The 144,179-nt window shown below is 41.3% G+C and overlaps 4 protein-coding genes and 1 pseudogene across 7 annotated transcripts; 2 read left to right on the top strand and 3 right to left on the bottom strand.

The window, feature by feature from the left end:
- The first annotated feature begins 25,344 nt into the window (after window positions 1-25,344).
- On the top strand, window positions 25,345-27,286 carry LOC114684004 (annotated as a pseudogene).
- Window positions 27,287-39,765: 12,479 nt separating this feature from the next.
- Window positions 39,766-45,711, top strand: Acrv1 (acrosomal vesicle protein 1). The gene is made up of 4 exons (XM_028858444.2): window positions 39,766-39,903; window positions 40,899-41,399; window positions 43,200-43,319; window positions 45,276-45,711. Exons 1-4 carry the CDS (start codon window positions 39,855-39,857, stop codon window positions 45,398-45,400), a joined length of 795 nt encoding a protein of 264 aa, XP_028714277.1. The 5' UTR covers window positions 39,766-39,854; the 3' UTR covers window positions 45,401-45,711.
- Window positions 45,712-49,987: 4,276 nt separating this feature from the next.
- On the bottom strand, window positions 49,988-75,012 carry Chek1 (checkpoint kinase 1). Of its 2 annotated transcripts, none has more exons than XM_028858417.2 (13): window positions 71,936-75,012; window positions 71,236-71,317; window positions 69,170-69,393; window positions 67,913-67,977; window positions 67,757-67,826; window positions 60,717-60,905; window positions 59,364-59,468; window positions 57,339-57,434; window positions 55,198-55,306; window positions 54,415-54,592; window positions 54,053-54,184; window positions 52,897-52,998; window positions 49,988-50,832 (listed from the first exon to the last, which is right to left on the bottom strand). In XM_028858417.2, the coding sequence occupies exons 2-13, from the start codon at window positions 71,298-71,300 to the stop codon at window positions 50,737-50,739; spliced, it is 1,431 nt and encodes a 476-aa protein (XP_028714250.1). In that variant the 5' UTR covers window positions 71,301-71,317; window positions 71,936-75,012; the 3' UTR covers window positions 49,988-50,736. The 2 variants fall into 2 exon arrangements, with proteins under 2 accessions (XP_028714250.1, XP_037063519.1); XM_037207624.1 differs by lacking the exon at window positions 71,936-75,012 and adding an exon at window positions 71,454-71,893.
- Window positions 75,013-75,309: 297 nt separating this feature from the next.
- On the bottom strand, window positions 75,310-107,846 carry Stt3a (STT3 oligosaccharyltransferase complex catalytic subunit A). 3 transcript variants are annotated; one of them, XM_028858412.2, is made up of 18 exons: window positions 107,740-107,846; window positions 105,220-105,346; window positions 103,830-103,890; window positions 99,554-99,675; window positions 99,043-99,188; window positions 96,392-96,482; window positions 94,091-94,197; window positions 93,232-93,396; window positions 91,732-91,912; window positions 90,226-90,381; window positions 88,953-89,044; window positions 86,689-86,844; window positions 86,269-86,457; window positions 83,551-83,667; window positions 83,332-83,434; window positions 80,452-80,640; window positions 79,447-79,562; window positions 75,310-78,116 (listed from the first exon to the last, which is right to left on the bottom strand). In XM_028858412.2, exons 2-18 carry the CDS (start codon window positions 105,305-105,307, stop codon window positions 78,078-78,080), a joined length of 2,118 nt encoding a protein of 705 aa, XP_028714245.1. In that variant the 5' UTR covers window positions 105,308-105,346; window positions 107,740-107,846; the 3' UTR covers window positions 75,310-78,077. The 3 variants fall into 3 exon arrangements, with proteins under 3 accessions (XP_028714245.1, XP_028714246.1, XP_037063518.1); XM_028858413.2 differs by having other exon boundaries at window positions 107,724-107,807; XM_037207623.1 differs by lacking the exon at window positions 107,740-107,846 and adding an exon at window positions 107,710-107,731.
- Window positions 107,847-121,176: 13,330 nt separating this feature from the next.
- On the bottom strand, window positions 121,177-143,548 carry Ei24 (EI24 autophagy associated transmembrane protein). The gene is made up of 11 exons (XM_028858421.2): window positions 143,380-143,548; window positions 138,294-138,403; window positions 132,830-132,975; window positions 131,325-131,385; window positions 129,342-129,408; window positions 128,626-128,750; window positions 128,213-128,332; window positions 126,891-127,002; window positions 124,923-125,034; window positions 124,481-124,555; window positions 121,177-122,323 (listed from the first exon to the last, which is right to left on the bottom strand). The coding sequence occupies exons 2-11, from the start codon at window positions 138,333-138,335 to the stop codon at window positions 122,161-122,163; spliced, it is 1,023 nt and encodes a 340-aa protein (XP_028714254.1). The 5' UTR covers window positions 138,336-138,403; window positions 143,380-143,548; the 3' UTR covers window positions 121,177-122,160.
- Between the last annotated feature and the right edge of the window lie 631 nt (window positions 143,549-144,179).

The raw sequence follows: 144,179 nt of genomic DNA, 5'->3' as shown, positions 1-144,179 counted from the left end.
GCCTATACTTCCTGCCTGGTCACTGGCCATCAGTGTTTATTTATATAGAGTGATATCCACAGCACTTCCCCTTTCTTCTTTTTTAAAAAGGAAGGTTTTAACTTTAACATGGTAAAATTACATATAACAAAACAATTACCAAGCAAGAATTATAGTTACAATATTAAAGAAGATGTCCTATCTATCTTATATTTGTGAGTTTAAGGTTTTATAGCTAACTTATCTTTTATCATAACTGAGGAAATTACGACTATCTAGTCTTCAACCACATCAAAGACCTGAGAAGGAACATAATGGTACTTGAGAAATGGTAGATGGATGCAAGCAACTTTCGGGAATCTTGTAAAAGTAGACCAAGACAGCTGGCAGCCTGGACAGTCACCTAATGTTTTTCAGCATTGTTGGTGCATTCAAATTGGCTACAGGCCTAGAGTATCTGACAGACCATTTTTAGAAGCAGGAATTTTAAGAGACCATCTTACCCTGTCTTGGCAGAGTACAGTGGTCGCTTTTCTTGTGTCCCGCTTGTCCAGAAAGGACAGCATTGCATTTGTACTGTCAGCCATCAAGGCAAGGGCAGTTCTTTGCCCAGTAGGCCATTTTGTGCCAAAAAGACAAACTTCCAAATGGAAATGTCTTAGAAGCCCAACATTCTCTCGGGATCAAATTGGTGCAGCCAGGAGCAATTGTGTCTCACGTCAACAGAATTCTAAGTTATTTAAATGCCATATTCTCCAGGTCTATGAAGTGTTTGAAGATTACCTATCTATCTGAAATATATCTATGTATACCTAGAAGACTTAACTAACATGGCTACAGATATGATTATCATAGATGACTAATTATTAATCTATTTTTTAATTATCCATTACAATTTTAAATGAGTTATATAAACACAACACCTCAAACAAGAATAGAAATATATACATATATAGAGAGAGTATAACAAAATTAACTTCAAGTTTGTATCAATGAACCAAAATTTATACCAATGTAAAACATTTTAAACATAAACTAAAATCTATACCAATGTAAAACATTTTAAACAAGTTATTCTTTAAAAGTAGGTTCATTAATCTACCCTTTTATCTTATCATCTCCATATCCTCCTATATATCATATCCCCTTTTCTTTTTTAGAAAGAGATCACATTTATAATCAACCTGTTTTAAATAAAAATATTGGTTTTTCTCTGTCCCACACCAGAGGGCTCTTCTGATTTGGGACACAAGAATCCCTTAACCATTTTTTTTTAAAGCAATATGTCTGGGTTTAGAGGGGGAGTGAGCCAATTCCACCTCTAAAGCCAGCTTGGTATATTTGGAAATTTGGGCGTAGCATCTCTTACTACTTCCTGCTGGAGGGGGGCGCTGTATCTTATGGGGACGCAAAGAAAATTTTAGACCTATGGGGTAGTCCGTGAGGCTGTATTGTGTGAACCAGTTGCCTTGAAACCGATCTGGATGTTGGATCATCTGGGCCATGGTGTCATCGGAGTCCTTTCAGGGGGTCTTGGCTGGTGAAACCTGATGTATCTTAATCTGGAACAAGTCCACAGCCTCTGGCTTTCTGTGGAAACAAAAGCAGAACCTCTTTTCCAAAGTAACATATCCTTAAATCCAAATTTTGAAGTCAAGGTACCTTTAAAATATACATTTTGGCATAACTCAACATCTTTTGTAATCAAATGTTTTTCTTTAGTTATGAATATCAAAGAGAACATAATCCAGATTCTCTGTGTGGTAGCCATCTTTATGTGGCTTATGTTTTATAGTACCTTGAGCCTTGAGCCTATTGCTTTAAACTGTACCATTGTAAGCCTGAAACGGCGCTGTGGCTGCTGGCTTCACCCACTTCAGCTTCCCAACATGGCAGTGGTACGTTTTCCGCCAGCTCTGGGAGTCATCAAGTCTGAGAAATAGTGGGTCTAAGCTTTTATCAAAGCAGCGTGTAGCCCAGAAACCTCTTTTTTTTTTTTTTTTTTTTTTTTAATACTAGTAAAGACTAAATCTACCACACAGCTTAATGTGCCGCTGGCAGATGCCTCATTTCCGCCATACTGCCGGTCAAACGCACCCGCCAGGAACCCGCCAGTGTTCAAACCTGCGTTTTGCGGCGTCTAGCTGCCGGTATGAGACAAGAAGCAGGAACCTGGTTTTGGCTCTGTTTAGAATTGGTTATTAAATATTCTCAGGTTTAAGGTGGAAACTCGAGCCGTTGGGCGCCATTTGTTGCTGGAGGGCTTCTCTCCAGGTTCCCCAAGCCCCGCAGTCCCACAATCCACTTATAAAATAATCACTCAGACGCTTATATCACTTATAAACTGTATGGCCATGGCAGGCTTCTTGCTAACTGTTCTTTTATCTTAAATTAACCCATTTTTATAAATCTATAGCTTGCCACGTGGCTGGTGGCTTACCGGCGTCTCTACATGCTCTTCTCCTGGCGGTGGCTGCCGTCTCTCTCCCTTCTTCCTGTTTCCCCAATTCTCCTCTCTCTTTGTCCCGCCTATACTTCCTGCCTGGTCACTGGCCATCAGTGTTTATTTATATAGAGTGATATCCACAGCACATAGCAATCTGTTTCCTACACTGTGAGCCCAGGACTGGCAAAAAAACTCCATTTGGAAAAATGGGTAAATCTAATTAACACAATAATGAGAAGAAAATGGAATCATAAAAAGTTTACAACTAGTGCAAACTAAGACATGAAACATGTCTGTATCGTTCTCCAGGGAAAATGGCAAATCAGGTGAACTGAGCAGTAAATTTTATCTCATTTTTTAAAATCTTTTTCTCATTAGCATTTCCTTCATGTATACAATGTATCTTGATCCTGTTAACCCACAGCTGCTCCACCCGCTCCTCCTCAGAGTCCCCAAGTGACCTTCCTTCCCATGTATGTACCACAGCTGAGGTAAGTTCATGAGAGCCATGGCCATGTCAGGGGCAGATGACAGTGCTTCACAGCGCCCCTCCCCATCCTCTGGCTCTTACATTCTTCCTCCCTCTCTTACACAATGTCCCCATGCTTGGGAAGGTTGACACAGAAGTCTCAATTAGCCTGGAGCACTCATCTGTCATCTGCCCATTTGGGAGTCACTGTATTAACTGACGTCCACTGCAGAGACAGGCATTCTGTCCAGTTTGAATGCAAGACTAATCTATGTATGTAACCAATATTACTCAGAAGGCAGTTTTACCAAATCTTCACTTAACAAAACAGTACCCTTAGGTCTGTGGCCTCCTATGATATGAGATTTTGACCAAGTTAAAGCAACAGGCATAGACTGCCTTCTGGGGAACAAGCTTCAATTCTAATCAGAAAACAGTTTATTTCCCCCAAAGAACTTAGTGCCACTAGTTCACCAATAGGCACATTTTGCCAACAGGTTTGGTATTTTAGCATTATATAGTTGATAGTGGGTAATACCTTAATGACTTTCCTCCCCCAGTGGTCTAAAAAGTACTTCTCAGCATATTGGCAAATTTTCAATAAGTAAAAGATCACTGACCTACCCTTTAGATGACATGCAAAAATTAACTCAAATGTGTCAGAGACAAAATATTTAACTTGAAGGTGAAAAATTAATGAAATTAATATCTATATCTTTAAAATAATTTGTTCAGTATTTTACATGTATGGGTGTTTTTTCTGCATCTATGTCTATGTACTACATCTATGCTTGGTGTCTTTGGAGATCAGAGGAGAGCATCAGATCCATTGAAACTGGTGTTACAAGGCATTATGAGTGGCTATGTGGGTGATGAGAATCAAAGCCTGTTTCTCTGGGAGAGCAGCCAGTGCTCTAAACCACTGAACTCTAAACCTCTAACACTAAATGTGGTGGTGTTTTAATTGTACTGAAATATGATTTTGATTGTATGTTAATAAATAAAGTTGTCCGGGGGTCAGAGCTATTAGAGCCATAGACAGAGTGTGGTGGTGGCAGCGCATGCCTTTAATCCCATAGATCTCTGTGTGTTCAGGGATACAGCCAGCATTGGAGACATATGCCTTTAAGACCTGGGGGGCTGTACATTCAGACAGTGACGAGGCAGTCACGTGTTTGGGTTTACAACCAATGAGAAGGCAGAATGACTATGAAACAACTTACACACAGGGAAATAGCTCTCTTTCAGGAAGCTGGAACCACTTCAGGAGGAAGGGTGAGATTTTAGCTCTGAGCTCTGACCTCTCGGCTTTCTCTTTTACATTGGTTCTGTGTTTCTTATTTAAAAAGACGGTTGGTTACATCTACACCTAAATATTTATACTCTTCAAGAACTTTGAGTTCAGCAAGTAATTCCCATATTAAATACAAAAATCATTTGCTTAGTCCTTTTAGGATGCTAGTCCAGAACAGAAAATCTACATGCTAATCAGCTTGTGAACAATAGATAATTATTTCTATTGAGGGCTAATAAATGCAAGATGAGGGTCCCAGTAGATTTAGTTTCTGGCGAGGGCATTTCCTGGTTCATAAACAACCCTCTTCTCCACGTCCTCACATGGGAAGAGAGAATGTGAAGCTCTTGTGTCAGTGTCTTTGATGAAGGAGTGAATCTTGCTATAGATGTAACCAACCATCTTATTAAATAAGAAACACAGAACCAATGCAAAGAAGAAAGCCGAGAGATCAGAGCTAAGAGCCTTACACTGCAGCTAGCCTCTTAAGCCAAGAGACCTCTCTGAAAAAAGAGACCTACTTCCTGTGTGTTTGTCATTATATAGTCTTTCTGTTCTGCTTTCTCATTGGTTGTAAACCCAAACACATGACTGCCTCATCACTGCCTGTCTGTAGAGACACTTCCAGGTCTTCTATGGTTGGTATTGAGATTAAAGGCATGTGTCTCCAATGCTGGCTGTATCCTTGAACACACAGAGATCTACCTAGCTCTGTCTACCAAGTGCTGGGGTTAAAGGCATGCGCCACCACCGCCCAGCCTTTGCTATGGCTCTAATAGCTCTGAACCCTGGGCAACTTTATTTATTAACATACAATTAAAATCACATTTCAGTACAAATAAAATACCACCATATCTTGCTTTTGAGGGCTCCACACTTATGACCTAATCACCTCCGTAGACCATCAGGAATTTGATTTCAACATATGGTTTTGGTGTAGGTTACACATCCACTCTATAGGACTCAGAAGAGAAATTGATGGTATATTATAAATTATGAGATGAAATAAACCCTCCCATCAACTAAGACACTTTCCATCAGAGTGTTTTAAACATTATCTGAAGAAACTAGAACCTATATTATTAAAATCTGCTGCTAATGGGAAAACATTGTTAAATATCTGAGAAGGCATAGGGAAAAAATCTGAGAGCTTGATCAGAATATGTGAAGGGTTTTCTCTAGTGAACAAATCTGACTTAACCAATCGGGACAGAAAGTCGACTAAGGGGGAGATTCTGGTCGTAAGTGAACAAGTGAAAGGCCCCGAGTGTCACATCCACAGTAAAGTGCAAATCCAACCACTGCCCGTGTGCTAGAATGGCTGCCACAAGAGAACACTCCAATGACTGACAGTGCCAAGCACGACATGCACATGGGGCGGCTCCCATACTGCCATGAGAATGCAACCTGCTCAGCTCTGCAGGGAGGCTGGCAGCGCCCCGTGAAGCTGATCTAATCTCACATTTATCACTGGACACGCATCAATATTTTCCTAAGAGAACTGGACTCAGAAAGAACTGCAAACACTCTTTAACCACTGATGGAGGGGATGCCAGTAAATCCACCCCAGGTTGAACACCACAGTTAATCCCCTAGCCTACTAAACAACACCGGTGGGCCTGACCTACCTCAGATGTGCCCCGAACTACATCTACTCACAGTAGGGAAAGTCGTGGAGCTCAAGACCACCTGGTGTGCAGCAATCATGAGACAGCACAAGCGAGGGAGGGGTCGCCGCCCCGCAAAGTCTCACGGCACTTATTGCTAGCCAAGCAAAGAAGAAAACGTGAATATGGCTCTGTGATCGTCCATCTTCAGTGTCAACTTGACTGGGTTTAGAACTGCCTGGGAAACACACTTCTGGGTGTGTGATGTGTATAGGAGGGTGTTTCCACCAAGGTTTGACTGGGGAGACACAATCAGAATGTGGACTGGGGTCCTGGAAGAGGGTGTATTTTAGCTAAATTGTAGAAGGTGATATACCTGAAAAACAATAAATTTTGTTGTATTTAAGTCATCTGTGATTATTTTATTACATTTATTACATTTATTTATGGGCTTTTTTGTTTTTTGTTTTTTTTTGTTTTTGTTTTTTTTGTGTGTGTGTGTGTGCACATGCATTTGCAAGCCACATAGGGTATGTTAAAGTTACAGGGCAACCTCTGGAAGCTGGTTCTCTCCATCACTATGTGGGTCCCAGGGATTGAACTCAAGTTATCATACTTGGCAACAATCACTTTTAACGCACCACCTCTCTGGATCCCTAATTATCTGGTTTTTAAAACTGACAATCTACAGCATCACGAAGCAGGCAATGGTCCTGACTGCCTAGCATGACCACATAAATTCAAACCTCAGCATCAACACAATAGAAGAAGAGCATTGACTCCTGTATGGTGACCTCTGAACCCCTCACTGTGGCCTCACTATGTGCACATCCACACATAAATGCACACATAAAAATAAATCAATGCTTAAAAGTTTTCAATTGAAAATAATCTAAACAAACACACTGAATTAGTGAAATATATTATGTAAAGGCATTCAGTGAGTTACCAAGCAGCCAACAGAAGGTAGATAAACACACAGAATAGGAGCAACACCTTAGTCATTTGATGAGATAAGCAGGGTGTGAGACTCAAGACATGATCAGTAGGAGAATGCTACTGACATGTCCCAGGGTCATGATTCAGCGAACAGGACTGCAAAGAAAACAATGTTAAAAGTATTTTTTAATAATTGTTTTTAACTTTTTTTTATGTGTAGGGTGTTCTGCCTGCATGTATGTCTGTGCAGCACACATATGCCTAGTGCCCACAGAGACTAGCAGAGGCATCAGATTTCCTGGAAGTGGAGTGACAGATGGTTGTGAGTGACCACGTGGGTAAACAGAATTCGTTCCCCCACTCCAGACATTTTGGTCTGGGGGATCACAGTGAACCAGGAGCCACCGGCCCCACCCAGACCTGAATTGGCTGAAGACACAGAATGTGCTACCCCAGACTTTTTGGTCTGGGGGATCAAAATCAACCAGGAGTCCAACATTGCCTCTGGCTCCAAGGCAATCAGATACCATCATACCAAGTGCTGCCCAAGTTCTCTAGGCCCAGGCATAGGAGAAAGGCTACAGTTCTTCCCATCATTCCTTGTGGCTGGGGCAGGCAGAACTCAACCAAGCACCACCTGTGACCCAACCAAGAGCCCTGGCACTGGGCAGGTGGGCACCACTGTGGTGAGAGAGCACAGGGTGGGGAGGTGGAAGAGATGGTGTAGCAGAATGGTTCCAGGGCTGGGGAGGAAGGCAGATCTGAGAGGTGAGGGTGGTGAGGAATGGGCTGACATGAACAGCCAGCTGGCTACCCGAGTTCCGGGAGATGTCTAGGCCTAGACTACGACCAAGGGCCAGGTCTTGGTCTGGGGCCCTGGAGCAGCCCAGAGGGTCTGTGTTGATGTCTTTGGCTTCTTTGCCCCTGGGAGCTATGCAAGGGCCTGTGGTCTTGGCTGCCACCTTGGGCCACATTGGTGTCTGAGGGCTGCACTGCAGCAGGGCCCATGCTGTCCCGGCAGCCTGTGCTGCCACCTGGGACTGTGGTGACATCCAGGCCTGGGCTGCTGCCTAGGACCATGTCTGGGTCCATGGTCCTACAACTGCCCGAGTCTATAAGGAGGTCTGTGGTCCATGTTGCCACCAAAGGCCACATAGATGTCTGTGGTCTGGGCTGCAACCCATGGCCATGAGGACATCCCGATATGAGTGGCCTGCACTGTAACCTGGGGTCATGATGTCATTAGGCCAAGGCTGGTGCAGAAGGCCATATCTGGGTCCCTGGCCCTACAGCAGCCAGGGTCTGAGTTGATATCTGGGGCTCCTGTTGTCACCAAGGGCCATGCTGATGATCAGGGTCTGGTTGGACACCAGGAACCATGTCACAGTCTGAGGACTGAGCTGCGTCTGGGGCCACCATGATCTGGGTGGCTGGTGATGCCACCTGGAGCCATGGAGACATCTGGGCACAGCCTGCTGCCTAGGGCCATGTCTGGGTTCATGGTCCTGCAGCAGCCAGGGTCTGAGGTGGTGCCCATGGCTCCAGCTGTCACCAAGGGCTCACAACAGAAGCAAGGGGAGAAAGAGGATGTGGAGATGTGGGAATGAAGAGTGCAAGGGTCGCTGCTAAAGGGAGTCGGGTCCTGTCTCCTGCTCCTGACTTCTGCAAGAGCAACACACGGAAGTAACCAGTGTATCTGTTCCCCAGCTCCAGCCCCAGGATCTCACCCTGCAGGAAGCCCACCAGTAAGGAGGAGCCCAGCAGGGGCAGCATGAGGTGCTTTCCCATGGCAGTGGGGTCCCAGGATCAGGAAGCAGCAGAGAGCAGGACAGAGCATTCAGGGCCCAGCCTTAGCTAATTAAGCACCTACAAAAGCCACAGGAGTTCCAGGTCCAGGACTGAGCAGATAGCCTGGGGGAGTCCATATCCTAGGTGTCCTACTTCCTGACTGGCTCTGCTCACTTCCACTTCAAGTGAGATTAGAAAAATAAGAGTGGAGGTGGGGGGATACCACACACTGTGCCCTGATTTTCCTGCCAGAAGGAAACTACTTCCCTGAACCTGCTGCATCTAGATATTAATTCTCCTGCCTTAATGGAAATGGAATGTACTCAATAAAATCATAAAGCTAAAATACCAGATACTGTCTTATCTTCCATGCAGACTAGAGTTATTCTCTGAAAGCTGGATAGCAAAATAGGGAAATGTGGGGAGATAGTAAAAGCATGAGAAGGAAGTGTGCCCTTCATTGTGGGTCCGCATTCTATATAAACAAAAATGATCCCCCTCCTCACAGGTTTCACAGCAAATGCCCATTGTGCCGTGGTCCTTACTGTTTCTTGAAGCTCAGCTGGAAAGAGGCTCCAACAAAAGAACAAATGGATGGGAAGCAGGGAGTGTAATTCAGTTGGTGGAGTTCAGTCCCCATCACCACGCAAAACTGGGTGTGGTAAAGAACACATGTAAAGCCCTAGGGAGTTGGAGGTCAGAATAAGAAGTTCAAGGGGATCATTGACTACATAGCAAGACAGAGGCTAGCCTGGGCTACATAAAACTCTACCTCAATAAGTAAGTAAATAAATAAATTCAGAGTAAAGCACAAATAGGTAAAGGAAAAAGAAACCAGCTCTCAGCATGCAAAAGTTGTAAAAAACACAAAATATTTTGGCATAGATGATTTGTTTTCTGTTGTAGAAGAAAAATGGATAAAGCATATATTTGAAGATTTAACCACCAATATTTTCTAATAAAAATAAACAAAAATCATGCAAAACATAAAAAACAGATCCATCAAACCTGAAAAATCCTAAATAGGCTGAATATTGAAAACTATACCTCAACCTTCTGAAAAATAACAATAATAAAGAGAAAAAGTCACTTCATTTGGTGATCAACATCAGGACTCTCCCAGAACATTCATCAGAAACAAACACTGATGTAAGAGACAATACAGTAGCAGCTTTCAAATGCTGAAAGGTAAAAAGTTAAACAATAACACACACACACACACACACACACACACACACACACACACACACACACACACAGATTAGAGTTACAACCAACAAATACAGTTTTTAAGCTAAAGGTAAAATTTTGCTAAGTAAACAATGTATCGGGTCATTAATTAATTATCAGCAGAGTACTATGAAAGTGTTGCAGAAGTTGTTACAGAAGTTCTGAATACAAGAAACAGAAACAGGACAGCAAATGGAAATGGGCCCGCATACATATAGAGAACAAACAGGCGGAATGAAGGTAAATGTAGAAATAATTCCTAGTCAAAGAAAAACCAGTGAAGATCCACCAAGGAATTTGTGCCACATGCAAAGTTAAATGAACGGCAGCTGCAGAAGAAAAACAAAGATCTGCAGGTTTTCTTCACAGGCTCATTACTCCTTATGTAGTGACACTGTAGCCCTTCATGTTACCCCCTGTGTGATGTGTTTGCAGTCCTTCTAAGACTCCTTATGTAGTGACACTGTAGCCCTTCCACACTTCACTATAGTCCTTCCATGTAAACTTGGTAGGTTGAACATGTATGCAATGAGGCCAGGACATGGCTGAAAATAGTTCAGTTCAGGTAGAGCTAATTGACCCAATAATGGATATGAAATGGAATCCCGAAAAGTTCATAGCCAATGCAAAATAAGACACTGAAAGTCCCTTTATTATTCTACAGGGAAAATGGCGAAAGGCTACCAGCATCGTAACCTTTATCTTTTAAATATCTTTAATTTATTCTTTGAAAATTTCAAAAATGTGTTCGATGTATCTTGATCCCATTTATCCACAGTTGCTTTCCTACTCATTCTGGAGTCCTCTTATCCCCTTTTACAGGTAGGTAACCACAGCGATAGTAAGTTCATAATAAATAAATAAATGCACCTTATCCTTCAATTGGCACCACCTTAAAGTGAAAGGATGGGGAAAAAATATCCCAATCAAATGGGACCAGGAAGCAAGCAAGCTGCTACACTAATAGCTAATATATATTTCCAACTAAAACAAATCAGAAGATATACAGAGAGACATTATAACCCAGGGAACAATTAATCAAGAAGGCATTGATCTCCTAAACATATATGCACCAAACGCTGGTGCACCTGATTTCATAAAAAGCATACTACTAGAATTAAAGATATAGATTAACATCAAACCTTTTTTTTTCTTTGAGACAGGGTTTCTCTGTGTAGCCCTGGATGTCCTGGAAATCACTCTTTAAACCAGGCTGGCCTCAAACTTAGAGATCCACTTACCTCTGCCTCCTGAGTGCTGGGACTAAAGGCCTGTGCCACCACCGCCCAGCAATATCAAACCTTTAATAGTAAGAATACAATATGACAACTTGACACAAGCTAGAGTCATCTGAGAAGAGATAACATGAATTGAGAAAATGCCTCCATAAGATCTGACTGTAGGCAAGACTATAGGACATATTTTTAATTAGAAATTATGTGTGTGCATCTTTGCAACCGGTTGTCCAAGTGATAAGCAGGTGCAATTGAGCAAGTAGTACTGTTCTCTTCTCTATTTATTTCCTTTGAGGTAATCTATAGACTTATTGTGGATGATAGTACTAAAGTCTACTGGATTAGACATATTAATTAGAAATTACTGTTCGCCTCCATTCTGGGTCTGTTTCCAAACTCTGTGCCTGTGTCGCTGGAAGTGCTTTAGGAGTGTGAGAAAGCTAGCATCATAAGAACAAGTCAGTGAGCTGACTCAATGCTGCTACGTAAAGCAGCTCTATGAGTTACAGCTGCTCACTTGAGAATGATCTGGTACTGTAACTAGCCAAAGTATCGCTGTCTCCAGGTTCCTAAGTCTTGATTTATCCACAGCTCCTTAGATTAAACTGTAATGTGGTAAGTCGAGTTCTAAATGTACCTTTCCTCCATTATGAATCTAGATGTATATCTCAGCATAACCGTAAACATAAGTATTCATACCATTTTCTACAGATGGAGACTTAGAGTTCACCTAATATAAATACTAAACAAATGATCAACAGAATTATAATCAACATTGATTACTACAGAAACATGTAAGTGATTGAGAGCCTGCAAATCCCTGAGGATAGCTATCATGTACCAGAAGCTCAAGTACTGACCCTCAATCATGGTAGAACCAGCAGCATCTCTAATTGGACTTAAGACTGCTAACAGAAGGGAATTATACTGTACTATAAACCAGCCACATACCTAGGGCTAGTGGGGTCAGGTCTCAGAGGAGAATTTACACATCGCACTATATTAAACAGCATAAATTCCAATCATTCTAAAGTGATTACCTTATATAGCCTACGATAAATGGATCTCACTGTCAAACAAGCTTCTCTTTGTAACAGACTGAGAGCTTACAGAAAATTGCCCGAGATCTAAAGCATAAACAAGTGACATGGATGTTACAGTAGAAGACTGATTACTATAACACAATTCTGCACCTGAGGCTTCAGGAAACTCATGGTTCTGCTGTGCCCATGGCTCGGAGACCTCCCGCTCCCAGCAAGACCACCACAGAGCAATACAATGCAAGTACAAAGGCATTTACTTGATATAAGCAACCCCGGCTTGGTCCTCGTCCAGCACACTGGCTACAGTGAACGAGTGACGCTGGAGACTCTCAGAGTGAAGGTCTTAAAGGAAAACCTACCTAGTGTACAAGCTGCATGGGTATACTCGTCGACAGCCAGGACTACGAGCTGGGAGACTCTCCCAGGACTACTGGACTGGAGACTCTCCCAGGACTACTGGAGACTCTCCAGGACTACTGGAGACTCTCCCAGGACTACTGGAGACTCTCCAGGACTACTGGAGACTCTCCCAGGACTACTGGAGACTCTCCAGGACTACTGGAGACTCTCCCAGGACTACTGGAGACTCTCCAGACTATGAGACTCTCACTACTGGAGACTCTCCCAGGACTACTGGAGACTCTCACAGGACTACTGGAGACTCTCCCAGGACTACTGGAGACTCTCCAGACTACTGAGACTCTCCAGGACTACTGGAGACTCTCACAGGACTACTGGAGACTCTCACAGGACTACTGAGACTCTCACAGGACTACTGGAACTCCCAACTACTGGAGACTCTCACAGGACTACTGAGACTCTCACAGGACTACTGGACCCACAGACTCTGACTCCCAGACTCTGGAGACTCTCACAGGACTACTGGAGACTCTCACAGGACTACTGGAGACTCTCACAGGACTATTGGAGACTTTAACAGGACTATTGGAGACTTTGACGGATTAAGCCTTTGTTTTAGCTTCGGAACTATTTCTTGGCGGGCAGCCTACCCACCCTGGGAGGGTCGCCCTGACCAGAGTCTTACCTGGGTGTCTGTGTCTCTGGAACTTGGTTCTGCTTCTATCTTAGTGCTGTTAGGAAAAATGAAGTATGTCTTGCTTTCTCAGTTCAATGGTTCTGTCTCATGATGTCCCCCCCACTATAATGGCAGAAACTTCTGAAATCATGAGATAAATGAATCTTTCCTCTCCTGTGATGTTTTACTGAGCTCACAGCACTGAGAAACTACTGAACACACATCTTACATCCGGTGAATAAGAATAAAGTAAGATGATGGAACTACTTTGCTGGTCAACCTGGCAGAAAAGGCATCACTAAACTGAAGCTACATCAAGGGCAGGTGGCAGGTCTGTCATTTTCATTGTTAGAGAACCAGTGCCTCGCTGCAGTGTGTATCAGGCAAGCCACGTTTGCTGAAAAGGTTAAGAATGAAATGTAATTTTAAAAAGAAAAGAAAAAGGTTAAGAATGAAGAGAGGAAAGAGAGAGTGTACTCAGTCAATACTGGAGGGATGAAGGGAGAGAAGAAAGGGAAACAAGATTTGAGAAAGGTGGAGCACTGTGGAGTGGTAGGAAGCAGAGAGCCATCTATCCCCAACTGAACTGTTGGAGTATCTACAACTGATGCTGAGCACAGGCAAGGGTCGGGGCTTGGGAAGTGCTGGGATAGATGGCCAGGTTTGTGAGGCTCCAGGAATACAGGGAAGGGATAGGGGCTCACCTAAAGTGGGACAGGCAAGAAAGGGCCCTACCTCTAAAGCCTGTTGCGGAAAGATTGGTCACCGCCACAATGCTGAATTTGATGGTGGTTGTATGAGCACTTCTCTGAAGCCCATACTGGATCCTGACACAGGGAAGAAGGGCAAGGAGCAAACATAAGTACCTGTAAACATAATCAGCGGCTGTGAGAACAAGAACATGATTTGGAAGCCACCTCATTCCAGTCCCTTCCTGCCTAGGATTAAATTCCAGCCTCAGTAGCCCTTCTCTCCTATGGCCAACAGTTTCAGTGCCCCCAAGTCAATGTCCCGTGGTCTACACCATTGACACAATTCCCACATATCTTAGCTTTACACTACCTGGCTGAGCCATCCTCCACCCTTTTGAAACCACTACCTTCTAGTCTTCCATCAGCCCCATGCTCACCCCTCTCAGCCGATGAGAGTGCTGTACCCAGAGTCCCCCAAAGACCACCAAGAGACCAATCCAAACACAAAAGCAAAGAGTCTTTTTATTTACAAGTTTAAACCCAGGTCTCTTCATCTATCTGATTCAGCAGCTGAGCAGGAGAGACCCTGGGTAGTAATCAAGCAGGGTTTTTATGGTTAGTGTAGGGAGTCTGGGGAAATTCCAACTCTATATAGTTACAGACTCGGGATTGGTGCTTACTTTAGGTTAGACATGCTTGGTTTGAACTGATTGGAGAGTTGGAGCCGCAAGAAAATAGCCATATCCTCCAGCAGTTTAAGTCACTGAGACCCATTTTCTCTAGCAATTGGACATCCCATTTCTTATCTGCAGGAAACTTGCTCCCTCTGACAGCTATGGTATATAATCTATCATATCCTTTAGGTTATGGCAGGAAATGTCTGGAACTCGTTTTTTATGTGGCTCATAATTATCGGGGTCTAGGGACAGAACATCCTCTGGTGGGTTTCTCGGGGCCTGCTGCCCCCAGTCTGCCACTTCTCTAAGATGGCTGCAACCCTGTCATCCTCTCAAGAGATCACCTTCCCTTGGTCTGATGAGAGCCCTTTCCAGGTTTGGGCTGAAATAAGCCCATCTTCGCTGTCTAGTAACCTCCTTGCCTTTCTTCTCTTCTGACAGAGACTCAGGAAATGAGGAGTCAAGCGCCCAGGTGGAGGGTACATTGGCTACACTGTGATGACCAAAGTGGTCTTTCTGCGCCCTTATCCCTCAACCCCTAATCTGGACCACAGGCAGGACTCCATTCGCGAAAGTGCTAAGGGGGATTTTTGAATCCAGATCCTATTATTTCTCAGTACATTCACATAGAAGTTCCCTGAGGACCACAAAGAAGGTCCCCAAAAAAAGCATTTCTCCCTTTTAATAGCTGGGTTTATTCATCTGACCAAAGGCCAGTAACACCAGTACCAGGAGCAGAAGAAAATTTCCTACAGTTACAGGAAACATAGTCTCCTCCCACACTGTCTGCTTTTCCCCCAGGGATGTAGAGGGGACTGTATACCTCAAAGTCACCCTGACATACCTGTGGACTGCCCACCAAGTGTACTGCTTGCTAGCCGCAGCATGGCAGGCATGTGCCCACAGACATACACATATCCACACCCAATAAATGGGTAAATATAATTAACAAATTTTTGGAAGACATTGTTTTAATACAGGTTCTAAGTGTGAGGTTTAAGAGAAAGGAGGATACTTGGAGAATAAGTATGGGCTCCCCAAAATCAATTGCCCCTCACTGTCTTTACAATAGCCATGTACATTATTTGAGTGGGTTTTAAAGCTTGGAATTGGAGAGTTTTCTGCTTCCACTGTTAGATTTTAGGATTGAATGCAGGCCATCAGGTTTAGAGCTTTACCTGATGATCCTTTGTGTCAGCCCTGGATGTGTTTGTTATCTTTGTAGAGCTGCAAGACATTGGAAGAAATCACAAGATGGTTCCTAATCACACTTAAAGTACTAGACCACAGTGATGCAGGAAATTAGGAAATCTTTACTGTGAACAAAGGTTCAGTCTTGTTTGTGACACTCCCAAATGATGTCTGGAGGTAAAGTGAGACACTACTCCAGGCTATATACATCTCTGGCCCCAAGCCTGGTTTATTGCTACATTAACACTCCTATCTGAAAATCTTTCCATATCAAACAAACATGCTCTCAATCTTGACAGCCTTCGAAGCAAATGCTAACAATTGTGCTGGAATCCTTGATTCAAGAGGATTCAATTTAAAAATAAATGGATGGAAGACTGGGGATGTAACTCAGCTGGGAGAGCGTTGGCCCAAGCATGTCATAAGACCAGTTGTGGGGAAGTACATTTGTCATTACTGCAATAGGGGGTTGGAAGGCAAAGACTCAGAAGTTCAAGGTGGTCCTTGGCTACGCATCAGCCTGGGGTATGTGAGATACTACCTCAATGGATAAATAAATATTTTCAGAGCAAAGAGTAAAATACTACTTCAATGAATAAATATTTTCAGAGTACAGCTGGAACAGATAAAATAAGAAGAAACCAGTACTCAGCATGGAAGAGTGCTAGTTAATACCAAACATTTTAACATATAGGAAAAATGGTCAGAATATATATTTGAAGATGTAACAGTCCATATACTTTCAAAAATAATATAAAATATAAAAAACAGATCCAGCAAAGATGAAAGAATTACAAGTAGGATAAACACTAAAAAAAAAAACCAGCACTTCAACCTTCTGAAAAATAACCAACGATAAAGAAAAAAGAGTATTTTATTGTTTTATTATTTGTGAGCAAAGACAGGGATTAAACCAGACGTTCATCAGAAACTACACAGTTCAAGGGACAATGAAGATGCAGGTTCAAGTGCTGATAGGGAAAAATATAACCAAAACAACAGAAAACCCCATATGCACCAGGCCTGAGAGGAAGGAAACCATCTTCTGACTGAAAAGTCGTATGGCACAATGCCACACACTGTAGTCTCACTTAGAAAGCTGAGACAGAGGGATCATGAAGTCAAAGCCAGCCTGGGCTGCATAGCATGTTCAAGTTTAGCTAAAGCTACATAGTGAGACAATATTTTAAAATACTAAGGAGTGAGAATGTAGATCAGTAGCAAAACACTTACCCAAAATGCACACAGCCCTAGAATCAACCCACAACAGAAGCAAAATGATCAAGATGAAGTCATCAAGGGGAAAAAATCAGAAAGTATTTTTAATTGAGTAGAAAATGAAGACAGGAGCTGGAGAGGTGGGTCAGTTAAAAAGCACTGGCTGCTTTTCCAGAGGACCCAGGTTCAAATCCCAGAACCCACATGATAGCTAACAACCATCTGGAACACCATTCAGAGGGATGTGATGCCCTCTTCTGACCTCTGCAGGCACTGCAGACACATGATGTACAGGCACACATGCAGGCAAAACAACCATACACACAAAAATAACTTTAATTAAAAATGAAAATGTGATATATAAAAAAAATGTATAGCTACAACAGAGCTTATAAAACATTTCTAATAGTAAAACCAATAAAGAATTCATCAATCATTCCATTTAGAAGTTAATAAACTGAGGCCAAAGAGATGGCTCTGTGGTTAAGAGCTCTTGTTATTCTTGCAGAGGACTGGCTTTGGTTCCCAGCACCCACATGATGGCTAACAACTCTCCTTAACACCAATTCCAGGGAATTGGATGCTCTCTTCTGGCCTTTGCAGACACCAGGCACATACTTCAAGTATGCATGCCTGCAGGCAAAACACTCATATGTGAAATAAAAATAAGCATTTAAAGGCTGGAGAGATGATTCAATGGTTAAGAGCACTGACTGCTCTTCCAGAAGACTGGGTTCAATTCCCAGCACCCACAGGGCAGCTTACAACTGTCTGTAACTCCAGTTCCAGTGGACTTGACACCCACACACGGATATATACACAGACAAAACACCAATGCACGTGAAATCATTAATAAATAAATTAATAAATAATTTAAAAAGTCAATAAGCTGATTTGAAAATCTGGACTGAATATAAAGAACTTAAATATCCAAAATAATTTTAAGATTTAAAATTAGAAGACTGTGTTATCAGGGCTCAAGGTTTTCTATAGCCCTACAGTCATTAAATATTGGCACAAGACAGACAGACAGACAGCAAATAGAAGGAGAGATACAGCTTTGAAAGAGACATAAATAGAGTTGATCTTGGACACAGTGCCAAGGTAATTCAAAGTAGACTGGATAGGGTTTCGAATAAATGACATAAGAGTGATTGGACATTCACAGACATTAATAAATTAAAAAAAAACTTTGTCCCTTTAAGTCATATGAAAAAATGAATAATAAAAAAGTTTAAACTTAAAACTGAAAGCAATAAAAGATAAAAGAATATTTATATTCTGTTATAGCCTTGAGTTCAGCAAATAATTCTAACATTGGACACAAAAAAACATCAAGTCTGCCAGGCAATGGTGGCACACGCCTTTAATCCCAGGATTCAGGAGGCAAAGGCAGGCAGATCTCTGAGTTCAAGGCCAGCCTGGTCTACAGATAGAGAGTTTCAAAACAGCCAGGGCTACACAGAGAAACCCTGTCTTCAAAAAACAAAAACAGGACATCAAGTCATCACCTTAGTCTAATTGGTCATATAGGCTACTATACCAAGAAAGTGAAAGAAGACCCATTGAACTACAGAAATTAATTTCTCACATATCTGAAAACTGGGAACTGAAAAAGCAAGGTCCCGGCAGATTCAGTGTCAGATTCAGAAGGCATTTCCTGATTCATAAATGACTTTCTTCATCTTTACACAGAAGGAATTAGAGAGTTTGGGGTCCTATCTGTTTGGGGCATGAACTTCATTTGTAAGGAGTCCACCTTCATAAATAATCACCTCCCAAAAGTCTCACTTTCACATCAAGGCCTAGAATTCAACATAGGAATTTGGAGCAGGAAAACATCCAGTCTGTAGTTTTCATAAAAGACACCAGCGATTTGACTTCACGCAAACGCAACCTTCTACTATTGTAAAGACATTGTTAAACAGCAGAAAGGTTATAGGCTGGAAGGAAACATTCACAGTACATTTTATTGCTAAGGAGCTTGAATCCAGCATGTGTGAAGATTTCCTCAGCTCAACAAATCGAACTGAAGATCAGCAAATGTTTGACTGAAAAGGAGATTCCGTGGCAACGAGCACGCAAAGAATGTCACGGTCCTCAGAATAATGCAAATCCAGTCACTGGCCACCGGTGTTAGAGTGGGTGAAATAAGGAACAAACGATCAGTGACCGGCAGTGCCAAGTGCTGGCGTGGACGTGGGGCAGCTCTCACACTGCCATGAGAGCGCAATGTGACCCGCCCTGCCGAGAATCCAGAAGTTTCCCATGGTAGGATGTTTGCGAACATTTTTTTCCAAAAGAACGGGAAATACATAGCCAAGAATTAAGATAGAGGTTCTGTGCGTGCCCCATCCACCCACCCCTATTTATGGAGGCTTCCTAGAAGTCTAGGCAGAAACACTTAAATTTAAACAAGCTGTGTCTCTTCAGGGCAGCATAAGCTTACTAGCTGTATTTACCCTGGCCAATGTTGTACACATCACCTAAGTTGAACATGCAAATCTACTGGTGTAAAATGCAAAAATAAACTTAGCAAACGGCATCAAATTCAGAATCTACGGCGTTACAAGGGATAAAGCTAACCTGGGACTTCTGAGAAGGATAATGAAGCGCACGTGCCTGTGAACACGCAGTGGAGACGGACGCTGGCTGTGGTGCAGGAGCACCGTAAGCCTGAGGCGGTAATTCTAGACGTCCACTTGATGGCACTGAGGATGTCTGAGGGATTCACCAAGCACGCCTCTGGGAGTGTCTGTGAGGACATTTCCAGAGATGATTAGGATATGAGGTCTCAATGTTTTAATCCATAGGTGGATTCAGACCTTAACTAGATTATCAACAGGTGGCAGAACTGTGGACCGTGGAGCTTGGCTGGAGGAAGCAGGTTCCTGGGGGTGTGGCCTTAGGGGCTCTATCTCACCCTGGCCCCTTCTTATTACACAGCTTTGCTTTTCGTGAAAAAGCTGTTTTACTACACCCTCCTCACCATGGAGGAAAACTCCCAAATCATGAACTAAAATGAGGCTTTCCTCCAAAAAATGAAGTTGTTTTACTGAGCTCACAGCAGCGAGGAATTACCAAACATATGCCTCACGTTCTGCAAACAAGAATGAAAACGATGGAACACTTTTGCTGGTCAGCCCGGCAGAAAAGGCATCACTAAACCGAAGCTGCACTGAGGCCGGGTGGCAGGTCTGTCATTCTCACTGCTACAGAACCAGTCCTCGCTGCAATGTGCATCAGTCAGGGCACATTTGTAAAAAGGTCGGAATGAAGGGAGAGGGGTGTGCAAAATGTCGGTCAATGCTAGAGGGATTCGGGGAGAGAAAGGAGGAAACCAGAATCTCAGAAACCGGGAGCACTGAGGGTGGTGGGAGGCAGAGAGCATCTCTATTTCCCATTGAACTGCTGGGATAGCCACACCTGATGTTTTTATGGGCAGATGTCAGGGCTTGGGCAGTGCTGGGAATAGATAGTCTAGTATGAGTACAATGAAGGGCTAAGACAGTAGTTCTCAACCTTCCAAATGCTACAACCCTTTAATACAGTTCCTCATGTTGTGGTGACCCCCAATCATAAAATTATTTTTGTTACTACTTCATAACTAATTTTGCTACTGTTATGAATCATAATGTAAACATTAGAAATTAATATTAGAATAAAAAATCTATGTTTGCCAGTGATAACCCATCAATGGATATTGGGATTACTTGGCAAATTACAGCCAATGAAAATTGACATGTCTAGTGAATTTAATGTTACTCAATAAATTATAAGCCTGGAAGGACAGGACCCTGTATTTCTAGCATAGCACACTGCTGACACATACTTTGAAGGCTTGTTCCAAGTAGCACTGGTGGCTGTCTCTGAAAGGTATTTCCATTCTGATCATTTGTCAATCTCTCTCTCTCTCTCTCTCTCTCTCTCTCTCTCTCTCTCTCTCTCTCTCTTTCTCTCTCTCTCTTCTTTTCACTTTTTCTGTGGACACTTCTAGATATAATCTAAGGAATGGAAAAATTTGGAGGAAAAACTAATATTTCATACTTCAGCTGATTTTGTGTTTGATTATTGTATTAATTCAACTTACAAATGTAAACAATAGAAAAATCTAACTAAAGGTAAGTTCCCCTCAATGGGGAGCTGCACTCAATTAAAAGACCAAGATAATTATTTTAAATAAAAAAGGGCAGCTTGTTTTAATTGGATTGAAAACTATGATCTAGCCGGGCGGTGGTGGCACACGCCTTTAATCCCAGCACTCGGGAGGCAGAGGCAGGCGGATCTTTGTGAGTTCGAGGCCAGCCTGGGCTACCAAGTGAGTTCCAGGAAAGGCGCAAAGCTACACAGAGAAACCCTGTCTCGAAAAACCAAAAAAAAAAAAAAAAAGAAAAGAAAACTATGATCTATAAACGATAAAATAAAATTGGAAGTTTATGACAATTAATGAGAACTCTAAAAACTACACATGAGTTCAAAGGAGATATTAAAAGTAAATGAGAAATTAATTTAAAATTTTTTGGCATTTATAACTTCTGAAAATAACTCTACTCTCTATCTCTGACTTGGCGCCTTCATTCTTAAAAAAAAGAGCAAAATTCCATACCAGAGGAAAGGATTGGGATACATTTGGAGGTGTTGAAATCCCCATGTGGAAACACTGTGTTTCCTTGGGAAGCTGTGCTCACACTTGGATATGTCTGATAGTTTCCACTGAGCGCCTCTTTGAGTCCTCATGCTTCAGCCTACTTCATAATGTCTTCATTGCATACACTAGTTCTCCAATTTCTGTCAGCACTGAAGCCATGCATCCAGGTTTCACCTGAGCCGAGGTCCTGGAGGCTTAAGGAGCTCTTCAGGCTTCTGAGGATGCACACGTAAAAGCTGTATTTCTGTCTCCTCCCTGCTGACACTCTGAGGACTTCGTGCTGAGAGCCATCTTCAAGCATTGCTGATGAGGTTCCCTACTTCTCCTACCCTGCTAAGCATGATTCACATGTTTCCTCTGGTTCCTTTGATTATTTTTCTGGTCAGGGATCTACTTAGTGTTTATTAAGTGACACTGGCAGCATTCCTGGCTCCTAAGTAAGAGCACATAGTTTTTCTGGAGGACACCATTGTAAGATTTAATCCCCCGAATGTCCTAAGTCAGTCTCTTGCCTCTAGAGAACAGTCCAAAGCACCATGGACTATTCTCCAAAAAAGGGCATAAGGAACAACTGCTTCTGGACTTCCTCTCAACCTGACACTGCTTCTTGCTTTCCTGCTGGTCTCCTCTGGTTTCTGTAAAGCTAATAGCTTAGGCAGGGGGACTCTCGGGGCCTCCGTCCCTACAATGTTGTGGAGAAGCCGACTTCTATAACTTCTCAGATCAAAAGAGATACGTTTAGGCTCTGTATGTTCTCACATTATGAGAGATTTAAAACAAATAGCTCTTGTATGCATGCATGACTTTCAACCTTACACTGGAAGAAGCACGCATGATCCAAAGGCCTCTAGGAATGCCTAGAGAAAACAGAGTCACTTGAACATTAGTAATGACCAAATGCTAGGTAAACAGCTGTATGGGACACACTGGGTTGCCTAATCCCAAGATAAGAGACAGGCCAGCATTGCCAGATCTAGGAAGGGAACTATTCCAGACTGGCACCAGCCCGGTAGATGATGCCTGATCTAAACAACACGTGAAAGAAATGTATTTCTTCTATGCCTCTTCTCTTTATTTTAGATATAAACACAAGCATGGGAAATATGATTTAGCCTCACTATGAAAGAGTCAAAAACAAAACAAACTTTGGTCAAAAGTAACATTGAGGAAGACGTTTTGATTGGTGCAGGCATCTCTTCCTCAGCTATTTAACTCTTAAAAGGAGGAAAAGATGACAGACTTGACCTTTTGTGTTACTAAGCCTTTCTCACACTTTAGAGAGAGGGATATAAACTTTCTACCTTTTTTACTGGCTGAGCCTAGACTTTATGTAATTATGTCATTTGTGTGTATAATTGTTTTTATGTGTTGTTTGTGTAAAGAAAAAAATTAACAAACCACATCAGTTTTTTTTTTTTAGTTATTATTCATTTTATTGTGTGCTAAGATTGTGACTTTTATTTTTGGCATGCCTAAATAAAATATACGTGTGCAGATTTACAAATGTGAATATTTTGATGATGTATTAAAAGACCTGATATGGAATCTACAAGGATGACCCCAGCTTAGACTACTAGCAACAGTGGAGAGAGTGCCTGAACTGGCCTACCCGGTAATCAGATTGGTGACTATCCTGTCATTATAGAACCTTCATAGAGTAACTAATGGAAGCAGTTGTTGAGATCCACAGCCAAGCACCAGGCCGAGCTCCAGGAGCCCAGTCAAAGAAAAGGAAGAGGGATTCTATGAGCAAGGGGCATCAAGATCATGATGGGGAAATCTACAGAGACAACTGAACCAAGTTAGTGGGAACTCATGAACTTTAGACCAACAGCTGTGGAGCCTGCATGGGACTGGACTAGGCCCTCTGCATAAGCGAAGACAGTTGTGTAGCTTGGTCTGTTTAAGGGGCCCCTGACAGTAGGAACAGGATCCATTCCTGGTGCATGAACTGGCTTCTTAGAGCCCATTACCTATGATGGTACACCTTGCACAGCCTTGATGGGGGGGGGGACCTGCCTCAACTGAATGTACTCCCCATGGGAGGCCTTACCTTTTTGGAGGAGGGCATGGGGGTTGGGGGGGAAGGCTGGGGAGAGCGGGAGGAGGAATGAGAGATCTGTGGTTGGTATGTAAAATGAATTAAAAAAGTCTTAATTAAAAAAAAAAGACCTGATACAACATACCTGGGTACTCTGAACAGCTTAAAATCTATTAGAGTGATGTCTTTGATTCTACTAACTATTCCATAAATATCTTAAAATGCTAATTGTTTATATAAGCAATATTCATTAGTCATAAGATAAAGATTTTATTAAGCTACACAATTTAGTGTTTTACATGTTTTATATCTTTATTTATATATGTGTGTGTGTGTATGTAAAGATTTCCTTCTAAAACAAGTTCTAAATAAACACTTAATTACAAACTTTATTTCACTTGTATAATAGTCATGGGAAACATAAAAATCATGTGATTCCATTTACAAAATATTCTAGCTCATGAAAATGCAAATTCATTTGAAAGGGAAGAACTTTAGCAGAGAATGCCACTGACATGGTTTTGGACAAAAACAGCCACTGCTTAAGAAACTGTTTATTGGGTTCACCACCCATAAGTTGATGCAACTGTGGTCCAAGGAGCCAGTCCAGACTTCATCCTGAGCTGGCAGCGTAACTTGGCAGTGTCATCCACATGGGGCTGGTTTTGCAGGCACAAATGAAAGATTGAGGGGGTTGTGCAGCCTTGCACCTCAGTTCCAGATGGCCATCAAGACTAGGTAATACATGACAGGTTCAAAACTCCTGCAAAGAGGCCCCGAGAGGATACTATGTGGAGCTATGAAGGTAAAGCCTAAATTTCAATGGAGACCCCAGTTTGTTTGATGTACCAGACCATGTGACAGCTGCTGAGGAAATCTACAAATATGTAGTGAAGTTAGCCCAAGAACACATAAAGAACTGTGTGCTTCGGGTGCCAGAGTTAAGTCCTTTGGAGTCCAGAATTCCATCATGAGTGGCAGATGCCAGACACAATAGCTGCCAGAATTGGTTTTTCCCATGCTGGGTTTCAGTCTTGCTCTGATCAAATGTTTCCTTGCTGTGATCACATTCCTATTTTCTGCCATGAAAATATTTACCCTGTGGCATGTTTGAGGAATGTAACTTGCTCTTCAATGTTGTAGGGGCTCGCAGTGAAAAGACTGCCTAAGTCTCAAAAGAGATTGCATTTACTCTTTTGATGTATTGGAACCATTCAAGACTATGAGGACTCTGAAGTTTAAATGAACACATTCTGATTTTTATGAGATGGCCATGAATGTACAGGAACAAGGGGGTGGAAGGTTGTAACTTTAAAAAGAGATGTTTGCATGTCAAATTGACAAGGGGTAGCCTTGTCATGGCTAATACTGATTGTTAACATGGTAGGATCTAGAATCGAATAGGAAATCTTTGGCCATGTCTTTGAGGGAGTTTCGAAATTTTTCTGAAGTGGGAAGACCCAACCCTAAAAATGGGTGGCACCATCCTATGAGCTAGGTACCCAGACTGAGTAAAAAGGAGGAAACGAGCTGGGTAACAGCATTCATCTGTTTCTTGACTGCGGATGCAATGCGAAGAACAATTTCACGTTTCTGCAGCCATGCTCCCCTGCAACGAAAGACTGGATGGTCAAAGTGTGAACCCAAACAAACCATTCCTTAAATCGTTTTTTATTTATCACAAGAAAAGTAACGGATACACTTAGACTCCTTCAGATACATGCCCAGGAGTTGTGGTACAGCTAATCATATGGTAATTCTTTTGTTATTAAGAAATACAGGGATCTTCTGCCCCACGTGTGCGAATTGCTATGATGGAAGTCAAAGAGAAGAAAAAATTCACAGGGAAGAGTCCAAAAACAGCATGAGGAAAGACTAGATTTCATAAAAACAGTGAGTCTAGTTCTTCAAAAACATTCCCAAGGAAAGTTGTTAAGGAGAGTCGCATCTAAGAACTTTGAGAAAGGTGCCACAAAACCTGGCAAAAAGGGTGTGAAGCAGTTCAAGAACAAGCCACCAGGGGGCAAAGGACCGAAGGAGAAATTCCAGAAGCCAAATAAATTCAACAAAAAGAGGAAATTCCAGCCAGATGGTAAAAGTGATGAATCAGCAGCCAAGAAACCCAAATGGGATGACTTCAAAAAGCAGAAGGAGCTGAAGCAGAGCAGGCAGCTCAGTGATAGGACCAACTATGACATCGTGGTTTGGGCAAGGCACATTTGGGAGAGCTTGAGAAGAAAAGACTGCGACAAAGAAAAGAGAGTGAAGCTGATGAGTGATTTGCAGAAGTTGATTTAAGGGAAAATTAAAACTATTGCCTTTGCCCATGACTCAACACGTGTGATCCAGTGCTTCATTCAGTATGGGAATGAAGAGCAGAGGAGGCAGGCCTTTGAAGAACTGCAAGGTGACCTGGTTGAACTAAGTAAAGCCAAATATTCGAGGAATATTGTCAAGAAATTTCTCATGTATGGAAGTAAACCGCAGATAGCAGAGATCATCCGAAGCTTTAAAGGTCACGTGAGGAAGATGTTGCAGCACTCAGAGGCATCGGCCATCGTGGAGTATGCATACAATGACAAGGCCATTTTGGAACAGAGGAACATGCTGACAGAGGAGCTCTATGGGAACACGTTTCAGCTTTACAAGTCCGCAGATCACCCCACTCTGGACAAAGTGCTGGAGGTGCAGCCGGGAAAACTAGAGCTTATTATGGATGAAATGAAGCAGATTCTGACTCCAATGGCCCAGAAGGAAGCTGTGATTAAGCACTCTCTGGTTCATAAAGTATTCTTGGACTTTTTTACCTATGCACCCCCAAAACTTCGATCAGTATTAAATGAAGCCATCTGGGAAGCAGTGGTATACCTGGCCCATACACACGATGGCGCCAGAGTGGCCATGCACTGCCTGTAGCATGGTACCCCCAAGGACAGGAAAGTGATCGTGAAAACAATAAAGACATATGTTGAAAAGGTGGCCAATGGCCAATACTTTCATTTGGTTTTGCTGGCAGCATTTGACTGTATTGATGACACTAAGCTTGTGAAGCAGATAATCATATCAGAAATCATCAGCTCCTTAACCAGCATAGTGAATGACAAATATGGGAGGAAAGTCACGGTACGAGAAATCATCAAGCTTCTGCAGAAGGGTGATGGCAATGCACACAGTAAGAAAGACACCGCCATCTGCCGGCGTGAGCTCTTGGAATCCATCTCTCCAGCTTTGCTAAACCACCTGCAAGGGCATGCTCGAGAGCTGGTGCTGGACAAGTCTGCATGTGTGTTGGTATCCGACATCCTGGGGTCTGCTACTGGAGACGTTCAGCCTGCCATGGATGCCATCGCCAGTTTGGCTGCAGCAGAACTGCATCCTGGTGGCAAGGACGGAGAGCTTCATGTTGCCGAGCATCCTGCAGGACGTCTGGTTCTCAAATGGTTAATAGAGCAAGATAAAAAGATGAAAGAAAATGGAAGAGAAGGTTGTTTTGCAAAAACCCTTATAGAGCATGTTGGCATGAAGAACCTCAAGTCCTGGGCCAGCATCAATCGGGGTGCCATTATTCTTTCAAGCCTTCTTCAGAGCTGTGACCAGGAAGTTGTAAACAAAGTCAAAGCTGGACTGAAAAGCTTGATTCCGACATTGGAAAAAACCAAAAGCACCAGCAGAGGAGTCGAAACTCTACTGGAAAAAACTGACTGCGTAGGCATGCAGGATGTGCAAGCTGGAACCTGCTTCCTGTGGAGATGAAGGGCGGATCCACCGTACGTACTCATAACTGGACACTCTATACATGTAGCCTGTGTTCAAGGACCTATTTATATAAAACTGTTTCAAAAAAAAAAAAAGAAATACAGTACGGGTTTTCATAGTGAGTGTGTTGATTTATAGTCACACCAAGAATGTACGAGGAGTTCCTGCACCCCGCTAGTTACTGGTCCAGTGCTCACTGCTGCTTGTCTCCTTGGTGACCGCCACTTCGACTTAAGTGAGATGGAATTTCAACGCACTTTTAATCAGCATTTCCACTATGACCAAAGATAATGGACATTTTTTTCATGTACTTCTGGAAATCTGTTCAATAATCTCCTCACTTACTGATGGGAAAATTTGTTGTTTTGGTGGTTACTATTTTGAGCTCGTTATAGGTTCTAGATTTTAGTCCCTGATCAGATGAATAGCCAAGACTTTCTCCCATTGTCAGTTGTCTCTTCGCTGTTGTTTTCCTTTGCTGTATAAAAAGTTTTTAATTTCATGTCATAATTCCACTTGTCAATTAAGTGCTACTGTTTTCTGAGTTATTGGAGTCTTTCCTAGAAAGTACTTTCCTGTTCTTAAACCTTAAGGTATTTTCCATATTCTCCTCTAGGAGTTTTAAAATTTCAGGTTGTTGACTCATTTGTAATTGATTTTTCTACAGGATGGTAGGGATCTAGTTTAATCTTTCTACATGTGGATATCCAGCCTTCCCAGAACCGAGTAGTGGTGGCACAAGCCTTTAATCCCAGCCCTTGGGACAGAAGCAGGAGGATCTCTGAGTTCAAGGTCAGCCTGGTCTACACAGCAAGTGTGTGTGTGTGTGTGTGTGTGTGTGTGTGTGTGTGTGTGTGTGTACCACAGCCATGTATGGAAGTCAGAAGACAATTTGTAGGAATCAGTTCTGTCCTTCCGTCATGCAGGTTTCAGGACTGAACCCAGGTCTTCAGATTTGGTGGCAAGTGCCTTTACCTGCTGAGCCATCTTGCGAACCTTGCTACTTCTTTTCTTGTGCTAAATTTACACCTCCATTCTTACTAAAAGTATCTATAAGTCTCAAAACTTTCCTGGTAAGACTTTATGACCTTTAATTTTTGCTTTGTTCTGTGTGAATCAGGGTCTCACTTTGTAACTTTGTCTGGCCTGGAATGTAGACCAGGCTGGCCTCAAACTCAAGAGATCTTCCTGCCTCTGCCTCAGGAGTGCTGGCATTAAGGGTAGACACCACCACTCTTGGATGGTCTTAACATGAATGGAGATGATTTAGCTTTTTTGTTTTCTTATTTTTCTTCTATTTCTATTTTTTTACCCCTTTGCTCTATCTGCTTTGGGTATTAGGGTAATACTGGCTCTGTATTTGATTTAGCAGCACTGTTTCCCTTTCTATTTTATGGAATTAGCCCTTCTTTAAAGGTCTTACAGAATTCAGCAGTAAATCCATCCAATCTTGGGCTTTTTTGTTGAAAGATAATTACTGTTTCAAACTCAAGGTTATATTCTCTTGGTTCCAATTGGAAGGTCATATATGTGTAGAAATGTATTAATTTGTGTGTGTGTGTGTGTGTGTGTGTGTGTGTGTGTGTGTGTGTGATTACTGTAACACATTTCAAAATATTTTCTAGCGATTCTTGACATTTCAGTGGTATATTATGTAATTCACATTTTCTCATCTCTAATATTACTAACTTGGCTCTTCTCTTTTCTTTGATTAGTTCAGCTAAGAGTTTGTTGATACTGTTTATTTTCTCAAAAACCAAAATCCTGAAAGTGTAGTATTGAACTTACCCATGCTCAGTGTAGCTTAATTTATCTGTCCCTTTTATCTATATTTGTTGTATGAAATTAGCAGAGCTTTTCTTGCAGGGGTAGTCCTGAAGGCCATGTAGCAGAAAGCAGTTGGTCAGGATAGCACGGTCTCTTTCCCTCTTCCTGTCCTGTATGCATTTTTTAAAACATTTTTAAAATGCCTGCATGTATTCATTGCTCATGGAGGCCAGAAGAGGGTATTACAACCCCTGAAACTGGAATTGTAGAGGGTTGTGAGTCACCATGTAAGTGCTGGGAACTGAATTCAGTTTCCCTGCAAGAACTGCAAGCCCTCTTAGTCTCCAAGCCATTTCTTCAGTCCCCTGGATGTATTCTTACCAGAAAAAAATTTGATAGCACACATCTGGCAGATATGTACTTACAATTCTTATACTCTCCTGTTTTTTAGTATGTAGTATTATTAGTATGAGACTCTAGACTCTGCAGGATAGACTGTTGGGCATATCCGAGAGGGGATTGTCTTGATTACAGTAACTAATGTGGGAAGAACAAAACTGATTATAGGTGGACCATTCCTTGAGCAGGAACGCTTGGATTATACATAGAATGGAGAACGTGAGATGGGTACGAGCATTCATTCATTCATTGCTCTCCACTTTCTGTGGCTGTGATGCAACCACTGCTTCAAGCCCCCACTGCATGACTTCCTCGCCTTGATGGACTATACCCTGGAACTGTGAAGCCGAATAAAGCCCTGTCTCCCTTAAGTTCCTTTTTATTTTATTTTAATTCTATGTGTGTGCCTGCAGTCTGTGTACCACATGCATGCAGTGCCCATGGAGGCCATAAGAGGGCATAGAGGGCATTAGATCCCCTGGAACTGGAGTTACGGATAGTTGTTAGCTATCCGGTGTTGAATTCAAACTTGGGTCATCCGCAAGAACAGCAAATATTCTTAACTGCTGAGCCGTCTCTCCAGCACCCTGAAATTCCTTTTGTCTGAGTGTTTTTATTACAGCAACAGGAAAAGAAATTAAAACAATGACCTTTTTTTCTTTTGGCTAATTTTGTCTTGAAGTCCACTTTGACTGATAGAAATATAACTAGTCCTGCTTGTTTTAAGACTATTTCAACTATTTGATGTATCATTTTCCATCCTTTCACTTTGTGTCAGGAGGTCAGTTTCTTGCAGATGATTTACATCTTGAGACCATTTTAAATTTAGGATTATTGCTGAGATGTATTTGTTGATTCTGTAATTCTTTTCCTTGTTGAATTTAGTATTTCTTTCTTTACTCATCTTGAGTTTGCTGGTTTAATGAGTTTAACATGTTAGACTGTACTGGCTGGTTTTGTGTCAACTTGACCCAAGCTAGAGTCATCAGAGAGGAAGGTGCCTTCATTGAGGAAATGCCTCCATGAGATTCAGCTGTAAGCCATTTTCTCAATTAGTGATCAATGGAGGAGAACCCAGCCTATTGTTAGTGGTACCATCCCTGGGCTGGTGGTCCTGGGTTCCATAAGAAAGCAGACTGAGCAAGCCAGGGGAAATAATGCAGCCCAAGAGGCCAGCTCCCAGAATTGCTCCAGGGTAGCAAAAAGAAATGCCAGCAGAGCAGAGGGACTTAGGAAAAAACTCATCTATCCAAGGGTCTTTAGGAAAAAACTCACACATTCTGAAGATTACTTTATTACTGCATTTTTCTTGAAAAAAAATCCTTTCACAGGAAAACTCTAGACAATATATGAGCTGCATACTGAAAGTCATATTACGTTTCCTGAGTAAATAATAGAGACAGAGCCATTCTATTAACACATAAGAAATCACATGGTTTTTCTCTCAGGTTTGAAAAAGGTCACATCGACTGTGACCATGGCAATGCTTGGCTGTCAGCCAGGTTCCCTGATGTACAGTCTGCAAAGCAAGAAGGAAGGCCCATAGCAAGAGACAGTGACCTAGAAAGTGTCCCAAATCTTAAGATACATTCTTCTATCCTGCATAAACAGTTAGTTGGTTGAACCTTGAATTTTGTAACATAAAAAAAGGTTAGAAGTACATGCAGTAAGCTGGCTTTTTGGAGCCCACTACCTATGGTGGGACACCTTGCACAGCCTTGATGCAGGGGATGTGGCTTGGACCTGCCTCAACTGAATGTACCAGGCTCTGCTGACTCCCCAGGGGAGACCTTACCTTGTTGGAGGAGGGAATGAGGGATGGGTTGGGGGGCAAGGCTAGTGGGTGGGAGAAGAGAAGAGAGGGGATCTGTGGTTGGTATGCAAAATGAATAAAGAATTTCTTAATAAAAAAATAACACACACACACACACACACAAAGAAGTACATGCAGAAAGTCGGTTAGTGCAGGGGGTTATGTCTTTAATGTTGTCAACCAGGCTTTTGCAAGGGAAAAACTGGCACTAAAGTTGTTTCATGTCTGACCTTGGTTCCACAATAAAACACCTGGGAACTAGAGCAATTCATCTCCAGGGACAAATAGTCTATTTTAAATTTGCTCTGAGGTCTGTAATTGTCTTGAAGTTATGAAATAAAGACCTGGCTAAGAAAGTATATTTTATTCACCAAAATTACACAATATAAGATGCCATCAAATCATAGATAAAGCCCCAAAAGTGCAAAACACACCAATGGCCTTTGGAAAGAACCCCACAGCCTGTTCTTTTTAGGGAAGAATTGTGGCGGCACATGAGAAAGTTAGAGAGAAACAACCAGTTTCCACAGCCAGTGACCCCACGGACTTTGCCTAGTGGGGCTTCCCATCAGAGAGTTATTCGTCTGGTGGGTCAACCTGTTGAATATTAGCTGTTATCTGTTGTATATTCTTAGTGGCCTTTGGCAGGGAAGCAGGCCAGTAAGCAGCACCCCTCTATGGCCTCTGCATCAGCTCCTGCCTCCAGGTTCCTGCCCTGTTTGAGGTCCAATCCTGACTTCCTTTCATTTGAAAACAAATGTTGAAGTGTAAGCCAAATAAGCCTTTCCTCCCCAATTTGCTTTTTGGTCATGGTGTTGGTCACAGCAACAGAAATCCTAACTAAGATGTAGATTATTTCTAATTATTATTTATCTATTTTTCTCATAAAATGTACTCCTTCCTGAGCTTGTAGTTGCCTACCTCCCTCCCATGTAGGATTCCTTTATATGTCTCCTTTAATGTTGGTGTAGTAGTCATGAATTGCTGTTGTGAAAGTTCAATTCTCCAATTTTTAAATGATAGCTCTGCTGGACATAGTGACCTTGGTTGGCACTTTTTATTCTCAAGGACTTAATCCATGTTTTCTCTGGTTTTAGGATTTCTGCAGAAAGGTCAGGTATAGTTCTGGTGAGGTTGCTTTTTTCTAAACTGCATTTTTCTCTTGCAGCTTTCAATGTCCCTTCTTGGGTCTGTACCCTTGGCATTTGAACTATGATGTAGCATGGAGAGGCTTTTTGTATGGTCATGTCTATCTGGAGTTCTGAATGCTTTAAGTACTTACCTGTTCATATTCTTTCTTGTGTTTGGAAATTTTCTGTTATAATTTCATTAAGTATGTCTTTGATGCCTTTTTGTATCCCAAGTCCTTCCATTCCATGAATTCTTATGTTTGGTTTCTTGATCGTGTCTCACAGTTGTGAAATGTGCTTATGATTACTTTTCTTTATTATCATTAGTATTAGTACTAAGCAGGGTCTTTAGTCCAGGATGGTCTCCATCTCCCTAAGTACCAGAGTGTGACCTTGTACTTCCGATCCTCCTGTCTCCACTTCTGAAGTGCTGTGATTACAGGCATGCTTTATTGCTGTCTGAAGGAAACATTTCCTCAAGCCTGCCTTCAATATCCCTCATAGTCTTTCTTCTGAGGTAAACTACTAGTGATGATTTCCACTGCACTTTTAATTGACTTACTGAATTTTTCACTTGTATAATTTCTATTTGGGTTTTTGTTATTTCCCCAGAATCTCAGTTTGCTTACTGAATTTCCCATCCAAGAACTGGAAAGTTCTTTACTTCATATGTGTGCTTGCTTAAGTCCTCACTGAGGTTACTACTCACTTTTAAAACTAGACTTTTAAATTCTGCTTTGTTTTTGAGACAGTGAATTATGTATCTCAGGCTGGAGCTGAGGGTGACTTGGCTTTGACCCTATTGCGTCTACCTACTGAGTGCTGGGATTAGAGGTGTATGACAACATGCTCAGTTTTTATGTGGTCCTGGGATTGAACCCAAGGCTTTGTACATGCTAGACAAGCACTTACCAACTAAGCTTCAGCCCCAATCTGTCTCATGGCTCTCTGTAAATTGTAAAATGGTCAAAGGCATAAGCTGCCAAAAAATGAACTCCCTCCCCAGCCATCCTCTCCTTTAGCCAAACTGTAAATAAATCTGTTTTCTTTACCAGTTTCTATTTCCTAACTTCTTAAGAATACAGGAAGACCAAGGCTGTGAGCTTTCGAACCTAAGTGCTCAGTAACAAGGGGATTCCAACTGGGTGCCCATTCATGCCAGCAGTGCTCTGCCCAAGCAACTGCTTTCCACCAGCTTCACCTGGCCTGCTGATAGCACACAAAGCAGTTAAACCAAAGCAGTCTGCAGCAGCAGGTCAAGGCACAGGGCCTTGATGATCCTGTGTGTCCTGACCATGCAGTCCTCCATTCTAGTACCTGCACTTGAATGCAAACAGTTTCTCTCCTTTCACCAGAGGTGGGGCTGCAGCTCCCTATGTGGGCTTCTTCTGAAATGGAACTTACATTTCCCACATAAGAAGTTCAGTCTCGGGCTGGAGAGGTGGCTCAGAGGTTAAGAGCACTGGCTGCTCTTCCTGAGGTCCTGAGTTCAATTCCCAGCAACCACATGGTGGCTCACAACCATCTGTAATTTGATCTGGTGCCCTCTTCTGGTGCATAAGCAGAATACTGTATACATAATAAATAAATAAATCTTAAAAAAAAAAAAAAAAAAAGTTCAGTCTCTATAAATGTGAATTCAAGTGACACAAACCCTGATTCCCAGATTCACGGTGATTTTTGGGTGGTAGCTCACTAAGCCATTGGAGAATTGGAGGCCTTTAGGGCTTAGGGACATAATATTGTTAACAGAACAAAAAACTTACAAAGAGAAACAAAAAAAAATTATAAAGAAACATCCAGGTATAACCAGGATGGAATAATCCGTTTCCTTTCCTGGGCTCTGTAAACAAAGGCAAACTCCTCTTCCTCCCATCTGCCTCATCTTCTATAAAAACCCATCCTTGCCGGGCGGTGGTGGCGCATGCCTTTAATCCCAGCACTCGGGAGGCAGAGACAGGCGGATCTCTGTTAGTTCGAGGCCAGCCTGGTCTACCAAGTGAGTCCCAGGAAAGGCGCAAAGCTACACAGAGAAACCCTGTCTCGAAAAAACAAAAAAAAAAAAAAAACAAAAACCATCCTTTCCCATGGTTCCCCACGTTCCAAGGAGACATTCAGTGACACTCCTTTCTCCTTTTGTCAATCACTTTTTTCAGTTGCAAAACTGACAATGTTTATGGGGACCAAACACGTGGAGAATTTCAAAGGAAGGAGACCAGAGACTTTAGAAGACAGTATAAAGTTGACTAAACATGTAGAAGGACACAGGGTCCTTTTGGCAATGGTCCAATGTTTTCCTTAGCAAGGGCTCTAAGTCATTGCCCCACTCTCATCTCTTGAGGCTACCTCACTCTGGTCTCTAATACATTCTTAATATATATATATGTTCTGTATGATTTATCTGAATCCACTTGTCGGAGACCACAGGGGTGGCAAGGGTGAAATCTCAGTAACATTTAGGAGCACACAGGACTTAACTAAAAAAGAAAAATAAGAAAATACTTTAGGCTCTGAAGTCAGCTCTGATTTTGCATATAGTTTCACAGCTATCCCTCATTCACTTTGCAATTCTGGACAGGATAACTAATCTCTCTTATTCTTTATTTACTAAAGGGGAATAAAATACTAAAATGAAGATAAGTAATCAGTCAATCATTTAGAACATCATCCTGTAGAAACTGATGAATGAACAGGGCTTGAACATCAAGGCCTCCTTATGCTCCAGGAAGATGTTACTCATCCCTAAGATCTCTTCTGAAACCAAAGCTTGTGAGGGATGGGTGTGTGGCCTCGGGCACATGAAGATCACACACACACACACACACACACACACACACACACACACACACCGCAGTAATCTTCTGGTCATTTGGCCCAGGTGCTGTGTCCCGGACATCTTAATTCTGGCTTCACAGCCAGTAGGCAGAAAGTCTAGTCAAGCCTGATGAGCTGCAGAGCTGAGATAACTGGGCATTATCTGAAGTGGCTAAGTTTGTGATCAGCTTTTACACCGCAATAGAAAACCTTGACTCCCGTGGATGCGATGCCTGAGGCCATGCTGCCACCTGTTGACTTCGAAGAACAAGAATTTCACACTCTTGCTTTTAGACATTCAGGCTTGACAGTAACTTCCTATCCTCAGGCTAGCTAGATGAGAAAACAAACCCTACCCTTTAAAAGCAAGCAAGTTGTATCTCTCTTAAAACACAAACCCATTTGTTTTGAGACTTTGTTTTTCTAAAAAGATCACTATTCTCTTTTCCAATTAAATTGATTAAAGAAACTTGGTTTAAAATTTTCCCAAACATTTTCTAAAGCTATTCCCTGCCTACTTTCCTATGTTGCTTTTGAGAAGTGTAATGCTGTTCCACTAATACATGTATATCCAGTCTGTTCTTCCCTTCCTAAGGTTGATATTGCACTGATGTCTGTAACCCCAGCACTAGAGAAGCTGAGGCGAAAGAAAAGTGAGTTTGAGGCCATCTTGAGCTATATAATGAGACAGTATCTCAAAAATACTGAAAAAAAAAGCACACCAAAAATAAATTATAGCTAACGCAGGGTAAATCAGTATCTATCCATCTCTACAGATACTTATCACATGCCAGTCTGTGTGAATAATTGTGAGCATACATTTATCTGTTTCTCCTTCAAGACCATTGCAAGCTTTGGTCTTTCACTTACCAGTCAGATCAACCAGTGAGAAGCAGTATCAGATTCACTTTCAAACACAAAGGACTCCAGTGTCCTCTGTGTGCAAAATATTCTTTTTAATTAATTAATTTTATATATAGTGTTTTGCCTGCATGTGTCCCTGCAGGCCAGAAGAGGGCACCAGATCTCATTACAGGTGGTTATGAGCCACCATGTGGTTGCTGGGAATTGAACTCAGGACATCTGGAAGAGCAGCCAGTGCTCTTAACCACTGAGCCATCTCTCCAGCCCCAAAATATTCTTGTTTTGTTTTATTTTTTGAGACAGGTTTTCTGTGTAACATGGTGTTTCTTACAACATTCTGAGGCTTCTAGCACATTTCCAACCAATAGCTGATCAATTTCATCATTACCTTGTGCCAGAGGGCCTGGGAGACTGTTTGGGATGTGTTACATGCAAGTGATGATTTCTATTTCTCATTACTTGTTGTAGCTGAATAAATAACAAAGTTAATTCTGAATCACCTGGATTAAGTTCAGCAGTTTCAATATGTAAAACAACTCTTTCTGCATATTAAGAGTCAGTAACTATATTAAGAGGTTCTGGAAAATCTAATAATACCATGAGAATAGCATATAACTGACTTTTAAACAGAATCATAAGGGCTTTGAGCCACTTTACTTTCCTGACTTATAACCTGCCTTTCCTGATTTGTTTGCATCAGTATAGAATGTAGGGGCTCCAGAAATTGGTGTTCCCCAGACAAAATTACAGGTATTAGAAAAGCTGGTATAGGAGCAGCTAAATGCTCAACATAATGAAGAATTGACCAGTCCTTGGAATTTTCCTATATATTGTCATTAAAAAGAAATCTGGATGCCGGGCGGTGATGGCGCACGCCTTTAATCCCAACACTTGGGAGGCAGAGGCAGGTGGATCTCTGTGAGTTCGAGGCCAGCCTGGTTTCCAAAGTGAGTTCCAGGAAAGGCACAAAGCTACACAGAGAAACCCTGTCTCGAAAAACCAAAAAAAAAAAAAAAAAAAAGAAATCTGGATAATAGAGAATAGTAACAGATCTAAGAGTTATTAATACGGTATCCAGCCAATGGGATCTTTACAGCCTGGATCCAATTAGTTCTCTTTATAAACTGAAGTCTTTTGCTTTTGGGATATTTGTTGCTAATCTCTCCAAAAAAAAAAAAAAATTACTGCAAGCTCTTTGCCAAGGTTCATTTCCTATCCTGGAACTCTTTGTAGACCAAGCTGGCATCGATCTCACAGAGATCTTGCTGTCTCTGCCTACCAAGTGCTGGGATCAAAGGTGTGCACTGGCAAAACACTCATACATAAATACATTTTAGTTTTGTAAACACTTTCAGAAGCAGCAATAAATAAATAAATAACTGTCCCGATGAGAAAAGCTATTGTTACCAAGGGGAAAGGAGAAAGATGGGAACGTGCACCTGAATGGTGTTGGTGGAAAAGAGGGGAGCTACAATCTGTCATCATTACAAGGACGCAAATGGCTGATCTTTTATTTTTCACCCATTAGGGACATTAGAAACTAGAACATCTGCTGTGGGATGTCTTCCTCTATGCTGTACGTATGTTTTATTGCCATTGGTTAATAAAGCTATTTTGGCTTATAGCAAGGCAGGATATGGCCAGGCGGAAAATCCAAGCAGAGATAAAGGAAGAAGAGGGCAGAGTCAGGGAAGCACCAGCAAGATGCCCAAGAAGCAAGATATGAAAGTACCAGTAAGCCACTGGCCGCAGGGCAATACACAAATAGAAATGGGTTAATTTAAGATGTAAGAACTAGCTAATAATAAGCCTGAGCCATAAGCCAAACAGTTTGTAATTAATATTACACCTCTGAATGCTTATTTTTTAAGCTGCTGAGGGACAAAGCAGGACAAAGAAAGGGCTCTAGCTACACTTATCAGTATGAAATGGGGCTGGTGAGAGGAGGAGTCAGGACCTAGAACACCTCTGGATGTCTAAGCTGAAACTTCAAAGTGAATTCTTCATCACGATGTGTCTTCCCTTATACACAGTACACCTAGACACTCAGAGGTTTGGTTCTAAAGCACCAGGCTGCTAGGCACACAGAAAAACTGTCCAAGGTGGAGGCTAGGGAAAACCAATCTGAAGGACACTGGCATTGATGCTAGGAAGTCGACCTTAAGAGTCATGAGGAAAGGGCAAGGTAAGGGATGTCCTAGAGATTCTGATAACTACTGAAGAGCAGTGCTGGCAATTTTAAACTGGCGGATACAGTACTAACAGCACCTTCCACTAATTTCTAGTTTCTCTTAACAAAAGTAGCCTATTCCCCCATGAAGTAATGGAGCTACTGATACCTTCTTTCTCACCTTTCTCTAAAGGAGTCCAGTCTGAAGCTCAAAAATCTTAATTTAGACTTCCAACTCAAGCAAGGTAGGGCATGTTAAGCCTAAATGACAGTTCAGCTCAACTCTCCATAGCTCATTACTTCCATAAAGTTAAAACAAAGACAAATGATGAGATAGAACAGGCTTCCTTGGTTTACCTTAGAAATGGTTTGACCCCAGAATGACCAATTTCTTCAGATGATCCGGGTATAAACTAGCCTATGTAGGAGTTCTCTGGAGCTTCTCCTCTATGAAGCAGAGGATGATCCAGAAAAGCTAAGTCATTCATTCTTCACTCAGAAAATGTACTATTATGTAACAAGCATGCAGCCAGGTACTAGGACTACAATGTTGAAGGAGACAGACAGATCCCTACTTTCAGAGGGCTTAAAGTCCAGTGGGGGAAAGAAAATTATAACAGAAATAGACACACCTACTTTTAGGTCCAGCATTCAGTGGTACCTGGAACAAAGCGGCTCAAAAAAGTGGGACAGGGAAGGGAAGCATGAGAGAGTGAACAGAGGATCTCTGCCACCCTGAGTTGTAATTTTACAGCAAATAGATGTCTTACCACATCCCTTCAGCTTGACCAGTTCCTGGATAAAGTCACAGTACCACTCTCAATGATCCCTTGATCATTACACTCTTCTGTATAAATGTTACCATTTGAGTTGGCAACGTAATGCCTATAAAACATGCCTTTACAAGTACATATAAAAAGACTATTCTCAGAAGTATATGGTATTACACAACACTTAAAAAGGAGAGTTGGGGCATGTAGATTTTAGAAGCTAGAAATCATTATTATCCCTAAATTGAAGTAGGAAGGGAGAAAACATGTTACTATGGCCTAGTCAAAGTTGGGATCACAGAAGAAAGGATACTCAAGTCCTCTAAGGTGTAAAGACTCAGCCTGTGGCAACTTCTGCCCTCCAATCTTATGACTAACCTCAGTCTGAAGTCAAACCCACCGGTACTCAGCTAATCTCAGCAGAGATCAGTCTTCCAGAATACAGACCAGAGCCATGAAATGCTTACTTAGCCAAACAGAAACTGAACAGGCCACTACAGTCCACTGTTGACAACCCTCTAAAAGCGCTACCTTTTACACTTTACTAAGAGACCACGTGTATTCTGGTAATACTTTTTGTTTGTTTTTAAAGCTATCCCTAACACTATCCTCCACACAGAAAAGACTCATCACCTTCACCAGTGGCATCACCATGGGTTACAGGCCAGCCTGCCTGAACAGGACATAAGACTAACAACCCATTGTGAGGACACATGAGTTGTTGTTTCTCAAGTTCTAGAATTCTCAAAGGTTCTGATTCAACACTGTGAGTGTCTGTTCAGTTTCTTCTCAGCTCTTGAGTGTGCCACACTAGAGCTCTCTCTTTTCCTAAATCAAAATGAAGAAATTAATCTTCCTGAGTCTTTATCTACTTGTATCTGCCAGAGGTAAGTGTTCTCTTTAAACACAAACCCTGGGTGGATACCAGAGGGGGTCTTCTTTTGAGGTACTTCTGACCCCTTCAAGAAAGACCAGTCTTAGTTCTCCAGACCAACCTGCCTTGGAATCAAGAGTTAACCGAGTAAGAGCAGTTCTGAGCACCCCTATACCAACTGCTCTCTCTTGGTTACCGATGTACAGGCGAAAGAGCGCACTGGCCTAATGTGCTTCTTCAACATTTGTGACTGGGGAGGTCACACTTTACCAATACAACTCAAATCCCATTTGGTAATTTTTGTAGATTAATTTTGTGCTATCCTCTTCTAAAGTTGGCCCTACTCAAAGATTAAAGTTCTCTACTGTTGAGTGAAACACTGAGTCCTAGCACCAGCCCCACAAACGGACCTACCCTCAATTGAGGATGAACTCACTCAGCATTGAACGCTACTGGTGTAACTCCAGCCCTTGAGAAGCAGAATCGAGAGAAGCTCTGCAGTTTGAAGGCAGCCAGGATCTCACCCAGACACTGTTGTGGGGGGAAAGGACTATTTGCCTTCTCTCTCCCTCCCTATTTCTAGTCTTCGTGCCTTAAACACACACACACACACACACACACACACACACACACACACACACACACACACGAGGAAATGGAGGAAGAAGGGTTGGTGGCTGACTTCTGATGACATGAGAGAGGGTTCTTTGATTTCTGACTCTGGTTTGTTAGGTAGGGACATTCATTTCCCTTCATATGCTTTTGTGCTTAGGTGAGCGGATCCCACATGTACTTCCTGTGTCTTTAGGTCTCAGAAGTGATCTCCAAACTTTTATTGAAACACTTTTGTCTTTCCTGGTCTGCTGGAGTAGTTAGATGGCTTCCCCCAACATCTAAACTATCTCTGTGTCTCACGTAGACCTGCCGGGAAACCTAGCTGTCGCACTTGTCTGGCTCCACAGGATCCCGTTCTTTCATCTTCACCATTCTATTTCTTCTCCATCCTAGGAGCACCACCAGGTCAGCCTGATGAGCTTCTGAACTCTGTAGACCACCAAGCTTCTGTTCAGCAACTCTCGAGTGAGTACTTCTCACTTGCAAACCCTTCGGATGTCGAGGCTTTGTATGAAACACCTTCAGGTGAGAAAGGTCTGACTGATCATAGTTCAAGTGAACATGAATCAAATGAGCATGCTGCAAGCGAACACGTTTCAGGTGAGCATACTTCAGAAGAACACTCTTCAGAACACAGCACAAGTGAGCATATCACAGGAGAGCACATTACGGGAGAGCACACTTCGGGTGAGCACACTTCAGTAGAGCACACTTCAAGCGATCACACTTCAGTCGAACCTGCAGACCAGTCAAGTGAACAGACTTCAGAAGTGGCTTCAGCTGACCAAGTTTCAGGTGAAAAGGCTGAGGAATCGGGCGAACAGACTTCTGAGGTAACTTCAAGTGACAAAAATGAACAAATTATAAGTACGCCATTTCCAAGCACATCTGCAGGTAAGCCACAATGGAAGGGTATTAGTCTTTGACTAGAGGTTGAGGCCAACCTGGGCTACAGAGTTCAATGAAAGTCTAGGCAACCGAGCAACACCCTGTCCCCATAGGGAAGAGAGAGATGGACCGAGGAAGGGGAGGAAAGAGAAAGAGGGATGAGAGGTGGAACACATTAGGAACTCAATTTTAGAGAAGCAATGTAAAAGAATCATTAATATGTCACAAATGGCTCTGTCGAAGAGTCTGCTTCTTCACAATATCAGGAAGCATTTTCCAGGTTCCATGTGGCCCTAAATTTAACACAATTTGGAGAACCCTCTTTTAAGAAAAATATCACCAGCCGGGCGGTGGTGGCGCACGCCTTTAATCCCAGCACTCGGGAGGCAGAGGCAGGCGGATCTCTGTGAGTTCGAGGCCAGCCTGGACTACCATGTGAGATCCAGGAAAGGCGCAAAGCTACACAAGAGAAACCCTGTCTCGGAAAACCAAAAAAAAAAAGAAAAATATCACCAATATAAAATGCTACTAGACTCTCCAACTCCACTATACCTAAGAATTTATGAAGGAAGGATCAGCAAGATGGTCGGGTGGCATCTATGGTCAAGCTTGACAACCTGAATTGAAGAGCCAAGGCCCACATTGTGGAAGAAGGGAACTGACTCCCAGTTGTCCTCTGACCTCCATATATGCCCCATTCACAGTAGAAAAATAAGAAAAATCTAAAGTTTGATGTCTCAAATTACTATCCGACACAAGTATTTCATTTCACCCAATCAACGTTAATTATTCTAAATTTTTAGATGAGTAACGTAAGGTGATTATCCTGATGTCAGTCACATTTCTAGAAAGCAGTAAATTAAACTTAGGTCTGCTTAAAGCTCCTGCTTTGTCTTTGCTCTTCTTCTTTATGCTTTTTGCTAGGGGCTTAGCAAAGAGATAGCATAAGGATGCAGAAGCAATAAGTTGTCACTGATCTTCAAGATAAATCTGAAAACAGAAACTGTGCCTGATGTGGTTCTTGTCTTATTTCAGTACTTGGGAAGCTGAGGCAGGAGGATTGGTATGACTTTGAGGTCAGACTGGGCTAAATAATCAATCTCTCTCTCACACACACACACGGAAGGAAGGAAGGAAGAAGGAAGAAAGGAAGGAAGGAGGGAGGGAAGGAGGGAGGGAGGGAAGGAAGGAAGGAAGGAAGGAAGGAAGGAAGGAAGGAAGGAAGGAAGGAAGGAAGAGGGAGGGGAGAAGGGAAGGAGGGAGGGAGAGGAAAATGCACTCTTTACAGGGCCGGCAACATTCTAGCATTCTAATATTGCTGACTTATTAGTTAAATTGGCCCCAAGTGTGTCTATCTTGGGGCGTGAGAGAGTATGACAGAGACTCAGTTACTTAACAGTTTTCTCTTGTTAAGTAAAACATGACAGAAGGGCATTTACTCATAAATTCAAAAAGCCAATGAGGTACAGACTAGAATAAAAGTCACCCATAAATTTAGTATTCATCAGTAATAGAGGTTACAAAGTAGTAAAAGTACTTCAGATTCAGAAGAGAACACGGGAGTCCACACTTGTAATCCCATCCCTGGGCAATTAAGCAAGACCTTGTCTCCGATAACCAAGAGGAGAGGAAGGAGTTAAGAGGGGGAGGAGAGGGAGCATCTGCCTAAGGCCCTGGAGGTTCCATCCCAGTACTGCCTAAAGAACTAAGAACTGTGCTAACTTTTGCATCCCTCACTCCCCGTATGTGTGACTCAACTAAGTCGTCTGTCGGGAAATTTCATCAGGCTTTTCTTTCAAATTTCAGGCATAGCAATAAATTGCCACGCATGTGCTTATATGAATGATGATGGAAAATGTCTTCGTGGTGAGGGAGTATGCACCACTCAGAATTCCCAGCAATGCATGCTAAAGAAGATCTTTGAAGGTAGGAGCAACTACCTGGGGTAAACTTGCCAGAGAGCGCATTCGAGCATCTTTTAAATTAAAATGGTAGCACACTGGGGAAAGTGGGGGGAGGGATCAATGAACTTGGAGATTCAGAAGTTCATTCCTTCAAGGACTGAGCAGAATTCTAGGTACTAACAGGCCTAAGGCTCTTAAGGGAGGAAAAAGAAAAAAGAAAAGAAATTGAAAAGAGGCTTTCTTCAGAATAAAGAAACCTTTAAGTTGTTCTTATATAATGTTCTTATATAATGACTCTACTCAGAACTGTCTAGTTTGTTGATGACTGTATCTTCCTAGGACACAGCACAATATATAACAAATGGTAGGCATTTAGTAGACACTGAATCAACTATCCAACAATGGTCTACAGACCTATGTGCAGAGGGTAACAAAACTGAGTGCATATTCTCACACCTCTCAACCCTTACAACACTTAGTATCCATCTCCAAAACAAGGCATTTTGGCTACTTCCATTCCATGAACCATACTGCCTGGCTCTGGTTTGCCAACTCCTTGATAGAAATATCCTCCCTCTATTTCTATAATCATACATTTAACCATCACTGAATAAACATCAACCACTCATACCACGAGCCTTTCAGAAAGACGCATCAAATACAAAGTGTAGACTGTGGTCTAACATAATATTAGAGAAAAGTGGTGAGGTGATGCGTGTCTCTTCTCAGTATTTGGGAGGCTAAGGTCAGGGTATTAAGCTCAGCACCCCAGCCTGGACAACAGCAAAGCCATGTCTCAGAAAAGAAGGAGAGCAAAGCACACAGAGTGCTGGAAGGGAAAGAGAAGCAGGCAAAAGGAGAGGGTCTTCAGAAAGAACACGGAAAATCCACTAGTACCCAGTCTGGGCTACACAGGAGAATCACCCGAGCAGCTTTTTAAAATCCTAATGCTCCGAACCTGCAAGATGGCTCAGTGAGTAAAGGCGCTTGCCCACCAAGCCTAATGACCTGCGTTGTACCACAGCAACCGCCAGGGCAGGACCAACTCTTACAAGCTGTCCTCTGACCTTCCTACACACATGACCACACGCATACACACAAAAAATAATGTTAAAAACACTAAATAAACTAAAACTTCTCATGTTCATCTTGTAGCAATGAAATACCAGAAATGAAGAGAACTACTGATTCAGTCATTCTGCAGAGACATGCCAAAAACAAACACCAAAGCCAAATCAGGAATATAAGATATAGACAGGAAACACAGCAAAGTTCTTTGGGTGTGGCAATGTTGATTGGTCAAAGCAAAATCATCCAAGACTCTCAAAGGCAGGGTAAGATTAATCAGGAAAGCAAATAGGTACAGGGAGGATGGTAGAGTTCCATCTGAGACAGGTAAATTTTAGTTGGATTATCTGCATGGAGATGATCATGTAAGTAGAAAGGGGATTTGACTTGGGCCAGTAGAGATAAGTGGACTCTGAGAAATCGAAGACAGAAAATTAGGGGAAGCCTTAACAGACAAGTGTCAAGAAAGGGGTAAACAATATCAAGTTCATGCAGAAATGGTAGGGGGAGGCATGGAAAATGGCTATGGAATTGGTTAATAGAATTTTTCTCGTGCATCTTTGAGAGAAAAGTTTAAATTCTTAGTACCTGGGGTTCAGATGTGAAGAGAAGGAAGTTAAAGCGGCTAGCCAGCTAGCTAGAGGTTTGTAGGGAAGGCTAATGGCGGGAGAGTAGCATGGTCAAGAGAAAATAATGAGCTTGGTGACTTTACCATGAGAGGGAGAGAATGAAGAAATAAAAAAGAGGAACGGGCAGCTGGGAAAAAGAGCAGACAAAAGGAAGGGGACAGGAAAATATACACGCAGAAGTCCTGGTCATCTCTGCATGGGAATACTGGGAACCATGGATAAAGGATAAGGGTGAGAGAAAGAGCTTTCTGTCAATGCCAGTCCGATTTTTCCCCTTCCAGGTGGAAAACTCCAGTTCATGGTTCAAGGGTGTGAGAACATGTGTCCATCTATGAATCTCTTCTCTCATGGAACAAGAATGCAAATTATGTGCTGTCGGAACGAACCTCTCTGCAACAAGACCTAGAAGCCTATGCCCCCACTTCTTGCTCTGACTCAGGCAGCTTCACCACTCTACATGGCTCAATTTATAGTCATGTTCAACTAATTACATCTGTCTCCGCCTGATCAGACAAGAAGCTGGACCCTTATCTTTATTAAAAACCCCATTGCCTATGTCCTCTGCCTTCCTTGCTCCTCTCCTTCCCCAGATTTTCTTTTTTTGCAATGAATTCCTATTGTTAAAGAACACAGGCTACAGTCAGATTATTTTTCATCAGTCTAGTTGCAGACTTGTTTCTTTCCATGACCAAATAAAGTGAATGTTTTGCACAATCATTTATGAAAGCTGAAGAGGTCTCCTGGGTTAGGTACAACAGGGAATATAAAGTACATATTAATCTTTCATGGATCATAAGCAATAATGCAGGTCTGTCCCCCATACCCTTCTACTTGTAGTACACACAACTCAGTGCTTTTGTTTTTGAGCTTTTCAGTCTTCAATGGTTCACTATTAACACAATGGAAACAAAATACTCCTTTTGATTTAAGCAATCCGTAATACTTAAATCATGTTCAGAGGATCATCTACTCAGTCACAGAGGAAGGAGCAGGTGGAATACTGAGCAGTCCTTCACCTCAAGGTGTTTTCACATGTTTGGTTGCTTCTTATTCTCAGGAAAGAACCAGAGGGTACAGTGAGGAAAGACAGCATCGTCCTTACTCTACAAACAAGGAAATGTGACACACATGATTGTTTATTTAGACTCCACATCATTACAAACTGACGAAGGTAACAGAACTAGGGGACTCACAGCTGGATTCCAAAACCAAATACACATGACTTTAAAGTTGCATCTTCACAGTAAATATCATCCAGCCAGTCCTCTCTTCCCATACACATCCATCTCCTTTTATCTACTACTTCTACATGATTGAAGGCTCAAGATCAGCTGCTGGTCTTGATGTACATTGCAAAGCAACAGACTTTACTTTCAACAAAATAATTTACACTTTTTAAATACTAAAGCTTTTTGTGTCATGACTAACTTTTATTTATTTATTTGATATCTTACTCTGTAGTCCAGGCTAGTTTATAATTTACTGTGTAGCTCCAGGCTGGTCTCAAATCTGTAGCAATTCTCCTGGCTCAGCCTCCCATGTTCTGGGATCATAAGCATAAGCTACCATGCATAAGAACTCCTGTACATCATAAAACAGTGTCAGTTATAGAACATGTAAACACACACACCTACACACACCAACACACAGACACACACACCCATACAAACAGCCCTTCTCAAAATCCATCTGAACAACAGGTTCCACTGACAACAAATCTAGGCTGAAAGAAATTCTGAACATATAAATCTTATCTTTAGATCAAATGGAATTAAAAAATTAGGGCCTGAAACTAAAGTCTAGAATTCTCAATTTGCCATATGGTTTACAAGGAGGAGCAAGAAGAAAAGCAAACCCTGTTAACAGGGTTGATACAACTAGCTCCTCTGAGGGGAGGGAATAAAGATCTACTAGCTATAGGCACTGGGAAAATAAAAATTCAAGTATGTTATTAAAAGCTAAGAGAGTTCTGGCTTTCACCTATGGGGACCTAACCTATCACAATTACACATTACATATTCAATCAAAAACAAAAAGTGAAAAAAGCTTCCAAAATTCTCCTGAAATAGAGAAGTCACTACAAACAAAAGCAGCCCTGACTGAGATGTGTGGGCTTCTACACAGTTAACTTTCAACCCACACCTTACAGGATGACAAAAGCCCGCAGTCAGTGGTCAGAGGCTTCAGGGAATACTGCTTAGGCCTGGCCAAGCAGCTGTAATTGATAGAATGCCTGGCGAAAAGAGCCACAGGAGAGAAACGCAGTTGAGGATCTACTCTGACCAAATTCTTGGCTGATCTCAATTCCAAGAAGCCCAGTAACAGTAGTATCTGAAAGCTGAAAGAGCAGAAATCTGCTGTGCAGTTCAAGCCTCCATGCTGATGTTCCACTAAAGCAAAGACCAGCACTATTCATGGCGTCCAGAATTATCTACTACTACATAACTTATTAGGCATAGGAAAGGCAATGAACTATATAACCAGTAGCCAAGGGAGAACAAGGCAGTGAATCAAGACAAGTTCATGAGCCTAAAGAAGAAGAAGAAAAAAAAAAAGACAAACAAAATAAACAGCTGAGTACACTAACTGGAAAAAACATCACTAGATGATTATAACAAGGTATTGGGGCCCAGAAAAGACATCACTCAATGTGAAGATAAAGCAGTATCCAATTGGAAGAAAGGAATAAAGCTGCAACAAGTAATAAATTGTTACTGAACACTTTAGCATTTAAATAACATAATTTACCCATACTGGATGAAGAATAAACTTACAGATCCATAGCAAGATAAACAGAAAACTGAAGGCATACAATAGCCAAAATACTTAAACAGGAAGAGAATAAAATACCAATGTTGGCATTACTGGCTTCTGCTCCACTCTCTAAGCAACAAGCTATACTAAGAGCAATCTCCCAGTTGTCAAAACCTATTCTCCAACTGTGGGAACAGACCTTATTTGCAACCTTCTAGCCCTTTGGGAGATGACTGACAGACAAGTCTATTTCTCCTAATCTAAGCATTTACTCAGGAAAAAACAAAACTGCTGGGATCTCAAGTTGGGAAAAACTAGGGCAACAATGAATAAAGCTCCAGAGGGACTAAAGACAGGCACCGACCTGGACATGAGGTTATGGCCAGAGAAATACAACAGAATATGTAAACTCCAGCTTGGCATGATAGAAACACTTCTAACCCCAATACTTGAGAGATGAAGGCAAGCCGATGAGGAGTTCTAGGCCAATCTAGGCTAAGGAGAAACTATTTCTGAGACTGGTAAAGCATCTGCCCCTCAAGCAGGCATAGTACCATACATCTGTAATCCCAGCTCTTGAGAGGTGGAGACAGGAAGAAGGGGAATTCAAAGCCATCCATTCATACAGAGCAAATTAAAGGTCAGCCTAGATTACATGAAACCCTGCTTCAAAAGAACAAAGAAAACAAAACATGGATCTACTGTAGTGTACGTACAGCATTTAAAGATAACATTTTTGACATTAATAAGATAACACAGGAAGGACAACGCAGCTGTAAACAAGTTGTTCTGCCACAGTCAAGTCAAACACGGCACACTGCTACCCAGTACTTGGGCCACTAAGGCAGGAGGGGAAAGAAAGAGCCAGCCTGAGACAGAGAGTGAGTTCAAAGGCCAGTGTGAGCTACAAAGTGAGATCCTGTTTCTTAAAAAAAAAATTAAATAAATAAATAACTTAGTTGTTACTAATTTTAAATAAATGGTCAGGTGGTGGTGGCCCACGCCTTTGATTCCAGCACTCAGGATGCAGAGGCAGGTGGATCTCTATGAGTTCAAGGCCAGCCTGGTGTTCAGAGCAAGTCCGAGGACAGCCAGGACTGTTATATAGAGAAACCTTGTCTCAGAAAACCAAAAGAAAAACCATGTTTAAATAGATTGTTCTACTTTACAAGAAAAGACAGCAAGAGTAAAGATAACATAGCTACCACAGCAAACAATAGTACAGTGCCTGAAAATAGTAAAACACAATTATCACATGACCTACCAATTCTACCTCTGGGTGGACACAAAAGAATTAAAAACAGAGACTTGAGCAGATATTTATATATCTGTGTTCACACGAGGATCATTTAGAGTGCACGAAAGGTGGCATCAATCCAAACATACATGATCATATAAAAAAGTAAGTGCACGTGTGCCCACGCACACACGTGCGATTGTGGAATATTAGTCACAAAAGGAACGAAGTATGAAATAAGCCAAACACAAAGAAACAAACACACAATTCTATTTATGTGGAGTACAGGAATATTCAAATTCATGGAGACAAAAGGCAAAATGGTAGGTGTGAAGGGCTGGCAGGAAATCAGTGAGTCATGACCTGATAGAAACAGGCTCTGGAGACAGACAGTACTACATCCCATCAGATGAAAAGACAGTCCCACAGAACTGCACAGCTCAGACCAAACTTGGAATTTCAACTGTGATGAAAGTTGTAACTATTGGGAGTGGGGCAGGAATCTGATTTACACTTTAGAAGGATCATTCTGACAGCTTTTCTAGAAAATAAACTACCAAGGAATAAGTAACATTCTTTTAAAAATGACTGATTTTAACCAGTGGTACTACGATGTGAAAACCAGGAGACCGACTAAACTAGGCTCAGGTTTACTTCTGAGTACAGGAGAGGTAGGAAGTATGGCAGCATACAGCAACATGTAATAAACTTCAGCCATAAGATGCTAAGTGTTCTTAGCTTCAGACTAATTAACATTGTCATTTATCTACAAAAAGGAATACAAAACCCCAATCATATAATTCATATTGTAATATAAATTTTAGGAACAAAATGAGGTTTTAGTGAGTCTAAAAGGCAAGGAACAAGAATCAGGCCTATTCTTGTGTTTCCTTACACACACACACACACACACACACACACACACACACACACCACCACCCCGCCCCTTTTAGTCAGTGTCATCTAGAAACTTGATGGTCAATAAGTTCACTAAGTTAGAAATTGATTTTAAAAATAGAATTTATTTCTAGAGTTAAAATATGACTGTGAATGTAAAAAAAGTTATTCAAGTGTTTAATTTAAAGTAAGATAAGCACTAGAGCTTATGTTCAACTTCTTCAAAGACCAACCAGTACTTTATACTTGACTAGCTACACCAGGGGGAAAAAGCTTGTAATTTTAATCATTATAACTCAACAACAGTTTTCTAGAACTGGTCAAGCCCTTGTGCAGCGCACACACCCAAAGTGAAAATACAGCACATATCCTGGGATGCACTCTTTGTAGCGGGCTCGCTTCATGGATCAATCAACTGTACATGGTCTCTGTTTATTCATCCTTAACAATTAAATAGCACAAAAGAAACATGTTTTCTTAGAACGAAGCAAAATGCTCTCATTTTCTTGTTTTTTTACAGAAGTCATACTATATTGGTATAAAAGCTTGCAAACTCATGCATCCCAAAAGTTGGTTTCTACCAGATAGATTTCAAATTCAGACCATTTAAACACAGCTGGAGAAATACCTAATGAATTTGATCCATCCTTTCCCCAAAGTATTACATACAATTAAGATACAGTATTATTTGTATGTAAAACATACTCAGAATTGGAAGGTTTTTGGATAATAGGAAGAGAACTCTTCAAAAACTATTGTTTGCAGTTTGCAGAACAGGATAATCTTCTCTAGGAAGAATAATGTCAACATAGCAGCACTATAATCACCAGGAATCGCCAGAGTTGACAGCTTCATCATGTAACAGGAAACCAAACCTTCTGGCTGCTCACAACATCACTCAGCTTCCCTTTAATCTTCAGGAAGTGTCTCTTGAACTCTAATCCATCGCCCTATTTTATGAATAATATTTTAAAAATATAAAAAAAAGATTGTGTCAAAAGATTATATTATCATTCCTGGTCAGCAGAAACAAACATCCTTAGATATGTCCAGTTAGGGCATCCCTCGGGTCTTTTTTTTCCCCTCCTCTGTTTTTCTGAGAAAATGGATTGCAGGTATGTAGAGCTCCAGTTAGTTTTTCATTACACATAAATCTTTAGCATTTTGACTTATTTGAGCAGGCTATTTTAACATCTTATGGGTTCTTCATTAATAATTTATTAAATGCAACCTGAGTCCAGTCCACTTGTGAAGACCAAATATTCTGGTGGAAATGGCTACATAAATAATTCTCACCTGATCATGTTCTCTTCACTTTCTCACCACATTGAGCTGAGAAAGCAGAATAATGGCATTTTTTTGTTTTGTTTTGTTTCAAGGGTTAGTTAGTACCTTTGGACCTACACCAATTGTTTTCCATAAGCAACAAGAATTCGTGAACTAAAAACAAGCCACACTGAAGTCGGCACAGTTTTATCACAAAAAAAGTCCGCTAAACTCTATTATGACAATAGCTTCAATAGAGAAGCTTTCATAATTTAATTATATGCCAAGAATCTAGAAAAGAATACTGCAACTAATCTCCAATATAAAGAACGTGAATTACTCTTCAACCATCTCTAGAGCCACATATAAACTCTCAGGAAACAGATATATACTGGTTTGGTTTTATACAGAGTAGGCTTTAAAACTAAAAATAATAGTTGAGTAAAATCATAATATTAATCACAAAATGAAGATAATTACATTATAATGTGAAAGCTTTTTAATGTCGTAATTTGTATTAAACAGACAAATGTTATATATGAATCAAAATAATTTGAGTATTCCAAAGTACTACAAATGATAACTATTGGGAAGTATACTTTAAAATTATTTTTAAGCCGGGCGGTGGTGGCGCACGCCTTTAATCCCAGCACTCAGGAGGCAGAGGCAGGCGGATCTCTGTGAGTTCGAGGCCAGCCTGGGCTACCAAGTGAGTTCCAGGAAAGGCGCAAAGCTACACAGAGAAACCCTGTCTCGAAAAACCAAAAAAAAAAAAAAAAGAAATTATTTTATTCTTTTACTCTCTACTTCTCTGTATGTTACAAAAAAAGAAAAAACATTTTTTAGGGTGAACAAGGTCCCACGTAGGGCTGGCCTCAAACTAGCTATGAAGCCTCAGATGGCACCGAATTCCTAATCCTCCTCCCTGCTGACTGCGGAGAATACAGGCATCACTGCCACACCTGGTTTTATCTGGTGCTGGGGATCCAATCCAGAGCTTTGTGCATACTAAGCAAGCACTCTACAAACTCCAGTGCATCCCCAGTTCCTCAAGATTTTTATACTGAGAAGGTGTCAGGAAAGAAAAGAGAAAAACAACCAAAAAATTTTCCGAAAAATAGATGACAAAATTCAAAGTTTGTAACACTAAATGAAAATAAACAAGTTACAGTGTATTTACAAATTCATGTGGCTATGCTCCAAACATTCTGTGAGGGTCTGAAACCACATAAGATGGAACTTTACATGGCCTATATACCATATGCATTCCTATGTATACACGGCTATGATATAGTTTAATCTATAAATATGGCATAGTAAAAGTAACACAATTAGTAGTAAAACAGAGCAATTGTTAACAATATTCTAGAATAAAATTGCCAGCATTACTACCCTTATACTTTGGAGCCATTACTAAGTAACTGCTACCCCAAAACAAAAAGCATGAAATACTGTGACAGTCAATATGAAGGCCAAAATTAGTAATAGGCAAGTAATATATATAACCTGAACAAAAATATATGCATAAGATATTTACTCTAGGCAAAGAGAAAATTTAGGTCCTAGTTGGGAAATAGTGTAAGACAGCATAAGGACTCATCATGCACATTGGAACTGTGCTCAACCTAAAAAACTCCAAGCAATAGTGCAGAGGGGTAGACTGCAGTATATAACACATAAAACCATTTAAAATTCACAGAAATATTTCCATAGAAAAAAAACTATAAATAAAATACTTTTAAAAATACCTTAGAAAGCCGGAAGTCAACCAGTATCTTCTCATCCATTTCTACAAAATTTATTTTGAAAATCAACTTATTGTTTCTTCTATCAGTTGTTGATACAGTGACCTAAAGCGATAAAAGTAAGGTCAAGCCACAAACACACATGAATAGAAAATACTCTTAAAAAAACCTCTGTCTCAACAGGTCAGTAATACTTTGGGGATAAAAATGTATACTACAATCCTCGCACAACAGGAGTGGCATAAAGAACACTTTAAATTACAGGGCTAGAGACAGCTCAGGTTAAGAGCACTTGACACCCACTCTTCCAGAGGACCTGAGTTCCATTCCCAGCACCCATGTCAGGAGGCTCCCAATCACCTATAATTCTACCTCCAAAGGATCTGATGCCTCCACACACAGACACTGACATATACATGCACACAGACACACTCATGTATACGAAAGTGTAAAAACAAATCTGAAAAAAAAAAAAAAACAAAAACAAAAAAAAACACTGCTCTCTCTCCATTGGGCAAGTCTGCATCCAATCTAAACCAAGCTGTAAGTAGCACTCTAAGTGAACTTTTAGTAACAAAGGAAGACATTTTAGCAAAGCAGAACTGAAAGAAATGATCAAAAGGAATAGGAATGTTATGAAGACTGGGGGTGTAGCTTGGCGGCACAGCACCTACCCAACATGGACAAGGCCTGAGTTCAATCCCCAATACTGTAGTCAATCAATCAATCAATCTCATATATAAGAAAGGAAACAAGATTACTACAAGAAAGAAAACGAGAAGCTGAATCTATGGCTGAAAAGCTGCAATACCAGTGAGACGATAGTGAAGGTTTGGAGAGGTCTTATAACTCCCACTTCAGTCCCCCATCCCTGTTCACTTTAGGTTTTTTTAAATATTCCCACAAGAGGACTGGTGTAAAGACAAGTCACAGCCAAGAGCCGGCACACAACCCAAACACTTAAGTAAGAACATTGTCAACTCCAGTCTAATATAAAAATGCTAACATTAGAGGTTTGGGACAAAAAAAAAAAGTCTTCAAACCTTCAATTGTTTCTTTTTCAAATTAATTACTTTTATTTTCAAAGCACTCACTGACTACTGATACCTTTTAATTTTCTATGGTTAAAAAAAATAACTGAAAACTTAATAAAACATACCTGGTTCATACAACTCTTCTTCCACTGATAACCCAACTTCTCGAAGGTCTCTTTCAGGCACTGGTAAGATTTGTCTGCATCCAATTTGGTGAAGAAGCGTGTCATTCTTTTGACCAAGCGCTGCCAGGGGTTCTGCACAACAAAGAAGGAAGCTGGATAAATCCAGGGTGACCAGTTTACAGCAACAGTCTGAAATTCTATTCCTTGACTTAGGATTCTCACCCATAAAGGCCTCCTCTAATTATTTCTTCCTTATCCAAACAATGTGTATCAACTACAAGTCGTAATCACATATACCCTAAGATTTAAGACAACAAAAATAAAAGGCAACGGTGATTTATCTGAAAAATCCAATTCCTTACCTGTGAGGACCCAGGAGTCCCAAGTAACTGACTGTTTACAAGCATGTGATCAGGACACGTAGGCTGTGAAAAGCTGATGCCTTGTACCAGTTTGTCAACATAGGAGGAACCAGTGTCCCACAAGGAAAGCCCTGTCCGTGGCTCTGGCTGGGAACTAGAGAACTTCACATTTTCTTCACTGAGACATTAAGACAGAAGAAAAAAGTGTCTTTAATTCTTGGTTTTTAAGATGTTTCATTCTTTTTAACTATTTATTTTGTGTTTATTTTTTTCTTTCTTCTTTCTTTTTCTTTTTTTTTTTTTTGAGATAAAATTGCATCTTGCTGCCTAAATTGGCCTGGAACTATCCATCCTCCTGCTTCAACCTCCCAATTAGCAGTTATCTGTGACTAGAAGTATGTGTGCTACAGTGTTAGACTAAAAATATCTTTAAATAAAACCCACCAGGCCCTTCTTATATCACACAATCATTCTCATTTTGGTGAAATTATTTGCATTATTGAGTAAAATATATACATTTTATTCTTTATGGGGAACAACTACATTTTAAAAAAACAACTTAATCTGCCAATGCATGGTGGTGCACCTCTGAAATCCCAGACTCAGGAAGCAGACGCAGGAGGATTAGTACAAGTTCAAGACCAGTTTGGGCTACCAAGTTCCAGTTCAGTCAAGGTTACATAGTAAGACCTTTCCTCTAAAAGAGAGAAAAGGAAGAGAGAGAGAGAGAGAGAGAGAGAGAGAGAGAGAGAGAGAGAGAGAGAGAATTATTCTAATTCTTACCTGGAAGCACTATTTACTGGAGAAAAGTCCAAATTGGAATGAATGTGCTTAGAGAATCCACTAGAAGACTCTGACAGACCACCTGAAGTGGCTCGGGGCCTCTTTGCACCTAAAAAGAAACAAATACAAATCTTCTATAAAAGTATTAACTAATCTAACTGGCAATTTGAATAAGCAGAGCCACATCTAAATCCATTTATTAAATATAAAATAATATAAAGTTGTTTTTTTAAACAATTTTATAAGAAATGTTACATTACTGCTTCACTAAGACCACAATTTTAACGACACCTTTTATGGGTAACATGGTGGTCAACAAAAGACTAGCTAAATAACCCGAACTTTTAAAATGTTTAAATAACTCATTATGACAGTGAGCACTGAATATGTTCTACCCAATACCCTTACAGAAGCTTTACCAAGAATAGTCAGGATACACAAAATGAAGCCATTTTAAACTTTCATTCCTCAGCTAGACTGCAACAGTCCATGCCACCTATCACCTCATACTTCCTCAAAAGGGATTATTTCAAAACTTCTATTCTCTTCTGAAATTATCAATACCAGCCTCCATTCCATCATTACTTAGCATGATATACTATCCTACTTTAAGAAAAAATACCAACAGACCTGAACTAACTCTGCATGTCACCATCAAATTTGCAAATATACTTGTTTATGTCTCTCTTCCTCCTTGCATCCTCCCCTCAAATGTCAAGCCTGATACTTGTGCTATGGACCCATTACCCCTTCCTCAACAGACACACACACTCATTCATTCACACACACACACACACACACACACACACACACACACACACACACACACACACAGAATCTTCCTCAGGAACCCTGATCTTGATGTTCTGTTACTCATTTCCCTTTCCTTAAGTTTCAGCCTCTTCTCCCAGCAGGTGAGTCCCGCCCACAGCCACTTTCAGCCAAGGATAGGTACAGATATAGTGCAATACAAAAACATAAAGTTACTTAAAACATTTGAACTCTTGTGCAGTTCCTGACTATAAACAATGGACCATAATATCAAAAGGTTGAACACACATCTATTAGATCTGTCCCTAAAGCCATTTAATAATGCTTAGTGTTAAACCAGTATCTTTTTTATATTTCTATTTTTTATTTTTATTTTATTATTTTATAATTAATCCACTCACTAAAATGCTTTATTAGGGTTATGTAATACCAGGCATTACCCTAGTACTAGGTATTCAATAGTGAACAAAATTGACAAAAAATACTGGCTCCTAAATCTTTTAAAACCATTTTCCTTTACATGAATATGTGTTTTATCTGCATGTCTGTGCACCACACAAATGCATGCCCTCAGAAGCAAGAGTATCAGACCTCCTGGGGTTTGAGTTATAGATGCTTGCTTGTGGAATCAAACCCAGGTCCTCTGGAAGAATAGCCAGCATCTTCTCACATCTAAATCACTACTGTAGAAGCCCACATTACTTAATCTCTTCCTATTCCTTGGAGTATTCAGAAAGATCTTTTAAAACCAAACACATCATTTTGTCATTTTTTTGCTTTTGAAGCCCCTCAAAACTTGTCCTAATGGCAGTAAACTCCAGGATAAATCCTTAGCCCAGCTCATAAAGCCCTCCTATAATTGGGCTATCTGCCTTTCCTGAATCAGCTCAAACCTCTCACTCTCCCAATTCTCTATCCACTCACTCAGCCAACATTTACTGCATACCTATGACACACCGATTACCATGTTGACCACTGGTTAGTGATGCACATGAAACACAAGGTCCATGTCATAGTGAGCTGACCTTCAAGTTCTTCAAATACACTCAATGTACAAAATCTATTTGTCCAAATGCTGCTGCTTCTGCACAGAATCAAACATGCCTCGCCTGCTAGCTCCTTTTAATCTTCAAATTTTACATTTCCTGTCATGTCTTCATGAGGAAAAGTCTTCCTTGTTTCATAAGACCTCGTCAAAACATTGAGTTATAGCTCTCTTTTTCATTGTTAATAAACAATATTAATTTCGAAATTGTTTTTCCTATTAAATACTAAAATCTTCATTTGGGCAAACCAGAGTTATGACATGGGTTTGTGGTATTTTGTTAAGCATGTTTCACAGAAGAAAATGAGTGTACATTGTTTTTTACCTCTGTTAAATGGTTTGTTGTACCATCTATCTTTTTTAATGTCTGGGATGGTAATCCTTGCTGATGGATTCTCAACTAGAATTTTATGAAGCAAAGCTGAAAACAAAACAAGACAGTATTTGTAAAAAGAGTTAACCAGATTAGATAAAACTTAAAAGACACAAAAGCCAGGCACATGGCACACTTGAGAGGCACAGGCAGGATGTTTAAGAATGAGGCCAGCCTGGTACATATATATTAATTTTTAAAAAGAACTCATACATTTCTCAACATCAAAAATGTAAACTAGAACTGAAAAGTGACTCAAGCTTGTAGTCCCAGCACTCAGCAGGCTGAAAGGACTGCCAGTCAGGTTCTGCCTGAGTTTCAGATCAGCCTGGACTAACATAGACCTTGACTCCAAAAACAAACAAGCCAAGCACGTCAGCATCTGAACACCAGTATCTGGAGTTATAGACTGGAGGATAAGGTCATCCTCTATTACACAGGGATCTGCTTAGGCTAAATGAAACTGTTGCAAAATCAAAGCCAACAACAATAAAATGTAAAAATTAAACCACAGAAACACTAAATGAGAACACAAAAAAAACTTTAAAAAAATATCAGGGTAGAAACGATCTTTCTAAATATGGCAATACAAGTCAAAAACCACATATGACAACATTTTAGATCATAAAAAATTTTAAACATCTGCATATTAAAATAACCATCACAGTTAAAATAAATGACAAATTCTAGGAAATACTGTAACAAACACAATAAATAATATGAATACATTTTTGGAAAAGCCCCCAAAGGATTAAGAAAAACTATAAATTTCATTGCCAAAACTAAGCAAATCTGAAAAAGCTAGTAAGTTACATAAGGGGGTAGGCAACTCACTGTTAATATTAAATTTAAAATAAAATTTAAGAAGCAGTATCAGTTACAGACTTATTGGTTAAAAAAAATTATTTTGCCAGGCATGGTAGCATACACATTTAATCCCAATATTCAGTAGGCAGAGGTAGACTAATCTCTCTGAATATGAAAGTCAGCCTGGTCTACATAGTGAGTTCCAGGCCAGTCACGGATACATAGTGAAACCCAGTGTTTCAAAATACAATGTGAAAAAGTAACGTAAAAAATGATGAAATGGTACAAACTTTAAAAAAAATAAATTTGTAAAATAAGCCCATAAGATACATACTCTCTTAACTCTGCAATTTTGCTTGTGGGAGAAGGGAAAATTTCTTTTTTCTCCTTTTTTTTTTAAAGAAGGAAAAATTTTTAAGCAAATAATTAAAGAATATACACAAGCATCAAGTAACAGAGATGTTATCATACCTCTTCGCTACAAGTAAAATTAAAGGAAAAAAAAACCTAAATCTTAAACTTGATGAGTAAGACATATCCATATAATGAATACCATTAGTCTTTAAAAGTATGATCCAGACCAGTAATTATAGATATGGGAAAATGCTGAGTATCAAAACTGAAATAGGTTATGAAATATAAAATACTAGGGTTTAATTTTTGCAAAAGTATATACTTATAACTAATATATATAATATATATGTAGTATACATTTGATATATTTTTTTACATGAAAGCATAGGCACATATATCAGAATACCTTTAAAAGGCTATTTCCAAATGCCACAATTATAGCTGTTTCCTTCCTCCTTCCCGCTCTCTTTCTTGAGATGAGTGAGGTCTCACTATGTAGTCCTGGCTGGCCTGGAACTCCCTACGTAGGCCAGGCAGGCTCAGAGATCCACCTGCCTCTGCTTCCTGGGTGCTGGGATTAAAGACAAGTGCCACTACATCCAACCATTGTTTAATTTTTACGTATATTTTCTAAGTTAGCTAAAAGTACTACAGGTCACTTACATTATTTTTAAAAAAAAGGAAGAGAAAGAAGAAAGGGAGGAAGAGGGAGAGGAAGGGAGGGAGAAGAAAGAAAGGGAGAGAGGGAGGAAAAATCAGCTAGCATGAGACTTTATTACCCACAAAACCAATACTTTCAATCTAACAACCAGTTACCCAGAGGAGCAGAATCAATTTTTTTCCAAGGGTTGAGATAGGTTTTTTTTTCTTTCCAATCAGAATATTCTTGACAGCTGTCACTGGGCTGGTCCCACGGCAGCTCTAAAAATGAAACAAGTTTCCGTTTTCTCAGTGTTCACAAAACTATGTAATAAAAATTTCAAGAAAAGATAATCACACAATAGAATAAATAAACAATACATAAAAAGAATGCAAGTTTCCTCCCTAGTAATTCAATATGGTTTTCATACTAAGTTTCATTGAAATCTACTCTTTCACATGAAGGCTGGGGATATGGCTTCGTAACAGAGTGCTTGCCTGGTAGGTGTTAAGCCCTGGGTTCAATCTCCAGCAAGAAGTGTTGAGATTTTCATTTAATAAATATAATTCATGTAAATGAATCTCTCTCTGGGTTACAACTTTCAAGGTAGTGAGAAATAAGATGTTCATTTTATTTATTTATTTATTTATTTATTTATTTATTTATTTATTTTGTTTTTTTGAGGCAGGGTTTCTCTGTGCAACAGTCCTGGCTGTCCTGGAACTCGCTTTGTAGACCAGACTGGCCTCAAACTCAATAAGATCAGCCTGCCTCTGCCTCCAAAGTGCTAGGATTAAAGGCATGAGCCACCACTGCCCGGCCTATAGTAAGACGTTAATTATAATGCGTTAAATGTTTGCTTCCCCTCTAAATTTTATACTGAAATCCTAATCCCTAAGATAATGAAAGTGAGAACTTGATTGGAGGTTCTAGCAGGGGACTGTAGCTACTTGTACACACTTGACTGAAAGCTGACCCTCCACTATTCAGGGACAGTGGTCCTCATCAAGCCAGCCCACAGCTTCAGGAGGGGAAGGCAACACCAGCCTCACCAGCCAGAGCAACCAAATCCATTCCAGCGATCAACGAAGGTGAAGATGCTGCAGCCAGATCACTCACTCCCACGTTCCCATTGTGATGATTCTGGAGATGAGTGACTGGGTCATGGTTAGGGAAGCCCTCAAAAGTGGGATCTGGGTCCTTATGAAGACCCTGAAGAGTCTGCCTCACCTCTCAGTAAGATGGTCAACTACAAGGGAGAAGAGGGCCCTCAGAATATGGCCATGCTTGTACCTTCATCACCCAGACTCGAGGCCTTCATAATTTGTACAAAATGGATAAATCTGCTGTTTAAGGTGCACTCACTGTATGGTACTTTGTTACTGCAGCCCAAAGCAATTAGTTAAACACTAACAAAACTACTACAGAACTGGAGAGATGGCTCACAACCTTCCTATAACAGAATTAGATTCCCTTATATTATTTCATTTTCAGAGAAAATAAGTTTTCTCATAATTAAACAGCCTTACCTCCAGCCAACATTGCAGTAAGTACTATTCCACAGGACCAAACATCAACTGGTTCTGCATGAAATTCTTTTCTCTTTAGAAGCTCTGGAGCAACATAAGGTAAAGTACCACACATCTTGTTTAGTAAGCGTTCACGATTATTATGCCGAAACACTGTCGCCAAGCCAAAGTCAGAGATTTTGAGGTTATCTAAGCCAAAAGAAAAAAAGACCAGCACCAAATTAAAAGGATTTGTAAATACATATAGAAATTACTAAATAACACTAGTTTTCCTTAAAACTTGTAGAATTTCTCTACCTAAAAATCAGCAAAAGAAATCTATGTATGTGTAATGAAGAAAAATTAAAAGGCACCAATCATTTATACCAAACTAAACTTAGCAAAGACCTCAAGTTCTTATTAACTAAAGTGATACATCATCAACACAAAAACCAGCTTGTACCAGGTCAAATAAAGATGCTGTAGACGCCCTCCTGGAAAACAAACCTGGGAAGACAGTAGAGCAAAACCCTTCACTGAGAACTGTGGAGGGTAAGAAGACATCAGCAAAGCTTTCTCCATGGCAAACGATGTCAGTTGGCAAGAAGGAAACATATAAGGATGTATCAAACTAAACTGAAAACTCAGAAGCCACAAGAACTTGTCACAGAAGCAAATCTGAGAAAAGCAGCAGAAATTCCATGCCAAAACAAGCCAGAAGAACAAACTTCCACTCTGCTCTCCCTTCTTCATCACATACAAACTGCATAAAGAACTTCCCGTTTTAACATACCAGATTAATGTCTACTGCATGCAAATAATAGGCACTGCATTAGCCAATGCAGGCAGTAGACAAAATCAGTGAGATAGGCTGACAATAAACCATGGTTATATGGGATAAGAAAATACAGACATTATAGGATGCCATAGCAAAGGGTCTAACTAAGGAGTTAGGGAAACCCTATTACGAGAGATCATCATAGGTACAATCTTTTGAAAGCAGTGTGGCCAAGGTGTCAATCTGTGAAATTATTCACTCTTTAACAATTCTTACTTCAATTATGGAAGCGGTTAACAAAACAAGGTATATACATTCATACGAAATCAGATATTATATAGGAAAAAGGCTAGTAGCATAAACAAATCTCGTTTTAAGTATTATAAATATAAATATGTATTTTTTGTTTTAGGTAATTATTGTTCTATTTTAAGTTAGAAACAAATGTTCATACCACATATCATATAAGCCAGTGTATTTGTTACCTATATTTAACTTTGAGAGATACAGGTTGCAATTACATCTTAACTATATATGATAAAATCTAGACCAACCACTGAAATCACAACTTCAAACTACTTCTAAGTAGCAACCACTCTGAGTACTAATGGTTTACCATAGTGTCTTTGGGGTTTGGTTGCTTCATCCTGTGTGTAACATAATATTGTTAAGTTAGAAAGCTACAGATATGAATTTAACATTTAGAGGTGTAATTTAGAGATATATGTGTCTGGGAAGGAAGGAATGGAAGGGAGATTTTAGATACTGGTGAGATTTTGTTTCTTTAGCTTACTAACAAATACCAAATGGAAACGAAATAAACACACAAGAATAACAGTGTAATCAAGATGCGCTTACCAGACATTCGGCTTAACATTTATGTGAAATTCTTAAATTAATAAAACTATATTTAAAAAAAAATAGCTGGGTGGTGCTGCATCCAAACACTTGGGAGACAGAGGCAGATCTGTTCGTTCAGCCTGGTCTACTGAGCAAGCTCCAGGACAGCCAGGGTTACTACACAGAGAACTCCTGTCTCAAATACTCAAAATAAAGAAATAAAAATAAAGAAAAGAGCAGGGCTGGAGAGATGGTTCAGTGGTTAAAGAACCCTAATTCAAATCCCAGCATCCACATGGCAGCTAACAAGTGTCTGTGACTCCAGTTCTAAGAGGATTCCGTCCCTTCTTCTGGTCCCCACCAGCACTGCACACTCCCTTGCCTCTCAGAGCTGCCTACCATTCAGTTTTCTTTCTACTTGTGTTACATGTTTCTAATCCTAAACAATAATTTGGGTTTTGGACTTCAAAAAAACAGATAATGTAGGAGTTTGGGATTTTGTTGTGTTTTTGTTTGTTACTTTTTTGTTTTTGTTTTTTATCTACATCCTTTTATCCCTGAAATTCATCTGCCATTGCTTGTCACTATAAATTATACATTTTGGGTTGGAGAGATGGCTCAGCGGTTAAGAGCACTGGCTGTTCTTACAGGTCTTGAGTTCAATTCCCAACAACCACATGGTAGCTCCCAACCATCTGTAATGAGAACTGGCGCCCTCTTCTGGCATGCAGGCAGAACACTGTATACAAAATAAATAAATCCTCAAATAAATCCTTAAATAAATAAATAAACAAGCAAACAAACCATTTCATAATTTATCTGTCTTACAGTTGGTACATATTTGGGTTGTTTTGAGATTTTTACAAACCACTAATACTATGAGCATTTTTAGCAATACTACTGGTGTCAGAAATGAGATAGGGATGTCCACTATCCCTACTCCTTTTAAAACACTGTGCCTGAAACACTAAGTGGAACAATAGGCAAAAGGAAATTAAAGGGATACAATAGGAAGCCAAAATATCCCTACTTGCAGATGACATATGATATAGTAGATATCTCAGAAATTCTACCAGAAAACCTCTAGAAATAATGAACAAATTCAGCAGTGTGGTAGGATACAGAATTAATTTGGCCAAATCAATAACTTCTATACAACAACAACAAACACAGAGAAAGAGAGAATGGACATACTCCTATTCACACTCTAAATCCTGGCCACCACCTCCAGTGGCAGCCCACAGAACAGAACATGAAAGAAGGAAGCTTTGTCTGCTTGCCCTCACTTTCACTAGCAAGTTCATCGTTCCTAACTCATTCTTTGGCTGGTGTTAAAACCTACTTCTTCAGGATTCCAACATGAACTGAAAACTAGGACCTCCCTGGAACTCTAGCACCAAACTGGGACTGCTAAGACATAAGTATTGTGGGTTAGACAACTATTGGATATTATTCTGTCAGGAGACAGCCATTGTTGGGCTTACCACAGGCAGTAAGCTACTCTAATAAATCCCTCACCAATATACAAATATACATTAATTTATCCTATCATTCTGTTTCTTAGAGAATCCAGACTAATAAGTTTTGTTAGTCAGGGTTATCCAAGAGACTCCCAAAACATCACAGACTACTGCCACTGACCTTGGATGCTCCTCAAAGGTAGAAGATAAGTAAGGCCTTGTTGCTAAATACACCAGACACAGGGCCAGAGGCCCCTTGAGCTGGAACTGACCTGCAAGCCTCCTCCCTGTGGACTAGCTTTCTTGGTACCAGAAGGCACCATGCAAGTTTCCAAAGGAGGGGAGCAACCGACAGTCCTACCCAGCTTTGATGCCTGTGAACTCCAACAACCACCAGCGTGGCACAACAATGCCATACTGTGCAGTAACGGTATAAACTCCTTGACTCTCAGACTGGATGTAAGACCCACTCAACAAGACAGAAATCATGCCTAGTACTGGAAACCTTGTCAACTACACAGGACTTGTGAAACCAAGGGTATTGGAGAAGACCCTACAACTGCCACTTTCCTAAGCCAGCATAATTCCTAGCTACATCCTAAATATACGTTCTTCTACCCAAAGGTAAGTATGTCCTCATCCCTCATCAAGGAAATTTCCTTATACAACAGAATAAGGCCATTACAGAAAACCAAAAAGCAGAGTTGTCCCAATGGATACATCTTATTGGATCTAAGGCTCAGGGGTCATTGCACAAGAGGGCAGCAGAAAGATATAAGAGCCAGAGGATCAGGGGGTTTGCTGTGAGACTGGATCTTAGGAATGTCAGAAGTTACATGAATCTTGGAGAACCTACAAAAAAAGCCAATAAGCAACATGCCAACGTGGAGAGGGGAAAACCCTGGAGGCCTCAACCTTACACAAAGAAGCTGAGATTAGGAGAAATAGTCTTCCCCAGGGAAGAGCACACCAATTAGTTATTCAATACCAAATGGTCAGCACTGAAAACATGCATACACATAAGACTATAAAGACCGAGCAGGCAGTACTTATATATTTAGGAATACACACACATATACATATACAGATATGTATGTTATAATACATACATACATACATACATACATACATATGAAAAAGAGGGGCCATGAATCTAAAAGAGAACAAGGAGAGGTATAAGGGAGGGTCTGGAAGGAGAAAAGGGAAGGGGGGAATTATGTAATTATATTATAGTCTCTAAAAAGTAAAAGAAATAGTGAAACATACAGAAAAGGGGGGAGAAATAAAAAGGATACAAGTAAGAAAGGAAGAAGTCAAATTAACCTATTTAATCTAGATGGTATTATCTTACACTTAAAAGACCCTAAAGCCTCCACCAGAAAACTTAGACCTGGTAAGTATTTCAAAAGGGTAGTAAGATACAAAAAATCAACAAGCAAAAATTAGCTTTCCTATATACCCATAACAAACATTCTGAGGAAATAAAATAGTATTCATAAAGCTTTTCTAAACATGGAAAAACAAAAAACAAAAAAAAAACAAGCTAGCAATAAACCTAACCAAAGAAGTTTAAAAAAACATTACAATGAAGGCTTTAAGACACTGAAAAAAGACATGGAAGAGGGTACTAGAAGACTGAAAGCCAACACTACAGAATGTAAAAATAATTGTATTGCTAGGAGTGATTTATAGATTCAGTCATCAATGGCATTCTTCTCAGGACTAGCAAAGGCACCCTAGGCAGGAAGAGCAATACTGGCAGCATCACGATACCTGATCCCAATCAACTAAAAAGCCACAGTAAGTGCATCATGACAAAGGCAGAAAAACAATGTAAACAGTGGAGCAGAACAGAAGAGCCAGAAATAAACTCATACAGCTACAGCCACCTTCAAGAAAAATTTCCTCCTTCATTTTTGTTTTGCTTTGTTTTTCTGGCTGTCCTGGAACTCATTATGTTGACCAGGCTGGCCTAGAGCTCACTAAGATCTACCTGCCTCTGCCTCCCAAGTGCTGGGATTCGAGGTGTGCATCACGGGGCGTTTTGTTTTGTTTTGTTTTGTTTTAATGTGTATGGGTGTTTTGCCTGCACTTATGCCTGTGCACCGTGGAGGTCAAATCCTCTGGCACTGGAGTTACAGACAGGTGTGAGCTGCCACCTTGTGTGCTGGGAACTGGAACCCAGGGTTCTCTGGAAGAGCAGCCAGTGCTCTTATCCTCTGATGCACCTCTCCAGCCCCTAACCACAGCCACCTAACTGGAAAAGGTCAGCACCATGAACACAATGATGCTGGAAAAGTTAGATAATCATACAGGAAAGGATGACATTAAATCCATCTCTCATACTTTGTACAAAACCGTGTTCAAAATAAATCAAACCCTTAAGATGAGATCTTAAACTCTGAATGAACTGATAGAGAAAAACAAGCAACCCTAAGATTCAGAGAGGCACAGGAAAAGGCTTCCCAAGACATTAAAGCACTTCCATACAGCAAACAAGCAGCAGGGTAGGATACAGCCAACAGGATGATAGAAAATCTTTTCCAATTATATATTTCACCTTAGCTCAATATCTGCAGCATCTACAGAATTCCAAAACTTAAGCCAAAACACAAAGCATCCAATCAACAAAGGGGTGGATGAGGTTAACAGATAGTTCTCTAACCACACACACAAAAACTTTAAAAAAAAAAAAAAAAAAAAAAAGGCCAACAAATATTGGAAAAAATGTTCAACATCCTCAGCCATCAGAGAAACACACACTAAAAAGGCAATGAGATCTCATCTCACTCAGAGCAAAACAAAATCCCTGCCTCATACAGCCGACACTTGTCATGTTTTGATCCTGGTTCTATAAAACTAACACTTTTGCTATTCTTCTCTCTCAATTTTATGACATCTATAGAACAAAAGTAGAGCCATCATGGGTACACACACCTGTATTCTCAGCAGCAGAAGGGCAAGTCCCAGGCTATCCCAGCTACAGAAGCAATTCAACAGCCTAAGATATACATCAAGCTTTTCTGAGGGGTAGACATGAGGAAGTATCTCCCATAACCCTAGTTGACCTCAAACTCAGTATGTAGCTAAAGATGGCTTTGAATTTCCAATCTGCCTCCGTCTCCCAAGTGTTGGGAATACAGGAGTATAACTGTCTCAATAAAAAACAGAAAAGTGGGGACTTGAGAGATGGCTGAGGTTCAATTCCCAGCACCCACATGGCAGCTCACATCTATCTATAACTCCCAGATCTGACACCCCAACACAGACAAACATGGAGGTAAAACAACAATGCACATAAAATGAAAATAAACAAGTAAGTTATTTAAAAAACAGAACAGGACCAGTGAGACAGCTCAGCAGGTAAACACACTTTCCACCAAGTCTGACAACATGAGTTTGACCTCTAAGACTAAGGCGTAGGATATTTCAATAAAAGCATGGCACATTAATTCTTTAAAGAACTTTTAAATTTTCTTGTAGGGCTGGAGTAATGGCTCAGCAGTTAAAAGTTCATACCATTCCTCCAGAGGGCTGGAGTTTTATTACCAACAACCGCATCATGCAGCTGACCGAGTAGATCCAAGGGATCCCCTACTTTTTCTGGCCTCCCTGGGTACTCCCACAGCATACACACATACATGCATACATACATACATACATACATACATACGCTCACACATACAAATACACATACACACACAAACTATAAAAAAATAAATGAATCAATTTTAAAATAAATAAAAATAATTCTATTTACTCATCCAGTGAGGTACCATTCATTATTCCAAGTATTTGTCTACCTTCATCTACAACTATATCATTAAAGACTTGTAAAGTCAAAATACAGATAGTCTGCCAAATTTCCATAAATTCTTAGACTTTTGACCTTTTTTTTGGTCCCAGGATTTCAGTAATATAAAATCCTTGATCAGGTCTATATGACCAGCCTAAAAAACAACATTAACAAAATGGAATCTTACCCCTTTCATCTAAGAGGAGGTTTTCTGGTTTAATATCCCTGTGAGTTATTCCAATTCCATGCAGATAAACCTAAGTGGGGGGTAGAAACAATAGAATTTAGCAACTCACCTACTGGTGCTAATTTTAAGCACAGTGTAAGAGGCTATGGTACTTACCACTCCTGCCATGAGTTGATGGAAGAACCTCTGAGCATCTTGTTCAGGCATGCCTATGTCTGGTTCTGTAAGAAATAAGTATTGAATGTCTACTGAAAAAAATATAACCAGGCATTCACCATACAGGCTCTTACTCCATATCTCAATTTATGTTTGTACTAAAGCAAACAGAAACTTATACTAACAAAAGACTCAAGTCTAATAACAAATATATTACTAAATGTCTCACATCTGCCTAGCTGCTAAATAGTAAAAACAAACTAACATCATAGGAAAATAATAAAAGCATCAAAGTATTTTAATCTGATACTAACTCCAGTGGCCTTGGCTTCCTTCACATTTCCCTCTACTTCTTTTAAACACGAAACTCAGGGCTGGAGAGATGGCTTAGCAGTTTAGAGTACTGGCTACTCTTCCAGAAGACCAGGATTTGATTCTCAGCATCGACATGGCTCACAATCATCTGTAACTCCAGATCCAGGGGATCCAGTGCCCTCTTCAGACCTCTTACAGAACCAGGCATGCCTCCATGGATATCAGACATGCACACAGTACACAGAATATAAAGCACCCTAAGATAAATAAATAAATTTTAAACAGTGCCTGTTTTTCCTCAATATTCTAGTATGACTGCCAACAAGAAAATCTAATACAATTTAAATCATAAAATTTTCACATTACAAAGTCAAGAGTGCCTGATCTTTTACTCCAGCTTTACTGTTGCATAACTAACATATAAAACTGATCAAACAGCTATCTAACACTAAAATAGTTAGGTGGTGGTAGCACACGCCTTTAATCCCTGCACTCAGGAAGCAAAAGAATGCAGATCTCTGAGCTCAAGGCCAGCTTGGTATACAGAGTGAATCCCAAGACAGCCAGGACTACAGAAAAACCCTGTCTTGAAAATACACCCTTCAAAAAATACAACTGAGGGCTGGAGAGAGGCTCAGCAGTAAAGAGCACTGGCTGCTCTTCCAGAGGACTCAGGTTCAACTCCCAGCACTGGTGTGGCAGCTCACACCTTTCTGTAACTCCAGTTCCAGGGGATCTAACACCCTCACATAGACAACAGACAGGTGAGACAACAATGCACATAGAATAACATTAAATCTTAAATAGATAGATAGAGAGAGAGATAAAATGCAACTGAGAATGTGACTTAGTAACAGACCACTTGAAGGGCCTATGGAAAGACCCTAGGTAGCAATTTATAAGCTTGTACAGTAAAAGAATTATCATAAATCTTTTCCATACCTATTCTATCAAAAAGCTCTCCTCCGCTACAGTACTCCAGAAATAGATACTGGATATTGCCTTCCCTCCGGTGGCCATAGAATTTCACTACATTCTCATGATTTAACATTTTATTGATGCAGATCTCTTTCTTAATATTTTCTGGACAGTCTATGGCCCGCTTCATGTCTACAATTTTCACGGCAACAGCTTCTTCAGTTATTCTATTCACAGCAAGTTGAACTCTTAAAAAAAGAGAGAAAGAAAATTAAAACATTTTCACATCAGAATTCTATTTCTCCTCTAAAACTTCAAAATATTAGCAATGCACGCATGTAATTCCAGCATTCCAAGTTCAAGGCCAGCCTGAGCTACAAAGAAACTCTCTAAGCAAACAAACAAAAAACCCAAACAAGCAGGGTGTGGTGGCACATGTCTTTGATCTTTGAGGAGAGACAGGCAGAGCTCTTGAAGTCTGAGGTAGCCAGCTACATAATGAGACACTGTCTGTTATGCCCAGATTGCGGGGACCCCTGAAAGACCACCATGGAGACCAAATCCCGCATGTAAAAGCAAAGAGCCTTTATTTCAAGCTCCAGAACTTGGTCCCTCTGTCTGTCTGACACAGCGGTGAGAGCAGAGAGCCCTGAGCTCAGGTGGGACAGAGTTATCATAGCAGAGGTTGGGGGTGAGGGCATTTCCAGGGTCCAGGACCCTGATTGGCTGACAATTGTCTAGGGGTATCTGTAAAACAAAAAATAGGCGTGTGCTAGACTCAGAGACATCTGGCCACCTTATCTAATGTTTTCGTTGCCAGGTACTTCCTCATCCCTGGGTGGTATCAGCTTAAGTCTTTTCCTGGATCTGGGTGTTGCCTGCCAGTAAGACTGTCACAGAAGCTGTGTCTAGGGCCCTAATCCTGTCATGGCTGCTGTGCGGTCAAGCTATTTTGGGGCCCCTTCACAGTCTCTGCAAACAAAACAGAGGTGGGGGGGGGAGCAAAAAAAGGGCACCAGGCTGGAGTACAGTTCCTAGCACCCCCATGGTAGCTCATAATCTGTAATTCCAGTTGTGGAGGATCCTACCTTCTTCTGGCCTCTGTCAGCACTGTACACATGTAGTATACTAACATGTAGGCAAACACTCACACATATAAAAATATATAAATCTTAAATATTTAACACTTCCCAAAATATTTTTCCTTCACTCTTTTCTTCATCAAGGAAGATGAGATGGTTCTGCCATGTTCTCAAAAGAAACAAAAGGAGACATGAAGTACTACAGTTAAGCCTCCAAGAAAGTCATGGCCTGGTGCATGCAGGGTGGGTACTATTAATTCTGTCTGCAGATGAGGAAACAGAGGCACACAAATCTTACTCAAGAACACAGAACACAACCAGACTGCTAAGACTTTTCATTATCTCATTTAAATTCTAAGACACACAGCTTGAAATAAAATAAAATAAAAAAAATCCTGATTCTCTTATAATCCTTGGGAAAAGAAGTTTTTAAAAAGCTGGGTCGACTAATGCAGGCTTGTAATACCTGAGATGGTACAGTGTACCACAAGTTCAAGGCCAACCTGGCAACTTAACAAGATTTTGATCTGAACAAAAACAAACAAAAGAAGAAATGTTGGGTTTGTTTGTTGTTTTTAAGGCCTAGTGGCAGAGGATTTACCATAGCTTCAATCCCCAGTACCAAAAAAGGAGGAGTGGGTGTGGATATGTGACTTTACTTGCTAAGAGCCTTGATTTACAAATGCAAATATCCACTCCCTTTGCCACTTGAAATAAAGGATTTTTTTAAATGTGTATTCAAACAGCAGATGGAAAACTAAAGCAAGCACACAGGCAAGGTAAAATTTAAATTAGGAAGGGCAGAAAGATGGCTAAGCAGGTAAAGCCACTTGCTGTCAAGCCTGAGGATCTGAGTTCAATTCTCCGAACCCTCATGAGAACTAACTCCTACAAGTTGTCCTCTGACCTCCATATGCTCACCATGGCAGCACACATACATACACACGCACGCACGCACGCACGCACCACTGAAATGTAATAAAAATTTAAATGAGGGCTCAGACTTACTCTCCATAGGCACCTTCTCCCAGAGTTTGCACCAAGTCCCAGTCTTCCACAAAAGGCACTGCCATGACTTCAAGCGCAGCGGCTGTAAAATGCAGGATCCCAGAAAATAGGGAGGATGAGTGTCAACTCTCATCGCTCGTAATGCCACTCAGCCATGCATGCCCCTTGCCATGATTCCGCACGACTGTGGTTTCCCCTTACATCTCATCCACATTTACCCAAGTCACAATCTTAAATGTAGGCATTCTGTCCTGTATATCACGATCCCTGTTCAGCCACGTTTGTCCTCCGCATTTATGCAAACCTGAACACTTGCTTGGATCGGAGGCTGGGAGACAAAGGCTTCCCGGTGAATGACGGGGAGGGGTAGGAGTTGCGGGCAGAGAGAGCGGCGTTGGGGGGTTGTGGGGGTAGCAGGACAGGTGTAACTACCGTAATCACTACCGGAGCAGCCCCTCCTCCCACCCGCTCACTTCCAATTCCCACCCCAACGGCACGTGTCCCCAGGGCCCAGAGGGAAGGGGGCGGGGCCAGGCTGTTGAGAGAAGCGGAAGGCAGGGACCCCTAGAGCCGGAAGCGTGCGAACCCCGAAGGCTCAAACAGCTCTGGTCCCTTTACGCTGGAAAGCCGCGGGCCACCAGCTCCAGCCCGCACTCCGGGAGGCCCTCCCATCTCCTGGTCGTCACGACCACTCCCTCACCGTGTCCGTCCGCACTAATCAAGACCTCTGAGTCCTTCGCTGGAGTCCTGTCCCACCGTTCGGGACGCCCCTCTCACCAAGCAGTCCTTTGCCAGCTGCCACAGGAATCCAAATGCAGAGCTTTTCCCGCCAAAACTTACTTGCGTCATGCTGTCGCAAACGCGCACACCTTTGCCGTAAAGCGGGCCGGCGCGTGTTGTCCTATCCCAGGCTGATAATAACTTCAGCCGACTGACCCGGAAGGGGCTCCTCCTCCTAGCGCTGACCCTGCCCAGCCAGGCTGGAGTTCTGATGGGAGAGACCCGCAGACGGGATTTGGTATTGACGACCTCCTTGGTGAGAATTGATCTGTGAGTCCCAGAGTGGGACGGCATCGGGTGTGTGCCCCGCTAGACGCCTCACGTTGCTCCAGAGAGGCGCCGAAGCCTCCATCCAGACCGAGCGTCAGTTGGGCCAGGGCAAGCACTGGATTCCTTGCTGCTCTGAGCCTGCAAGGGCTGCACCGTTAACTACGTAAACCGACCAGCTCGTGCCCCCGGCGCTCCTGCTAGGAAGGGCTTGTGAGGCTCAAACTGAGCGCTACAAAGTGCTCTGTAAACGCTAGACTGTGGCACCCTTAGTATTCGAGCTTAGAAGCTAGCAACTGCTGTTAGAATTGATCCTGGGGGGACGGAGGGAGGAAAGCCAGGTGTGGTGATGTATATTGTAAACGTAGAATTTGGAAGGCGTATGCAAGAAATTAGCGAGTTCAAGGCCAGCCCGGGTTATGCAGGGTTAATCTCAAAAAAACGAAATAGTGTTAAATGTGACCACACAATGTCGGGTACAAGGGGGCAGGTCGAAAATAGTATTTGTTTACAGTCCAGTCAGGATCACCAATTTTGCCTGCGCAGGCTCCAAAACTAGTTCAGCCTAACCTGTTTGCAGGAAGACCATTTGCCTAGCTCATTAGCTTTCTAATTTTTAAACGAATATAGTGGCCCACACCTATAATACCACACACTAGAGCTGGCAAGAGATACTCAGATGCTCTTTCAAACAAAAAACCAGCAAGCTAAACGTGGTGGTGACTCGCCTGTAATCTCAGCCAAAGGAGGCTGAAGCAGGGGAACTGCTTCAGGTTTGTCAGCCTGAGTCAAAAAATATGACCCTGTCTTAAAAAAGGAGGTGGGTAGAGTAACAAATATTAGAGTAACTGGGCTAGACATGTGGCATAATGGTGTAGTACTTGCCAAGCATGCAGAAAGTCAGAATAAAGTGAGAAATGTCAATTCTCAGGGAAAGGACTTGAGTACAAACAAACTTGTGCTTGCTTTGCCACTGAGCTACACAGCTCCATCTCTACAAAACCTATCAAAAGTGAAAAGGTGAAACACCTACAAATGTTTATATATGAAGTTTTAAACCATGACATTATAGGATTCATATGATGAAAACAAGTTTTTAGATCTTTCCCATTTCTTTATAATTTCCTGTGTTCTGAAATTAAAGAAAATAAAGACCCATGAGTTTCCTATATTCCTGAATGGAATGTCATCACCTGGAAAAAATAGATTCAGGCAGAGTATCAGCGCTCTTAGGTGTGCATATGTGTGCTTTTATATATGTATCTGACCTTATACCAGCCACCAAGGAGGTAGAGGCAGGAGATCAGTTCAGGATCACACTGGCCATATAGAAAATTCAAGGTCAACCTGGGCTAAATGAAATACTGCCTCAATAAACTTAATGTGTCTAAACAGATTAAAAGAAAATTGCCACAAGAGTAAACAGATTTACACACACACACACCAAAACCATGATAAAACTTCCTAAAAATAGTTATAAAGGAATAGTAGTAAGAAGAGAGGTTTCATAACACTTGCCTATAATCACAGCACCTTGGGGGCAGATGCAGGAGGATCAGGAATTCAAAGCCATCCTTAGCTACACACTAAGCTTGAAGCCACATAAGGGCTACATAAGTTTTTTAAAGGGAGTGGGGCATAAGCAATAGCCTCTATTCCTTTCTGAGCTTCAGGAAATTTTGGAAAAGTGAAAACCTACTGCAGATAAAAGGTAACAAGTACAAAATAAAGATTAATCCCAAAGTACAGAAAAGTGACTTGAACTGCATTATGGGAAACCCAGAAGACTCAAGTTGAAACGATATCAGGTAACTCTAAATATGGAGGTCAAAGTGGGGCAGTCCCAAGACTACCTATGAAGCAGAGACCTCTACACTCTTCCTCTGTGTAACCAAGGAACAGCTCTCCCCCAAAGCTGGTAGTTAAGATTTGAGAGTAAATAAATGGAAGGTGGCTTGTAGAGTAAGCACAGTCAAAGGTGTGGCTATCCTACTAAAAACAGCAATTCAGTTTAAGTATATGTACTTGGAGTTGGACCCATAAGCTTTCTTTTCCTACTAGGCTCCAGAAAGGTGACAGACAGCCTAGCCTGGCCAATATCCTTGAGTAAGAGCACATACAAACCTTGAATCTTACATATGGAAGAAAAGGAAACGTAAGGGCAGTATCAATGACTTCTCAGTGTACCTGAGTGTACCAGCCTGATCACAGTATATTGAAAAGAACAAGCATACACTCTCTTTCCAACACCCAGTCTTAAAAAGCAGTCAGCCAAGAATTTGGGAAAGTCTTTTAATTGGAAAGGCAGCAAAACAATGGGATAGTCAGACAAAAGAGCTCTTAAGACTTTCGAAATGGAAAGCAGAAAAGAAAAAAAATATTTGAAAGCATGATTGAAGATGGAAATATAGCTCATTAACAGAGTGACCCCGGGTTTGACCCAATACAGAAAGGAGGCAGGGGAGGAGTGAGAAGAGAGAAAATACAGCTGAGGAAATCTCCCAGGAGATGAAAAATAAAACAGCAACTATGAAAATTTTAGGACATTGACTCAGGAAGCCCCACATTCAAATAACTATACCAGGGCTGGGGAGTTGATTCAACAGTTAAGACCACTGACAGCTCTTCCAATGACCTGGGTTCAATTCCCAGCACCCACATGGCAGCTCACAACTGTCTATAACTCCAGTTCTAGAAATCTGATGCCCTCTTCTGGGCTCTGTGGGCACCAGGCATACACATGATATTACACATGTATGCAGGCAAAACACCCAAACACATAAAATAAAAGTAAATATTGTGTTGACTAACATTTAAATTTTTTTAATTAACTATATCAGAAAGACACTTGGAGAAATCTACATATAGAGTGTTTTTTCAAAAAAAAAAAAAACTTGACTATGCACACATGAAAATCCAGAGTGCCTGGCACAGTGGATACCACCAAAAAAGATGCAACCAAGAGGTCTGGGGGGAAGAACAGACAAATACTCATTGGAATAACTGCATTTCTTAACATTAGAAAAGTAGAGAACAATGGGCCAGTGCCTTTATAATGCAAAATAGTGACAGTCTGGAATTCTTTACCCCGCTATGCATTGAGTATGAATAGAAGAGATCCAGGAATTTACTCCCCCCCCCCCACGCACTTTCTTAAGAAGATACTTAGAAATGGCAAATCAATAAAAAAGGCAAAAGATTAACAAATACAACAGTGAAATAATACAACTCAACAAACTTGGAGAGTTAACCAATTCAAGCTGAAAAATAAAAGACATTCTTAAAAGTAAACAATGTAGTCAGGTGTGGTAGCCTGATTATATACCTAGAATCCCAATAGAGGCAGGAGAATCAGGAATTCAAAGCCAACCCCTGCTACAAAAGACCCTGTCTCAAAAAAGCCAAAGTTGGTTAATGAATGTATTTGATCACATTAAGAGAAAATAGGCACAAATGAAAGAGAATTGGCTAGGGAGTGAGGGGGTAGGAGAGATTTATAATAGGTACTAAAAATTAAATTACTTCCTAAAAGAAGTTATAGAGGAAAAATAGTAACTAGCTGGCTATAGTGGCCCACACCTGTAATCTCAACACTTGGGAGGTAGAGGCAAGAAAATTACAAGTTCAAAGCCAGCCTAAGTACATGGACCTGTCTTAAAAACAACCACCATCCAAAATTAACAGTATATAACACATCTTAACTGAGAATAACGGAAAGATAAAAGGTAATCACAGCTATAACATGACAGTAAAAATATGTCACAATATGTAAGGCAGTGGTTCTCAACCTTATTTGGAGACCCTTTAAAAATACAGTTGTTTTTGTTTCTAGTTCTAACTGTAATTTTGCTACTGTTATGAATCAAAGTAAATATTTTTGGAGACAGAGGTGTACCAAGGGGTCCCAACCCACGAGTTAAGAACCACTGATATAAGGGATGGTGAAAAGGTACTAATTTCTGTTCCCACCCAAATCAATGCTACCTCAAACTACAATACCAAAACATAACAAAGCAAGTTACTAATGGTCAGGCAAGAGGCAATAATGGGAGGTCAGCATAATTGAATGTGGAGTCTCTAGAGGGTGAATGGGTGTGTGGGAAGGGATGTGTGAAAGTGTATTGTTTTTTAGATGGATTTTTTTTTTTACACTAAGTGGACTATAACTGAAAATGAAAGCAATTTAAAAAAAAAAAAATCTGTGTAAACTAGAAAATATCAAAATCCCAGGAGTTAAAATAGTATGAAAAAAGGTTATCCCATTTATACTATAGAGAAAGCTTACTAATAATCTGTAATATTGATAAATCTCAGATTAACCTTTCCCAGTAGGCAGTAATTATGTATATAAATCAAGTAATATATTTACATATAGGAAATCAAATCTTCTGTTAAATCTAAATTTCAACCACAGTTAAAGTACATGGTACATAAACTGGCTTGAAGGTGAAGTCCTTAGGTATACAAGTGTACCTAAGCATATATGCACAGAGTACTAATGTGACTATCTAAAAGTCATATAATTCCTGTCTTCTTAAACAGGTTCAACTAATTTTTTAAGACAGTTTATATACATCAGTGATTATGTCCTATGTTGTTAAATACATGAAATGTCCTATTATACTGAACAGAAAGCTGCTTATCTTGGCATAAAATAACTATGAGACCTGTGCTTTGAAGTTAAAACATTTTTGAAAGTCTCTTTTCTTACAGTCAGACTGGCAATGATCTCTAGGTACCTGCTAGTAGCCACACTTCCTACTTCCTAGTTATATATTTAGCAAGGCCTTCAAAACCAGGTAATCAAGCCTGAAGTGGCATATGAACACAGCAGATTGACACTAAGAAAAACAGAAGCTCATGGTGGAAACCCCAAGAGATTTAGTGCAGTCTACAGGACAAGAGCAAAGAGCCATTTACTGTGTTTCAGATTTAGTGAAGTACTGAAAAACCTAAATGTCATATAGGTACATACAACTATATCTGATTCCAGAAACATCTACTGACCCATCAACCTCTATATGTGATGTCAGAGGAGTGTCTTCCTCTCAGATTAATATGTTTCACTGAGTCTTAAAAACTCCTGGATTAGTCACATTTGGTTCACTACCTGCTTAGAATAAGAAAAACCCTCACTAGTTTAAAAGAATCCTGGTGAGATCGGGAATACTTAGCAACTTTCTGTCCTTACAAAGCCAAAGATCTTCTAAAGAAAGACATTGAGAACATAGGTATAACAGCAAGAAAGCTGTCTTCCTTGCTCAGAAATAGCACTCTTCCGGTCCCATAAACATTTATTCATTTGATAAAAATTTTTATTAAGCACCCATTATATGCAAAGCATTGTACCAGGTGCTATAAAACAAGAAGTGTGAAAAAGTTTTTATATTTGTAGAACCAGAGCTAGTCCTTGAGTTTGCTGATAGGAAAGAGAAAGAAAATGCTATTTGGTTCATCTGGGGACCTAGAGCATGGATATGGTCTTCCATCCAATCACTTCTGTGATCCTCAAATCAGCCAATTTAAGTCAAAACAAATAAGGCACATTAAAAAAAAAAAAAAAAAATACCCCCTTTTAATTGACCAAGTAAAGCCATGACATTTCATTTGGTAACCTGCTCAGAATTATAAAAATCATTTCATTTGGCCCAGCCCATACTGTCCAGGGCAAAACTTCCAGACAATTCTAATCCCATCCGGCTCTGTTCTTATAAACTGTATATATAAAAAAAAAATCTTCGGCGTCTTCAATATGACGCGCTCAGTGCGAAGCATATCAGGGCACAATGTAACATTTATGTCCTTGACAAGCCTCGATTATCCAGGTCCTTTACCTGCAACATAAAGACAACAGTTTAGTATGTATCCTAAGTTTTTCTTTGGCAACATCTACTAGTTCCACAGAGCAGAAAAGATCACACTAGACTCTGTTGCTTGTTTGACAATGTGAATAGATAAGCATGGATTAGAGTTTACCTACTGTCAACTTAGCCTTTAAGAAACAGTATAGACTAACTATGGCACTGACCAAAAGACCTCAATCATTCTTTTTATTCTGTTACTTGAGATATATGTAGCCTAGGCTGGCCTCAAACTCAATCCCCTGCCTTTGCTACCCTAGGCATAGATGCTATATCTGGTTCAACCTGTTCTCATATAAAAGATATAACACATTCCTACATGACATCATGTGATTCTATGTCAAAAATTCAGCAAAAAGAAAACATAGTTCAAAAACACATACACATGCATTTCCCCCAACTCCCAAGCTATTTCAAACCCTACCTAGAACACTATTGCTGAACCAAGTACAGAGGCCACATCTATAATACAACCATTCCAGAGGCTGAAGAAATGGGATCTGAGTTTAAAGCCAACCTGGAATAAATAGTACTTTTAAGACTAGCCTGTAAGGCATCCTGAGACCCTATCCCCAAAACCATAAGGAAAGAAGAAAGAAAAAAGTACTGGTCTGGCAAATGTTTCAGTGGGTAAAGGCACTTGCCATCCATCCTGGTAACTTGATTTGGATCTCCAGGACCCATATGATAAAAGAACTGACCCCTACAAGCTGTCCTCACATGTAGCATACATTTATAATACCTCCTCCTATATAAAAATGTAGTAAAAGAATTTTTTTTTAAAGAAAAAGAAATGTTGGCATAACAACTGCCAATCCTCTATAAAAATAATCAAAAATATGATTAGTAACACTTTGGCCTAACTAGATAGCTTAGCAGGTAAAATTGCATACAAGCCTGATGACCTGAATTCAGTCTCGGGAATCTATTAAAATGTAAAGAGACTCCACAAAGTTGTACACATACACACACACACACACACAATTTAAAAATAATTAACACTTCAAGTAAGTTACAAGCTCCTTTGAAACCAGATGCCATTAAAAATGTCCCTATTTAGCCGGGCAGTGGTGGCACACGCCTTTAATCCCAGCACTCGGGAGGCAGAGGCAGGCGGATCTCTGTGAGTTCGAGGCCAGCCTGGGCTACCAAGTGAGTTCCAGGAAAGGCGCAAAGCTACACAGAGAAACCCTGTCTCGAAAAACCAAAAAAAAAAAAAAAAAAAAAAAAAAAAATGTCCCTATTTGGAAAAATTGTATACTAGAACAAGATCAGTTTTCTGAGCTGTGTAGCACCTACTCACCTTGTATATCCTGACCAGCCAATGTTCTGTGGTATATGCTTCCTCCAGGACATCAAGCTCAAAGTCTTTATTACCGATCTCAGCATTTCGAACACGGTCAAAGCCTGGCGGACGCTCTAAAAGCAACAAGAGAAAAATCTTTTCTATTCTGCAAGTTAATTTCCTAAAGAGATGGAAGCTATACACCAACTACTGCATTGATGGCCCTTCCTCAGCCTGCACTTTGACTAGAATCTGCAAGACAGAGCATTAGATAGAAATGGCAAATCAAGTGCTACCCTAGTTGCGTCCTGCCCAATGTGATGCTTGGCAGAGTCCATGAAGCTTATAAGTCTACAAGGTGAATTTCAAGCGTCTCTACTCCTGAAGACTGTTATCGAGAGACCTAACACTAGTAACCCTTCCATGGATCATGAGTTCAAGACTTTTATATACTGCAAAAGTTTTCCCAGATGCAGAAACAAAACTGAAATGGACAGGATCTAACCTGACCAAATGTATTCATCTAAAAAGTGAAAAAGTACTTATTTCTTTATCCCTTAGTCCTTCTCACACTATAATATTCTTTATTGAGACATTCACAATAAAAGGTCAATTTTTGTTTGTTTGTTTGTTTGTTTGTTTGTTTTGTTTTTCAAGACAGGGTCTCTCTGTGTATCCCTGGCTGTCCTGGAACTTGCTCTGTAGACGAGGCTGGCCTCAAACTCATAGAGAGCCTCCTGTCTCTACCTCCCAAGTGCTGGGATTAAAGGCATGTGCCACTATCACCCAAGCAAAAGATAATGTTTTAAAGTACAGAATTCAGAGGCAGACTGAGTTTGAATTCTATCATGTGATATTAGCTAGTTCAGTAACCTGTTATTTATTTCAATTTCTTCATTAATATTAGTTTCTATCTTCTGGGCTCCTGTGAGGACTAAATGAGTTAAAGAGATTAAGAGCAGAACCTGGAAAACACGTATATGTTAGCTATCACTCTTGTTGACAGTATTATGAATCACTCACTGGCTTCTGTGTAGACCTGCCCAAAGCGGTAGTAACACATTTTGTACATAAGGCAGTTGAGCAGCACTGGAGACCCCTCACGATCCACACGGAATTCCCCAGTTGGAGTATAGTAGTCATTCTCCTTGATATGTCTTCCTGTATCTGTGCTTCCTCCAATCCGGACCATCCAAAGAAACTTGTTGATATCTAGAGGAAAAAGGAAAGGACTGTGTATCAGAAAGGCTGTTGGATATAAATAACTCAATGAAAATGTCACTATTCCTAAGGAAATTTCCATCACACTTTTCTAATAAGGAAAGCTGTCATTTAACTCTGTAAAAACAAGAAATAGTGTGTGAGCAAAGCATTTCCTAAAAATACAAAACTTTTATTAGAAATTATTTGTTAAAGGCTGAAATTGTATGCTATTAGTCCAGTCTTAAGCCACAACTGAAAGTATTCCTAGAAATCAGGAAGAGATAAGCTATTGCAAGCAGTAGCCAGTAACCACATATACTTAAGTAAGCACCTGAAGTATTATTGATACCAATTTAGGGGTGCTGTAAGAGTATAATACACAGTGGAAACTAGGCACATTGATGCCTATCTGTAATCCCAGCACTGGGAGGCTGAGAGAAGAGTTTCAGGAATTTAAGGCCAGCCTGGGCTGCACAGCATCAAGCTTTCATAATAAAAGAATCTGTACTATGATCAAATATTTTATTTTAAGCCTTCATAAACATTCAATAAAAAGTGAAACTAGAAGCCAGGTGTAGTAGTACATGACTTTAACCCTAGCACTTGGGAGACAGAGGCAGGTGGATCACTGCTAGTTTAAGGTTAGCCTGGTCTACATAGTGAGTTCCAGGCCAGATATCTCTCCATAGTGAGATCCTGTCTGAAAAAAAATTTTTTAATGAGTAAAAAGGGCCAGGCGATGGTGGCACACACCTTTAATCCCAGCGCTTGGGAGGTAGAGGCAGGCAGATCTCTGTGAATTCAAGGCCAGCATGGGCTACAGAGTGAGTTCCAGGAAGGGCTCCAAAGCTTCACAGAAAAACCTTGTCTCAAAAAACAAAACCAAAAAAAATAAATAAATAAAAAGTTAAAATTAAGAACACTGAAAACATGTAAGATATGTCCAAGAAGAAATGAAACTTTCCTAAAAGCAACAGAAAATGTATTTCCAAAGACCTGTTAATTGCTTTAGAAAACATCATCCTGCCTGTGCCTATAATCTCAGCACCAAAGAAGCTAAATTAAAAGTAGACTAAGAGTTCAAGGCCAACCTAGGCAGCATCACAAGCCTCCTGCCTTGCATTCCGAATGCTAGGACTATAGCTATCAGCATACTCCACCATCCATTACCTCACTTATTGTTTAATAAAACCAAGAAAAGAATAATGACTAAAGGCTGAAGGTGAGTTGGGAATGAGCAACTGAAGCAAAATCAAACACAACTGAGACTGTCTTTGGGCACACAATACTGTGGGAGGTGGGATGTTTAAAATTCAGAAAGTATTCACCGACAGACACAACTGAATGTTGAAATGACAACATTAACAGCCACAATAATAATCACTCTCAAACTTTCAGAACTCCTACTAAAACAGGTTTTAGTTTTGGGGGAGTTTTATTTATTTTTTTTGTTTTTCAAGGCAGGGTTTCTCTGCTTAGTCCTTGCTATCCTGGAACTCACTTTGTAGACCAGCCTGGCCTTGAACTCAGAGTTCCTCCTGCCTCTGCCTCCAGAAGGCTGGGATTAAAGGTGTGTGCCACCACCTCCCAGCCTAATACAGTTTAATAACACGTCTTGAGGATTGTCTTTCATGACTGTCACATGCATGTTTTCACAGAGCTAGATATTGAATATTCTGCATTATTTTTAATGTCTTTTAAAAAAAAAAAAAAGACTAGTTCCCACAGTTACATTATTGTCAAATCATCATTCTTTCAACAACTCAAAAATATGACATCATCTCCAAAGGAAGTTCAGGGGTTTTTTTTCCCTGTTTTTCTGACTAAGTCTTTCTTTGCATACAATTAGCTAGTATGCAACAATCTGACTTCACAAAATCTGATTTTTCACCACGTTTTTCTAGTCCTGCATAATAACAAGTTAAAGAAGTAGTTTTCCCATAGTCGTCGTCGTCGTCGTCGTTATAAAACATCTATATCGCCATTACAAACATACCCAAGTGAAAAAGACAAATAAAATCAAGTACAGACGAAAATGTAGAGCAACTGAGAATTGTACAGTGCCTGCCACACAAACTAAGGACCTAAGTTCAGATCCTAAACAACCCATTAAAAAAATAAGCCCAAGCCAGGCGGTGGTGGCCCACTCCTTTAATCCCAGCCTAGTCTACTGAGCCCGGAGTTTTAAAATACAAAGATTTGAGAGTATAGCTCAGTGGGGAAGTGCTTGCCTAACACATGTAAGCTCTAGGCATCAATCCCCAGCACTGAAAAAACAAACAAACAAACAACCTAAGTAACTGAAGACAGGAATTATTGGTTCTGGGCACTAATGTTAAAGATGCTTATTTAAGTTTAGGGCCACGAGACAACCACTTATTTTAAACTTCCAGAATTGTTTAACTTTTAAAAATATAAACAGGTATTATTAACTTCAGTTTTGTGAAAGTTAATTTTACTTTGTGTACACACACACACAATTATTTCTTTAAAAAGAGAAAATAAAGCCAGATGCTGCAGGCCTGTAGCTATAGCACCAGGGAGGTAGAAGATCAGTAGTTCAAGGTCATCCTTATGGACACAGCAAGTTTAAGGCTAGCCTGAGTCACATGAGACTCTCAAAAACAAATATATATAAATAAAACAGTAAGTGATTCACTACATTTTCTAAGACTCTAGACATAATATCAAGTACATTACCATCAGAGGAATACCCTGTAAGGCCTCCAAAAATGACAAGCACATAGCTGACATCCAGCTCCCTCATGATTTCATAGGCTTTTTCTTCTGTGGATGCCATTGCCTAGAAAAATAAGTGTACAATTCTCAAAGAAAAATCTCAAGTCAACCTCCTCTCCTAGTAATGAGTTTCCCAGTAGACCTCATATATCAGACACTCAATGGACCCTTTTACCTTACCTGCCCTACTCGAGAAATATGAGTATTATTCCATGTGTTATTATCCACTAAAATTGTCCGATTTGCCATTGCAGTAATTTGGTAGCCATAATCCCACCATGACATGACCTTTGCATCCTAAAACAAGAATGAAAATAAGAAAACGTTCATCTCACTGCTCTTAAAAACCAAATGAAGAGTGGAAGGACAACTTTGATAAGACTTGTCTAATTAATAAACTTCTTTACAAAGTAATGTACTCCTAACAAGAAAATAAAATTGAGGCACCTTTCTTCAGTAGCCTTAATTGACCTTTGCTTCCTATTTGAGCTTAAAGTAGAATCGGTATTTTGATTTTTCAGGAAATATGTACTATACAGTTTAGGAAAATGTTGTCCCACAAGAAAATAGTTATAACTAAATAAACAGAATCTCAGTTACACTTTTGCCTTTGGGACATAATGCAGAGCCTTGTACTGGTACAAGAGCAGAAATGCCTCAGTCTTTATGGTCGTCAACTTAGCCTTTGTAGGCTGAGGCACATGCTGCAGAGGACAGAGACCTTGGTGATAACAGCCATGCCTGAAAGCTGCTTATGGCAAACTTCACTTAACACTGTCAACAGAGTTTTGTTATGTTTGTAGTAGTTTAAAAACAGGTATTTTAGGTAGTTGTTTTTGGTGTCATTAAGAATGTCATACTCTATTCTTTTTTCTTTTTCTTTTTTCCCTTACCACTCATTGTTACCCAGATCTTTAAAAAATACCTCCCACGGCCGGGCGGTGGTGGCGCACGCCTTTAATCCCAGCACTCGGAAGGCAGAGGCAGGCGGATCTCTGTGAGTTCGAGGCCAGCCTGGGCTACCAAGTGAGTTCCAGGAAAGGCGCAAAGCTACACAAGAGAAACCCTGTCTCGGAAAAAAAAAAAAAAATACATCCCATATCCAGGAAGTACTAATTACAAAGATTGCTGACCACACCAAGTTTTACACTGAAATTTAACTTCATTGCTCTGACTGCCTGTTCTGGTTTAACTCATCTGTGAAGCATTTTCCCTGAGCTCTTTTCTGAAAGATCCCATGTAGAGCAGCCTTGACTTTCCATTTTCTATTGATGAACAGACTGCTTAGAAAAAATGAGAATTTTACTGTGAACAGAATGGAATCGGACAATAAAGATGGATGATCATTTTCAGTACTGTATCTGAAGTGGGAAATAGCACAACTAGAAGCCTCTAACATTGTCTAGTATTTTACATGATCTGTTCATAAAATTCTTTTTCTGTTTGAAAGAATGTTCATCTAAAAGAAAATGCTGTAAATATTTATAACAACACCTTTTTAAACCAGGCCAAAAAGAAAAAAAAAGGTTTGGGGGAACAAGTTAATATATAAAGTGGTTTTATAGAAAACAGCAATTGTCTTGTACATTTTGATTTCATTTGTAATACAGTTTGTAGTATTGGAAGAAAAGGATTCTGTGATTGTCTAAGTGAATTATGAATTATGTTATAAATGCAAAGAGGAGACAATATTAAAAACCATATTTACTAAAAAAAAAAAATTGGGGCACCTGCTCCTCCATTCAGGAAATAGTTTACATAGTTTACATTATATACAATCCAACATTCCCAAATACCCTAATTCCAGATCATTGAAACAAGCATAATGGATCAAGAGGTATGGGGGACTATGAAGTACAGCTAAGACAGCTTGATGTCATTAGGTAAATTAAATTTTTTTCTTTAGAGATAGGGTCTCACCATGTACATCAGGCTGGCCCCAAACTCAGAGGTTTACCTGCCTCTGCATTCTCAATGCTATATTAAAGGAATGTGCCAACACTCCTGGTTTGTCAATAGGTAATTTTTAATAAGTGACCCTTAATAACATTATAAAATCATTATAAAATTTATAAAAACATTATAAAATTATTACAAAGGTAGAAGGGAAAACACAAACCACAAAATATGTTGGCAAGGATTAAAGGATTCTTAGTTTGAGGGCTGGGTACACAGTTCAGTGATAGAATATGTACCTAGCATATGTTAAGGTTCTGGGTTTAATGCCCAACACTACTTTTAAAAAAAATTCTTAGTTTGGGTATTTAGCAAATCTGACTCAGAAATACTATTTCCAATGGCTACTTCAAAAGAAATCACTTCAGATCCTCAAAAAAACATAACTTACAATGTTTAATGTCATTATTATTAGGTGGTAACTGTTTACCTTGATTCTGATTCTAGTTTCTATTTTTTTTATAGCAAACATATTTAACATTTTCTTCTTTTGAAACTGGGTTAATCTATCCTATATTAAAACCACTACCATATCAACACAAATGTCCAAACAGAATCTAGCATTTAAGATACTCTCGAACAATGGTTTTCACCCTTCCTAATGCTTCAACCCTGTAATATAGTTACTCATGTTGTGGTGAATCCCAACCATAAAATTATTTTTGTTGCTACTTAATAACTGTAATTTTGCTACTGTTATGAATTGTAATATAAATGTTTTTGGAGACAGGGGTTTGCCAAAGGGGCTGCAACCCACAAGGTGAGAAACACTATTTCAGATGAACACCCTCAATAGAGGTTGGTCTTTAAAGCTTACTAAAAACTGAGAGTCTAAATTTCAAATTTTTCTAAGCTTCCTATCCATCTAAAAGATGTCATATTCACTACAACATCAAGTTTCTTCGACACTATCTAACTATCCAACTCCTCACAAATTTTTACCTCTGGTGTATTGTGACGAAGCCAATAATATGCTTCTCGGAAGTCATCAAAAATGATCCTACTGCCATCCCCACCACGGGCCGACAGTACAATAGAAGGAGAAGAGTAGGCTTCACTGGTTACCCAAGTTGAATGAAAAGTGTAGGTGATAAGAAAAAAAGCCATGACCAGTATCATTCCACTTGCCACCTACAGAAGAAAGAATTGTACAGTAAACCAAACACACAGACAGCTTCTTACGTGCGATCAAAATATGTTGGGCTACCCAAGTTAATTCTGACTTCCCAAGACATTGCTGTAATACCCGTCTCAAACACACACAGGCATGGGCACGCACACACACACACACACACACACACACACACACACACACACACACACACTTTCCCCAGTCAATGTGTTACTTAAATCTCATCTCACCTCATTCTTAATAGGGTAAGTAGAATCCTGTTGCTTCTTGCTCTTCTTGTCTGGGCGACTTATATCCAGATTCTTCATGTATGTGGACAGCACCTGGGAGACACCAATGCCAGAAAGAATGCACATAACAGGTGCCAACACCAGCATTAGACGCACCTAAAAAGAACAAGAATCATGATCAGTATTGACAAGACTTCAGTCTATCAGAAGACTGACTATGACACCAATTTAGCAATTTTTGACAACTGTTCTACTTCAGCAAAAGTGAAACAGAGAATATGTGGTATAGCTATAGCCTAACAGAAGTATTTTTTTTTTTTAAAGATTTTTATTTATTTATTATTTATACAATGTTCTGTCTGCATGTATGCCTGCAGGCCAGAAGAGGGCACCAGATCTAATTACAGATGGTTGTGAACCACCATGTGGTTGCTGGGAATTGAGCTCAGGACCTCTGGAAGAGTAGTCAGTGCTCTTAACCACTGAGTCATCTCTCCAGCCCCCAAAAGTAAGTATTTCTTAAACTTTGTCGAACTTGAGCCAGTTGCAGTGGAAATCTGTAATTCCAGCAATCAAGATGCTGGGAAAAGAAGATCAAAAAGTTCAAGGCCAGGACTAGAGAGACGGCTCAATGGCTTCTGAGCAGATACTGCTCTTCTAGAGGACCTAAGTTAAGCCATGTTGGGCAGTTGACAACTGCCTAGAACTCAGATCCGTCATGTTCGTCTGGACTCTGTGGGAACCTGTACCTGCACATATGCATGTAGACACCTACAGCAAGGGCTGGAGAGACAGCTCAGCAGTTTAAGACTGTAAGAGTATGTGGTGCTTTTCCAGAGGACTGGAGTTCTGTTCCCAATACCCCTGCTGCTAGGCAACTCAAGGAGATCTGATGCCCTCTTCTGGACTCTAGAAGCACCTCCTAGCATGAAGCATACACAGACACATACACATAAGTAAACATAATAAATGATAGTCTTTGGAGTTGAAGAGATGACTCAGTGGTTTAAGATCATCTACTGCTCTTGCAGAGAAATTGAGTTGAGTTCCCAGCACACATATGGGGTGGCTCACAATAGCCTGCCTCTGGCCCCCATAGCACCTTCACTAACATGCACATACCAACACACAGATACACACACACACACACACACACACACACATAATTAAAACTTAGGGGGAAAAGAAGACCTTGTCTCAAAAACCATAAATATAAATGACAAACTCGGATAAATGTGTCTAAATGTGTCTAGGTTCTGAAAGATAATATAAAATTTTAACTTTTTTATATACTTATTTTTGCTCATTTTGTTTTCTGAGATAGAGTCATGTTGCCCAGACCATGTAGAACCTGAACTAATGGTTCTACTTCCCAAGTGCTGGGACTACAGGTGTATGCTACCATCCCCAATAAAAATACATTTTTAATTGCTATTTCTGATTTGACAAAGTAAAAAAAAAAAGGGGGGGGGGCTAGTGAGATGGCCCAGAAGTTAGGAGCACTAGCTGCTCTTTCAGAGGACCCAGTTCAATTCCCAACACCAACACAGCAGTTTATAGTCCAGTCCCAGAGGATTTAACTCCCTCTTCTGGATTCTGAAGATGCCAAGTATCCACGTGGTGTACAGACACACACTCAAACACCCATAAACATAAAATAAAAAAAAAAAAAAAAAAAAAACAATAAAAAATGTTTCAGGGTTGGGGATTTAGCTCAATGGTAGAGCGCTTGCCTAGCAAGCGCAAGGCCTTAGGTTCAGTCCTCAGCTCTGAGAAAAAAAAAAAAAGGTTTCAAAATAGTGTAAGAAATATGTTAGTACCTTACATAAAATCCTTCCCTGTCTTAACAGCAAAGCAGTAGACAGTACTCTCAAGGCTTTAAGATAAAAAATCCGCACCAGGAGCTAGGGAGTGGCTTATGGTTAAGCTTCTGGCTCTTCTAGGGAACCTAGATTTGGTTTCTAGCATCTACATCAGGTGGCTCAAAATTGCCTGTAACTCCAGTTCCATGTAAATATGTTTCTTTAATCTGCTCCAATTCAATGAAGTGCCTAATACAAGGTTATGAACTCAAGAAAATTAGACCCCACAAACAGATGTCAATGTCTATGTATTCCAAAATAGGATTAACAACAGCAAGCAGCTTTGCATAATCACCAGTTTTTTTGGTTTTTTTTGTTTTTTTAAATTCAGCCAGGCAAAAAAGAACAAACAAGAAAGCACTCAGAGTCACGGATAGTTTGGCTAGAACTGGAATTCCTCACCATTACAGCTGAAAAGTACATGCTGGTCACACCATACATGATGATAAAAATCCGAGCATCAGACAGGTTACTAAAGCAGTAATAGAGGCCAACTACAAAAGAGGAAAGAAAAGTAAGCAGCTGAGCCCTGTAGACAGAAACCTATAAGGAAAAATATCTTCATTATATGACTGGATGACTTCACACATTCACCTCAGTAATTCTAGGAATCTATTCTAAATAAAATGATGCAAAGATGTTTACTACAGTATTCTTAAATACCAAACAACCACAAATAATCTATATGTCTAGCAGAAGAGATGGTTAATTACCCTATATTTTAAGTATAAAATACATTAAGGTATTACTATGTTATAGGTCCTTGTCCTCTTCCACATCTTTACACACTTCTATAGATGAAAATTTATTTCCATAAATTCTAAATCAGCAGAAATTATTTTTCCCCAGGCCTCAGTCATGCTAGGCAAGGATCCCTCCCCTGACATAGCCCTAGACTCATGCCTAATCATGATCTCATTCACACTCAACAAATAAGCAAATGAATGCACCTGTTAAGATGGGTTGTTTGGGCTGGGTGTGGTGTCATGTCCCAGGACTTGCAAGGAAGGTAGAGGCAGGCAGATATCTGTAAGTTTGAAGCCAGCCTGCCCTATATAGCAAGTTCCAGGTCAGCCACAAATACACAATAGACCCTGTCTCAAAATTAATTAATACTGAAAATGGGTTTTTCGTTACAACTTTTTGAGAATGTTTCACTATGTAGCCCAGAATGAACTCAAACTCACAATCCTCCTGCCTAAGGCTTCCAAGTACAGATATTCATCACTGCCTCTGATTTAAAATGTCAATGATGGTAGGACAGGTAGTAAGAACTAGTGCAAATGTACCTTTTTGTGTGTTTTTTAACTTATCTCTGTTGTTTTCACCATATAAAAACCATTTTAACTATAAAAACTCAACACAGAACTTCAATATAGCAAAGAAGAAAACTGGGTAAAAGGAGAAGGAACATGCTATGAGTACTAAGTATAAGTACCCACATGGGGCAGCTCATATGCCCATAACTCCACCTCCAGGGCACTGGACACCCTCTTCTGGTCTCTGCAGACACCTGCACTCATATATAAATACATACATACATACACACATACATAAAGATATTTTTTAAAACATAATAAAAATTAAATATTTAAAAAGTAAGGATGAGGGTAGTCAATATATTTGGAATCAAAGGATGATTCATATGAAGGTCACTTCAAACTGCAAGACAGACCTGGGAACATAAAGACGAGAAGCTGCAGATCAAAATAGTAGGAGGACCAGGTTGTGGGCTGGTGCTCAGACACAGACGCAATGATGGGGATGTTGTTCTTAGCGTAAGAAGGATCCAGCAGAGAGTAGAAACGCCCTGTCCAGGGAGAAATTTTTCCTGGAAGAGAAGGTAATAAATATTTCACATATAGTCCTAAAACATGAAGCTAAAATGCTAAGTAATCACAACATCCCACTTCACTTTTATTATTAGCGTGCCTGTGTAGTATGTGTGAGTATGTAGAGCAGTGTTCAAGTAAGAAGGCAACTTGTGGGAGCTGGTTCTTGCCTTCCCCCTTGTCTGAGGCAGGACCTCTTCTACTGTTTCTGCCACACCATATTCCAGACTAACTTACCTCCAAGCTTCTGAGAGATTGTACTGTCTTAGTTACCCATTTCATGAGTGCAGGTTTGTGCAAAAAGCATTTTTATCCACAACATTCCATTTGAGTGAAATTCTGAGATAAAAAAGGACTATTTTTGCTTTACTTACCATCAGTAATATTTACAGAGTTTTGCTCCTGTTCTTTTAAACTTGAGAGTATTTTTTTCAACATAACAATTTGGTTATATCTAAACTCACAGGGGAAGAGAGTTAAGAGAAGCCTACTGGTAAGGAGGATCTTAGGCTTAATCTGGTCAAATCAAGAAATCAAGCCAGGCGGTGATGGCGCACACCTTTAATCCCAGCACTCAGGAGGCAGAGGCAGGTGGATCTCTGTGAGTTCGAGGCCAGCATGGTCTACAGAGTGAGATCCAGGAAAGGCACCAATGCTACAGAGAAACCCTGTCTGGGGAAAAAAAAAAAAACCCGAAAGAAATTAAGGCCAACTCCAGAATCTAAGTGAACTAGGTCCTCATCCTGCTATGAGTTAGAAAAATCAAATTAGCTTCTGAGATGTATAAGTTAAAAAAAAAAAATGGAGACTGTCAACTAAACTAAATAGCCATGATTTAGTTTCCATAGCATGAGTGCCATGACTTCAAGTATGACCAAGAGTATAAGAATTTCTACATACCAACCAATAGAAAAAAAGAAAGCTGAAAAAAGACCGGCAAAGCAGTTCTTCAAAGACACTCCGCCATGCTAAATCCAAACAGGCTAACAAACCGAAGGTTTTAAAAAGTAGAACTTTGAGGCTGGAGAGATAGCAGTTAAGAGCACTTGCTGCTCTTGCAGAGGACGGGGCTCAGTTCCCAGCACCCACAATTGTCTACAACTCCAGTTCTAGGGGATCTGATGCCTTCTTCCGGTTTCCTCAGGGGCCAGGCACACATGGCACACAGACATACATACAGACAAGACACCCATACACACAAAATTCATCCTTTTTAAATGCTTGACTTTAGTGCTTGAAATAAAGAAACAGAAGAGAGGAACTTGTGTGGTGAGCAAACAGGCGTCTTTTTGGTATTTATCCTACGTCCGTATCCGTGCATATCTAACTCTAAAGATGTGCTCCTCTACCTGTCAGCATGAGGAGTGCTCCCACGGTGAGGAGGACAAAGCCAACCAGTGAGATAACACTTCGGAAAAGAACTTCAAATTGCTGTGGATTCAACTTGCTGCGCAGATAATCTACGAAGGCATGGATCTGACAGAGACCAAACACTCCAAAGGCTGCCATGTGTTCTGATGAAAGGACAGGCTGGGGGAAGTGGGTGACATATACGGCAGTATTAGGAGCAAAACAAACAGAATGAGCTCATCCAAGACTGGCATTCTCCTGATCTACTTCAGCCCAAGGAGTCCAACGAGTTTTGAAGTTCCAAAATGAACGAGGATCAATACAGAGAAGGGCTTAATTGACCGAATATATTTTCCAAAGAATGTCTGGAGTCTAACAAAGCATATCATACACTATGACAACCCCATCTGTGCCATTTGCTCTGGTTACTTCCTTAGTGTGGCTGCAATTTTCTCCCAACTCCCTTTCACTAAAACTCATCATTTAAAATTCAATGTAACAGTCCTCTCCAAACCCGACAAATCAATAGCTCCTATGTCTCGAGCACTGATATGTCTCCTTTAGTATATAATTACTCTTTTCCACAGACCGTGGTTCACTAACTCTAGTGGGCATCATAACCAATGGGAATGTTAGTAGGTTGCTGAGCCCCACCCCAGAGTCAGTGACTCAACAGGTCTCTTTTACTGTTTCATTTGGCTTGGTTTAGTTTGGTCTGGGTTCTTTTGTTTGTTTGTTTGTTTGTTTGTTCAGATCTGTTTGTTGAGACAGGGTTTCATGTATACCAGGCTGGGCTTGAACTTGACTAAAGTCCAGGATGACCTTGAATTCTTAATCCTCCTTTCTCTACAGAATCTACATTTTTAACAAGTGTCCAGACACTATTTGTTAATGTTCTGGAAATAACTCTCCGGAAGTACTGCTGTAGAGTATCAACAGCGTGTGTATTTCTTTCTCCAACTTCCTCAAGGACAAACATATCACTTACATTCTCTTACATCTTCCAGTGAATAGCAAATTGCATATATTAAGTGACTAAAAATATTTGCTTATCTCTAAATAAAGATGAGAACTTTACAAAAGAAACCAAACACACAATTCCCTGTTAATTGTACCTAATAATCTGGGTAAAAGATTTGTGCTTTGCTTCTTCAAGGGCTCACCTAGGCCCCATTAGGATGGTCAGAGTTCACTGGAATTTTAAACTTTTTTGAAATTCTAACTTTGATCATTCAAATCAACCCTGCTTAACTAAACTGTCCCTCCTCCTCACACAAACCTAAACCAAAGAGCCATTAAATTCAAACAACATGCAGCAAATATTGATGTGCTATTAGAAGCAGATTCATAACCATTAATTCTGTTGTTTCAGTTAATAAACAGCCCAAAACAAAAATTGTAATTTATATTCTTCTTAAGAGAACCCAATCTAAGTTAATCTAGTTGAAGCTACTTAGGAACATTTGGCTGCAGAAAACTCTACAAAGTCACATGCTTACCTGGAAGCCCACAAAGGAGATCTGCATAGAAAGAATGGTACCCAGGCAATAAACAGTACAGTAGGCTACGTAGATCCGATGAGAAAAACGGCCTGTTAACATTAGCACCAGGACATGAAGAGGAATCAAGTTGATCAGGAACACATAACCTCCCCATGAAGAGACCTGTGAGAAGACAGAAAAAACAGTCCCTTTGAGCAAGACTCACAGGATGCTGACACTGTGACACAATACTACCAAGCTACAGTGTTAATGTAGATGCCAATTACTGTGACACACACAGAATCTAAGTAGAAGCAGAAAAGTAAAGAAAGCCAAGGGACAGATGTAAAATTACATAGAAAAAAAAGAATATATCTTAGAAAAGGAAGTTTTTAAGGGGAATACAACAAAAATATGGAATAACCAACATGTACCTATAGAAAATTCAGTAATACAGAATATGAAAAACTGTTTTATTAGCAGACTGAAAAAAAGAGAGCTAGGGATAGAAGTCAGATGGCAGAGTGCTTGCCTAGCACACATGAAGCCTTCAGTTCAGTCTCAAGCATCGTATAATCCAGGCATTGTGGTACCCATCTGTAATCCCAGCTCTCAGGCAGTAGAGGCAGGAGGATCAGAAGGTCATTCTCAGCTACATAGAGTTTGAGGCCTACTGGGATACATGAGATCCCATCTCAAAAAGAACTTGGGGGTGGGGGAGCAAGAAAATGTTAAAATTAAAAGTTTGTAGAGAAGTAGCTCAGCAGTAAATCAGCCTAGTACGGGCTCAATCCCCTGGACCAAAAAAAAAAAAGAAAAGAAAGAAAGAAAGAAGGAAAGAGACAAAGAGACACAGAGAATACATGTACATAGTTACCATGTAGAAATAAGCAAGGGCACACTTGGCAGCCCAGTAGATGGAACCAGTCTTCACTGCCTTGATCCACATGTAATAAGTAAGCAGCATGCAAAAGATAGCAATTCCTGCAGAAAATAAGACATTCAGAAGCCACACCAACACAAATTAAGAACACTTTTCCAGGAGCTGAGTCTTTAATCCCAGCACTCAGGAGTCAGAGGCAGGTGGGTATCTGAGTCTGAAGCTAACCTGGTCCACAGTGAAATCCAGGACATCCAGAGCTATAGAGAGAAACCCTGTCTCAAAAAACAAACCAAAAACAAAAAAACTACATTTTTAGGGACTGGAAGACAGCTCAGTGGTAAAGAACAAATACTGCTGTTGTTAAAAGAACAAAATTTGGTTCCTAGCACCCACATTTGGTGCCTCACAACTACCTGTAACACTAGATCTAACTCCTCAGGCACCTGCACTTACACACAATCAGAACAGTCTGGAACACACTATCTAGAATCACATTTCTAAACTACTATTCAGTACAAGTATAATTTTAGGCAAATTATTTTATGTCCCTTTGCCTTTGCTTCCTATAAGAAGAAATCTGAGTATAATTTTCTTCCCCCAGTGCTAGGGATTAAACACAGGGCCTCATGCACGCTAGGCAAACCTTACCTCCTGAGCTGCACCTCCAGTCCACAGAGTCTACAGTAAATATCTACTTATTAAAATCATTGTAAAGACAGATGCAGTGCAGATAAAGCACCTGGAATAGTCACTAGAATATAGAAAGCAACCAGTAAATATTGGTCCTAACACTATTTTATTTGTAGGCATTTAGTCTTAAGTATATACAAGGTCATATGCATGTTAATAAAGGCAGACCTTTTACTTGAAATGTGCTGTCCTTAATAGTTGACTAATGGATGACCTGGGGCTATATCTACAAGACAGAACACGTGTCTAGCATGCCCAAAGCCCTAAATTCAATCTCAGTTCCACCACCACCCTGATTCCCCACCCCCTGGAAAAAAAATTGCCTCATGAAATTCCCAAATATGGATCCAGATCAATTTCAACCACTTCCAAAAAGCTTTCCTTTGATTTCCAAAACCAAATACATTTCTCTTTACATGACATCCCCAAAGCACAATGTTCGAGAGCTCTGACTTTTTGTTGTTGTTTGGTTTTGTTTGTTTGTGCTAGGTAGCACAGGTTGGCCTGAAATTCACTATGTAGCCAAAGCTAAACTCACACTCACTATGAAGCCCAGACTGGACTTGAACTCAACATCTTCCATTTTCACTTTGAATGCTAGGATTACCATAATATGAGCATCAGTCCAGCTTTGAAGTTTTTTAAATTGTTTTTATTTTCTGGAACAATGACTCACGTAGCCCAGGCTAGCCTCAAAATCACTATATAGTCAAGGATGGCCTTGAACTCATCTTCCTGCTTAAGTGACAGGATTACAAATATATGCAACCATACTCAGCTCAAGTTATTTTTACAGGTCCATTATTATATTCTTTAACAGATTATGGGACATCTATCATCTATCCCTTAAATTTCTTAATTATAAAACAAAATAATCTAATTTATTATCTATCTTTATAATAACTAACATGTTTTCCCAATATGTTTCAACAAAAATATGTCAAAAAAAGTCACTATAATTTTAAAGAAACACTAGGAAAATTAAGAACAACAATCATAATGTTAAAACAACAGTTAAATATGAGTCCAGAGAGTAAACAAAGGTCTGTTAAGAAGTTTCCAGCTATGGCTGATGAGTCTGCTCAGCTAGCTCAAGTAGCACTTGCTTTCAAGTCTGATGACCTGAGTCTAATCCCTGGGAATCACAGGGAAGAACAGAAGAGAATTAACAGCTTCAAGTTGTCCTCTGACCTTGACATAAAAGCATGCATAAGCATGCATGCATATACACACAGTAAACAGGTATTAATTTTTTAAAGTTCCCAGCTACCTCTCGAGGATAGTATCTTGTCCAAGATCCTTTCCTGCCTATTTCTAATCTTCTTACCAAGTCCAATTTTATTATTGCTAAGCAATAGAGATGAACCCAAATTCAGCGCCTTGTGAAATTTCAGTAGATAATAAAGCGAACAGCATTCACCAGGCGTGGTGGCACACACCTTTAATGCCAGCACTTGGGAAGCAGAGACGGGTGGATCTCTATGAGTTCAAAGGCAGACTGGTCTCTACAAAGCAAGTTCCAGGACAGCCAGGACTACACAGAGAAACTCTGTCTCAAAAAAACAGAACAACAATAAAAATCCATTTCAGCACTCTAAATCTTACCTTCGTTGTCATAAGAGCCAGCTACAGACCGAGAAATATACCCAGGAACTACAGCAATCATGGCAGCAGCAAGAAGACCAGCTCCTGCATCCTGAAGAAACAGAAGTTAACATGGATACGCCCCTAAGAGAACTGAGTACCCACAGTCTATTCTCTTTATAAGGGGCCCAGTGAGGGTTCAAAAATTTCCACTGTCAATATGAGATGCTAGAAATGCACACAGCACAACAAAGCCAAAAACTTCATAGTCGATTCTGCATGAGAACACCAAATCTAATGCTGAGTACAAATATGCTGAGACAGATACACCATATGGAATATGGACTCTGGTGTCTGATGGGAAGACCCGTAATATCAGCAGATGAGGCAAGAGGATTACAAACCCAAGACCAACACAGCACGATCCTTTCTAAAAGCAAAAGAAAGAGTAGGAGGAGAGCAATTAGAGATATAACTCAGTTGACAGGGTATTTATGTGCCCAGCAAGCATGAAACCCTGGTTTGATCCCTAGAACCACATATACCAAGCATGGTGGCAAATGCCTATAATCTCAGCAGACATTCAAGATCATCCTTGGCTACACAGTGAGTTCAAGATTAGCTTGGACTACATAGTAGCCTGCCCCCAAACAATAATAATAATGATAATAATAGTAACAATTCCATGAGCTGTCAAAACCAGAGCCTGCTTGGGTATGGTGGCACACACCTTTAATCTCAGCACTCCAGAGCTAGAGGCAAAAGCAGGTAAATCTCTGTGAGTTTGAGATTAGCCAGGACTATACAGTGAGACTCTGTCTAAAATAAATAAATAAAAGCCAGAATTTGCACCAGAGTGGACTATTTAGCTACAAGTATCACAGACCTTTTAGTTCCCTCCTCTAACAGTAACTATACATCACAAAAACGCCAGTTCTACAAGAAGAAAGTTATTATTTAATTGGAAAGTGGAGATAGGAAGATAGCAATTCTGAGACCAGCCTGGGCTCCATAGGAAAATCCTATCTCAAAAACAACTCAACAAAAAAGTGACGATCTACCTAGACTGAGGATGTCAGGAGGTTAGACTGTAAAGTTAGAGAGTTACCAGCCAACTTTTAAAGTTAAAAAAAGAGAAAGAGAGAAACAAAATAAAACCATATTCAAAATATAAGAAAGTAAATAAATAGTAAGGTTTGTTTGTTGATGATCACACCAAAGGATAAAAAGTCCTCCAAACTGACCCTGGCTTCTCAAGCCCTCCCGCTAGCTTGTCATCTCTCAGGAACCCCCCTAACACTGCAGCCACAGAGTAAGAATAGAGTCCAAAGAATCAAGTCAACAAGAAACCTGAAAAAAGAGAATCAGCATTATCGAGCCAAAATGCTTAAGAATTTCAAATTTTTTTTTTTAATGTATCAACAAAAAATTGCTAAGTGCCTATTTCCAGTAGAAATAACCACTTTGGAAAACATGTAGTTTTTTTCCCCTCTTCTTCCTTACATTGGTGAGGGATTCAAAATCTAAACATGTCAATTTTACATATTAACTGCTGATTTTTTTCTTTATATAGCAATTTGTCCTTAAAAAAGCAAACAGCTACAAATGATAATAAAGCACATATTCCCCACTAATTCAGAGGTCTTTAACCTCTGGCTCCCCACTGTGTAAAAATTTCTAATTTCCTTCAAGAGCTAACAAGCCACCCTAAAGAGAAGCTCCTTAAAACTAAGGATGTTCTGGCTGGGCAGTGGTGGCTCACGCCTTTAATCCCAGTACCTGGGAAGAAGACGCAGGCAGGTCTTGGTGAGTTCGAGGCCAGCCTGGTCTATACAGAAAGTTTCAGGACAGCCAGCACTACATAGAGAAACCCTGTCTCAAAAAAAAAAAAAACTAAGAATGTTCTAAAGCAATGGTTCTCAATCTTCCTAATGAGGCGACCCTTTAATACAATTCTTCATGTTGTGGTAACCCCTAACCATAAAATTATTTTTGTTGCTACTTCATAACCATATTTTTGCTACTGTTATGAATTGTAATGTAAATATTTTTGGAGATAGAGGTTTGCCAAAGAGGTCACAAGCAACAGGTTAAGAACCTGTTATAAAGGGAAGTATTCCACCCTTCAGAAAGAAAACAACTTAAAAGCTTTAGGAAGTCCCTGAAACAAACCAGATTCACTAGGCCCCTGGCTCCCCATTTTATATAAACAGTAACTGCTCAGAGATACTCTCAGATAAGTAGGGCAGCCTAGAAGAGGCTCAGACCTGCCAACCTGCATGGAAGAGGCCCAAACAAAGTGAGCTGCTGGAAGAGACATTCCAGTCTGTCAAGCTGCTTGCAGCTCATGCAGTAAGCTCTGGCCTTCCAGCTTTTATGAGATGTCACCCATGCTGAGGTGGCTTTTGTTGATGTAGCTGTCACTTTTGAGTCATTTCCACTTTAAGTAACCGTAATAAAAAATTTATCAGTTCCAAGCTGAACTTTGGGGGTATCCTTACTTGGTCTGTCATTGGTTCCCTATCTGGGGTGAATAGATATTTGTACATCTCCCCTGTAAGTTTCACAACATTCCCCAACCTTTTAAGGCTCTAGATTCCTCCACCTCTCCAACATCTACTAGAGATTCCACAACATTCGGTCCCAAGCTTCCTGTCACTCAAATCTTTTACCTTGAGCTCTTTGGTAAGATGGTATGTAACGATGGTGGTAAAGGAGGAGAAGAGAGGAGCCAGGAAAACACAGACATTCCTAATGTCAATGGTGATATGGAAAAAATGCAGTACGTGGTAGATTGCAGCAGAGGTGATCATTAAGCCTGAAACAGGAAAAAGTAATCCCATTAGGTTGTCCTGGTAAGAAAATAAAAAGAAAAGTGTCAATCCAAATTTCAATAAAGTAACAACACAGGTCTTAACAAAACCACTAGAAATACTATCATAGCAATTGTACTAAGTTTCTACACTTCTCTGTTAAGGATTCTCTCCAGAATGTGTAGGACATCCTCCCCTCCTCACATCTCCACTATCCCACCCATGTTCTCTATAAGACCCACTTTTGGAAATCTATAATCAGAAAGAAATTACAAGTATCCTGAAGTGAAGCAAACAGAAATAAAGCCGTTTCACAGCATACAAACACCACACTGTCCTTACAAACACAACAAATCCTGTCCCTCCTCACCTGGGTAAATTGTTCCTCCAATGATTCGGCCCAAAGGGTACCAGGCCCGGTCATCAAACCAGTTATGGAATTTATAAAACCCCTCCTCAGCCAGAAACCGGGTAGTCCGATAATTAAAATACCTAGAACAAGAAAGAAAAGCACCATGTCCCCCCACATCTCTGTACTCAGAGTGTCCTACTTTGCAAAGAGATTGGTTTTCAGATTATGCCACTAAGGAACACAGCCTTGTGTGAATAAAGTTTATTGCCAAAAATTATGTCATGAAAATCATTTATATTAACTTAAGTCTCTATTTCTATTCTACACTTGTATCAATTAAAGCACTGCTTTTCTCCAAAGGAAATGAACTTGAAGTCTAATGTCCATACAAAGCATTCAAAAAGGATACTTCAGCAGGCCAGGCTGTGGCAGATAATAAAGCCAGCAAAAGAATTCAAGCACCCAGAAGGCAAGACCTCTAAAGCATGAGATTTGACCCTTTTCAAGTAACAAAAAAACATTTTGTTCCTCTACCACACACAAGAACACATGGACACCTCTAGATAATGAACATCTATAAAGGTATTGGTTTAACACTATATGCAGGATGGGAAAAAATTTAACCCACAGGATAACAAGAACTTCCTAATGAGTGCTTAACCTTCTAACAAGGTCCATTCATGGTATTTCAAATACGACTGACACCACCTACACTGCAGCATACCTAACACTATACATTACATATAAAGTACGGGATGAGAAATGTTAAAAATTATACATTCGGTGTAAGCATTTCCCTAAATGAAAAAGAAGGGGGAGATGGAGCAAAACCAAATAAATAAATGGGTCTCCAACCATGGATAATCACTCCCTAGCCCACCTCCTTAACTCTATTTTTCTCCTTGGTCAGTCAAGTTTTGGCAGCTGAGGTAAGGAGAAGCAGCAGATGGCGTAAAGCTCTACCCTTCTGTTCCTCACGAAGAAATGTTATTCTGGTAACTGTCAGAGGTACAGAAAAGATGAAGGTTCTAGAAGGCAGTCAGCGTGTGTTATAATCATGTCCACTATCTACCAGTAGGAGGCGGACTAAGAAAGAGAAGCGTAAATTAGTGAACTAAGATCAGCTCTGGGCATGGTTCCTCCTTAGAAAAGGAATAGTCAGATCATTTGTACAGTGTCTTCCAGTTCTACTACAGACACTTTTTTGCCCTGATTAGCTCACCTCAATATTCACCTATCTGGAGGGTCTAAGAATGAAGCTCTAACAGTTAGATCAAGAAACAAAACAAAGATGTGGGCCTGGTGGCACAAGACTGTAATTCCAGCATCTGGGAGATAGAAGCAGGAGTATCAGGAGTCCAAGGTCATCCTCAGCCAGCTACAGAGCAGATTAGAAGCTACCCTGAACTACATAAAACCCTCTCTCAAAAAAGAAAGAAAATGATATGAGTGTTGTGTTTTCATTTCTGTTCTATGATAAAATACCCTGACAAAAAAAAGTAGGGGTTTGAGGGAGGAAAGGGAGTGGAGAAATGACTTAACTATATTTTAATTTTTTGTTTTTAGTTGCAAAACAAAAAAAGTAAAGTACTTAGACTAAGACAAAAACAACAAGGGGAAAAAGTAAGTATTTGGCTTACAATTCCAGGTTACAGTCCATGCTAGCAAAGAAGTTGAAACAGCAGGTCACATCCACAGTCAACAGCAGAGAAATGAACACATACAGGCCAGCCGGCCTGCCTGCCTGCCAGTCTACCTGCTTGCTTGCTCTCAGCTCTCGCTCTTAAACTGTTCAGGACCACTTGCCCAGGGAATGACTCCACTTACAATGGGGCTGGGTCTTCCTCCTTAATGAACAATCCAGACAATCCCCCACAAATAGGCCGACAAGGCAACCTGATCTAGACTCTGCCTGGGCCTGGTGTAGTGGCACACACTTTTAGTTCCAGTGCTTAGGAGTAGAAGCAAGCAGACCTCTGTGAGTGTCAAGGCCAGCCTGGTCTACATAGAGTTCCAGGACAGATAGGGCTGCAAAGTAAGAACCTGTCTCAAAAAAACACACAAAACCTCTCTTCTCAGGAGATTTTAGAGTCAAGTTGACAGTCAAAACTAACCAGCATAAGACGGGCAGTGGTGGCACACACCTTTAATCCCAGCACTTGGGAGGCAGAGGCAGGTGGATCTCTGTGAGCTTGAGGCCAGCCTGGTCTACAGAGTGAGATCCAGGGCAGGCACCAAAACTATAGAGAAACCCTATCTCAATAAACCAAAAAAAAAAAAAACTAACCAGCACAGTAAATCTTCTCATTCATGAGGAAAAAAAAAATGTAAATTGATTTCAGAGCTCCCCAAAGAAAATATCTATACTACCTCCAAGTTCTTTAAAATACCTATATAAAACAAAATGACAAGTCTGCAAACCAAGTACAGGCCCTGAACGTTTTAAGCAATGTTACCAAATATGAATGAGCTATTTTTAAATATTCAATAACTAAAGAATCTAGGACTCTGGCTTCTATATTTCCTAAGACTCAACTTTAGGCAATAATGACAATGACCTCAGTCTGTGGAATCAGACAAATCCACATTCAAATCTAGGTTCCCACCTAGTAAATGTGTAACTTTAGACACAGTCCCAGTCTTCTCATTAACAGAAAAAAAACTGTACCTGTATTTCACTGAATTGTTTTAAGGATTTAAAGACAATCTGTAAAATAGTGCTCAAAAGAAAAAAAGAAAGATGCTTAGAAAATGTTAAGTTTAAAAACAAAAAAAAAGTTTTATTTATTTGGAAGTATGATGATATATTGTGTACCCTGCATTAGACAGAGGTCAGGCAGTGGTGGCACACACCTTTAATCCCAGCACTTATTCTCATGCCTTGACTTGAGAAGCCCACATGTCTTTAATCCCTCTAATTTAATATGGCAGGGCAGAGAAAGGTATATGAGGCACGAGCAAACAGGAGCTCACTCTTAAGGCTGAGGATTTCATAGAGGTAGGAACTAGTGGCTGGCTGTTCTGCTTCTCTGATCTTTCAGCGTTCACTCTGATATCTGGCTCTGGGTTTTTTGTTGAAAGACCATCTAAGATTGAACAATGACAGGGAGGTGGTATCTTGCCAGGAGAGTAGAGGACAACTTTTGAGAATTAACTCTTTCCTTCCACAGTGTGAGTGCTGGGGATCTACCTCAATCCTAACAGCAAGTGCCTTTATTCAGTGAGCCATATCACTGTCCCAGTTCAGGGTTTTTTCAGATAGGGTCTTCCAATGTAGTCCTAGATAGCCTAGTACTTACTATGTGGCCAAAGCTGGTCTCCAGCTTGCCACAACCCTCTTGGCCCCTAGATTACTGAGGTTATAGGCATGTACCATCATGCCCAGCTAATGGTATTAATACTACTGAGGGTTTCACCCTATCTTTTTCAATCTAATAAACAAAATCTTAGACTTTTTATTATGTGTTTATGCATGTGTCTGAAATGTCAGAAGCCTCAGACCCCCTAGAGCTGGAGTTACAAGTGGTAGTGAGCCATCTGACATGGGAGTTGGGAACTAAATTTGAATCCTCTGCAAAAGCAGTACATGCTCTTAACCATAGAGCCATCTCTCCAGTCCCAGGTTGGCTTTTGTTTGGTTTGGTTTTTCTGAGATAGGATCTCACTACATAACCTTATATAGTCTTAGCTAGCCTGGAACCTACTATGTAAACCAGGCTGGTCTTGAACTCAAAGAGATACACCTGCCTCTTCCTTCCAAGTGCTAGGATTAAAGGAATGTGCCACCATGCCCAGATTTTTTTATTTTATTTTATTTTCCCAATACTTTTTAGGTAGACTCTCACTATACAGCCCAGGATTATAGGCATTTGCCACAATACCCAGTTCTCATAGTTTTTAACATTTTTAGTGCCTTCAAATTTAACAATAAGCCCAATTTCTACTGTATAAATAAATAAATAGGAAAGGAAGTTATGATCTCAAGTTCATGACTTGGGATATTCTTTACAGTCTTAAATATAGTCCAGGATCCTTTCCTTTATGTGTATTACTGTTCTTGATCAAAAAAAAAAAAAAAAAGGTAGATTTCTCTTAGCCTAGCCAGACCTCAAGTAAGCAGGCTTAACAGCAAAGTCTATTGCATTGTTTGAGTTGACAATACTCACTTGGAAAACTTGAAGGAGTCATCTTTTAAATGTACTGAAAATACACTTCCATTACTGATAACTGATTAGAATTTAAACCCAAAAACTTCAACACCTCCAGAAGGAAATATCAGAGCAAAGGTACTCACGGATCAAACTCATGGATAACACTTTCAAATCTCAGGACAGCAAAGAGACGAGTAGAAAATGCTGCAAAGTCCAGAGAATAAATATTTTCATTGGTAACATTCCATTAAAGAACAGAAGATAAACAGCAGCACTATGGAGAAACTAAAGTTATCTAGCACTAGAGTCACAGAGAATACAGAACAGTTCTCAAATAAAGTCTCCATCCATTTCTCCCCACCTAGAAGAAACGAGTCTGACCAAACCATCTACGTTTTTTTCACTTCAATGGGATTCATTTAACTGTTGTATTACACAAAGCCTGTCCGATCACATTTACCTAATACCGAATTTGGTGACTTTTACATATACACACACCCCTTACCTTAGTCTTGGAACAAACAAAGAGACATGTCAAGTAAGGATATACTTATGACTCATCAAGAGCTGGAAAAGCTTTAAAAACAATAAGTCCTCAAAAGGCTTTCAGAAATACTAAGGTGCAGTAATTCGTGCTTACAATGCCAGCCCTTGGGAAGCTGAGGGTTCATAGCAAAACTCTGCCTCAAACTAGTTACTTTTCCTATTGCTGGATTAAAAACCTGACAAAACAAGCCGGGCGGTGGTGGCGCACGCCTTTAATCCCAGCACTCGGGAGGCAGAGACAGGCGGATCTCTGTGAGTTCGAGGCCAGCCTGGGCTACCAAGTGAGTTCCAGGAAAGGTGCAAAGCTACACAAGAGAAACCCTGTCTTGAAAAACCAAAAAAAAAAAAAAAAAAAAAAAAAAAAAAAAAAAAAAAAAAAAAAAAACCTGACAAAACAAATGGAAGGGAGAATTTTTTGGCTTTTATTTTATTTTATTTTGGCTCATAGTTCAAGGATGAGAGAGCTATGAGCATAGAAGGGAGGTGGCAGAGCACAATGCGACAGATCCTACTGCATCCAATCAGGAAGAAGCCGGTTCTGCTCACTTTCTCCTTTTAATTCAGTTCAGAACCCCTGCCCACAGAAGGGCATCATCCTTCCAACCTCAGTAGACATAATCCAGATAATTCCTCACTGTAGTGCCCTGGGCTTGTCTCCTAGGGGATTCTAGAGTCTGTCAAGTTGGCAATATGATCCATCACAAGCACCAGAGTTGAAGATAATTCTTTTACAAAATTCAACACCCAACAGTTCCCACTTTCTTTCAGCCAATGAAAATACAGAACCAACAGAGCATGTTTCCTACTTTTCCTATGATCAACAGCCCTGAATTTTGTATTTCTTGAGTTAGTTTGTCTTCATAAGATTATACCAATGAGAAATGGTAAAAAGAACAGCGATCTGCTAAAAGAATAAGGCATGTTTTTTAAAATCCATTTTTAAGTTTTTCATCATTCCAACTCCAAGAAGCCCACACATAGACTCACATAACACAGCAGCCATCGACAGGATGAGAAGCTTCAGAAGTGTGTCCTGCTTCTCATAGGACAACCGCAAAAATCCAAGCTTAGTCATCTTGACATCAATGGGTGGTAACTGATGATATTCAAATAGCTAAAATGAGAGGACAAGACCGAAGATGTTGAATATCCTGAATTTACTTAAGTTAACTTTAATCTTTTAGGGTGAGAAAGAACCATAAGTATATACAAGCTACAAAAATACTAGAGAGGTTAGAGCTAATACTAACACCCAAGCTTTGACCAAAGATTGATGTACCAGCAAAGAAGCAAACACTATTAGGTTTATGTGTCAAGAATAAATAGTTAGGACCATTCTTGGTGGCACATGCCTTTAGGAAGCCAGTCTGATCTACACAGCAAACTCTAGGCTAGTCGGGGTTACCTGGTAACCTAGTGATACTGCCTCCCCCATCAAAAATGACTAAAAATGAGTAATCATACCACTCAACATGTCTAAAATCCCAGTTACTCAAGAGACGGAGGCAGAAGGATCAAAGGCTCCAGCCACACTAGCCAACTTAGTGAGAGCCTGTCTCAAAATAAAAATCTTTAAAAGGGCTGCCCATGGAATTCAACAACAGGGCATTTGCCTAATAGGCAAAAAGCCCCACGTTTCCATCTTCTGTACTACAGAAACAAATATTCAACCGACAATTCTGTTGCCTACTTCCACAGCTACCAAGTACATAGCACAACAGGCAAAAGTATGACAGGAGAATCAGGCAGAAATAGAAGTGGGAAAAAAGGCGGCAGAAGAAAAGCATGCAAAAATAAAAAGATGGGAAAAAAAACAAAGATGATTTTTTAAAAGGGAAAAGAAAGCATACATGAGAATGAATGATGGGGGTGGGGAGGACACATGCACCAAGCCAGGTCCAGATAGCGCACGTCCATGTTCCCAACACTTGGTGACACTGAGGAAAAGTCTTTGTGCAGTTGAGTTCAAGCTGGATACAAGGTTAAGTTCTAGGTCAGTTTGGGTTAGTGTGAGAGTAAAAGAGTAAAGGGGTGGGGCTGGAGCTGGGGGAAAGAGGAGGGAGGTAAGTAGAAGATGGAATCGAACATGACCTACAAAAGTGAAAGCAGAAAACCAGAAAACGTGACGGACTGGACGTGAGTTCCAGCCCTAAGTCTAAGCCTCAACTGATTGGCTACAAGTGGCTACAAGCTTTTTTCTGTTCCAAATCCCTGTGTGGATGCTTCCTGGCCAACGGAAGTACAGGTTGATCACTAACCCAAGAGCAAGCCATGCACTCAAGAGGAGAGAAACATACTTAGCCCACTGTATTTTCATCTTCATAATTCATACTCTAATTGCTCAGATCTATTTCCCTGTCAAATCATGTTTCAAGGCATCTCTGTAACTGACCCTAATGACCCAGGAACAGCTTGTAACACCAGATGATAATCTAGAGGGAAAACATAATTTTTTTCTTCTGAACCAGAATAAAATATCGGAGTGGTGGTGAGGGAAGCAATCTGCAGACAGTTCAGAATGGTAATTATAGACAAGAGTTGTGTTAAGGACTAAGGGCAAAGAATGTAATGACAGAAAATATGTAGCATTGTTCAAAACTATGGGGAACAAGTGAGTCTGCATTACTACTTATCTTGTTCCTTTCTTACTGGAGGAAAAACAAAAAGATTGGAAAAGGATAGCACTGGACTAGATGGAAAATACGAAGAATCACTTGGGGAAGTCAAGAATCTTTTCTTTAATTAACTGTCCCAGAGGAGCAGTTTGGGCTAGTGTGTCTAATTATAATTCCAAAGGGAAGGTTTTATCATGCACTAACTCCGGGGAGTGAACAATTCAGTCCCATCTCCTGGGTTTGGAGCTGTTCTCCGGAGATAGCTGAAACCGCAACAAAACACCACTGACCTGATATGATCCACACACCTGAAAAGTAAGCAGGGGGAGCGACAGTGCTAAAACCTGGACTTGAAAACCGAGTAAAGGCAGCTAGTAATTTAAAGCCGAGTACTGGGAGTTTTCATCCTGTTCTCTGGTAATTTCCACACGCCGACAGGGCACCGAAAGGAGAAAGACGCTTTTCTTATCCGCTCAGCATCTCGCTGCTTCTCAGCCGTGCATGCAAGCCTTGACATCCTGACCCACCCTAGCTGCAGCCTCAGCATTTCCACGTCCTCCTGCACACCCTCTCCGAACTGACCCCAGACCCAGACCCCGACCCCAACACCTCAGCACACTCCGCATGGCCTCTCCAAGCTAGTCTCAGGATTTCGTGGCCCACGCCCACGCTGCCAGAGCGCAGCGCCCTGCCGAGACCCCTCCTCCGATCGTCCGGTGCCCAGTGCCCGGAGGTCCCCACACCACCCCACACGCCCCCTCCTCCGCAAGGCCGCAGGCATGCTCTGCTCCCCACCGTTACAGGCCTGCCTCCAGCAGCTCGTTCGGGCCCGCCAACACCCTGCACTGCACCTGTCGCTAACCTTCAAGCACTACCCTAGAGGCCTCCTCACCCGGCGGATGCTGCTCAGGAATCCACTCGGCTCCCACTGCCATCCGTTCAGTGGCGCACCCAACCCTGACAGCAGCCAAGGCCCGCCTCCCTGCCCTGCTCCGCATTGGCTGGCCCAAGGCAATGAGCACTTCAGGGGGAGCGATAGGATGACGATCCTGTCTGTCATTCCGAAGGCGTGGACCAAGCCAGGTTCCCCCTTTTTGAGTGGTCAATTTTAGCTATCACTCAGCCAATTGAGAGGCGTGACTATGAGCGCCCGCCGAACTGGGATAGGTGGAGGCAGGCGAGCGAAATGCGCGGAAAGAGCCTGCTCTGAGCAGTTTGGTTGAGAACCGAGGAGTGACGTGTCGGTCTGCGGACTGGGAAGGAGTCGCGGTGGGAAGGAGCGGCCGCGGTACCCCAGCCACATGACCAGAAGCGGAAATACGCAGCGAGAGCGGAGGTCGTACCACGTCCGGAAAAGTTGGAGCGCGGAGCCGCTTGTTTCTAAGGTGGAGGTGGCCCGTTACCTAGTAAACGGTTAAAGGAGAGAAGACTGCCCTACGTGTTATGAAGACTCTCCGGCTTGATCCCCAGAAGCCAACTTTGTCTGCTAACGAGCCCGAGGATTGTTTTTGACTCTGCTCCAGTAACTTGGGTAAAGGGACCCCTGACAGATTTCACCGAGGCATTTCACTTCCTTCAGGCCTGGCACTGTGAAAGTGCCTACTTCGGCCTCAAAGGCTGTCGGAATCGCCCGTGCCCGAGCCAGCGATGGCCTGCAGAAGTCACCGCAAGCCCTGGAGCGGTCCTTGGCAATCAGGAAGCGGCCTTGCTTGGTCAGTTTGGCCCTTGGCTGGGTGAGCAGCTTTCTGCCCTCCCCGACCCTCCGAGGACGTTGCCGAGAGCCCGCACAGGACAGGGTTTCAGCAGCCAAACGCCTATCTTTCAGATATAAACATATACACGGATGTACGAGCGCTTCCACTCCTCCGACCAAAGACTGCACTAAAGATCAGACCATCCGGACAGCGTTCACATTTAGTGCCAGTGGCGCTGGCTTTTCTTTTACTCTCCCATGAAGGGAACAACCAACGTATTGAAATCAGTGCTTTGCAATCATGTGTTTCCTCAAAATTCCCATGACCAGTTTTACCCCAGGACCCAACTCAATAGCTCTCTTTTGTCCTTATAGTAAATAGTCCATGTAGTTTTATTTTAGCAAGAATAACAGTAAAGCACACACTTTATGATGCCAGCACTCCCAAAGCCTGAGGCAGAAAGAGCTGAGTTCCCAGGCATCTTAATCCGATGGAGATAAGCATAAGGACTTTACATGCCTTCAAATGCATGTGTCTTCAAAACATAGCTTAATTTCTTAGATAGAAAAATTATTTCTCACAGTTCTAGAGCCTGAGAAACGCAAGATCACAGTGCCTGAATTTGGCAAAGACTTTTACCATGTCACATAGTGGGAGATCACCTCCAAATTTTTACTTTGAAAAAAAAAAAATGCTAGGACCAATGAGATGGCTTGGTGGGTTAAGACAGTTGCGACAATTGCCCCTTACCATACCAACCTTACGATGTGAGTTAGATCCCCAGGACCCACCTAAAGGTGGCAGAAGAGAATTGACTCCACAGAGTTGTACTCTGACCTACACACACACACACACACACACACACACACACACACACACACACACGATGAGTAATAATAACATTTTTAAGGGATGTTAACCTAAGCCTCGTGGAAGGCCTGTCATCCCAGCTAGTTCTAAACCTTCCTGTGAAGCTCATGAGACCCTGTCTCAAAGGGTAAACTGAGGCCTGGTGATGTAATTCAGTGGTGGAAAATAAGGTCCTAGATTAAATCTCTCATAGCAAAGAGACAGAAAAGAGGAATTTAAAAAAGATTTTAAAGTTTGTTTTTTTATTAAAAAAAAAAATAGCACTTCAAAAAATGTTAGAAGAGTGTTCCTTTCCTGGCACCTCTCCCACTCAGGAATTTTTTCCTTTTTATTAGTCTGCATTCACCCTGAAAGGGAATAAGACTGTTGAGGGAAAAAATATGGTCATTATTGAAAGCTGTCTTTTTTAGTTGAACGTGTTTCTAAAAGACGTTACACTGCATTTAAGTTTCTAGGTGTTATAGTTAACTGCTCATTTTTAGGAGTGAAATTCCTATTAATAAAGAGAGACTGGGCATGGTGGGGAACAGAGATAGGCAGATTTCTGTGAGTTGAAGGCCAGCTTGGTCTACATAGAGAGTTCTAGACCAGTGAGAATCACAGTGAGACCTTGTCTTTTCTCAAAAACAAAACAAAAAGAGCAGGATGAGTTTTTGATAGCAGACTAGCTAATGTTTCCCATAAATGAGTAATGTTTGATTTCTGAATCATGTCCTGAACTAGATGTATTCATAGATTGAATGACTTCATCTTGAATAATCTGGTTATAGATTTTAGAAATTAGTTCTGAATTATAGATAATCTATAAATATCAGAGAAGTCAGCAAAACTAAGTTGCACAAAATTTTATTGTAAATCAACTCACAAAAAAGGAAAAGTACAATAAATCAGCCTACAGATTACATATGAATTCAGTTCTGAGATGGTGGTTTTAGAAAGCAATGACTTTACTATTCCATCAGTTATTAAAGTGTTTGGCAACACTATTGGCAATAACTTAGATAGGGAATGAGCCTCACTGCCTGCCAGCAGATAAATGGGCAAAGAAAATATATGCATATGTACACTATGTTGGCTAATTTTATGTCAACTTGACATAAGCTAAAGTTATCTGAAAGGAGGGAACATCGGTTAGGAAATGCCTCCATAAGATCAGGCCTGTAGGGCATTTTTTTTTTTTTTAAAGATTTATTTCTTTATTATGTACACAGTGTTCTGCCTACAGGCCAGGAGAGGGCACCAGATCACATTACAGATGGCTGTGAGCCACCATGTGGTTGCTGGGAATTGAACTCAGGACCTCTGGAAGAGCAGCCAGGGCTCTTAACCTCTGAGCCATCTCTCCAGCCCCACATTTTCTTAAGTAGTGATTGATGTAGGAGGACCCAGACCATTGGTGGTGGTGCCACCCCTGGGCTGGTGATCCTGGATTCTGTAAGAAAGCAGACTGAGCAAAGCAATAGGGAGCAAGCCAGTAAGCGCTCCTCCATGGCCTCTGCCTCAGCTTCTGCCTCCAGGCTCCTGCCTTGTTTGAGTTTCTGTCCTGACTTCCTTCAGTGATCGACTGATATGGAAGCATAAGCCAAATAAACCCTTTCCTCCCCAAGTTGCTTTGGTCATGGTGTTTCATCACAGCAACAGTAAGCCGAAAGAGGACATACACAATGAAGCATTATAAAAATGAGGTCCGATGGGCAGTGGTGGCGCACACCTTTAGTCCTAGCACTCAGGAGGCAGAGGCAGGCAGAAGTATGTGAATTCGAAGTTCAAGGCCAGCCTGGTCTACAGAGCGAGTTTCAGGACAGGCTCCAAAGCTACACAGAGAAACGCTGTCTCAAAAAAAAAAAAAAAAAAAAAAAAAAAAAGAAGAAGAAGAAGAAGAAGGAGAAGAAGAAGAAGAAGAAGAAGAAGAAGAAGAAGAAGAAGAAGAAGAAGAAGAAGAAGAAGCAGGAAAGTTAATAGAACTAAATGGCATCATGTTAAATAAAGTAAGCCAGTCAGAGAACGGTGAGCATTGCATGTGCTCTCCTATGTAATAACTTTAAAAGTGAGGGCAGTGGTCCTGGAGAGATGGCTTGTCAGCTAAGGTGTGTACTAATCTTGCAAAGGACACAAGTTTGATTGCTCGTACCCACTTAATGTGACTCTCAGATGATTATAACTCCAGATACGAAGGATCTGATAGCCACTGAAGGTATCTTCACTCAAGGACACATACCCCACATGCAAACGCATGCATACAAATAATTACAAATACTTTGTTTTGTAAGGGCTAAAGGTTAATATACTCTGTAGTCAGTGCACATGTATGGAGATACCACAGTGAATCCCATCAATTCATATAACTACCATGTATAATATAAATTAAAAATATAATAGGAATTGGAAAATCATGTTTTGTAGGAGTTAAGACTTTCACATAAAGCTGTGAGTCTTTCCTGAAGTGTGTATTTACATTTTTAATTTTAAAAACTAATTTGCTATGTATGTGCGTGGTATGATGACACATGCCAGGGCATGCATAAGGAGGTCAGAGGACAACTTGAGGGATCTCTCCTTCCACCATGCAAGGATCAAACTCAGTTTTTTTGGGCTTGGCAGCAAATGTTCTTATCTGCTAAGCCATCTTGTTGGCCCTTACCTTTCTGTCCATACTAATTTTTGTTACTATGACAAAAAAAAAATTATGATAGCCAACTTAAAAGGAGGAAAGGCTTAAATGAGCTCATCACTTGGCACTGTTACTTTGGCCCATGCTGGCACAACATATCATACAAAGAATCCAACATATAGACCTATTCACTTCATGGCAGCTGAGAAAGAGAGGACCAGAGAGACTGGGGCTCTAATATCCCCTTCGGGGGCATACTCCCAGTGACCCAACTTACTTCCACTAGTGTTGCAAGATATTTGATTACACTGTGTAAAGATATGTCACTCAGATTGGTTTAATAAAATGCTGAGTGGCCAATAGCTAGGCAGGATTTCCAGGCACAGAGGATGCTGGGAAGAAGGGGGAGTTGCCAGCCAGACACAGAGGAAGCAGGACATGCAGGAGGAGAGGTAACAGCCATGTGCCACATGGCAGGATGTAGATTATATAGAAATGGGTTAATTTAAGTTATAAGAACTAGTTAGAAACAGGCCTAAGCTATAGGCCTAGCTTTCATAATTAATAAGTCTCGGTATCATTATTTGGGAGCTGGCTGGTGGGACAGAGAAAGACTTGCTATACACTAAGCCCTACCTAATAAAGGTTCCATCATTTCCTAACAGTGTCATGGTCTAGGAACTAAGCTTTCAATACTTATATTAAAAATACTTACGTATATCTTTGGGGATATTTAACATTCAAATTCCAAAGGCCTTAGGGTTTAATCGATGGTAGAGCAGTTACTTAGCATGTAGGAGGCCCTTCCAACATCTGATCCATAGAACTGGAGAGAAGAATCATAAACTGTGGCGTTGTCACTGATTAAAAGAGGCACAAGACCCCTGAAATGTCTCTCTAAATGCACTTGCTGTGAAAGCCTGAGTTCAGTTTCCTGGAGGCTGAGTTACAAACAAACAAAAATCCTGGTTGCAGTGGCCCATATCTCTAATCCCAGAATTCCTCTGATAAAATGGGAGAGTGGAGATAAAAAGGTAATCATCCAAAATCTCAAAAGCCAGCTAGCCATGGAGTACACAGCAAAGCTGTAGAAACAAGACAGACCCTGCCCCCAGACAAGGCAGGAGGCAAGAACTAACCATGAAGATTGTTCACTAACCTCCATATGCTGGCACACACACCCCTTACGCTTCCTTGCTTCATGTGTATGATATCCTCTTCTGGAAAATTAGTCACAGAACTCATTTTTCTAAGTGCATTTCAAAGCTGTATTAAGATTTCCTCCCTTTTGGGAGGTGTGGAGTGTTGTTGTTGTTTGGGAATTTTATTTCAGGATGTTTTTTATTTTATGTATATGAATGTTTTGCCTGGTTGGATGTGTGTGCACTATTTGCATGCTTGGTGCCCATGGAGGCCAGAAGATGGGGTTGGATTCCCCTTCAACGGGAGTTACAGATGGTTGTAAGCCATCATGTGGGTTATAAGAACAGAACCTAGGTTCGCTACAAAAGCAGCAACAACTTCACGACTGAGCCATTTCTCTGGACGAATTGTCTTTCTGTGACAGTTTAATGTAGTCAGGGTTGTTGTAGAGCTCAATGTGTAGCTGAGAATGACCTTGAATTCTCAATCCTCTGCCTCCTTCTCCCAAGTGCTGGATGACAAGTGTGTACCACCTTGCCTGTTGATGTACTTACAGGTTCTACTGCTGCTTCATGCTGTTTGGGTGTTTTGCTTTGTGTCTTTATTATTTTTTCCCCTTTTTTATGGATTCTTTTTCAAGTTACTTACTCAGAAAAGCTGAATTTGGAAAGCAAAAAATACAAAAAGAAGAAAAAACGAACAATACTTTTGCATGTTTGAAAATACCTATATTTTGTTCACAATAGCATATATTTAGAATTTTGTTAACACAGAAGTTGGAGGCAAGAGAAGCAGGAGTTCAAGGCTAATGAAGAAGTTAAGGTCCAGGCTGAGCTACACGAGATCTTGTCTCAAAAAGCAAAATGGAGGGAGAGCATGGAGATTTTCAAAATGTATTATATACATGCATGAAATTCTAAATGTAAAGTATTTTCAAAAGAAAGAACATACCCCTAAAATTTTAGGAATAAAGGCCCAGCTCTCTCTTCCTCTCCTCTCTCTCTCTCTCATATTAGATTGTTTTCCAGGCATTTTGGCTCTATTTTCAACTATCCAATGTACTCTTGAGAAGCCTGGTGACTGAGTCATCCTTAGTAATCGCATATGTTTCCTTTCGTTTTTTCCTGCTTTACACTTAGCCTTTTTGGTCTGACTCCAAATGTTGGTTTTGGAACCCAGGGTAATTTTACACATTTCCATTTTTCTGTGGTTTGTTAGAGAAATGTTGGCTCTCTTGGTTCTTGAATGCCATAACTCTTATTTAAAATCTTCCATGTTTATTTTTAACTTTTTATTGATTCTTGGTGGATTTCACATCATGCACCCCAATCCCACTCATCTCTCTGCCCCACCGTATCTGCTCTCTGCCTTTGCCCCGCCCCCCGCCCAAAAATAAAATTTTAAAAAGACAAAATATCTCGTGTATGAAAGCTGTAGTGTACCACATGGGTCACAGAGTACACCTTTGCTTGCAGATATTCATTGCAGTGAGTCATCGGTCCGGCTTGGCCTCTGGCTTCTGCTACACCATCGATACTGGACCCTTACTGGGACTCCTCTGGGCTACCCTGCTGTTGCCTGTGTCGTGGAGATCCAGCAGTTTTGGGTCCGCAGGACCCGTCCCTTCACGTACTCCAGCAGATCACAGATGGGGTGGGCCAACTCAATCCTGGATCTGGACCTGGGTGGTAGCTGCGTTGGTCAGCCCACCAGCTCTCCTTCATCCTCACCACCAGGGAGAGCTCTTCAGCACCACCCAGGGTAGCTCATCCCCTGCTGCAGGAAGCAAGGGGCGGGGCCAGTTTTCCCAAGGCCCTTGGGTGGCTCACCTATGCCCAGCCAACAGGGTCAGTTCTACTGTGCTGCCCAAGCGAGGTGCAGGACCTGCTCTCAGAAGTGCTGTAGCCAGTGAGGGGCAGAACCCTTGGGGCCAGCTCACCTGAGCTCAGGAGAGATGCTACGGGGTCTGCTCTCCCAAGTGCTGCAGCCAGTAAGGGGTAGGGCCAACTCTATGCAACCCTTGGATATCAACATGGTCCCAGCTGGCAGTCCACACCAGGGACATCCACATGGCCTTTGGTGGTATCATGGGCCATAGACATCGACACAGACTGCTGCCACTTCATGGCAACAGACCCAGACACAGCAGCAACATGGCCATGACTTCATGCTCTCAGGTGGTTTTGCAGGCTACTCACACCAGGCTGTCCTCTCCACCCTCGCATCTCCAAATCCTCCTCTCTTCATAGTGCTCAAGCTGTTCCACTTCTCTCGCTCTCCCATCTTTCCACCCCATTCTTGCACATAGGCTGTGGGTGGAGCATGCATTGGGTGGGGATCTCTGGGTGTATTCAAGTGTTTGTCCAACCCAAAGTTTCTTTTTGTTTGTTTGGTTTTTTTTTTTTTTCTTTCTTTCTTTCTTTCTTTCGAGACAGGGTTTCTCTGTGTAGCTTTACACATTTCCTGGAACTCATTCTAAAGCCCAGGCTGGCCTCGAACTCACAGAGATCCGCCTGCCTCTGCCTCCCGAGTGCTGGGATTAAAGGCATGCGCCACCACCGCCCGACAAACCCCAAGTTTCTAAAGGAAATAAATTTCTGCCCAAAGTTTGACTCAGCACGGTAAAATTAATTCAACACAGAGTTGTCCAGTCTCATAGTTAACCACCACCACAACCAACTAGAGAGATTAGTAGATAGGCCAATGATGAGAAGTGAAAACAGCAGAACACGTCCAGTCAATTGTAGGTCTCCGTTCTGCGGGTATTGCTCTTCTTCCCGGGCTAGGATGCAGCTCTGACAGCCACAGAGACTCTTTGAGCAGTCAGTTTTCCCAAAGGAAGAAAGCACAGCCCTAGCACTTGGGTTTGTTACTGCATCTATGGATGAGCAGTATAGTTAAAATCTTCCTAAGGAGCAAGAACAGCGACTGCCCTTGTGTCTCCTGTTCACCCTCACTTCACAGCACACAAACTGTTCTTCTACCACCTGTTGGCTAGCTTCGTTCTTTCCTATCACTCCACCATCTACTTACTCCCATCCCACGGCACGCAGCCAGGCAGGGGGCTGAGGTGGTGTCTTTGTGCTTCCTGGCATGCCCGGTCCACTGTGTTGTCAAGGTGCTTCTGGGCACCCAGGATCTGTTTCTTGATAATCTCGATCATGGTGCCTGCCGCTCTCTCACCTTTCCTCACAGCCTCCTCTCTTCAAGGTATCCTCTCTCAGTCCCACTGGAGAAAAGGCGGAGCGCTCACTCTCAGGAGAGACCCGGGGCCTGGCTGAGGCTACAGCCACCACAGCTGCCAGTGCCATCTTGATTCTCCCCATGTTTTGTTTTAATTTGAAAATCTCCCCCACTTTTATTGTGACACCAATGTAACCTCAATACCACTCCCCCACCCCCAACAGGGTTTCTCCATGTAGTTTTGGTGCCTGTCCTGGATCTCGTTCTGTAGACCAGGCTGGTCTCAAACTCACAGAGATCTGCCAGGCTCTGTCTCCTGAGTGCTGGGATTAAGGCGTGCGCTGCCACCGCTGCCGCCGCCACCCGGAGGCTTCAATACCACTTTTTAAAGTTTTTATTATCATCATCGGGTGCATGTATGTGGACTTGAGTGCAGATGCCTATGAAGTCTAGAAGAGGGTGTCAAATTCCCTAGAGCTGAAGTTACGATGGTTTGGAGCCACCTAACGAGGATGCTAGGAGCCAAACTGCAAGAACATTATATGCTCTAAAGTGATAAGCCACCTCCCCCAAATCACTTTTGTGGTTGTTTGAAGCAGGATCTCACACTGCAGCTCTGGCTGGCCTAGAACTCATTATGTGGACCTAGAACTCAGAGATCCATCTGCTTCTGCTTCCTAAGTGCTGAGATTAAAGGCATGCACCACCATGCCCTGCTTCAGTACTTTTAATAAGCCATCTCATTTTAAGTTTCACACAGCTTTAATTTCCTATTTCCTTCTCATAGCAAACTACTTATACTTTGGATGTAGTAACTTCTCAGTAGTAGAATTTACTTTTTTTTTTAAAGGACAGTGTATCAAAATGTTAGTCCTAAGTGGCCTGTAACTTGTTACATAAACCAAGTTAGCCTTGAACGTGTATTGTAGTGATCTCCTTCCTACCTTTCCTGAGTTCTGGGTAGGCATGGATCACCACACTCGGTTTAGAATTTGTTTCTAGAATCACTTGTATTTCAATGGTCAGGTGTTCCAAATTGTTCATTTACTTATCTCTCTCAATGGAGTAACTGGTCCAGAGGGGCAGTGATCTTACTTGATTCACCAGTACTTAACAAATATCTGACAGAGAAGGTGCTCAAGTACATGTCACATAATTAAGTCATCTTTCTCCCACCTAATTGTTACTGGTCCATGGATTCACCTTAGGGCCAGGCAAATATATTTCCCTGATGTTACAAAGTTCTGACACTGACCTCAGATCAACTGCATTTGTTTTCTGTTGGTCACAGAGCAGATCCAGATTATATTGGTGAGTGAGCAGACTTTCACCCTATCGAGGAACTGATGTGGAGTAGCAGAACAATCTCAATGATAGAGGTTAATTTGAGACCAGAGCTGGATGTACTCCTGCTGTAACCAGAAAGTAACGTCTAAGCTTAGTCGGTAGAAATGAGTAAAAGTGATCACCACCACAGCTTCTGACTTTTTCCCTTCAAAGACACCATCTTTTTAAGGTGGCCTACAAACCGATAGCCAGCAGCTGCCCAGGTCTGATTTTTTTTTAAGACAAGGTCTCACTCTTCCAAACGCTGGGATTACAGACAGGAACCACCATGGCCACTTCCCCCTCTGAATGTTCCCTAGGTTGTCACAACTCCTCTGTAGCTGCTATGCTAGCCTCTGTTAAAGGCAGAGCAGTAACAGAAATGACTGCACAACCTGTCCTAGCTGCACTTCTCATGGAGCCAGAGGCATCTAACATGTACACGGCCCTGGGTGCAATCTCAGGCCTGCAAAACATTTTCAGCAGGCATATGAAGCACCTACTTTCTAACTTTTTTTTTTTTTTAAGATTTTTCTTTTTATTATGTATACAGTGTTCTGTCTGCACACACCCTGCAGGCCAGAAGAGGGCACCAGATCTCACTACAGATGGTTGTGAGCCACCATGTGGTTGCTGGGAATTGAACTCAGGACTTTTGGAAGAACAAGCAGTGCTCTTAACCTCTGAGCCATCTCTCCAGCCCCTACTTTCTAACTCTTTAGAAGTTGCTACAATAGGCTGGGCAGGCATATGGGTCAATTATAGAGCCCTTGCCTAGCATTAAAAAAAACAAATGTCCTAATACCAGGAAAAGGAGTTGCTATAACAAACATCTGGACTCTACAGAATACAAAAGAAGACCGAGGACCGGAGATATTCATCAGTTAAGGGTTCTTCCAGAAGACCAATTTCGATTGACAGCAGCTAGGAGTGGCTCACAGTTGCCTCTAACTTTCACTCCAGAGCGTTGAGTCCTTTTTCTGCTGGCCTCTGCAGGCATTCAGACATGTGTGGCATATACTCACATGAACACACACACACACACACACACACACACACACACACACACACAAAAAAAAAAAAAAAAAAAACCATAAATCTTCAAAAGGAGGTGGACTAGTGTTTGGAATCACATTTGCCTGCCCAGGTGGTGGTGTCTGTTTTTCTTTAACTATCAACATGATTTTAGGGTTTTGTTGTTTTGTTTTGGGGGGGTGGGGGGGTGCACAGATGCATGGGAACCACTGCCACACAGCACACAGGTCAAAATCAAAAGACAATTTTGTGGAATTGGTTCTCTCCTTCTACCTTTCTGTAGGTCCCAGGGATGAAATTCCACTTGCCAAGCTTATACACGTCTTTACCCACTGAGCTAACCCTTTTATGAACAACTCGAGTCCTACTGATTGCATTATTTATTTATTTGTTTGTTTGTTTGTTTTTTTCGAGACAGGGTTTCTCTGTGTAGCTTTGCACCTTTGCTGGGACTCACTCTGTAGCCCAGGCTGGCCTCGAACTCACAGAGATCCGCCTGCCTCTGCCTCCCGAGTGCTGGGATTAAAGGCGTGCGCCACCGCCACCGCCCGGCTGATTGCATTTTAAAACAATGGTAGTGCTGGGGGAGATGGTTCAGCAGGTTAAGGTACTTGGCAGAATGAGTGGGATTTTGGAACTAAGGCCGGGAGAGAAACAACTTCTGAAAAGTTGTCCTATGACTGCCACACATGCCATGTGTGCAAACACGTGTGCACACGCGCACATGCGCTCATGTGTATCTTTTCTAAAATCTCAACATAATTTTCATTTGTAGTAAGATAGGTGCCCCTGCATTTGGTTGCTAATTACTAGTTTGCCTCAAGCTGCCACTCCGAACTTGGCAAAAACAGAGCCTAGTCACCCTTTAACTCTCGTTTCCTAACAACTACCCAGTGCCCGTGCACTAGTGAAGAAGAAAGACTCACACTACCTTCTGGGGTGGGCACTGGGTGCATACCTAAAACCCCAGAAGTTAGGAGGCAAAAGCAGAAAAGATACCATAAGTTCAAGGTCGCACGGTCTAGAGTTTCAGACCAGCAAGGCCTACACATTGAGACCCCATCTTAAAAACAAAAATGGAGCCAGCAAAATGCTCAGTGGGCAGAGGTGTTTGCTAAGCAATCCTCAAGACCTGAGTTCAATCCCCAGGACCAACATTAACACGGATGGACAGAACCAACTCCACAAAGTTGTTCTGACATCCACACATGTGCCATGGCATGAACTACCTTCCCACACACATGATACCGATTTAAGAACAAAACAATGTGTGTGTATACTTTGAGGCTGCTACCCAATATCTATTGCAGATAGACTTAATTGAGTCTTCACACTAATTTGGCATCAAGTACATTAACAAAAAAAGATACTCACTTTTTTTTTGTTGGCTTACTAGTTTTTAATTTTTGAGGCACGTCTCAGCCAGGCCAAGCTGGCCTTCAACTTGTTCTGTAGCTGGAGATGACCTTAAACTCCTGTTCCTTCTGCTTCCACCTCCCCAGTGGAAGAAGTATAGATATATACCACCACACCTGGCCACTGGAAATTCCTTTTAAAAAATGTGGATGGGTGTTTTTGCCTCGTGTCTGTGCGCCCTTAAGTTCCAGACAGTCATAAACCACCATGTGGGTGCTGGGATCCAAACCCAGGTCCTATGTAAGAGCAGCCAGAGTTCTTTACTGATGAGCTATCCTCCAGATCTGGAAACTCTTTTTTTTTTGGTTTTTCGAGACAGGGTTTCTCTGTGTAGCTTTGCGCCTTTCCTGGGACTCACTTGGTAGCCCAGGCTGGCCTCGAACTCACAGAGATCCGCCTGGCTCTGCCTCCCGAGTGCTGGGATTAAAGGCGTGCGCCACCACCGCCCGGCCTGGAAACTCTTTTTTGTTTGTTTTGCTTTGTTTGTGTTTTTCCAGAGTTGAGGACAGAACCCAGTGCCTTAGCAAGCACTCTACCACTGAGCAAAATTACCAACCCCAGAAACTCCTTTTGAAACCTTTATAAAGCAGGAAGTGGAAACATGGCTCAGTGGTTAAGGACACTTGTTACAATTTTTGTGCACAATTTGACAACTGTGATCACATCCATCAATTGTATAAGCACATAAGATTTTGGATACAGTTATCATGTGTACCTATCATGTGTTAGACACATCAAATGTCTAACCTCTTCCTTGGACTACAGAACAGCATTTAATATACTGAAATCCAGAGGATTTTCTCCCTGAATAAATACACAATAGAAATGAACACACTTGCTTTAAAAGAAAACAAATAAACAAGCAAAAAACCAACAATAACCAAGTCTTTTATAAGAAGTAAACATAATTATAACACTATTATCCAAGCTCACTCTGAGAATATCTTTCAGAACTAACTTCTAAAATCTATAACCAGATTATTCAAGATGAAGTCATTTAATCTATGAATACATCTAGTTCAGGACATGATTCAGAAATCAAACATACTCATTTATGGGAAACAAGCTCACGTTTAATTGTGATATTTTAAAATTGTACAAGTTTTTTACATCTGCCCTCCCACCCCATATTTAGACTCTTAAAATGACAGGAAAACATCACCAATCACAGGTTGAGTGGGTTTAATAAGATTAACCCTTCAGTTCCTATATGAAGCACCCAATATTCCTTAAAACACCAATGAGACCTGGCAGTGGCCAACAGTAAATTTCATCTTTCAGGGTTAAGAAGTTCAGATCTTCTGAGCATTCTGTGATGCAGTGGCACTTGTCCAGAACTGGTACTACCCCGTAGGTGGGGAACTTAAACTGTACCAGTGAAAAAAGCTGTTTCCCCTTCAAGGGGAAGAAAGAAAATGACTCCTCAAAACCCAGCCAGTTTGGCCGAGTCTATCTGTCCCATCTCTTCAGGCTCTTTTCTCTTCTCTTTTTTTCCTTACTTTCCTTTTCTGCGGCAGAGCAAGAGAGACCAAAACCTAACCTGAGTTACAAGAAAACAAGACAGTGATGGCTATAGAGGGAGTAACTTGGAGCAACTGGAATGCTCCTTTACCTCCAACATCCGATGTATGTGCTTCACAGAAAAACAGGAACAACAAATTCACAAAATACAACAGTTAAAATCACAAAGCCCATTCATCCAGGGGTGCTGGGAAGGCAGGAAGAAGTGGGAGGGTAAATGATACAGGGAAAGGAAAAGAAAAAAATGTAGTTAACCAGTCCAGACACAGGAGCTGGCAAATGCTGGAAAACTCTGGTCCTTTCAGACCTAGGGTGGTAGTAAAAATCCACTTCCTGAAGTCGAAGATTCTGCCTTACGTGCACCAGAGACAAAAATTCCAATTCATCAAAGAGAAGGGAATACACAGAGGGCCCTTGGCAGTGGGTCCTGCCTTCCGTGGCAGGGGGCGGAAAACAGAGAAAAGAGCTGCCACATCCTCCACCCAATCCCACCCACCCCTCTGGACAGCAGGACTCAGTGGCCTGCAGCAGCTTTCAGTTTGGCAGGAGAAGGATGTGGCGAAGGGAACTTCTCTGCAGAAGAGGAGCTGCTCAGGGCTGACTGCAGGTAGACTGTCTTGTGGAAAAGTCTGTTGCTTAAAAAGACCACCAAGGAGAAGAGGCGCAACTGAAAAAGACTGAAGGACAAGAGACCCTGCGTGAGCTCCAGTTAATCAAAGTAACTGCTTCAAATCTGACTACTTGAAATCTAAAACCACATAGGGAAAACAAGGTAACAGAACTCATCAGAGCAGTCCAGATATTAGACACTGACTAGCTAAAGAATGCACTGAGTGCAGAGCAAGGAACAGGGTAGACTATTTGCCTAGCATGCTTGAGGCTGGGAGCTTAATCCCACCCCTGGAAAAAAGAGATGTGGCTAGGTGGTGGTGACCCATGCCTTTAATCCCAGCACTGTGGAGGCAGAGGCAGAAGGATCTCTGAGTTCGAGGCCTGCCTGGTCTACAGAGTGAGTTCCAGGACAGCCAGAGCTACACAGAAAACCCTGTCTCGAAAACCCAAAAAAGAAAAGTAAATTTAACATATACTGTTGCTGCCACAAATGCATTATAATCAGCATCTTAAGAATCAGGGCTAGAAGCCGGGCGGTGGTGGCGCACGCCTTTAATCCCAGCACTCGGGAGGCAGAGCCAGGCGGATCTCAGCCTGGGCTACCAAGTGAGTCCCAGGAAAGGCGCAAAGCTACACAGAGAAACCCTGTCTCAAAAAACCAAAAAAAAAAAAAAAAAAAAAAAAGAATCAGGGCTAGGGCTTTTAAAGGAAATAAAATTATATTTTATATTAATCCTGATTTTTGGGTTTGTTTTTTGAGACAGGGTTTCTCTGTGTAACAGTCCTGGCTGTCCTGGAACTCGCTCTGTAGACCAGGCAGGCCTCAAACTCACAGAGAGTCGCCTGCCTCTGCCTCCTGAGCACTGGGATTAAAGGCGTGAGCCACCACTGCCCAATTTAATCCAGATTTTTTTTATTTAATTATTTTATGGAATTGTTTGCCTACAAGTATGTTTGTGTACTACTTGTGTGCCTGCTGCCCACAAAAGCCAGAAGAGGGTGCTGGATCCTGTAGAACTGGAATCACAGGTGCCTGTGAGCCACCAAGATGCTAGGAACTGAACTAGGTCCTCTGAAGAACAGCCAGTGCTCTTATTGCACTTAATTGCCATATCTCCAGCCCCATAATTCAGATTTTAAAAGCACTCCTCTGTGTGGCAAGATCACATAGAACCTACTACTTTCTTTAAAAGTGGCCACTTTTACAAAAATGAGCTTTACTCAGATGCTTACAAAGGACTTCTATCTAGTGACTGTTGGCTTAGAACTCAGTATGCAGTGCAGCTGATCTTGAACTCATTAATTCTCCTGCCACAGGCTTCCAAGTGCTGGTTAAGGCATGACTTACCATACCTGTACAACCTTTAAGAATAGGTATAAATGGACAGGCTTGGTGGCATCCACCTACAGTTTCAGCACTGGGGGACAAGGCAGAAGAATCACAAGCTCAAAACACAACAAGGCTACACAGGGAGAAATAAAAATGAACGTACATGTGTAAGGGTCAATTTGAGAAATATAAACAAATTTATATGCTTATACTCAAAAAATTTGGTATATATCTCATAAGTGTCTGTGTGTGTGTGTGTCTGTCTGTCTGTCTGTCTGTCTGAGTTCCCAGCACCCATACGGTAGCTCACAGTAGCCTGTAACCCAGTTCCAAGGGATCTGATACCATCTACTGTCCTCCATGGGCACTGCATGCACATGGTACACAGACAGACATATAAACAAAACACTAACAGAAATCTTAAACTATATATTAAGATGTGCTGGCTAGTTTGATGTCAACTTGACACAAACTGTATCACTAGAGAGAAGGGAACCTCAGTTGAGAAAAATGGCGCCATAAGATCCAACTGTAAGGCATTTTCTTAATCAGTGATTGATGGAAGAGGGTCCGGCCCATTGTAAGAGGGGCTATCCCTGCGCTGGTGGTCCTGAGTTCTCTAAGGAAGCAGGCTGGGCAAGCCGTGTGGAATATGCCAGTGAGCAGCACCCTCCATGGCCCCTGCATCCAATCCTACCTCCAGGATCCTGCCTTGTCTGAGTTCCTGTCCTGACTTTTCCTTCAATGATGGAACAGTGATACAGAAATGCAAGCCAAACAAATCCTTTCCTCCTCAAGCTTCTTTTGGTCATGGTGTCCACACCAAGAGAAACTCTTAACTAGGATATAGGTTTTCCTAGCCTAAGAGCAGAAGTCTCATCCCGGCACTTACTATGCTTTTCCAGGAGTCTTTGCTTCATTGGCGCTGATGATGAATAAAGGGAACAGGATAGAGAAGAGGCAGCCACTGTTTAAAGAAAAAAAGGTCAACTTCACAAGGCATGACTTTAGGAAAGGTATCCATCGAAAGCTTCATATCTCTGTCCCTGTTTTGCAAACAGCATGATGTGATGAAACTTTAATATATCATATAAGCACAGCTTCAAAAATGAAAAAGATTTTCTAAGTATCTGCTTCCAGGAGGCAGCATAGAATATGGCAGACTACATTTTAATGTTGACAAATAGTCAATTACTAATATCAACAACAGCAAAAACATCTTCCTGATGGTCAAGTGATGTAAAATGCTAGATACAGAAGCAAACCAATAAAAGATGCTTGCTAAAACACACTTACTACCCCAGTTTTTATTTTTCTAGTTTTCTATATTATACCTGATAATATAGGAGGATTGCATTGCTGTGAGGAAAGCCAAGGGCAAGCCAAATCCAAAGTAGTAAGGCCAATTCCTTTCAATGTTTGACAATCGCTGGTGCATTTCAATTCCTAAAACAAGGAAGTCAGTACATTTATGATTCATATTTTATATACATGACTAGACTAACTGCCATACCCAATTATTTGAGGCTTAGGTTTTAGGCACAGAGCTACCATTTGGAACACAGATACAGCATATAAATAATACAAATCTACCAGTTCATGATGGTATAAACCTTTAATACCAGCACTCTGGAAAGCAGAGGCAACTCAGTCTACATAGGGAGTTACTCATGGCCAGAACTATATAAGACCCTGTTTCAAAGAATTGTGCAAATCTGATATAAAGCTTCAATGCAAAGATTTTACAATAATTATAATTTCAAAGTAACATTAATTTTAGCACCAATATCCTTTGACAGGACAATCTAGAACAAAGCAAAATATCAAAAGAGGATGGCATCTTGCCAGGTGTTTGTGGTGCATGCCTTTAATTCCAGCACTCAGGAGGCAGAAGCAGCCTGATCTCTGAGTTGGAGGCCAGCTTGGTCTACAGAGCAATTTCCAGGACAGCCAGGGAAACCCTGTCTCAAAAAAACAAACAAACAAAGAAGGATAGCATCCCTACTGAAAGCAGTTACCTCAGTCACCTTCACCAAGATGAATATGCAAAGGTTTTTGTATGATTCTATTTAGGTTTTTTGATATAGACTCTTATATCTGGTCCAGGCTAGTTTCAAACTCAAAATCCTCCTATCTGGACCCCACACGAAACATCGAAGTCTTTTACATGATTCCCAGCTGGATATGGTGGCACACACTTGCAATCCCAGCATTCAAGTTGCCAAAAAAGAGGACTGGAGTAAGAAACTAGCCTGGACCATAAAAAACACCAGGCAACTGGGGCTGGAGAAGTGACTCAGAGGTTAAGAGCACTGGCTGCTCTTCCAGAGGTCATTTCAATTCCCAGCCACTATATGGTGACTCACAACCATTTATAATGCAATCAGGTGCCCTCTTCTGGCGTGCATTGCAGGCATAAATGCAGGCAGAACACTGTGTGTGTGTGTGTGTGTGTGTGTGTGTGTGTGTGTGTGTGTGTGTGTGTGTGTACATACCTACCTACCTACATACATAAGTAAATCTAAAAAATAAATAATAAACACCAGGCCACAAAGCTACATACAGCAAGACCCCAACTCAAAAAAAAAAAAAAAAAAAAAAAAAAAAGAGAGAGTGTGCTGGATAGGACGGTGCACACCTATATTCCCAGCACTCTGGAAATAGAAGAAAGCAGATCAGAAAGAAGTTAGATCAGAAGTTCAAGGTCATCCTCAGCTCCATAGCAAGTTCAATGCTAACATGGGCTAAATGAGATCTTGACCAAAAAAAAAAAAAAACAAAAACAATAATTTAAAAAGAAAACAACTAAAATTTAAAAATAATAGAATGAAAATGGAAATAAATAAAGGTTTTATCCCAAAGTAATCAAACAAGCTTGACTTGATAGTGCCCATATGTGAAATAACCCCAGGACTCGGGAGATAGAAGCAGGAAGCTGGAAAGTCAAGGCCAGCGTGAACTAAGACTAAGCGTACAAAGCCAGCCAAGGTTATATAGCAAGATCATGTCTTAAAATAAGTGTATAAAAATTCTTTTAATTCTAAATGCACTAGCATCTACTTAACTTCTCTAAAAACAATCTGTGCTCTTTCTATCCACTTCTGGCCCAGACAGAGCTACATCATATTAAGCACTAAAATAGTAATTTATTCTACAATGCCACTTCCCTTGGCCCCAAAGGCCAAATGTAACCTCCCTTTTGCCAATGAGCCAATGTCTTTTCAGAAATCTGCTAAGAGCTTACGTACTGAGTAGCTGAGTCTGTGTAGCACCAGTCTTTCTGAACAGGTCCATGGGCTTACCTTTATTGAACCAACGGTACTCAAAGCAGTACAGCGAGTACAGAAGAGACATATGCAGCAGGCTCACCAGCTGACCCACAAGATGGATGGGGAAGAGACTCACAAACATCCCCTGAGGAGCAAATGCAACAAATCTTAATTCCGGAGTGTCAGACATTCCTCACTTACTACTCCAATCAGAAATGGCTTCCTAACTGCCGCAAAAGTTGTTTAGTGGCAGGATCAGAATCTCCAACGGGGGAAGAGGTAAATTCATGGTTCTTATCATTTTATTTCAAACTCTCTAGCTGCTTCTGAGGAAAAGCTTTTAGAGTCTCACTCTCCCCTTTCCCCCCTCCTCTCCAATACCCATGCCTCAGGTAGGTACTATTGTCCTCTCCTTTTTCCTTCCTTAATTTTTTTAGATTTTTAAATTGTATATGTCTGAGTACTCTGCCTGCATGGATGGATATGCACCACCTGTGTGCCTGATGCCCTTAGTAGTCATCATAGAATGCTACATCAACTGGAAATGGAGTTATGGATGGCTGTGAGTCACCATATGGGTACTAGAAACCAACCACTGAGTCATTTCTTCAGCCTCCATTTTCCTTCTCTTAAATAAGTCGTGCGTGTGCGTGTGTCCTCTTAAATCTCAATGTGTACCAATTCTTATCTCTACCTAATAAACTCCAATTTAACTTCTTAGGTAGAGGTTCACTGGGTGGAAGAACTGCTGTGAAAGCAAGAGGACTGAGTTCAAATCCCCAGCACCCACATAAATGCCAGCATGGATGTATGTCAGTAACTCCAACACTTGAGGGGAGGCAGAGACAGACAAATCCTAGGAGACTGCTGGCTAGTCAGTTACCCTAGCCAAAAATAGTGATCTTCAGGTTCAGTCAGAGATCTCACCTCAAAAACTAAGGTAAAGAGTGTACATACACTCCCCACCTCTCTCTCTCTCTCTCTCTCTCTCTCTCTCTCTCTCTCTCTCTCTCTCTCTCTCACACACACACACACACACACACACTGCTTTAAAAATCATTACTTCCGCCGGGCGTTGGTGGCGCACGCCTTTAATCCCAGCACTCGGGAGGCAGAGCCAGGCGGATCTCTGTGAGTTCGAGGCCAGCCTGGGCTACCAAGTGAGCTCCAGGAAAGGCGCAAAGCTACACAGAGAAACCCTGTCTTGAAAAACCAAAAAAAAAAAAAAAAATCATTACTTCCCACAAAGCACATATGCATACTCCAGTATAAAGGCAAAAACCCATCTTTGTGAAGTCCCCTCCCCTAAACTTCTTTTTCCTTTGTTTTTAAAAATGTCTCCATGTGTCTCTCACCTGAATAAGGAAAAGTGCCTGTAGCAAAAGGTTGAAGAGCATGTCAGCAATTATTTTGCTGACGCTGGGGAATGGATGAGGTTTTCTCCCAGATACCTCAAATGCCAGGTCAGCTATATCCTGAAACAGAACAGTAGTACAGCAAAACATGAATTAACGGTCCCGTGTCCATCCCCAGAACTGACACCATGGTCTGCTACTACAGCTGCCAGGTGAGAAAAGCCTGCCTTAGTAACCTGAGACAAGTCATTTCATTTTACAAAGCCAGAGAGATTACCAAACTGGCTGCTTAGCTTAAAATATGTAAAGGCTTGAAAACTGTTTCTCTATGGGCCACTAACTTCATAAGCTAATATATGTGATCTAGTGAACCCATCATGTAGAACCCAGACTCCATTCTGTCTTGGACCTACTTGGAACCAAATGGCATTCACAACTTTGCTAAGCACAAACAGAGGGAGCACCCAAAGAGCACTGAAAATTGATGTGAGGAAGAATTCCAGCCATGACCAAACATCTCCATGTAGTGATGGATCACCTAAAAAAAAAAAAAAAAAAAAGTAAAAAGAATTATTAGTTTATCAGACAGATGGAACACCAGAAATCCAAAAAGGGAACTATTTTGTGACTTTTCCTCTGCCTCCCATTCTGACCACAGCTCTTATTCATAGTAATCAATTTTGTCCTGCTTATCTTGAAACAACCCTGCTTACAGGCTGACTACTGAGATGTCACAGTGACTAACTGCAGAGCTATCCAGAAACCACCTGAGTTTAAATCTCAGCTCTGCTCCTTACTAATGGCCTACCTTCTATTTACTTATCCATAAAATGGACAGTCCAACAATGCTTTTCTCAAAAAGAAGTCTAAATTAAAAACATGGGGGGAGGGCACACGCCTTTAATCCCAGCACTCAGGAGGCAGAGGCAGGCGGATCTCTGTGAGTTCAAGGCCAGCCTGGCGTACAGAGCGAGTTCCAGGACAGCCAGAGCTGTTACATAGAAAAACCTAGTCTCAAAAAACATCAAACTGCTGGTATTGTTAGGAAGTGCTTAGGGAACTGAGGAAGACTAGAAACAAATATTTCAAACCTCTATCCCCAAGCCCAGCAAAATACATACATACTTACCAATAATCCGGGCTGTTACTGACTGAAGCACAGGGATAAACACTCGATAAAACAAGAGGAGACTGAACTGAAGGAAAGAGACAATAAAGTAATCAAGACCCTTTTTCAAATTAAAACAAGGTGTCAGGCAGTGGTGGCAGATGCCTTTAATCCTAGCACATGAGAGGCAGAGGGAGGTGGATTAAAGCCAGCCTGATCTACAGAATGATCTGAAGGACAGCAAGGACTACACAGAGAATCTCAAAAAACCAAAAACATAATAATAGTAGTAATAATAATAAATTAAAACAAGGCATTTCACTGTAATGACTATCCAGTCAAGACTGCTAGTTTACAAATCAGGAGGCCAGAAAAAGTACCTTTCCTACTTGCCAAAACTCCAAGAGAGTGTAGCAAGCTGATACTATGTATTACGTGAGATGTCTGAGACAGAGAAAACATTTTAACTAGTATTCAGGCCAAAGTATAAAGGTATATACTAAACATCCCGTGATGTTTGTTAGTTAAATCTAAAGCTAACATCTGAAAATATTAGTGAAATGTTTACATTAAGACAAACTGAATTACACTGAATATCAAGTCAAGAACAGTATTTACTTGTTCTTGAAACATCCAGATTTCACTAAAGACTATGATAGTTCTCAATTAATTATAGGTAACCTTTTTGATCTGGGTCTCAATAATAATCAATTACTACAACCAGAAACAAGGAGAATTTTGCTTATCTGGCCACATCTACCTTTCTATAATCCCACAGACAGACAAAATGTCCAGTCAGTGTTAACACAAGTTATTTCTAACAATACTAAAACCTGTCAATGACTCATATAAACAAACATATATTCAGGACTCTCCCAGATATCTCTTTACATATAGGTGTTAACTGTGAATAGGATTAAAATTCACTACAGAACCACATGTTGCCTCTTGTCTTAGAAACAACAGTTCTTCTCTGGTAAGCAAAGTCACTACAGATGCACAAAATCCAAATTCATGTTTGTTGTTTAGGGTTTTCTGTTTGCTGGTTTTTCCAGATAGGGCTTCTCTGTGCAGCCCTGGCTGTCCTGGAACTCACTCTGTAGACCAGGCTGGACTTGAACTCAGAGATCTGCCTGCCTCTGCCTCCTGAGTACTAGGATTAAAGGTGTGTGCAACTACGCCTGACTCGCATTTGTTTTTTTGAGGCAGGGTCTCATGTATCTCAGGCTGATCCAAACTTACTATGTAGTAAAGGATGACCCTGAACTTCTGCTCCTCCTGCTTTTACCACCAAGTGCTGGTATTATAAGTATTGTTGTTTATTTTTTAAAGATTTGTTTTTATTATTTTACATATGTATGTGTCTGGTTGTCTATAAATGCAGCACATGCATACAGGTGCCCATGGAGGCTAGAGAGTGTACAAAATCCCCTGGAACTGTCATTAAAAACAGTCATGAGCTGCCTGGTGTAAGTGCTGGGAACTGAACTCAGGTCCTCTGCAAGAGCGACAACTGCTCTGAAGTACTGGCCCATCTCTCCAATGCACGGGTACCTTTTTAATATTAATTTTCTTTCTTCTTTTTCTTTTCTTTTTTTTTCTTTCTTTCTTGAGACAGCATTTCACTATATAGTCCCTGGATGGCCTGAAACTCAGTTATGTGCCTGAGATTAGCTAGACCTCATAGAGATCTGCCTGCCTCTGCCTCCCAAATACATGGAATATAGGCATGCACAACCACACATGGCAATTATTAATGTTTTTAGCCACCATACAAAATAAAGGGTTTCATTTTGACATTTTCATACATATCATTATTTCTTGCTCAGTACCCCACTCCCCTCCTCCAGCCCCATCCATGTGATAATCATCAGCATATATAAGCAGCTCAAACATCAAAGATAATTCATCTTAGTGTTTCAAGGAAGTGGCTGAGAAATATTAATCTAATAACAATCTAAAGATACGTATAAGGAACCTAGAATTTGATGGAAAAGAACTTACCCAGAATACTCCACCATTCCAAGCACAACACTGGAAAATCCTACTAACAATGCGTGGCTCACTGGAAAAGATGGTATGAATTTAGCTTATAAGGCGTGCCGGCTGTTTGTTTTCTGATGTTATCTAGTAACTCCCCACTTACAGCTCCTCTTGCACCACGTTATCTTTGAGCACCTACTGCTCTCCCAATGTTCTAATTCAGTCATAAGAAAAGGCTGAGAAAAAGCCAGTGAGAAAAGGCTTCCGAGGAACCAGGTGTCTGTTTTTGAGACAGAGCTTCGTCATACAGTCCCAGCTGGTCTCAAACTCTTGGCAATCATCCTGTCATCCTCACAGTGCTAGGATAACAGGCCTGTGCCACCACGCCCAGGTGAAGAACCAGCTTTTCTGTTTTGTTGTTGTTTTGAGACAGAATTTCACTATGTAGCCCTGGCTGGCTTGGAACGCACTGTTTCGCTTCAAACTGCCTGCCTCCGCCTAAGTGCTGGTATTAACCCGTTTTTCCTTAAAAGTTAAAAAGGGGCTGACGAGACGGCTTACTGATAAAAGTGTCACACAAGGCAGGCAACCTGAATGTGGTTCCCTGAACCCATGGAAAAGGTGGAAGAAGAGAAGTAATTCCACAAAGGTGTCCCATGACATGTACACATGTGCTGTGAAATGGACATCCTCTCCCATCGAGAAATCATTTTTTAAATGCTATTTACTTTTATGTGTGGGTGTTTTGCCTGTGTGTGTGTCTGTGTACCACATGGGTGCAGTGCCCACACGGACTAGAAGAGAGCCTTGGATTCCCTGGAACCAGAGTTGCAGATAGTTGTTCCCCTCCATGTTGGTGCTGGGAACTGAACCCAGGTCCTCTGGAAGACCAATAAGAACTCTTAACCACTGAGCCACCTCGTCAGCCCCCAAATAAAACAAAACTATTTGAGTGTGTATGTAGATGTGTGTTCTTCCCTCTAAAGACTGAGGTTAGAGCACATTAAACAAGAAAGTCTGGGGGTAGGGTTTAGTCTATCAATAAATAAATCCATATAGACTTTCCTACAAATATCCATCAAATCAAATACTGTTTGTGGTCCTCTATTTTGCACTCTTAATTTTATTTTTGTTGTTGTTGAATTTATTGTTGTATGTGTGAGATGTGGAGGTCCAAGGATAACTCTGTGGAGTTAGTTCTTTCCTTCCAGCTTTTCCATGGGTTCTAAGGACTAAAGCCAGGCCATCAGGCTTGCTTAGCAGGCATCTTTTGTCTCTGAGGTAATTCATGAGCATAGATTTTACTTTTTAACATCATGCCATTTTGAGTAAGAATCATAGTTTAAGTCAATGTGTGTGTGTTGGGGAGAATTACCTATAACATTTTCCTACTAAAAATTAAAAGAAAAAAAAACTAATAGGATGCTGAAATTATGACTTACTATGTAGGGCCTTCATTCTATACTAAGTCATTTCCTCAAGTGCCCCTCTGATGACAGCTTGGGATGTGGGCCTGTACTCCTCACCTCTCTTGCTTCCGCTCTACACTCTGGGCTCTCCTCTGGGCCAAGACACTACTTGCCCTTCTTCGACGCTGTTCCTCTCTCTTCTGCTGGATCCGAGCATCTAGCTTTGAGATGGTACAGATGCCCCAGATGGAGTCTTTGATTCCCTGTAGATAAGGACATTTTTAAAGAGAGATCATGGGCTGGAGAAGACTTTCCAAAGTTACACACACAGGAAAGTGAGCAACAGTGGAAACCACAGTGTTTATTTTGCTACAGAACTGAAGGAGAGTGGTGTGTGCTGCCAGTGCTGTGATGGTGCTCAGGATTTCCTGCACAGTAGGCAGAACTCTGCCACTGAACTATATCCTCTATGGAGTGTTACTTTAACTAGGTAAAGAAAGATGTGTTGCATTTGTTTATGCTGCACTTGTATAACTATGTAAAGATGTGTTTCATTTGTTTCACCTTGCCTGTCTAAGGTACCTGATTGGTCTAATAAAAAGCTGAACGGCCAATAGCTAAGCAGTAGGACAGGCAGAGAGAATTGAGTTGTAGGAGGAATGGGGGTGGGCAGAGGGAGGACGAGGGACACACCCAGGACCAGCCAGGCAGTCACCAGCCAGACACAGAGGAAACAGGACATACAGAACGAAGGAAAAGTAATAAGCTCCAAGGTAAAATGTAGATAAGAGAAACAGGTTAAAATAAGTTATAAGAGCTAATGGGACAAGCCTAAACTAAGGTCACGAATTCATAATTAATATTAAGTCTCTGTGTCTTTATTTGGGAGCTGATTGGCAGCCCAAAGAAAAATTTCAACTACAATCCTTAATCTACAGATGAACTGCAACAATAGAGATCTTCCAAACTCCTTTAGTCTAGAATCACCAGGTTAGTATTTTTTCTATATTAATATATACTTTTTCAAATTATTCAAGTAGGTTGTTGTGAAACAGGGTCTTGCTACATAAGTCAGACTGACTTCAAACTTGAGACTTTGCTTCAGCTCCCAAATGCTGGGAATACAAGTATAGTGGCCGACATGATGAGCTTATCAGTCTGCACAGTCATTTTTCAGGAGGTGTCCTAAGAACAATGCTCTTTACATAACCGTAGGGTAGTTATCAATTCAAGAAACTTAGTACTAAAATACTTTACACTCCACATTCCAACTTTTCCATTCACCACAACAATGGACTTCATGACATTTTACCCCTCAAGAGTTTCATCCAGAATCAAATGACGCATGTCATTAGAATGTCTCCTTGGTATTTTCAAATCAACAACAGTTCTTTATACTTTTTCTTTTTCCCATTTTCTTTATTTGTGTGAGTGTGTCGCCATGCATGGTGCTCAGAGGACCACTTGTGAGAGTCAGTTCTCTCCTTCCACTGGGTGGGCCTCTGGGGTCAGCACACTCCTGGTATCAGGCTTGGTAGTAGTACAAGTCTTTACTTCTAAGTCACCTCACCAGCCCCAGTCTTCACCTTTCTTTTTGAAAAATACAGGCCAGCTACTTCATGGAATTTTCTCAGTATTTAAGTTTCCCCATGATTACCTGGATTAAGCACTTTGAGTGACAATATCACAGAACTGATGGTATCACACCAAGAAACACATAAGCTAGGCATGGGGGCACATGTCTCTTTTCCCAAAATTCAAGATTGAGGCAGGAAAAATCCTAACTCCAAGGTCAGCCAGGGATACACAGCCAGCCTGTCCTGTCCAGGGAAATCACAACCACCCTCTCTCCCTAAAACAATGGTACACAGTAACTGTTTGGCCTTTTGGTAATATTAAGTCCATGGTTTCAAATTTTTTCCTCTAGTAACTAGAAAGTCGTTAAGTAGGGAAATACTTCCAATGCCATGCAAATATCATGCCCATGGATTTTTCCCAAATTTAGCATCCTTCCACGATTCTTGCCTAAACCAATTTTGAATTATATGAGCACTAAATAGTACTTTTCCAACACTTTTACATTTACCAATACTATGAAAACACGTTATCATCGTCTCTACTCCCCTTCAGTACCAATTATATTGCTGCAGTACTTGAATTCTATATTAGCTCTAAAAACCAATCAAGAAAGGACTACATTATTATCAAATTTGGAGAAAGACACAATTAATGTTCTAAAAGGAGAGAAAAAAGGGAAGGAGGAAGAGGGAGGGGAAGAAATTAATTGATGCAAAATGTAAACCTCTATAGTAAGAGAGTGCCACGTAAAACAGAAGCATCGTGGTAGTGTGGCTGGAGAATATCCTGAGTAGGTACAAGACGAGAGAGATGCTATTGAGTTTGTATAGACAACATGCAGACAGGGAGAAATGCACCTGCCAACCATATCTGAAGAACTCCGAGTTGTTGCTGGTGCTACAAAGACCAGAATTACCTACCGGTCATCTAGTTCAAAGACCTGCATTCACTTATCCATCCCTGCACCCAACTGCATATTGTGCAACTTCAATGAACTAATCTTTGGTCAGACGGAAACACCCAAGGAGATAGTGTAATCCCAGCAGGGGAGACAGGGGCAGGATAATTGCCTCAAGTTAGGTCAGCCTGGGCTTACAAGGTAAGACTACCTCAAAATAAAAGCAAGAAAAAGCTGGGGATTCAGCAGAGTGTTTGCCTATCATGTGAGAGACTTTGGGTTCAATCCCCACTACTGAAAGGTAGACAGAAAAATTATAGAAATAAAGCTAAAAATTTAATACACACGCACACTAGAGTTTAACAAAAACTGTAACAGATTTACACCCAAAGTAGAATAATTTCACCAGGATAATCTTCATAAAAAGACAAAAGAGCTGAAAAGAGGGGGGGGGGCGGCGCCCGCAGCAGTGGTGGCACACGCTTTTAATCCCAGCACTCGGGAGGCAGAGGCAAGTAGATCTCTGTGAGTTCAAGGCCAGCCTGGGCTACAGAGTGATTTCCAAGAAAGGAACAAAGCTACACAGAGAAACCCTGTCTCAAAAAAAAAAAAAAAAAAAAAAAAAAAAAAAAAAAGACAAAAGAGAAAAAGAAATAACTAGCCAGGTGTGGTGGCATATTCCTATAAGACTAGCATTAGGGTACTTGAGAGACTGAGGCAAAATGATCACCACAAATTTGAACCCAGTCTGGGATATGGAGTAAGAACAAGTCTTTTAAAAAAAATAAATAAATAAATAAACAAGACCGGGTGCTGGTGGCACATGCCTTTAATCTCAGCACTCAGGAGGCAGAGGCAGGTGGATCTCTGAGTCTGAGGCCAGCTTGGTCTACAAAGTGTTCCAGGACAGCCAGCACTAAACAGAGAAACCCTATCTTGCAAAACCAAAAATAAAAAATAAAAAATAAAGGCCAGCAAGCTGGCTCAGCAGGTAAAGGCACTTACCACCAAGTTGACAGCCATGGGACTACATGGTAGAAGGAGAAAACTGACATAATGTCCAAGCATACACTCATTAAATAAAGCTAATAAAAACAAAGCATGGCGGTGCATGAGTCAAAAGGCCAAGAAGATCCTAGGGGTTGAACTTGGTGTCAGGTTTGTTCACAAGCACCTTTACCTGCTTGTAGGAGGGTTACAAGAATGTGAAGTCACTTTGTAGAAACAGATCATGAAGTAATATATCTTTAACATAAGTCTTTTTCCTCCATATGTGTCCAGGCCCTCCATGATGAGTGACTTGGGGGCACTTCCCTCTCTGTGAGCCATCTCACACGCCCAGGGTTATTATTTCTAAAACTGACTTTGATTAACAGGCAGTTAGAATGTCACCCTTAAACCTAGATGGCCATTTTCAAAATCTGTTTCTTTCTGAGACAGGGTCTCATGTAGCTCAGGCTGGCATCAAACTCCCTACGTAGCCAAGTATGGACTTGAACTACTGATCCTTTTGCTCTATCTTTAAAGTACTGCAAGGTCAGTTGCATGTGCCACTACACCTTAGGTTTTTTTGTTGTTGTTTTGTTTTTTGTTTCATTTTTGAGATGGGTCTCACTACATAGCCCAAGATGGCCAAGAACCCATGATCCTCCTGCCTCAGTCAATTGAATGCTATTACAGATGTGTACAACGTCATCTGGCTCAAACTAGCACAGTGACGCATGCTTGTGATCCCAGAACTTTCTATAAAGGTAAGGGGAACAATTCAAGGTCATCCTGGACTCCACACAGTTGGAGGCTAACCTGTCTCAAAACAAAAAAAGTCTAACCTAAAGTTCTACTTTGGCCTCCACACGAGAATGGGACTGTACCTGCACACCCACATGCATGGACCACACAAATTCACACACACACACACACACACACACACACACACACACACACACACATTGTGGAATATTTAACTACACAAAGATGTGTTGCATTTGTTTAATTATGTAAAGATATACTACTGCTTTACCTTGCCTGCCTAAGGCACCTGATTGGTCTAATGAAAAGCTGAATGGCCAATAGCGAGGGAGGAGGTATAGGCAGGACTTCTAGGCAGGGAGATTAAGTAGGAGGAGGAATTTAGGCTTGAGGGAAGAAAGAAAAAGAGATGCCAAGTAGACAACAGTGGCCAGTCAGACAGACACAAGGAAGCAGGAAAGTAGGACATAAAAACAAAAGGTAAAAAGCCCCAATGCAAAACGTAGATGAATAGAAACAGGTTAAATTAAAAGAGCTTGTGGGGCCGGGTGGTGGTGGCGCACGCCTTTAATCCCAGCACTCGGGAGGCAGAGCCAGGCGGATCTCTGTGAGTTCGAGGCCAGCCTGGGCTACCAAGTGAGCTCCAGGAAAGGCGCAAAGCTACACAGAGAAACCCTGTCTCGAAAAACCAAAAAAAAAAAAAAAGAGCTTGTGGGACAAGCCTAAGCTAAGGCTGAGAAGTCATAATTAATAAGAAATCTCTGTATCTTTATTTGGGAGCTGGTTGGTGGCCCAAAGAAAATTCCAACTACATGCACAGACACAGACAGACAGACAGTCTCTCTCTCTCTCAGTGTCTCTCTCTCTCAGTGTCTCTCTCTCTCAGTGTCTCTCTCTCTCAGTGTCTCTCTCTCTCAGTGTCTCTCTCTCTCTCTCTCTCTCTCTCTCTCTCTCTCTTTCACTCACTTTATTAAAAGAGAAAAGATACAGGATATAGCTAGGCACAGGCTTGTAATCCCAGCTTTTGGTAAGGAGAAAACAGGACTGAAATGAACTCAAACCAGCCAGGGTTGCATAGCAAAATGAAGAGTGGGATAGTGTATGTCTACATTCTTAGTACTCGGCACAGGAGGCAAGAGCATCACCAGGTGTTCAAGGTCAGCCTGAGATTGTCTCAAAAATATGAAAAACTGTTTACTGAGTAATGTAGACTACACCGAAAACCTACACTCGATGTAAAAGATCCAACAAATATGATAAAAATTGCAAAAACACCTAAAGGATTTCCTAGTCAGTTCTTTAGCAAAAAAGAAAAGAAAGGTGGGGGACAAATTCCGTGAAACAAAATATACTCACCCTGCCAAGGTCCTGCAGAAAGGTTTTGACACTGTCAGCCATCTCTTCACTGCCCAGACTATCAATCACACACAGAGGGAAGTACCCCCAAATCTCTCATCATGGAGGGCCTGGAAACAAATGGAGAAAAACACTTACGTTAAAGATATATTACTTCATGATCTGTTTCTACAAAATGACTTTACATTCTAGTAGCCCTAATACAAGATTAACAGATTGTAGCACTAATACAATGAACTATGAGGCTATACCGTAACTTATTTTTTCTTTTGAGATATGAGGTCTTGGTAAGTTGTCTCAGCTAGCCTCACACTCTTGGGCTCAAATTTTCCTGCCTCAGCCTCCCTACTAACTAAAGAGGGGGCAAATGTGCTCCCAGACAAGTGGTCTCTCCTGAGTCTTGGTGTCCCAAACACTTGGTGTCTCCTAAACACTTCAAACACTGTTGAGGATTTGGAGATGAATGGTAATGTTATTTGAATACCCTCTTAAGCAATTTTTATGCTGGCTATATATTCTCAAACACCTGACTATGGGGCTGGAGAGATGGCTCAGCAGTTAAGAGAGAACCCGGGTTCAACTCCTAACACCTGAGTCAGACCCCTGCCAACCATCTGAACTCCAGCTCCAGGGGATTCAATACCCTTTTCTGGCCTACACAGGTACCCAAATGCACATGCATAGACACACACATACACACCAAAACCAAACAAAACCAAAACCAAAACCAAAAAAAAACTATCTTGAAGGAACTAGGCACTATAGTACACTGTAATTCTAGCACTAGGAGGCAGAGGCAGGAGAATAACTACAATTTCTATGACAGGCTGTCTACACACCGAGTTCTACACCTACTAGGGCTTCATAGGGAAACCCTCTCTCATACAATAGTAATTTGTTTTGATTCACTTTAATCATGCAGACTCTTCAAACATACAGAAAAGTTTAAGACATAATATGAAACTACCAAGCCCTCTAATTAGGTCTTTCTATGTTTCCTAACTTCATCCCCCACCACCAGCATAGTCCTAGAGATATAACCTAGTGACCTACAGTACCAACTCATTTTCTAATTTTAAATGTACATGTATACACATGTATTTTAATCATCACGTAGGAAACAATGAATTTTACACTAGACTATGACTTGGGAGGGATCTAGTTCAAAGGTAGACCGAATGCTCAATATGCTTGAGAACCAGACAGAGTTCAATCCCCAGGACCCAAAACAAACAAACAACAACAAAAAGCTCATGAAGTTCACATTTGTAAGCAGTCTTTAGAACAGCAAGGGTTAGTTGGGTATGGTGGCACATAACTATACCATGTGGGAAGCTGAGGCAAGAGACTCAGGAGTTCAAGGTCATTCTCAGCTAAACTGGAAGTTTGAGTTATATGGGGTACATGAGACCCTGTCTCAAAAGAAAAAAATAAACAACAGTGTTTCTCATTTCATTTCTCAGACGGATGGGAAACCTAGCTCCAAAAATGTTGCACGAATCCTAATAATTGGCCTTATAATAAAAACCCAGAGCCAGACATTGGGGTAAATGCTGAAAGATCAGAGAGACAAAGGAACAAGCCACAAGAGAAACTTACCACCACACTACTGAATCCTCAGGCTGCAAGGGAGGTAAGATTTTATCTCCACCAATCCACAGACTGACCACCTCCGAGTCCTCAGTGGAAAGCCCCCCCTCCTATCTCCTCCCACCTGATATTCCTTTCCCTGCCCAGCCATATCACTTCCTGTCTCAACCTTCCTAGTCCTGGGATTAATGGCATGTATGGTTTTCCAAATATTGGGAGCAAAGGCATAAGATCTGGAGTGCTGGGATTAAAGGTGTGTGCCACCGATGCCTGGCTCTATTTCTTTCAGACCGAATAAATCTTGTGTAGTCCAGGGTGGCCTTGAACTCACAGAGATCCAGGCAGATCTCTGCCTCCTGAGTGCTAAGATTAAAGGTGTGTGCCACCGCTGCCTGATTCTATGTTTAATTTAGTGGCTGGCTCTGTCCTCTGATCTTCAGGCAAATTTTATTTGTCAGAGTACAAACAAAATATCACCACACAAAAATTAAGAAATTGACAGGGCTGAAAATGAGACTCAGTCAGGGCTAAGGGGGTGGCTGAGCAGGTAAAGAAGCCTTCCGCCAAGTCAAACCACCTGAGTTTAATCCCCAGGACCCAAACGGGTTGTCCTGACTTCACAGGCACCCCACAGCACACTCAAATCATGGCACATTCACATGCATGTTCACGCAAACCCATAATTAATAAGTGTTGAAAAAAAGAGAGAATTATAACTCAGCAATAGAGTGCTTGTATGGCATGTTCAATTCCCACCATCAAAGAAAAAATTTTAAAAAAACGGAGACAGGCCTGACGGTGCAGTCCTATAATCCCGGCTACTTGGCAGGCTAAGGCGGCTCACTAGTTCAAAGTCTGCATAAACTGAATTCAAGGCCAACCTGAGTAACTTAATGAAATCTAGTCTCAAAAACAAAACAAAAGGTTAGGGATACAGTTCACTGGTAGAGAATCCACCTAGCATTCCTGAAGCTCCAAAGTTCTGAGTTCAGGCCGGGCGGTGGTAGCACACGCCTTTAATCCCAGCACTCGGGAGGCAGAGGCAGGCGGATCTCTGTGAGTTCAAGGCCAGCCTGGACTACAGAGTGAGTTCCAGGAAAAAGCACAAAGCTACACAGAGAAACTCTGTCTCAGAAAACAAAATAAACAAACAAAAAAGTTCTAAGTTCAATCCCCAGTACTGAAAGGACAAGAGAGTTCATACTATAAATAATCTTTTTTTGTTTTGTTTTGTTTTTTTGAGACAGGGTTTCTCTGTGTAGTTTTGGTGCCTGTCCTGGCTCTCTGTAGCCCAGGCTGGCCTCCATCTCACAGAGATCTGCCTGCCTCTGCCTCCCAAGTGCTAGGACAAAAAGTATGCACCCACCGCCACCACCACCCGGCTTATAAATAAACTTAAAATACTAGTCTCTCATTTCATTTCTTTAAAGTGAACTCTAAGGTAAATGGAAAGATTACTTGCAAAATTGTAAGAATTCAGGATTTTAATGTTCTCAAGCCCCACTAAATCAAGCTGAGAATCTCCAATTTAAGAGATAACAACCTTAATACATTAATTTCACAGGCAGCTTTTAAAAAACTCAACTTCAAAACATAAAGGATACTCTCCTTGACCTTCGGCCACCTCATCAAGTAGCACCACACTGACCCAACTGGACTAATGCCACTCAGAACTGGATGAACAGGGAGTGTGCAATCAGAAGGCTACCTTCACAACATCACGTACATCATCTGCTCCTTAGGTCAAATCCTAGACAGATGTGCTCATCTGTTATTACACTCTTTCCTCCTTAAAAAAAAAATTATATATATGTGGAGGCCCACAAAGGTTTCCTAGTAAGATCTGAACTTGCTTTACCCAGTAGGGCTGCATAAGGGGATGGATTAACCACGCGCATGGTTACCAGGTGTTTGGAAGGGTCTGTACTTGGGAGTGCTGGGGGGTGTCTTTTGCTCCACACCTTGGCATTCCTTTAAACGGCTCTTTAGAAGAGACAGAAGGGGCCTGTGGATAACGACCCAGGCCCTCCAGAGAAATCCTGTGTTTCTGTCTCTCCTCTACTCTTCTAAGTATTTCTCACTTCTTCCTCAAGAGTACCCTGGTGTAAAAGTGAGAGCAGGTCTCCCACAATATATATGCATGCCTCAGAGTTTCTAACGTGTTTCCTAGCAGACAGTGTTCTAAGAGTTGTGGTGAAAGCAGTCCATGGCCAGGAGAACAGTAAATGTCTAATGATGGGCAAGACACTAGTGTGAAGACGACCATAGATACACCCTCTTAACCAATGACTTTCTCATCTACAAAGAAAGGGTAGTAAAATTCTTCACAAGGTTTTTGAGGATGGAGTACAACACAAAGCTGAAAATTCTGTATAAATGTAATCCTATTAAAGAATGCACCTGATGTGAGGTTTGAGGAAACTCATTACTTGGTCTAGTTTTCTGCCAGAGCCCAGTCAGGGAACTTCAAACATGTCTATCCTAGCTCAGAATCACTATGTTATTTGACCCCTGGCAGATTAATACCCAGCTTCTGCATGTACCAACCAGCAAAGGACCTACTGACCAAACAGAGCCTTTGAAAGGCAGGCCATTTCAATTTTATACTGTGGACCTAACATCTTTCCTACAGGAGGGAACATTTGGTATGAACTACCCTGTTTAACAAATTGCTGAGGCATGCAGAAAAATAACCTGTCACGTTTTGAGACCACACCATTGACAAAGGGCTCCTACAACACAGGGACTCAAGATGTGTCACCTGGTTCACAATTTTACAGGTGGAGAACGGTGTGTCCAACAGCGAGTGAAAGTTAATTACAGAAAACTTCAGAACTTCAGTGTCCGAAAAGGAGTCCAGGCTTCTTTTTTGCTTAAACTTTGCAACGAGGATTTTTGTTTAACCCAAGTACCCCATGGACAAATCATCTTTCTTAAACCTTGTAATGCTGCGGGCCACTAAATTCTTGACAGTCTTTAGAACCGATTAAGCATCTACTGAGACCTACTCCTGCACTTTCATTTCCGAAGACACCAAGCCCCAAGTCCCGGAAGGCAGGAAGCCGGCGTTTCCCACGCCAGGTAGGGAAAAGGTAAACACCCTCACTCATCACCGGGCCGCAGAATGCCTCCTGGGGCCCCGGCAGTGCTCGGTCCCTTCTCTCCCGGAGCTTCTGGGTAACTGGGCTGAGAACCCGTCTTTCTCCCCAGCCACCGCCGCGCACAGGGTGCGGACCACGCTCACCGCGGGTCACGGGAGCTAAAGATAGCCCCACCGCACCTGGGGAGACAGAGAGCCTGGGCGCCGCGCGCCGCAGGGCCTGCCCTCGCCGCCCTTCAGGACCCAGGCCCTTGGGGTCGGGGTCCTTGCCGCAGCCCCCGCCAGAACCTCACCCACCAGCCCTGGCCTGCCAGCCCCCGCTTGCTCCTGGGCCCGGCCGCCCAGGCCCAGGCGTGCAAGCGGCTCGACACTCCGCTTGCCGCGGCCCACACCTACCCCGCAGCCTTGCCGCGGCGGCTCCGGCCCGGGCGCTCGCCCACCGAGGTTCGCCTGCCTCGCGCCCGGCTGCCCGCTCCGCCCCGGCGCTCCCAGAGCCGGGGCTGCGCCCACACTGGGCATGCCCGGGCTGCACGGGGCAGCTGGGAAGTCGGGCGGGCACCCTGCCGGTCGCCGAGCGGGGGCGGGGCCAGCGAGGCTGGGAGGGGCCATCCAGGAGGGGCGTGGCCAGGGAGCCTGGGAATTGTAGTCGGCGGGGTCCGGAGAGTCTGTCCGTCTCATCTTGGTTATACAGCTCCAGGCTTCTAGCCCCTGTTGCCGCCGCCTCTCTAAACCCCTTCTCACTAATCAGCAGTCCTGTCCTTTAGCCTCCTCACTCTACCTATGCAGCAATGCTAGTCTTTCTAAAATCCTTTAAGAACAATAAAATAGGGGTCACCTTGATTAATTTGGAGGCTTTCTATAATTAAAGACTAATAAACCAGGTAAGGTGATGCACACCTGTAATCCCAGATCTTGTAAAGTTGAGGAGAATTGTTGAGATTTGAGGCCAGCTTGGGCTATATAGCAAGTACCAGGCTAGGTAAAGCTATATAACAAGAACTCGTCTCAGAAAAACAAAACAAACAAAATAACGCAATAGAGCAATCGCTTATCATGCTCAAAGTCCTAGGTTCAGTTCTCAGCACCGTATACACAGGGCATGGTGGTGCAATCTCAGCACTTGGGAGTTGGAGGCAAGGAGGATCAGAAGTTTGAAAATATCTTTGACTACATAACAAATTTAAGGCCAGATTTGA

Source organism: Peromyscus leucopus, chromosome 7 (assembly GCF_004664715.2).
Source record: "Peromyscus leucopus breed LL Stock chromosome 7, UCI_PerLeu_2.1, whole genome shotgun sequence".
Lineage (NCBI taxonomy): Eukaryota > Metazoa > Chordata > Mammalia > Rodentia > Cricetidae > Peromyscus > Peromyscus leucopus.
The sequence above is the reverse complement of the archived record's forward strand: the minus strand, read 5'-3'. Positions and strand labels throughout refer to the sequence as shown.

Coding starts and splice junctions, on each gene's coding strand:
- Acrv1 (XM_028858444.2), top strand. CDS start 39,855: ATGAAGAAATTAATCTTCCTGAGTCTTTATCTACTTGTATCTGCCAGA. Junction 41,400..43,199: donor ATTTCCAAGCACATCTGCAG/GTAAGCCACAAT, acceptor TTCAAATTTCAG/GCATAGCAATAAATTGCCAC. Junction 43,320..45,275: donor GCTAAAGAAGATCTTTGAAG/GTAGGAGCAACT, acceptor TTCCCCTTCCAG/GTGGAAAACTCCAGTTCATG.
- Chek1 (XM_028858417.2), bottom strand. CDS start 71,300: ATGGCAGTGCCTTTTGTGGAAGACTGGGACTTGGTGCAAACTCTGGGA. Junction 69,394..71,235: donor GGAGAAGGTGCCTATGGAGA/GTAAGTCTGAGC, acceptor TCTTTTTTTAAG/AGTTCAACTTGCTGTGAATA. Junction 50,833..52,896: donor TTGACTTCCGGCTTTCTAAG/GTATTTTTAAAA, acceptor TTCATAAAATAG/GGCGATGGATTAGAGTTCAA.
- Stt3a (XM_028858412.2), bottom strand. CDS start 105,307: ATGACTAAGCTTGGATTTTTGCGGTTGTCCTATGAGAAGCAGGACACA. Junction 99,189..99,553: donor TGGAGGAACAATTTACCCAG/GTGAGGAGGGAC, acceptor TTCCTGTTTCAG/GCTTAATGATCACCTCTGCT. Junction 86,458..86,688: donor CTTACCCTATTAAGAATGAG/GTGAGATGAGAT, acceptor TTTCTTCTGTAG/GTGGCAAGTGGAATGATACT.
- Ei24 (XM_028858421.2), bottom strand. CDS start 138,335: ATGGCTGACAGTGTCAAAACCTTTCTGCAGGACCTTGGCAGG. Junction 128,751..129,341: donor AGTAACAGCCCGGATTATTG/GTAAGTATGTAT, acceptor TTTTTTTTTTAG/GTGATCCATCACTACATGGA. Junction 128,333..128,625: donor TGAATGCCATTTGGTTCCAA/GTAGGTCCAAGA, acceptor GTTCTGTTTCAG/GATATAGCTGACCTGGCATT.